Source organism: Saimiri boliviensis, chromosome 9 (assembly GCF_048565385.1).
Source record: "Saimiri boliviensis isolate mSaiBol1 chromosome 9, mSaiBol1.pri, whole genome shotgun sequence".
NCBI lineage: Eukaryota > Metazoa > Chordata > Mammalia > Primates > Cebidae > Saimiri > Saimiri boliviensis.
The window spans coordinates 121,400,071-121,521,966 of NC_133457.1; the positions used below are offsets into that span (position 1 = coordinate 121,400,071).

Consider the following 121,896-nt stretch of genomic DNA (forward strand, 5'->3'; position numbering starts at 1 on the left):
TCCAAAAGTCCCCACTGGGATCCCCGAAACAGCACCTGTGGCCTGTGGACCATCCTGCTGCTCTGCTTCTGGGCCAGAGAAAACACTCTGTATTAGTCTGTTCTCGTGCTGCTAATAAACACATACCCAATACTGAATGCTTTATAAAAGAGAGAGGTTTAATGAACTCACAGTTCCATGTGGCTGGGGAGACCTTATGATCATGGCAGAAGATGAAGGAAGAACAAAGGGATGTCTTACATGGGGGCAGTCAAGAGAGCTTGTGTAGGGGAACTCCCATTTATGTAACCATCAAATCTTATGAGACTTATTCACTACCACAAGAACAGTATGGAGGGAAACTGCCCCCATGATTCAGCTGTCTCCGCCTGCCCCCACCTTGATATGTGGGGATTATTACAATTCAAGGTGAGATCTGGGTGGGGACACAGCCAAACCACATCACACTCCAAGATCCCCCTGTCCCAGGAAGCCATTACTGCTGTTCTGGCTCCTCTGTCATCCTCCAACCCACCTTGGGTCTGGGCCAGCTGGTTTCAGCCACGCACAGCAGACTGCCAGGATGGTGATTCTGGGAGAAAGCTGGTTTCCTGAATCACAGGGGACTTTTCGTCTTTCTGATTTAGATTCCTGTCTCTTTGCCTCCCTTCCCCAGAAGCAGGGCAGGTGAAGTGTGAGTTTGGTGACACTGTGAAGGTGGCCTCATCCACCATGGGATGACCCTAGTAGTGGAGGCCATGGAAAAGCAGGAAAGGCCACATCACAGGGCCCCAGGGCGGGCAAAAAGAAGGCCCTCCTCTGCAGCCCAATGTCACTCAGCCAACACCTCTTAGGAGCTTCTGTGAAACACCTCCTGGAAAGCACCAAGGACTTCCAGGTGGGGCAGCACAGTGAGCTCATCCTTCAGCATGCACCCTCTGCTCCAAACACACAGCCTCAATTAAATGGCAATATGGAAAAGGAAGCTTCCAGGTGCAGCCCTCATGGTGTAAGGTAGTAGACTTACTCTCCCAGTATAAACAATGAAAAACCTAAATATTTACATGAAGCAACTGCTGCCAACACACAGCTCAGAGCTGTAGTCCTTGAGAGAAGGTTTCATACAGGCAAATCCCACATTCACCCAGGCACTCCCATGGGAGTATCTTGGCAAACTCTGGCATAAGAAAGTGTAACCCAAACAGAACAGTGTTCTCACTGGGCAGAGGAAACAGAAGTTGGCATTTGGAGCCCCGAGACAGCTTGTGTTTGCAGGGAAGAGAACGTCAGAGGACGCAGTTGCACAAAGGAGCTCCAGAAAGCTGCACAAGGGACCCCTTCAGTCTCTGGCTGAATACTAAGCTGCCTATGCACAGGGCGCACTTCTGCAAGGTTGGCAGGGAGTGGGTAACGGGAAGCTGGGGCTGAGGTGGGAAGTGGAGGTTCTAGAGGTTGTGCAGTGCTAAGGGGCATTAGAGTTCAGACTAACCAGAGTGGAGATGTCATCAAACACCCTCAGTCAGTGGACAGCCCACAAAATCCATTCCTGCAGTAGAGTACAGGCTACTCCATGCCTATCCCAAGAAAACTTAAAATGAAGCCACTAGCGACTCAAGCTGATCCTCCAGGAAATTAACTCCTTGTCATATTAAAGCCTGCTGCTCTTTAAAAAGGAAAAGACCAAAAAAAAAAAAAAAACTAGACTCTTAACAATATACAGCACATAGGCAAAAGCTATTAGATACACTGGATGGGATTAATGGCAGACTAGGCAACACAGAACAAAGAAAATCAGCAAACATGAAATCACAGCAATATAAACTAACCAAAAAGGACCACGCAGAGGAAAATGAATGGAAAAGAAATGAGCAAGGTATCAGTTACTTCTGAGACAAATTCAGGAGGCCAAAAATACGTATAACTGTAATATTCAAAGAAAGAAGGGAAGAGAAAAACTATTTGAAAAAATATTGGCTGAATTTTTTTCAAATCTGATGAAAAAATATAAACCCACAGAACTAACAAGCTCAATAAACACCAAACCCAAGAAATGTGAAGAAAACAACAAGGCACCTCATGATCAAGTAACGTAAGAGCAGCCAGAAGAATATAGCACCTTAACGTAAAGAATAAACATAAAGATGACAGAAGCCGAAAGACAGTGAAGCAACATCTTTACAGTACTGAAAGGAGGATAAACAAAACACAGAATTCTATACCCAGAAAAAATACATTGCAAAGGCAAAGGTGATATAATGCTTTTTTCAGACATACAAATGCTGAAAGAACGTATAACCAACACATCCACAGGGCAAAAAATGTTAAAGAAACTCCATCAGGTGGAAGGAAAGCAATACCAGACAGAAATCCAAATCTGCACAAAGGAGTGAAGAGCACCAAAAACGGTCACTATTGGATAAATAAGAACATTTTTATTTTTCAAACTTCTTTTTAAAATAACTGAATGTTTAAAGCAATACAATACCAATGTATTATGGAGTTGATTATATTTATCAAATAAATACATATATTGCTTATACATATATATGTGTATTACTATATATATATATATATATATATATATATATATATATATATATATGGTGTATGATACTAACACTACAAACATCAAGAGGAAAGAAATGAAAGTATGTTTCAAGTTGTTATCCCATGTGCAGAGTGGTATAATTTTACCTGAAGTCAGACTGTGATGAGTAAAAGATACATGCTATAAATGCTAAGGCAACTACTAAAATAACAGTTATGGATAATAAGCCAACAAAGGAGATAAAATGATGTAATAAAAAGCAATCCAAAAGAAAGCAAGAAAAGAAGAAAGTGGGAAAAAAGGAATTGATAGAAAATAGAAAACAAATAGCAAGATGATACATTTAAACTCAAATATATTAATATCACATTAAATTTAAATTGTCTAAACACCTCAGTTAAAATACAGATTGCCAGACTGGATTATTATTCAAGCCCCAACTATAAGCTGCCTAAGCAACCTCCTTTAAATATAAAGACACAAATAGATTAAAAGTAAAAAGATAGGGAAATATACATTATGCAAGCAATAATCAAAAGAACACTGGAATGACTGTGCTAATAATCGATGGGGCCAGGCAGAATGCCTCAAACCTGTCATCCCAACAGTTTAGCAGTCTGAAGGCAGGAGAGTTGCTTGAGCCCAGGAGTTTGAGAACAGCCTGAGAAACAAAGCAAGATCGCATCTCCACAAAATGTTTAAAAATTATCTGGGCATGGTGGTGCGTGCCTATAGTCACAACTACTTTGGGGCCAAGGTAGGAAGATCGCTTGTACCTAGGAGTGTAAGGCTGCAGTGAGCTATAATCTTGCCACTGCACTCCAACCTGGGTGACAGAGGGAGATCCTGTCTCTAAAATATATGTGCGTGTATGTATGTATATATATACATACCTATATGTATATGACAACATTCATTTTAGAGAAAAGAATATTACCAAAGACAAAAAGAGTTAATTTTTAAGAATAAAGAGATAAATTCATTGGGAAGACATAACAATCCTAAATGTTTAGGCACTTAATAACATAGCTTCAAATATGTGAAGCAAAATCTTACAAAACTGCAAAGAGAAATAGACAAATACACAGGTATAGTCAGAAATGTCAATACCCCTCTCTCAATGAATAAATAGATTATCAGTAGGGAAATAGAAGACTTGAATAACTATATAACTATCAACCAACTTAACCTAATTGATATTTATATAACACTCCCCTAGCCAACAACATCAAATTGCATGTCATTTCTAACTGGTCTCAAAATATTTACCAAGATAAACCGTTAACCAAATATGTCTCAATACATTTTAAAGAATTCAAGTCATGCAAACTATGTTCTGTGACCACAATGGAACTAAAATAGAAACCTGTAACAGAAAAATACCCAGAAAATCACAAATTATTTGGAAACTTAATTAAATGCTTTTTAAAACCTGGAAATTAAAAGGAGAAATCAAAATGAAAATGAGAAAGTATGTTGAATGTATTAAAATGAAAATACAATATATCAAAATCTGTGGGATACAGCTAACTAAGTGCATAGAGAGAAATTTACAACATTAAATGTATGCAATCTTGTAAAAGTTACTGTGGATGAGTATTCTTACTCTTTTCAGCATGCATCAGATTGACATTTCACGAAACTGACTGAACAGTCCTGGAGGGCTGAGGTCCCATCTCCCATGTCTTGTTCCATAGTTGGGGCTCAATTGACACCAACAGTGAATGATTTTTATGTCCCTCAAACACACTCACATGCAGCCTTTCAGCCTTGCCTCCATGGCCTGGTCTGAGAAACGGGACCAGTAAAATGGTCTCCTCTTTTCTCAGGCTGCCCAAGAGCCCGTTGGCTGGTTTTCAATCTCTTAAAAGAGACTCAGCCTCCCCCTGAAAATGTGCCCAATCCCACAGGCTGAGCAAATGCCCTTGGTTCCTTAAGCAACCTGTACCAGATGTTGTCACAGCCCCAGTGCTTGGCCCATGTCAGCAGTGCAGCTCCAGGCTGCTGCAGGAGACAGTCACTGCCTTCCACAGCACCCTACCCCAAGCACCTGCACTCTCTGCCCAAGTGTACTGAACTCTGCTTCAATACCATAGCCTCTCAACCCTTCCAGAGAGCAGCCCAGTCTCTTGGACAGACCTTGGGAGGACTGCATCCCCACTGACCCCAGCATCATTGCCCCCATGTGGTTTTTTTCCCTGTCTCTTCCTTCCCCCTCCTCACCATGCTTCCTGGATCCCATTCCAAATAAACTACTTATAGCCGAGATTTATCTCAGGTCTGCTAGGGGCTAACTGAAGCTAAGACACAAGTTTCGCTGGCATATTTGGGTATTCCCAGAGAATTCCAACTCATCAAAGCTGGGAGCTGATTTGCTCCTTAATTTGGGCATCTACTCTAAATGGACATTTATAAGCTGAGAACATCTCACAGGTTTGTTGAGCTGTAAAGCGGACCATGTAGCAACAACCAGGAGAAACCTGAATCCAAATGGTGTTACCGGAAGAACTACAGCGCCATTGCAGAGGGTGGAGCTGATCTTTATGAAGTCATAGTGATCTCTGTCGTGGAACCCAGGTGGAGATATTCAATTGAATCCATAGTTGTACCACAGTATTCACCCTTTTTCTGAAAACGATCTTTTAAAAGCGAAACAAATGAGCAAAAAGCAGCCACCAAATATAACAGTGATGTTGTACACACTTCAAACAGTGGCTCCAGACCAGCCACATTCCCTCACCTGGGAGCTTGTTAGAAATGCCGCCCCAGAATTGCTGAATCAGACGTTGCTTTTACAGAAGATCCAGGTGACTCAGGTGCACACCGCAGTTTAGAAAGTGCTGCTCTAAGGGATGGTGGCTTTGCAGATAGGGCAGTTAATGTACAGGTTCTAGAATCCTGGCTCCATTGTTTACTAGCTTTGTGGCTTACAGCAAGTCCCTTAACCTCTCTGGGCCTCAGTTTCCTCACTGGTTAGGTGCCTACCCCATAGAGCTGCCATGAGACTTCAATGCGATCATCAATATAAACTGTCTAACACAATACCTGGCATGTACTAAGTGTACACACATTTTAGCTCTAAGCAGTCATCCCTGCAGCAACCTGTGATGAGTAAGCAGCCCTGGTCATTTTTGTTTTGTTTTGTTTTGTTTTGTTTTTAACTAGTCTGTGTAACAATAAAATATTTTGGACGTGGAGTGAGTCAAGGGTGAGATTTCTCATCTCAGCTCTATTTAGTGCCAAAAATGTCACTCCCATGGCTGAGCCTCTTTTCCCCAGCCAGAAGATGAAAGCGAATCCTTTACACTACCGTCCCTATTCCTGAATGCACATGGTCATTACCTGGGGAGGCTTCAGCATCCTGACACCTGGCTCAACCCCCTGAGATCCTGATGTCATGGCCTGGGACAGAGCCTAGGCACCTCCCAGAGACTGTCATGATCAACCAAGGTTGAGCAGGACTTCCTTGGGCTTGTCATGCTGGGGCCACCTCCCCCCATAAGAACTCAGGATACAGTAAAACCCCACAGGAGTTTTGAACCTGCAGGATAACTTTTCAAAGTATGAACTAACACCCTGATTTATCTTTTATGCAAACGAAATTCCATGCACTAAACCCTGATCTGTGTGCACGGTGGTAATGTTTGTATCCATCCCACTGGCAAATCACACTTTCGTCAGCACAGAGCTCATTCCACATGGACTCGCTACCTACTGCTCTGATCCTTTCACATGGCCTTTGTTCTGCTTTAAAAAAATAAAGTCCTGTTAGTTTTTCCCTGGGATGAACTTACAAAAATATCCTCAAATTCTTTAAGAAAGTGTGGATAGCATAAATCTAAGGAAAATGTGACTATATGATGTAATTCACCAGCAGTGTGTGCAAATCAATTGTGGAAGGGAATAAGATCATGTCCCAAGTAAATGGACTTACATATGTAACTTATCAGTGCAGTTTGATAAACCTGGCTGCCTCCAAGTTTTCTGACTGGTGAAGGAACTAAGATGATTCTTAGTGGACTCCTGTTACAATACCACCAGTGAGTAGAAGACCAGCATTCTGAAGGAAGGGCTTGAGGAGGCGACTCCCCAGTACCAGGGCAAGCCCCTTTCAAAACTGCAATGCTGTGCCCGGCCCGACATCAGTGCCCACCCTGACATCTTCACCAGCACTCAGGCCTTTCCTTCACCTTCTGAGGGCTTTTCAACTCCCCAAGTAACCAGAACTGCCAGATTTATTGAGCAAGTTTCTTTTCTTTTCTCTTCTTTTTTTTTTAGCAAATGTATTTACTCATTTACTGAGCAAATGAAAATACAGGATGCCCAGTAAAATCTGAATTTCCGATCAACAATGATTTTTAGTGTAAGTATAGCCCATGAAATATTTGAAACATACGTAGACTAAAACAATTTTTTTGCTGTTGATCTAAAATTCAAAGTTAGGTGGACATCCTGTATTTTATCTTGAAACTCTCCTCATAATCTTCATGACCCCAATATAGACCAAATTCTTCCAACACCAGTCTCAGCAAGGAATAGACATGAAATAGGTTTGTCTTTCCAATCACACAGCTCTTCCAAGTCTCCTTTCCCTATCTGAAACAGAAGCTGCTGGTTGCTTCTGAATTTCTGGCCTTTACTTTTACTTTGGAAATAGCATCCCATTGACTATTGCCAACCAGCTAAAAGCTGTGTTCTCCAGGGTTCCCTCCAGCTAGGTCTTCTGGAAATGCAACTGAATTATAACCAGTGAGATAGGTGAGGGAGTGTTAGGTTATGCCTGGGAATACTTCTTTAATGGGGTCTTCTCTTTCTTCATTCTACTGCTAAGAACATAGCTATGCTGACTGGAGCAACAGCAGCCATAATGGACTGTGAGGACACAGCTCACATCAGTGCAGAAAGCAGGAAGGAACCCAGACCCTAGTGGCTTCCTGGAGCAGAACTACCGTATCAGTCCTGGATGCGTCCCTCCAGACAATTTCCACAAGAAAGAAAAGTCAACTTTTTTTTTTTTTTTTTTTGAGATGATGTCTCACTCTGTCACCCAGGTTGGAGTGCAGTGGCGTGATCTCAGCTCACTGCAACCTCTGCCTCCCAGGCTCAAGCGATCCTCCCATCTCAGCCTCCTGGGTAGCTGGAACCATAGGCACATGCCACCACACGCAGCTAGTTTGTTGCAGTTTGGGTAGAGATGGAGTTTCACCATGTTACCCAGACTGCTCTTAAACTCCTCAGCTCAGGAGATTCATCCGCCTCAGCCTCCCAAAGTGTTGGCATGAGCCACCACATCTGGCCAAAGTCAACTTTGATTTTGTTTTAGCCAATGATGCTTGTGGGTTTCCGGTCTTACAGCCAAACCAAGAGATACCATCCACTAATGACAACTCAGCAGATCCCATCACTTCCTGGCCACAATTTAGGGAATCTAGTTAAAAATACAATCTCATAGCCCATTACAATCTTATGTCCACCAGGCTTGGTCATGCCTGAGGCTCATGTGGCTTGCTGGAGAGGAAGATAGACAGCCATGAGTAATATCAGGAAAGGGAGATGGAACCTTGAAGGACGCTGGCCAGAGGAAGGTGAATCTATCCAGACAGGGGATCCCAGGAGCTTTGGGAGGCAAAGGCACTTGAGAAGCTAGAGCACAATTCTCATGGGTGGACACCATGTAGTGTGGGGGCAGTACCCCACCGTGAAGGAGCCAGCAGTGGCAACAAGGTATGAGCTTGCACAAAACATTGTGCCTCTTGGTTATTTGGATGTGGAACTCAGAGACTCCAGTCTAAAGCTTTGCCCAAAGGGAGAATCCCCCTCAACCTTCCAGTAAACTCCCCTTGGGAGGTCTGCCTCCGCTACTTGCGAACCTGAGAACCATGGTTAAGGAGCTCTGATATCGTGGTTAAGTCACTAAGCTTCTTAATGCCTGATCTCTTCATCAGGAGATGGGAAAGGCAGCTGCAGGGACTATTCCCCCCGCATTTGCTGTGTTCCTACTGTGCACTCAGCATCATGCCAGACAGGCGCTGCTTCCCATGGGGTTCAAGCCACCTTGAAAATCATCAGCATAGTTAGGAATTCGAGGCTGCCTGTGGACACTGCTTTAACACTCCCTATCATTGCTTCTCCTAAGGGCCATTGAATCTCTGGCACACAGGGACCCTTGGAGTCCGTTTCATTAGAGAAAAAGCCAAGTTAATTCCAGCCCAGTGAGGAGGCTCTGAATCAAACATCTGCCTCTTCCCCCCAGAGCATCTTCAGGCTGACCCCTGGGCGCCTTTCTATCAGGGGAAAGATTGGACCGCCCGGCACTTATCGACGGAGACGGCCGGCAGACATTGATTGGGACTGCGGAGCAAGTCTCTTTCATTTCCAAGTGCCAGCTGTGAGCGAGTGATGGACGCGTCCTGGTGAGATTCCGAGTCTCCCAGAGCTGAGTGATATGGAGACTCGTGAGCAAGGCCTGCCTGTCTGCCCAGGGCAGGGACATCATCAGCCTCAATGAGTTGCTGACCTTTAGAAGGAGAAAAATCATCATACGCTCAGCAGCAGTCCTGACTGATGGATCTGCAATCATGAAAATGTAAAAGTTTAAATGACTTCAAAGGATTAGCAGCTGCTTTCCCTGCAGCACAAATGTTCTACTGCAACTCAATGCTCTCAGTCCCCTGCCCCACTGGGGCTGCTGTCTGGTCTTCTGGAAGGTCATAGCCCTGGCCTCCCTGCCTCCTGAACCTCCCACCCCGGTCCATCCGAAACACTAACCAGGGGACAGCAGGTCCAGAGAAGGGAAATCAGGGAGCTCACACCAAAAGAAATGAGGGTGGATGATGAGGCAGAATGTCCACGTCTACTGCACCACGGCCTGTGGACTTAGCGTGGCCTTCAAGGCCCTCCCTGAAGGAGCAGCCACCAGCATCTCAAGTACCCTGCCCGCTGAAACTGTCACATTTCACAGTATGTCTCCTCCCCCCGCTTAGACACAGACTGTGTATCTGTCCTCAGCCACCCTGAGACCTCACTCATAGCAGGTATCCAGTGAGCCTGCATGACCAGGTAGCTTCAGCGAGGCTTTTGTGCCACGGCTTCCTTCTTCAGGCACAGAGACACGCGCCATTCTTCCTGGCTCCTTCAAAGTCACTTTCCAATCCTCCTGTGCGTTCAGACATGCTGTTAAGCAAAGATCCCTGACTCTTTCATTAAGGAGTCCAACAGAAAGACAGATCAACGTTCCGTCTGGAACGAGAGCCCCCTGGCAGGGAGAAGGGATTTGGGAATGGGGTCAGAGACAACCTGCAGCCCCTCCCATGGCCCAGTCTTTTTATCTCTGCTGCTACCATCTTCTCCGCTGGGGATGGAGGCAGATGGAGGTCAGATTCGTGGATCAGTGTGACGCAGCTGTCTCCTAGTTTGTCTGCTTGGTTTTCAGGGTTTTATCCTTTCTTTTGCCTTTTATTATAAAGCCTCAAATTCCTTTTGGGAAAAAAAAGGCAGGACCATAAATATTACATAAGTTTAAAAAATATATAAATATGTTTTAAATTGAGTGGACTGTTTGTGGACTGTTGAGTGGACTGTTTCCCAACATGTAGGTCCTGCTGTGCCCAGGAAGGAGTGGGGGACTAAGGAATGGGGGACTTTCCCCAGGGCCTGTCCACTCAAAGAGCAGGTGGAAACGGAAGCACGCAGGCTGAGCTGGACCATGAGCATAACGAGCAGGGCCGTGTGCTTCTGTGCACCACTGTGAGCCCAGCACTGCACAGCAGAGCTCACGAAACACGAATGAATGAATGAATGAATGAACAAACGAACGAACGAACTGCTTCATGCTTCCACGCATTCTCCATTCAGATAGGGTTTCCAGAGAGCAGCTAGAAGTTGGGAAACAGGAACAGCCACGCGCCGAAGCCTGTTTCATCAGGTCCTCTGTCCTGGAGGTGGTCAGGGTATGGAAAAGGGACAACTCCCAAGGTGAAGAGCATTGGGAAATTGCCCGCCATGGAGAAAAAGCTTCCTGCACCCCCTGAGGGGTGCCTGGTGTCCTGTGCATTCCCGGCACAGTGTTGTCTCCACACTTCCGCTGCCACCGCCCTGGCTCAGGCCATCATCACCCCAGCCTCTCCCCCGGCACTCCACTGTCCCTTCTCCAGTCCACAGCCAGAGCGATGCTTTTAACATGGGAATCTGCGCCACACAGCTCCAGAACCCTTCCTCTCTGAGCCTGCAAACCCTGCCCCAGCCCCACCAATCTCATTGCTCCCTTTTCCTCACCCTTGCTCCCCCAACAAAAACCCTCCTCAGGATCCTTGCCCTTGAGGTGCCTTTGCCTGGATGGCTCTTCTCCAAAACAGTGCCCTAGCTCCCCTCTCCCTCACTTTCTTCCATCCCTGCTCAAATGCCACCTCCTCTAAGCAGTCCTCCTTGACTGCTCTGGCAAAACACCACCACCACCACCGGCCTCATGCCTCTCCATCCCCTTACCTGCTCTTACCTTCCTTTATAGCACCTTTCCCCAGCTGAGAGCCATCACACTGTGCATAGGTTCATTTATTCATTTCTTGTCCACCTCTCTTATTTAAAAGAGAGCATTGTGAGAACAGAAACCATATCCGTGTAGCTCACCACTAAACCCCAGTGTCCAGCACACAGGAACACAGCAGCCAATACTTGTTGACTAAATTAACTCCCATCTAAGAGATGAAGTGACTGGGACTTGGACAGGTGAAAAACACCCTTGAAAGATGAGTGTAGACCCTGGCTCTTCCCCTTACCTGCAGGGGTCAGATTCTTTCCCAAGTCAAGACGGTGGTGACAGCCATGCAGGTCCTGAGACCCTGACCCAAGCGCTGCTCAGAGAATGACTTTGTACAGGTTTATTATACTTGGCAAGAGATAATGAACGTGTCCCTTGTATCAACAGCCCTGGCTAGAGAGTGGCTCCAGCTCTGCAAGTCCCAGGCAGTTTGCAAACCAGATTATTACTTCATATAAATATTTAACGAGGCTTGCCCTCCAGGTCTCCCTTCCTGGCCCATGATCATTAAATATAATCTTGCAGCCGAAATCCAAACTCAGCTGCCTTGTATGGGAGCAGGGAGATTTCAAATCCACTGAAGATCCCAATTAACTTTTAACTCTTAATAGCAGAGGAAGGGGAAACAGCAGAGAAGGGAAGAAAAGCAAGGAAGGGAGGGAAGAAGAGAGATAGGACAGGCCAATACTTCTAAAAAGCCCCACTGGACACAGCAGTGTATCAAATGATGTCCCCCAAAATTCACGTCTACTATAACCTCAGAATGTGACCTCGTCTGGAAATCGGGTCTTTTCAGATGTCATTAGTTAAAAGGAGGTCATATGGGATTAGGGTAGATTTAAATCCAATGACTGGTGTCCTTATAAAACAAGGAGAGAAGGCAGAAGGCCATGTGGAGGCAGAGGTAGAGACCACACTGTCGCAGCCACAAGCCAAGGGCCACCTGGAGGAGACAAGGGGGAGCCCTTCCCCAGCACTTCTGGAGCAGGCATGGCTCTGCACACACCTTGATTTTGGACCTCTGGTCCCCAGAACTCTGAGAGAATATACTCCTCCTGTTCTAACCCAGCCAGTTTGCAGTCATTTGTCACAGCAGCCCCCAGGAGATTCGTACCGGCTCTTTGGAATTTTCTCCAGGGCACTCACCACCCCAGAGTCTCTCCACCAGAGCTAAGTGAGGGCCAGGAGTGGGCGGCTCAGGCTCTGTGGCTGCGCCCTTGGTAGCCGTCTCCCCAGCCGCCCGTCAGCTAGCTTGACCCCTGAGCCAGCTGAGCCCCTGGGGGCTCTCAGGGCCTGGCTCCAGGCCACCTCCTCGCTTTCCCTTCCCCTTGAAGTCCTCTTCTTGAAATGCCACCACGTGAGCTTCCAATGATGCTTCTTGGGCTGGGATCAGGCCGCATTGCAGACACTGAGGACCCTCCGTGTGGGGTCAGGAGTCAAATTCAGGGAGACTGTGCACAGCAGGGCCATCTGTATCGCTGGCTCCACCTGCAACTCCCCGTGTCCCTTCTCATTTCTCACTCCGTCGATGATAGCCTGAGCTGCCCAGCACCCAGCAGGGAGGTCGGCTGCAGGCAGGCGTGAGGCCCTGGGTCCAAACTGTGCTGCCTACACCCACTGTGCCCAGGAGAACCTCAGACCCCCGCCCAGGTGCAGCCTTCAACGCAGCAGGCATGCGGGGCCTAAGGTCCTGCATTTCCAGCAAGCTCTCTAGTGATGTAAGACATGCTTGGCGGGACAGCATGGGAGAGCCCTCTCTGCACCTTCATCCCTGGCCAGCTGGTCTTCCTGAAGGGACCAGATGCTCCAAGAGCCGTGGTGAATAAACATACCCTGAAAGGTGCCACAGAGACACAACATCCACGTGCATAGGTTTAACTTAGATTTGCTCAAATAGGGCAAATCCGTTTCTTCTTTAGCAAAGGACGGAGCCACACTGCAAACCGTCTAAGAGAGAAATGAGCATGGACACTCTCGACAGCAAGAGGACAGGCAGGTAGTAGGAAAGAGCAGCGAGGTGTCCGGTAGACCCAGGGCCACCAAAAGCATGTTCAGATTAATCCACAGGTGAGCAATTCTGAAAAATCTATCTATCTCCCCAGAGAGAAAAACTACCATAGGTGTGCACTTACTCTCAGCTGTCATCCTCCGTTGACTCATTTCACACTTACAAGCACCCTCCGAGATGCATGCTCGAATCTCCATCGTCTAGACTGGGAGGCAGAGGTTCAGGGAGGTTAAGTGACTTGCCCAAGGTCACAGAGTCTACAGGTGGCAGGAATGACAGCTGTTTCTATTACATCACAGGTTTTGAGAGTCGAGCAGCTTCCAGGAATCATCCCCCACCTGGAATGAATTTAAGAGAACAGAGGAAAGAGAAGAAAGACAAGGTGAACTGGCCAAGAAATCCCTAATTGTGTAAATTGCCAGACAGAGCTCTTCAGCCCCTTCCTCATGACTCAGATATTGAGACAAAGGACAAATGAAAGGGAGGAAATGTCTTTGCCTCCCTGGGAAGGAAGGAGACCCACCAAGCAGAAAGAGAGGGAGGAGGCAGGGGACGGCTCAATGGAGCTGCAATGACCAAACAGAGCACAGCTGGGAGAAATACGGAGACATTTCAGTCTTGCCAGGAATTCCTCCTGCGGGAGAGGAAAGGGAGTCGCTGCTCCCGCTCACTGAACTCTACAAGGCTTAGGTCCAATTGGGTCTCACAGAACTTGTGGCCGGGGGCATGGTGGGGAGCAGCCATGGCACCCCTGCAGAGAAACAGCTTGGGAAACCATATCCAACTTTGACCCGGGGGAAAGCCCTGCCTGAGTAACTCAGTTATCTCACCTTTTTGGGGTAGCCTGGTGGAGAGCCAGCCCAAGGCTGACCAAGCTCTGGACTCAGAGCTGGGGCTGGCACAGCCAGCACTTCCTACCTGTGTGGCCTTGAGAACTTGGCTCAGTCCTCCATGCCTCAGTCTCCCCGTCCTTGGGAGGAGGTGGTGACACCCTGCCGGATGCGCTGCTCTGTGAGCCTTGAGCCTAAGCTTCTTTGAGCTCGGAGCATCCGGCGCTTGGCAAGGCCTCTCGCTGGTGGTGCTCTCACTTCCTCCCCGTCGCTTTGGAGGGAACTCTCTCATCCCCAGCTGAAGTGAAATAACCAACTTTCCCAAACCCAAAGAAGCAAAAGTGACAAACCAAGCCATGGCTCCGAAAGGGACCTTCCCTTCCAGATGGGAGCTTCCATTCAAGACCTTGTCTACTCCCCACTGTTGGAGAACTCCCTGCCCGGGGCTGCCAGGGCCTCCTCAAACAAGAATTATCCTCCAGAGGTCTGGTGCTTGACAAGTCAGTGGCTCAAATACCTCCTATTTTACTCCAGAAGACAGTTAGTTACCACCAGAATAGACCCAAACTGTGAGTTTCAGAAGAACAGAAAAGGTTTCCATCAGATCTCCCCTGAATCGCCAGCAGCTGGCACAAGTGTCTGGCGCCTGGGATGCCATTGGTAGGATGGGCTTGAATTCAGGAAAAAGTGAATGTTAGGGCTCAGCTCAGGAAGTCCCAGGAGATCATAAAAAGCAGATGATCACGCTCTTTGCCAGTGGTATTCCCAAATGCTCCAGCCCTGATCGTGGCTGACAGCCACCGAAGGAGCACAGACTAGCCAGGGCCAGAACGGTGGTTTCCAAGGGCAAACCCTCCTCATTAATTCCATCCCTTCGATGGAACCGCACTTTATCTCCTGCAGAAAGGAATCAATCTCGATGTCAATCAGCGTGGTGCTCACTTCCGACGGCCTCACAGAGCAGATGAGAAAGCTGGTCTGATGCTCCGTGAATGCAGCGCTTTAATAACCGTATCACTTAGATCTCAAACTGCTTAATTAGATTTCACTCATTGCCATCACTCGCCTCATTTGAACTGCTCGTTTATAATTTATGGTCTTTATGCATTTGGTTGTTCATTTGTAAAACAGGAGAAAACAATCACCAGGCAAAAGGCAAAGCTTAAGAAATGGATTTGACTTTTCCCATGGGCCAGGGCGCTGCAGGGCTGGGCAGCAAGGTCAGAGGAGGAGGACGCTGGACGTGTGCTTGTTTATTGTTCCTGCCTGCTCGGCGCCCTTCGGCCCTTATGCTGGTAAGGGCTCCTGGGGCTTCCTCCAGATAAGGATCCTCCCCAGCTCCAAGGCTTTGGGGTTGAGACATTCTTCCACCTTCAGAAGACATCTGCCAGCGCCAGCACCTGCCATCAACTTGTTCTGACTCCAGCGGACTCAGCGCTTGTTTCACAAACAAGCACCTGACCCAAAGCAGCCCAGTGACAGCGAGGCCGGAGACATCGCTGTGATTACCAACCGGCACGGCTGCAAACAGCAGATGAAGAGGAAAGCAGCACAGAAAGAGGGAGGGTCCCTCCTTCCCTTGGACCAAGGTCTAAGGGGAAGTCATTCCCTTGGGAATGACCCAGTTGGATCTAAACCTTGCAGAGTGCGGTGAGCGGAGCAGTGACTTCCTTTCCTCCCTGCACCTGGGGAAGAGGCACACTGGGCTGCTGGAATTTCAGTCTGAACAGTGAGGGGGCCAGCCTCCCTCCCCCAGCTGGGTGGGGTGAGCTGACTGCAAAGGAAGCAGGACAAGGGAACTCCTGGCGACATTTCTGAGCACCTGGACTTATCCGTGCCTGAATTCAGAGGATCCCGGATACTTAAATTTTGTGCGTCAACACGTCCCCTTGTTTCCTTCAGCCTATTTGAGCTGAATTTCTTTTACCTGCAATGGTAAGAAGTGCAACTGACAAGATGTGAGGTCAGAGATCACCTTAATGAGAAACACCTTAATCACTGATTCTTCTACAGAGCCAATCTGCGATGCATTTCTAAACGTTAAACCTGAAAAGTGCTATAGTGACACCAAAGATGCCATTTTGAATTCATGGAGGTCAGTGGGGTTTCCTCTAGATGCCTTACCCCAGCCACCACCCCAGCCACTACGACGCAACACATTCCCTTGCCCTGCTTTTTTTTTTCTCCTTGGTTTTTACGATTGAACATACTAAATATCGTACTCATTTGCTTTTTGTGTAATCTGTCTCACTACAAAATCAGCTCCCTGAGGACAGGGATTTTTCTGTTTTGTTCACTGATATGTCCCCATGTCAGTGGAACTGAGACACAGTTGTCCTTCAGGGGACATTCATTGTCTGATTGAGTGAATCAATCTGTTGGAGAAACGACATTCAGCCACTAGTAAGAGATGGAAAGCAAGCAATGTGGGAGTTTATTTCTCCCACACATCAATCCGGAGGGTTCGGAGCTGGTATGGAGACTGCCAGGTGTTCTCTGGAACCTAAGAGCATTGCCATCCCAGTAAGATCAATATTCTAATACTAAAGAAGAAGGATGGAGATGAATCATGGGTGGCAACTAGAAATCTTTGAGGGGAGGGGAGAAAAGAAGCCTTACGAGGGAATGATAGTACCATAGGATAGAAAACTACCCAGCCATGAACAATCAGGTTTTTAGAAAACGCTTACTAATACTAGGGAATATCTATGATACAATGTCACATCAAAAAGTTGGGCTCTAAAACTATGAAGACTTCTATTTTTGTTGTTTGTTTGTTTGTTTTGAGATGGAGTTTCACTCTTGTTGTCCAAGCTGGAGTGCAGTGGTGTAATCTCGACTCACTGCAACCTCTGCCTCCCAAGTTCAAGCAATTCACCTGTAGCAGTCTCCTGACTAGCTGGGATTACAGGCACACGCCACCATGGCGGCCAAATTTTGTATTTTTAGTAGAGATGGGTTTTCATCATATTGGTCAGGCTGGTCTCAAACTCCTGACCTCAGCTGATCCACCTCCCTTGGCCTCCCAAAGTGCTGGTATTACAGGCATGAGCCACTGTGTCCAGTCAAAGACCCCTATTTTTGTAAACACACTTCCCAACCACACAAACCCCCCAGAAACTTGAAAGAAATATACCACTATGTTCATAGTGTTTTCTTCTAATTAGGCAATTATAGGTGGCTTTTATTTTCCTTTTATGCTTTATTTTTCAGAGGTTTTCCACAAACATATGTTGCTATAAAAATTTTTTTTTTTTTTTTAGATGGAGTCTCACTCTGTAGCTTGGGCTGGAGTGCAGTGGCACGATCTTAGCTCGCTGCAATCTCTACCTCCCAGGTTCGAGCGATTCTCCTGCCTCAGCCTCCCGAGTAGCTGGGATTACAGGCACCCACCACCACACCTGGCTAATTTTTGTATTTTTAGTAGAGATGGGGTTTCACCATCTTGACCAGGCGGGTCTCAAACTCCTGATCTCTGGTGATCCATCTGCCTCGACCTCCCAAAGTGCTGGGATCGCAGGCATGACCCACTCCACCTGGCCACTTAAAATTTTAAATAGCAAGCAGAGTGAGTAGCATCCCCGTTCCTGGTTTAGCTCTGTGCCGTCTCATGGTGGGGCAGACCCAGGGTGAAGAAGAGAAGAAAGGAGAGGGAGTGGAGTTGGAAAAGGGCCTAGAGAGAGGGGAGGGAGGGGAATGGTGAGAACAACAGGAGGGTCCAGCAGGAGAGGTGAGCGGGGAGAAAGGAGAGAAGAAAGAGTGCAGAGAGGCCAGGCTTTCTGCTGGGGAGGAGTTTAAAAGGAGCAAAGGAGTTGGGTGTCCTCCAAAATCCCCAGAGTCCTTGCCCACCCCCAACGCCTCCCTGCACCCCCCAACCCAGGGCAAACTCTAAGAGGGTCTCAGGTGTTTTCTTGGATCACAGAAGCCCAGGGAGCAAACCCTACAGCTGACACTGAGTCATACCTCTTCCACGCCACTCCCTGCCCCTGTGCCCCGGAGCCTCCCTCGGTTCATTTCTGCCAGTTCTTAGTTTCTACAATTTCTGCAGCTGCCTTGATTCAAACCCCCTCCCCAACTCCACCCCAGGCTTAAGCATGGACTGGACCAGAGCTGCAGGAGGTGGTGGAGGCGGGGGGCCATCTCCAGCCAGTTACACCCCAAGGAGATGAAATCAAAGCCAACAGAGACTCCTGTTGTTCACCAGCCCCTTTAAACATCCTGCTTGGAGCAGATTCAGGCTCTGGAAAAGTTCACGGGAAATCCTGGAGATCAGATGCTTGCTCAGCAACCACAAGCTTTATCTTGGGTCTGAGTCCCAGAAAACAAAGACGAAAGTTTCTTCTAAGACCCTCTTCTCCCCTCACCAACCGATGGAGCACCATTTCCAAATACAGGAGCTCCAACAGCAATCCTAAAGCAAATCACGTTCTCAAGACTCATGCAGTTAAAACATGGGTCAGATGCCCCCAGACATTCCCCAACCATAGCAGGGAGGGTCCCCCACAGCCCTCCCTCCCGCTAGCTGCAGAAAAGCAGCCAGACTTGAGCTGTTCAATTCAGTAGCCATTAGGATTGAGTGGTTCTTCAGCACCCAGTGCAGCCAAGGAATTGAATTGTTTTATTTAAGTTTAATAAACTTAAACTTTAAAACTGAACAGTGGCCAGGCGCAGTGGCTCAAGCCTGTAATCCCAGCACTTTGGGAGGCCAAGGAGGGTGGATCATGAGGTCAAGAAATCGAGACCATCCTGGTCAACATGGCGAAACCCCGTCTCTACTAAAAATACAAAAAGTTAGCTGGGCATGGTGGCGCGTGCCTGTAATCCCAGCTACTCAGGAGGCAGAGGCAGGAGAATTGCCTGAACCCAGGAGGCGGAGGTTGCGGTGAGCCGAGATCGCGCCATTGCACTCCAGCCTGGGTAACAAGAGTGAAACTCTGTCTCAAAACAAACAAACAAACAAAAAAACCCGAACAGTAAAATATTTGTCCGTGAAGACTTTGTTTTGTAGAACTACTTACTGTATTCATTTCCTATTGCTACTGTGATGAATTACCAGAAACCTTGAAACTTAAAACAGCAGGCTGGGCACAGTGGCTCAGGCCTGTAATCTCTGCATTTTGGGAGGCCACGGTGGGTGGATCACTTGAGTCCAGGAGTCCGAGACCCCACTGGGCAACATGGCAAAACCCCATCACCATTAAAATTAAGAAAATTAGTTAAGGGTGGTGGCATGTACCTACCTATAGTCTCGGCTACTCAGGAGGCTGAAGTGGGAGGATGGCTTGCGCCCAGGTGGTCAAGATGGCAGTAAGCCATGCACTCCAGACCAGGGGACCGAGTGACCCTGTCTCAAACATAAAGTAAAGCATCACGTACTTTTTATCTTACAGATCTGGAGGTGAGAAGCGCAAAATGCAGCCTGCAGGCTAAAGGTGTCAGCAGGACTGCACTCCTCTCGGGAGGTTCCAAGACAGAATCCCTTTGCCTTTTCCAGCTTCTAGAGAACATCCACATTCCTTGGCTCATGGCCCCTTCCTCCTCCTGCAAAGCCAGAAATGTTGAATCTCTTGGAATATCTACCATAGCCACATCTCCCTCTGACCACAGTCACAAAACAGTCTCCACTTTTAAGGACCATTTTGATTATACTGGGCAACCTGGATCAATACTGAGTAATCTCCCCACTTCAAGGTCAGTCGCTTAGCAACCTTAATTGAATCGGAAACCTGAATTCTCCTTTCTGCCATATAAAGTAACATATTCACAGGATCACGGGGCTAAGGCATTGTTGGGGGCAATCACATTGCAGTTCACTGTAATCTTTGCGTCAAATTGGGCATTACTGTGAGTTGTCGTGTGCGTGCTGGGCAAGTGTACCATTTCTAGCATCTCACGTAAACACATCGCCCACCTAGTTGGTGTCAATGGATTGGTTCAGGTGGGATGATTATTTTTCTATGCACAAATGTAACATTGTAATGTGTTTGTTTAAATATATTATGCAGATATGCAAGTTACAGTGATATATATGTATTTAAATTGAAATTCTTATTATTTTGACTTTAATATAAATTGTTTTTCTAGTTTCAAAAAAATAAGTATGGACAAAATTTCCGATTTAAAATACAGGAATGGTACTGATGCAGAATCGAATGGAGAGGCAGAACTAGAACGCAAACCAGAGATGCCTCGGATTTCATGATGAGCGGCAGTTATACTTTTTTTCTGCAGGAAGAAAACAAATAGCTTTTTATTTATTGGATTAAAGACAATAAAATGAACAATAGTCACAGACATTCTTATCAAATACATAATGAATTTGAAAATAAGTTTTCTCTCAATAGTCATAAAGAATCAACAAAGTAAGTCAACTAAAATAAGAAGGAACTGGCCAATAAAACATTTGGAATGAATTTCCACTTTGTAATTTTGGCCAGCTAGAAATTGGTTAGAATGCTTTTAAAGGAGACTTAAAAAATATTATTTCGTATAAGAATTTTGTTACAGTATAAGGAACAGACTAAAATAAAACTTTCTCAAAAAGTATAAGATCTTTAAACCAACAAATGACTGTAGACTCAAAATCTTTTTGAAAATATCAAAAATCAATTACTTGAAAATTTTCAAATACTTTATTTTAGCCTCACATACTTCACTGCCCAATTAACACTCTGAATAAATTTTGTCTCAAAAGATTTTCAAATTTAAGAGAGAATGTTGTCCATTCATGTCCTGGAACATTGAACTCATGGCATAGATTAATTTTGTAACTTCTACATCTGTCAAAGAAGAATTTCAGCTAGAAATGAGAAAATTAATTTCTATCACCACAGATCAGCTATGTTAGATCAAAAATCCAGACTTGCTGGAATATTCAAACAAGAGATTGATATTTCTCTTAATGCTTTATTCCACGGTATGATACATATTAGAAACACTTGTGTCCAGTCTTCTGGAACAGACTCTAAGAAGTGCCATGGATACAGTGGTTAAAATCATTTAGTATTTACTTGCAAGTGCTATGAATCATCATGACTTTACAGCTGCAAGTGGAAGACACCGAATGTAATGATCTTGTGTTCCTTCTTTGCTCATTGGCTGAGTCATGAAAGAGTTTTACAAAGATTTACTGTGGCGTTGACTTCAAGATTTCTTTGAAACAAAAGATGTACTTGCCAAGTATGCAATCAAAGACAAAAAAAAAAAAACCCGGCAGTTGGATTTCAAGTTTTCTCACTGTTATCACGCACGTATGAAAGAGGTAAATTTGAAGGCTCAAAGAATCAAAGAGTTTATCGGTGACCTAGTCAGATGGGTAGGTGAATTTATGCCGAAATTTAAGCCTTTCATAATGCAAATCAATAATAATGATTTTCACATCTTCCCACACAAATCAATATGTAGATTTTAATTTTAATTGACAGTATTATGTAAATTGGCTGCAAAACCTATCAGAAAATGTTGAAGAACACTTGGTTGAACATACACTGGATCTCAAAGATAAAATAAGACAAAAATATAAACCATGTTATCAATAATCTTTAAATTATTTTATTTTGAAATGATAATATTTTGGATATAGATGAAATAAATTTTAAAAGTTAATTTCACCTGTTTCTAATTTTTTGTCATGGCTATTAGAAAATGCAAAATTACATGTGTGGCTCACGTTATATTCCTACTGAACCGTGCAGAATTAGACTTTCTTTTCAGAGAAACCAAAGCTTGCAGCAAAAAAATATTCTTCTTTCCTTTGACTCTTCATTTCAAGTCATGGATCCAAGTCCATTTTAATGACGCTCACAAAATGATGGCAAAACCTAATCAGCAAAGTTGGCTTAGTCCATGTTAAGTATAAAAAAATGTGTTCATTGTTGGCATAGAAAAAATAAGAAATGACATGAAACATTCCATTCTCGGCCCCCCTTTGAAAAGTCAGGTCTGAACCAGTTTGGGCCTTTATTTCCAAAGAGTGACACCTGCCCAGGGCTCGCCTGCCCCTTTCTTGCCCCACGTGGCTGTTTGCAAGCCCGTTTATCACAGTTGGGTGTCCGGTTTGTCAACCTCACAAAATTAATTGAAAATATTTTCTCTTTTTCACTTATCTGACAAAGTTTAAATGGAATTACTTCTTCTTTGAAGGTTAGCTTGAAGCCATGTAAAATCAAATTCATTTAAAGGACTTTATAGAACTATATATTTGAAAAACTTTTAAATGTATTCTATGGTTGTTCATTCTCAGGGATTTTTAAAAAATCTTACCGAGTCAATTTTGCATATTTATAACATTCGAGAAAGTCATCTATGATCTCTCTAGATTTTTAAATATTTTCTTGTAATTTTAAAAATATAATACATACTTGTGATGGTAAATCTTTTTTCATTTTTTATGATGCAAATATTTATTTTACTCTTTTTATTGTACAAACGTATGAGGTGGTTGTCTATTTTATTTGTCTTTTGGAATAACCAACTCTTTGGGGTTTGTTTAGAGACAGAGTCTCACTATGTTGTTCAGGCTGGCCTTGAACTTCTGAGCACAAGTAATCCTTCTATTTCAGCCTCCTGAGTAGCTGGGACTACGGGCACCCACCACCCTGCCTGGCTTCGGAAACAATCAACTCTTTATTATACTTATCAACTTCACTGTTTTTCCTAATGAATTTCTGCTTTAATCTCTAATAATACAACTTTTTGTTTTCTGGTTTATTTATAATGTTGTTCTTCTATATTTAGTTTAATTATTAGTCATTCATATCCCCTCATTCTTACTTTAACAATAAAAGCATTTTGGGATATAGATTTTTCTCTGAATATGGCTTTGGCTACATCCAAGATATTGCTGTAATATATCATTAGCTTGATAAACAATATTGATAAATTTCTCAATAAGATAAAATTTAAGTTTCTATTTTCTCCTCAATTTAAAAATTATTTAGAAGGGCATGCTTTAAATTTTTGCAGTGAAATCATCATTAGAGAAAGGACGGTGCTAAATTCATACAAAGGAATACTATGCAGCAATAAACAATGGAACTGCCATACACAACAGCATATGTGAATGTCGCCAACACTGTAGTGAGTAAAGGAAGCTGACACAATAGACAACAGGCTGTATAATTCCATCTGTGAAAGATTCAAGAACAGACAAAGCTAATCTACAGTGACTACAGTCGGAATAGTATAGTGGTTGCCTCTTGGGAGAAGGCCTTAGGTTCTACACAGTGCGTGGGAACCTTCACTGAGGCATATACTTAACCCTGTGCACTTTATGGTATCGAAGATATGGTTCCATTTTTTAAATCTGGTTTTCTTACAAATATCATAAAACATTATCAGCAGAAAATCTGGCCAGTAAGCTAACGTTCTTTCCTGAATTTGTTAACATTCTCCTCCTGGCCAGACTAAGGGACTCTGTTGGTTCCTATTCAGCATCCTTCTCCCCCTCCTCCTTCCCCTCCCACTCCTGACACTGCTCCAGATCCCCTCTCTCCACGCAGCCCACGGGGAAGCTGAGCACCCCCAGCTCCTCAGGTGGGACTTGAGTGGTCTTGGCCAATCATGATGATTCCATCTGTCTTGCCCAAGGGTTCCAGGTGAAGCCAATCTGTGTATTCTCTTGGGGACCTTTTCCTGATTCAAGGGTAGGCGTGTGACATCAGTAGCCCAATCTGACTAAAGAGAAGGACCTTTATTCCATGGTTGGAGAAGTTCCTTTTTTATTTCCAGTGGAAGAAAACAAGGGAAACCCTGTCTCAGTTGCTCCACCACGCCACAGCCAGTCTTGGGACAGAGGCCAGGGGCCCCTGCAGGGCCCACCCCGGCGCCCACCCCTCCTTGACCTCCAGGACATGGGCTTCTACATTTCCCCGTTACTTAAAACTGCCTGAGTCAGACTTTCTGTTCCTGGCAGTAAACAATCTGCTCATGAGCCAAGAACACAACTAGCATCAAAAATGTTCCATGCACCCAGAAGAATGGGGCTGTTTCTTTGGAACAGAGTTGTACTGATATTTCATAAATCAAGCCTGCTCATTGTGGTGCCCACATTCCTTATCCGATTATTTATCCACGTGATGTATCCAATTATGAGAGGGGAAAGTCGAAGTCTATTGCTATGACTGGGGCTTTATCGAGATCGTGCATTAGAGTCTTTGCGTCCAGTGAAATGTTTGGCGGATTAAGATTTGGGTCTGCTATGTCTGCTTGGTGGATTATAGATTTTGTCAGTAGAAAGTATTCCTTGGCTTACCGTTTCCTGTCTGTGGCCTTCAGTTTTGCTTAATCCCATCGTCACATTTCATCCCTGCTTTCAGCTCCGCTGGCGCTGTCCCACTTACCCGAGCTCATGTCTTTGTTGTGAACCTTTCTGGGTCAGGTTATTTGGGCTGTGTCTCGTGAATAGCTTAGAGCTGGCTTTTGCTTTTTAAGTCAAATCTGAGAGACTTCATATCTCCACCTGTTTGATAATACATCCATCTAATTTTGTGTGCTATTTACTATAGGTTTTTTCTTTTTTTAAAAAAAATGCATTGAAGTTAGTTTTCTTTTTCTCCCTGTTTTCCTCCTGGATCTTGGAAGTTTGATCGCTGCTGGCCTTCAAAGCTTTCACCAAACGTATCTAAATCTGTGGTTCTCTGTTGTTATCAAAAAGGTTTGATGATTGATTTATTTCGTACCACCTCCCAAGGCAAGCCCTCTGGAATCCTCCCAAGAAAATCATTTAAAAAGGCCCCTCCTCTCCAGATTGTCACATCCTACCTTCTTTGCTGATTTATTTTCTCCAAAAAAAACTTGTGGCCAACTGGCCTGCTGTAGGCTACCTTATTTCTTGTTGTTATACCGTTAAATGTTTTGTATTTTTCTAGATTTAGGGGGTCTAAGTGTGGTTTGTTACATGGATATATTACACCGTGGTGACGGCTGGGCTTTTTGTGTTCCATACCCAAGTCGGTACCCCACAGGTAATGTTGCATCCCTCCCCTTTTCCACATATCCATTCTCCCCCAACTCCAGTGTCTACTATTCTACTCTGTACGTCCATGTGCATCCATAGTTTAGCTCCCACTTATAGGTGATAACATGAGGTTTTTGACTTTGCTCTTCTGAGTCATTACACACTGGATAATGGCCTCTAGTCCCATCCATGTTTCTGCAAAAGACATGATTTCACTATTTTTTATCCAACTGCCGTATTTTGTTTGCTTTCTCACCATACTAGCTTCACAAGGGTGAGAATATTTCTCTTTTTCACAGCCTGTTCTAGCCCCAGGGCCTGGCACAATGCCTGGCACATAGTAGGTGTTTCATAAGCACAGGTCGAAGAACTGAATGCCTTTACTTCTCTCTTCCCAGGTTATAAGCCATGTGGAATTTCAATCTGAAGATATTAAGAATTTGTTCTCGTTTGTGTAACTTACAGAACAAGCTAGAAGGTCAGTACAAGCACTATAATCATTTGGTAGGTGAGAAAACTTAAACTCAAAGGTTACATCATTTTAAGATGGCAGCTTAGAAACGACCAGGGCGAGACTTGAACTCACATCTGCCTAATGCTAAAGTTCACCTTTTTAACCGCCATGTCTGGGTCACCCATGCAGCCCACGTTGTAAATGCTTTCTTGGCATTACCTCCCAGCTCAGGTGGGGAAAACGCGGGATGTGGCTTCTCAAACCATCCTGACCGATGCTATTCAGAGAGTCCAAATCAAACGCCTCCTACTCAGCAATGCTGCTTCAGGTCCCGTCAGTGAGACTAAATCTGAAACGCTGCCTTTTCTTTGTGGCCTTCATCAGCTTCCGTCGTACATTACAGACGTGTGAGCATCCTCAGCTCCCAAACTAACCCATGTCCTCCAAGAGGGTCCCATCTAATGCCTCTGTCTTGCTTACTGCACCAGGGGCCGTACCCCGCATACAGTAGGCACTCAAGCAATGCAGGTGAATTGAATTGCTGAGGTGTAGTACCAGTGGCCCTGGTCCATCCAGACTAAGATCCACCTCCTCCAGGAAGCCTTTCTGGACTACTTCTAGCTGAAGCCCAGCTCTCTTTATCTGGCCTTTAACTGCTGCGAGATTTAGCTCCACGAATTGTAGCGCGTGGTTGTTCCTGGATGGAAGAAACACCAACCAAATAAAAGAGTCTGACCACAGAGCCCCTGGAGAAAGGAGCCATCGATGCCTGGGAGCAACATCTCTCAGGTGCTGTCCCCTTGTGGCCAGAGCGTGGAATTCCAACCAACAGGCAGCCAGCTCCAAAGTTGATTATCTTCCCAGCTGGCCAGCCCACTGTTTCTTTAAAAATCCCTACTGCCTTTCACCCGGAGTTCTCCCGGTACTTAGAGTTGTCTGTGTCTGACACAGCGCAGGTGCTAACCAACCAATGTCTGTATCTGTAGCATCTGTGGGTGTGACTTCAAATTCGCCACTCATATTTCAAAGTGCTCTTTGTTTTCTGGGAGACACAACAGTGTGGGGACGGATACCGTTTGTTCCCGTATCCATAAGATTACGTGTTAGTGGGGGATACAGGTACTAAATCAGTAACCACAGACGCCAACAAGCTCGTTATCATGAGTTGTGAAACCTGTCATCAACTGCAGAAAGCGAGGGATGTCTTGACTGCCCTAAATCATGGTGCCCGTGATTTTTCTCCTCTCTGATGGGAGGCTGGGTCTCTGTCAGATCTCCCTGGGAAGAAAGGTCAGTACTGGGCACTTCAGAGACCAGACTCGGGGAGCAAACTCTAATCCTTGTTCTGCCTCTGAGAATTTATTTGACCTTGGGAAAGTTATTCTGAAAAAACAGAATATCCTGATTTGCATAATGAAAATAATAATAATGCCCACCTCATAGTGTCCTTGGATTTGGGTAGTAATGGCCCATCTGTGGGTCATGAGCCGTCTAAGCTGAGCCAAGATCCCACTTCCCACTTTCCCAGCCTCCCTGGCAGCTAGGAGTGGCCATGTGACTCAGTTCTAATGGAAGTCTGGGAAATATTTTGTTTTTCTGATGTGGCTAGCACAGCTCTTCCCCTTTCTCCCTACCTGGAACTGGGATGTGATGCCTGGAGGTATGGCCATCATCATGTGACCCTGAGGCAACCAACATGAGGAAGAAAAGCCGAGATGCTCAGAAGGATGAAACGAAAGCCAGGAAAGGCTGGACCCCCGAGGACGTGCTGGGCGACGAGCCCAGAATCAGTAGCCCACCTAGCCACGGCCTCGCTCTGTGAGGCAGCCAGAGCCGGTGGATTCTCTGGGGCCTGCAGCTGAAGGCGTCTTCAGGGATTTGCTTTGCCCAGCCCTCAAGTATCAGGTCTCATCACAGGGACTTCCTCAGAACAGCTCTTCCCTGTCGGGACCAATTCCAAGCCAGAGGAGAAGAAGGTCATTCTTCTCTATTTGCCAAGAGAGTGGATGAACCACGAAGAATGGAATTTTTATCAGGAGGGAACCTATCAGCCTAGATTTTTTCTACCTTCCCAGGTCCTGCATTGGACCAAGCTGAATGAAGATATCAGGGAAATTAAAGATGGTGCCCTTTCCCGACACCAAGATTCATTATTAAAAACACATGGCAAGGAATAGCAGGGGGTCGGGGGTTCAGGGGATAGCATTAGGAGAAATACCTAACGTAGGTAACAGGGCAATGGATGCAGCTAGCCACCACCGTGGTGCGTGCATACCTACGTAACAAACCCGCACAATCTGCACATGTACCCCAGAACTTAAAGCATAATAAATAAATTTTTTTTAAACTTTAAAAAAAGAAAAGAAGCCGGGCGCGGTGGCTCAAGCCTGTAATCGCAGCACTTTGGGAGGCCGAGGCGGGTGGATCACGAGGTCGAGAGATCGAGACCATCCTGGTCAACATGGTGAAACCCCGTCTCTACTAAAAATACAAAAAAATTAGCTGGGCATGGTGGCGTGTGCCTGTAATCCCAGCTACTCAGGAGGCTGAGGCAGGAGAATTGCCTGAACCCAGGAGGCGGAGGTTGCGGTGAGCCGAGATCGCGCCATTGCACTCCAGCCTGGGTAACAAGAGCGAAACTCCGTCTCAAAAAAAAAAAAAAAGAAAAGAAAAAGAAAGAAAAGAAAACACACAGCATAGGCCGGGCATGTTGGCACACACCTGTAATCCCAGCACTTTGGGAGGCTGAGGCAGGTGGATCACTTGAGGCCAGGAGTTCAAGACCAGACTGGGCAATATGGCAGAATGACCCTCTACTAAAGATAGAAAAAATGAGCCAGGCGTGGTGGTGAGCGCCTGCAGTCCCAGCTACTTGGGAGGCTGAGAAAGAAGAATCACTTGAACCTGGGAGGCGGAGGTTGCAGTGAGCTGAGATTATGCCACTGCACTCTCGACAGAGTGAGATAATTCGGGAAACAGTAAGTTCCCAAATTCCCATCCACCTTCACTAAAGAATTGACCACCCCTCTGTTCAGGGTTCTTGTTTATTTACTTGTTTATTTATCTTTGACAGGTGTCTCTCTGTCCCTTGGGCTGGAGTAGTCAGATCATGGCTCACTATAGCCTCAACCTCCTGGGCTCAAGCAATCCTCCCACCTGTCAGCCACCCAAGTAGCTGGGACTACTGGTGTGCACCACCACACCCAGCTAACTGTTTTGTATTTTTTATAGAGACGGGGTCGCACCATGTTGCACAGGCTGGTCTCAAACTCCTGGGCTCAAGTGATTCGCCCACCTTGGCCTCCCAAAGTGCTGGGATTACAAGCGTGAGCCACTATGCCCGGCCAGTTTATTACTGGTAAAAATCCATGGTGGTTGGCCAGACACATAAGCTGCAAAATTCCTAGAGCTGGAGGGTGACATACTGAAGAACTTTGCTGCTGTCATGCCTCAGAGGGGAAGGGTAGCATCCCAAAGTGGCAGCCAGACCCCGTGTGTCCTGGTAGTGTCGTCGCCTCCAAACTCCCCGACTCTGCTCCAGTGCGCTCTGTGTCATATCCTCCACTCCCTTCGCAAATCAGGCCAGCTATCTGTCCTTGCTGCACTGGGCCATCCTTGGCTAGAGGCACCAGATTCTTGGCCCCCACCCCTAGTCCCAAACCTGCCCCTCCCCAGTCCCATCACCATAATGGGCACCAGCGTCTGCCACCCAAGAGTCACCTTGAACCCCCTTCACAGCCCCACTATTATACATCCAGTTCCATGTCAGCTATGCCCACTTTACTGCAAAATATCCGTTGAAAGCTTCCCCTTCTCTGGAGCTCCATGGCTCATACCCCAGCCCAGTGCTCCAGCCTTGCTCACCCAATTAGAGAGGCTGCTCTGCCTGTCTGCTGTCCTGCCATTGCAGTCCCCACTGCAGCCAGCATGACTTTGTCCAACTCAGATCCAAACCTGTAACCTCCTGAAGCCCTCCAGTGGCTTCCACGGTACAGGAAATTGGGGCAGTGGGGGGGCCTCTTGGTGTGCTCCCTCTTCCCAGGTCTTTGCTGGAAATTGATCACTCAGGGTCGGGGATTGACGCCCATGTAGCTAAGGTACCAGGAGAGAGTGGAGTTGTGGTGAGTGCCCTGTCCACCCCTCCATGAAAGGAAGGCTCGGTGAAGTAAGAGGCACTGGGCAGCCTGCTCAGATGAACAGGTGAGCATCCCCAGGGAAGGGCCTGCAGCTGGGGCTGGGGATAGCAAGCTGAAGTTCTTGCAAGGCTGTGCTATCATGGTACTGGGCCGGTTAGAAGGGTACAGTGGCCCTCTCACCACCACGAGCATGCAGAGAGCAGGCTCCTCTCTAGAATTGAAAACAGGGAGGAGACCAGAACTCAGCAGGCCCATGGGGAGCACGGGAGGTAAGACATGGGGTCAATGCCCCTTCCTGGCCAAATCACCTCTGAGCAGGAGGTGATGCTGAGCCCGTTTGTCAGACAGCTCAGAAACGGTTTATTTGTACACGGCCTTGAAATGTGCATCCCAGTGCCAGATGCACCCAAGTACTCATCATTCCTTGCTAGTGCAGGCTCTCAAACTTGACCTTGCATCCACATCACAGAATCGTCCAGAGGGCTTGTTAAAATGTGGGTGGCCCAGGCCTAACTCTAGAGCTTCCGATCCAGTGGGTTTGCATGGCACCTAGAGATCTCCAAGTTTTTTTTCTTTTTCTTTTTCCTTTAGTTTTTATTTTTATTTTAAGTTCCAAGGTACACGTACAGGATGTGGAGGTTTGTTCCATAGGTAAACATGTGTCATGGCGGTTTGCTGCACCAATCAACCCATCACCTAGGTATTCAGCCCTGCATTCATTAGCTGTTTTTTCTAATGTTCTCCCTCTCCATGCCCACCTCCAACATGCCCCAGTGTGTGTTGTTCCCCTCCCTGTGTCCATGTGTTCTCATTCTTCAGCTCCCACTTACGAGTGAGAACATGCAGTATTTGCTTTTCTGTTCCTATGTTAGTTTGCTGAGGATAATGGCTTCCCACTCCATTCATGTCCCTGCAAAGGACATGATCTTGTTCCTCTTTATGGTTACATAGTATTCCATGGTGTATATGTAGCACATTTTCTTTATCCAGCCTATCACTGATGGGTGTTTGGGTTGATTCCATGAATTTGCTATTATGAATAGTGCTGCAGTGAATATACGCATTCATATGTCTTTATAACAGAATGATTTCTATTCTTCTGGGTATATACCCAGTAATAGGATTGCTGGGTCAAATGGTATTTGTGATTCTAGATCCTTGAGGCATCGCCACACTGTCTTTCACAATGGTTGAACTAATTTACACTCCCTCTACACTATAAAATCTATTTCTCCACAACCTCTAGCATCTGTTGTTTCTTGACTTTTTAATAATCACCATGCTGACTGGTGTGAGATGACATCTCATTGTCGTTTTGATTTGCATTTCTCTAATGGAGCTCTCCATTCCTAACAAGCTCCCAGGCGGGGCCGCTGCTGCTGCTCTGGGGACCACACTTTGGACAGCAGGTATAGAGATTTTGCCTGAGCCTCAGGCCACAGCAAGTCCACATTTGCTCTGCGTGAGCTGCTGCTCGGGAAGATGGGGACTTCATGCCTCAGTGAGGTGTCCTTCACTCCACAAACCGTGGCTGGACACTTGCAATGTGCCAGAAACTGTGCCTAGGCCTGGGGATGTGGAGATGTATGGGGCATCCTCGTGTGTCCCCCACTCCCCAGCCACAGCCCAGGAGGGGCTCCCGATGACCACTCCTGTCCCTCTCAAGTCACTTCTGGAGTTGTAGCCAGGGTGATCTTTGAAACCACCAAATCCTGCCATGTCACCTGTCCCACTGTCCTCAGCCTAGGAGCTAGGAACTGATCAATTCCACCCTGTGCTATAAATCAGAGCACATCGCTCAAATTCCAGACAGTTCCTCCATTTGCATCCTCCCCAACACCTTTGATGTCTTGCCAGGACTCTGAGGGGCCTACAGGCAGCAGAGGAGGTGGGAGGCCCAAGGGCAGTGGGGAGCCGAAGCCCTGACTCTAAGGTGACCTCATCTCAGCAGAGTCCTCACCCAGGACTCCCTTGGGAAAACTGAGACTCTTGGCCACCTACCTGGTTGCTCCTACTTCCTGAGCAATTTGGCCTCAGCTTCATGGCCAGTAAATGAAAACAGAGAGGAGCATATAGGAGCATTTACACACATGAACCTGGAGCCAGGTTCAAGCTGTGGGACCAGGATGAGCTGCCTGGCTTCTCTGTGTCTGTTTCTTCACCTGAAGAATGGGTGTGACAATAGCTCCTGCCTCAGAGCATTGCTTTAAGAATCCAGTGATAAAATGTATGTAAAATACTTTCAATTGGATATGGCAGGCGGTGCATTGGCTATTATAAAATTAATTATTTCTCTAAACATGCATCTAAAATGTCTCAAGCCCTCATTTTTCCTGTAATGAGAATTAAGGGCATTTAAAGGCATTTCAGTTGAATCCCAAAAGAACATCTGCTAATCTTCTGCTTTCAACAGACACTCTTAAAGTCAAATCCATGACCACCAAATACTGAATATACCGAAATTTGCAAAAAAGATATGTAAAGAGACATGCGTGTGTAGTGGGTTGTGGGGGGTGGGAGAGAACTCAAAGACACGGCCATGAAAAAAATGATTGGAAATACTAAGCAGTCGAATTCAAGACATAAACATTACAAAGAGGTTTATTTTGCATTTACATATGCAAAAGCTAGCTAGTTATTCACAATGATGGTATAATAGTCATGAAGCTTTATGCATTAAGTAACATAGTGCTAAAATATATAAAGCATATTGATCTGAAATGTCATTAAGCTTAAGTATTTCTTCCTGAAGAAACCCTTCCAGGGTCCCTCAAGGGCTCTACAGGAGACTCCGCTTGTCTTATCACAACATTTATGGTCAGTTTTTCTCATCATTTGCTTAACTATCTCTCCACCACCCTCACTAGAATTTAAACCCTGAAAGTCTCAGTCTGTCTTGTTCATATGTGGTGTATTCTACAACTCTGTGCATTCAATCAATATTTGTGAAATGGATGACAAATAGATATGTATTCAATTCTGTATCTCTAAAACAGAAAACGTGGTTTTTTGTCAACTATTAATGGATGTTTATAAAAATCCATCATATACATTTGATTAAAGGAAAATTTTAATGAATGAAGAAACTGTACAGAGAATGTAACATTCTCTGACCTTATAGCAAAAGAATAAACAAAAAGCAACCAACAAAAAACTCCCAGCTTGCTGGAATAAAAAATTACTTTATGAAATAGCTTCAGTCAAAGAAGAAATCAAAATTGAAGTTATTTATAAAGTAAAATATAAACAACAACAATCCACATAAAAATGTATGTGATGTGGCCAAGTCTATACTTGGAGGGAAAAAAATGAGAGATTGAAATGTTTTCATATTTAAAAAACAAATAACTAAACTAAATGAAGGAAGCAGTCAAAGCTAGACCTAAAAAAAAGAACAAAATAAACCAAAGAGAGCAGAAGGATGGAATTAATAGAGATAAAATAAAAATTTAAGAAATTAGAACTAACAGAACAAAACATAGAATTTATAAAGATATCCAAGAGCTTGTTTTTGAAAGGCAAACAAAGTAGACACAGAAATGGAAATTTTAATTTAAACATATAAATAGTCTCTCATCACAAGTGATTTTTTTACACTTGATCTTATCACAAGAAGCAATACAATAGTAGTTATGTTTTAAAAAACTATAAAATATTTTTTAAACCATAAAATAGAAGTAAACTATGGAATACTTCTGAAAATCTACAGGAAAGAAAATTACAAGATTTCACTTTAAAAAAGAACATTCTAGAAGACCTAAATATGCAGAGAGACAGACTATGCTCCTGGATAGGGAAAACTGATGCTTGTAAACATACCAGCCCTTCCCAGATCAATAAGTGAATTTAATATAATTCCAATCACCATACTAATGAGATCTGGAGGCCAGAGAAAGGCAGATTTTAACAACTGAGTATAAAACTGTTCTGAGAAAACAAACATGCATGACAATAACTAAGACAGTTCTGAGAGAACAGAATAATGAAGAAAGCCAGTGAAATGGGTGGGGATCCTCCACCCAGGCGCCCGGGAGCAGGGATCTAGAACGGAGAGGATAGGGACTCATGGTCATGGGTGCCATGCCCTCTGCTCTCCGTTCATCCTGACAGCCTGCCTGGCCAGACCAACACCCAGCCACTCACCCCAACACCCAAGACGCTTAGGCCACCCACAGTCCTTCACCACACAAGGCCAGCATCCATTCCCTGGCCCTCACCTGCCTTGGACTTATGCTAACGACTTAAAATTTGGTGCCTGTCTGAGCCCTAATGCTTCAAGACGTGATTCTGTAGCTGTTGCTATGGAACTAAACAGAAGAAAGGTAATTATTAAACAAAGTGGGGGCAGGCAGACTCAAAGTCGTAAAAGATGGTATGGCCCTTGCACAGAAAACAGACTTAAAGGAAAAATAGATGAACGTCAATGCTGAGCTCCTTCAGGACACTGCCGTCAGCACAAATGAAGAGGCTGGGATGGCAGCACCAGGCTCTGTGTGGACAAGGAAAGCTGGCAATGTGTGGTCCACTGGGCACTGGGGGTGCAGGTGATGAAGGCTGCCCATGCTGTGACTGCTGAACTTAGGAAGCAGCCTGCAACAATTGAAGAAGGGAAGAGCTTGAAGAACTTGTTCGTCTGCAAACAGAGACCAAAAGAAAATTGCACAGCACTGTTTCTGGTGCAAAGAGAAAAGATCAGAAGACAGAGAGGCTTTACAGTCAAGAGTGTAACATCAAATGACTGATCAGAAATTACTGAAAACAGAAATTCCAGAGACATTTTCCCCTACATATGTTACTGACACATCAGAAGGTCCAAAGTATGAATTCCAGGATGCTTGAGTGAGAAGCACATTCTAGTGTCCAGTCCCAGAGGAGAGAGCTGTTTCCTCCTCAGCATCCCTATCAAGAGTCCAGGTTCTGACCTCTCTGTGGTCTGTGCACAGCCCTGAGCCAACCACAGTGGTTATGGGCTTAGACTAGGGATTCTTGCTGCAGCTGCACCAGACCAATGTGGTTCAACTTTGATGTAACAAAGTTGTGAGTTGTTTTGTTGCCATGGGCTCCCAGGTTCGAGGTCATGTAATCTGAGCATGTGCAGATGAACCAAATGTGCGTGAAACCACGCGTGGAATGTAAGGTCCTCAGCTTTGGAACGAGGACTAAATTAAGAAGCAGACAGCCCCTGGCAGGATCCAATCAGCTCATGCCTCCTGGCAGCCCCTCATTGCAAGGTCCAATCAGATCACATTCCATTACCCTATGCTTATAAAACCCCACCAAGCCCCCAGCTCCAGGAGACAGATTTTTGAGCATTTTCTCCTGTCTCCTTGCCAGTCAACTCACAATAAACCTTCCCTGTTGCAAAAACCCAGTGCTTCCGTGTTCAGCGTTGTGTTGTGCATAGGCAAAGGGACCTGTTTGGTGAGGCGACATTGCCACCCCTGGAGATGGGCAGGCTCCCCTTCACCCTAAACGAGGGAACCCCGGGGAGATCCAGGTGTGCTTTGGTAGACAAACAAAGCAGATGTGAATTACAGGAAATGAATGCCCATCGGAGTTCACTTCCCACAGAAGGCGAAACACAGGGCTATGACTTCTACCTTGGGACAGATGATCTTTCAGTGGGATTCACCTAAAAGAAAAAAGCTGGCCGGGCGTGATGGCTCAAGCCTGTAATCCCAGCATGTTGGGAGGCCAAGGTGGGCAGAGCACAAAGTCAGCAGATCAAGACCATCCTAGCCAACCTGGTGAAACCCCATCTCTACTAAAATACAAAAAATTAGCCGGGTGTGGTGGTGCACCCCTGCAGTCCCAGCTGCTTGGGAGGCTGAGGCAGGGGAATCCCTTGAACCCGGGAGGCAGAGGTTGCAGTGAACCAAGATATCTCTACTGAAGTCCAGCCTGGTGACAGGGTAAGACTCCATCTCAAAAAAATAAATAAATATATAAAAGCACTGGGCAAGGCTGCTCAACACCCCACCAGCCAGCATGGCAGCCCTTCCATGGGCAGCTCCATGTCCGCACAGCACCCACCTAATGGGCAGCCCACGTGAACAGTGTAGGAGTCCAGCTGGGCCCAAGGAGTAGCAGCCCACTTGCCACCTTCACTCGTTGGGCTGGGAGAGCAGGAACTTCCTTCTGACCCAGTATGGGAAGACAGCTCATGGACACAGCCAGCTGTGCCAATGTGCCCTGCCCAGGAAGCCTTTATCCAGACCCTTGGAGGGCATCTGTGGCTGAGCTTGGTACTGAAGCCCACATTCTTGATACCTCAGACTCAGCTGGCTAGTGGTGGGGTCCATCAGGAGAGGGACCAAACACATTCACATCCCGGAAGGTGGCAGGGGACTATTCCACCTGTGGCCAAACATTGGCTGCGAGGTGCTCTATCTGAATCTGCTTAATTGATGAATTTTTATCCACCAGCATTCAGATGAACAGGATTTTACTGGCACGGACAGAAGGTTCAAGGGAGACGGGTATGTACATGGTGTCGCTTGGAATAGAACCCGCCACCAGTCAATAAATAGCACGAGCCAGGGGAAACTGTGTTCCAGGTGACTCAGGCACACCTCGATTAGAGCAGCTGTCACATCACCTGGCCTTTACTGGGTGACAGGTCTGTCTCCCCATCTGCCTGTAACCCCCCAGGAAAAGGGTCATGTCTGACTCCTGTTGGAGCAGCACAGAGCATGGGGCCACAGGTGCCCAATAAATGTTTGTGGAAGGAAGAAAGGGAAAGAGAAAGGGATGGAAGAGAGGGAGGGAGGAGGAGGAGGAAGAAGAGAGGAGAGCAGAAAGGGAGGGAGGGAGAACAGACAGAAGAATGGAAAGAAAGGGAGGAGCGGAGATGAGAGGGAGGGAAAGGAGAAAACTTTCGAGGGAAGGAAGACAGAAGAGGAGATGGGAGGGGAGGAAGGAGAAGAGATGGGAGGGGAGGAAGGAGATGGGAGGAAAGGAGGGAGATGGGAGAGAAGGAAGGAGAAGAGATGGGAGGGGAGGAAGGAGACGGGAGGAAAGGAGGGAGATGGGAGCGGAGGAAGGAAGGAAGGAGAGTTGAGGGAGGGGAGGAAGAGGACGGTGTGTGTCGATACCTGCTCTCTTCCCCCAGAACTGTGGTCTCTGTGTGTGCTCCTCCCAGGCTGCCTGTGGCCTCACATACCTGCTGTGGCTGAATGGAAACGCCGCTTGCTCTTTGCTTTCTGGGGATCATCTACAGAACCGGCCCTCCCCTAAAAAGGAATTTCTTAGTAGCAGGATGGTGGAGCCATGGAAGTATCCATGGGTTGGAATGACACCCTATGCAAGTGAGAGCTCGCCAGCCCAGCGAAGCTCCAGTTCCCACAGCGATGAATTGCTTGGTGACAGGTCGCTTCCTTCCCCCGCCTGTCTGAAGTTCTGCCTTGCTTACACCCCTGCTGGAGTTGCCTGGGATCCGCTGCAGAATAAACTCTACACTCAGAGCTTGCATCTGGGGGAGACTCGACCTAAGGTGCCCTATGATACAAACTTCACAGCAATGGCAAGTTTGAACTTCAAATCACAATAAGAAAGCAGGAGTTCACGGCATGTGTGGGAGTTATTTCCCATAAACTTTCAGCATCAACAAAACTCTACTGGAGTAGGTTGTTGCAAGGAGGGGCCTGTGACATTTGGGGTTGGCTGAAGGCTGAGCAAAGAAGCGAAAACATCTCGGCTGAAGCAAAGAGAAGCAAGCACTTCCCATGGTTTAGAACCCAGGGAAGAAGAAAGGATTTCTCAGCCCTGCCCCTTGCTCTGCATCTGCCCAGTTCAAACCTCCACAGCCTCTCACTTGGACCAGCAGCAGCTCCCCAGTGTGTGGCCCCCTCCACATTCCAGCCTTGTCACCTCATCTTCCACCCCGAGCCTGGTGGAACGTATGGCCATGCTCGCCTCTTTCCTTCTCTGCTTACAACCCTTCAAAAGCCTCTAAAGCGCTCCTCTTCCACCCCATGGCCTGTGGAACCCCCCAGGATCTGGCACTGCCTCCCCTCCAGACCAGCCCCAACCCACCGCAGCATTGCTCCCACGCCCTTGCCTCTCTCTGTACTGTGTCCATTGCCTGGCATTCTCTTGCTTCTCCTCTTTGTTCAAATCCGGCTCACCTTCTTAAACTCAGCAAGGAGAGTCTCCACCTCCAGGAAGCCTTCCCTAACTTCCCTTATCCTGGATTAGCTAACGTTCACTCCCAGGAGTTCCAGGCCTAGCGCTATCATTTCACTCATCTGCTGTATTGTAATTACATGTTCATGCCTCAGTTTCCCCTAGGAAACTGTGACTTCCCTAAAGAATCTTTGTCTGAATCACCTCTGCATTCCTATAGCTTGGCATCTCGTTTGGGGAATGTTCGGTGTTTGGTAAGACTTTTAAAGCAATTCATTCACGCATTCATTTATACATTGCTTCTGGCTGCAGAAATGCCTGCATTCTCTCTGATATTGATGGCTAAGTTGTAAGGAGTGGTTGGGAGGTGGCAGTTAACCAAATTTATTAAGTATTTACTTTATGCTAAATAAACTACTGGTAGGGCTCTGGGTCTTAAGAAGTAGGGTCCCTGACCTCAAGGCACCTCCCAGGAGACAGGAATACATATCCAATGTGCTGGACCAGGGCACTTCGAATTTTAACCAGCACACAAACCACCTAGGGACCATGTGAAAGTGCAGGTTCTGACTCAGTGGGGCGGGGCTGGAGCCTGAGGGTCTTCATTTCTTTTTTTGTTTTCTTTATGAGATGGAGTCTCGATCTATAGCCCAGGCTGGAGTGCAATGGCGCCATCTCGGCTCACTGCAACCACCACCTCCTGGGTCCTGGTCCAAGCAATTTTCCTGCCTCAGCCTTCCAAGCAGCTGGGATTACAGGCGTGTGCCACCACCCAGCTAATTTTTGTAATTTTAGTAAAGACAGGGTGTCACCATGTTGGCCAGGCCAGTTTTTGAACTCCTGACCTCATGATCGACCCTCCTCGGCCTCCCAAAGTGCTGGGATTACAGGCATGAGCCACCACGCCCGGCCGGGTCTTCATTTCTGACCAGCTCCCAGGTGACGCTTCCCCTGCTGGCCCTGCACCACACTGGGAGCTTGCAGGTGACACGTCACACTCTGCAGCCACAGCAAAGCTGCACGGCATACGTCCTTCCCTCCCACCACACGCGCTGGTGTTTTCCTTAAACTTTGTTTCCTAATTGTGTTTAAAGGTAACTCTTTAAATTCTTATCTTAAACAAAAAAGAAACATCACTTCTGATACATAGAAAATACTGATGAGATAAAGTAAAATGTTCTACATGTGGTTACACGTCCTCACCTGAAGTTTCTGAGACCCTCCAACTCTCTCGCTGTTAAAATAAACTTCAAAATAAACTCTGTACTCAGAGCTTTGACGATCAATGGAGATGGTCAGTGTTAGCGGGGATTAAAGGCATATTAGCACTAAGCCGAGGCTTTCTCTCTGAGGTCACTAGAGGGATTCTGAAGAGTGGAAAAAGGGACTGGGCGCGGTGGCTCACCCTGTAATCCCAGCACTTTGGGAGGCCAAGGAGGGTGGATCACCTGAGGCTGGAAGTTCAAGACCAGCCTGGCCAACATTGGTGAAATCACATCTCTACTAAAAATACAAAAATCAGCCAGGCATGGTAGCGGGTGCCTATAGTCCCAACTACTTGGGTGGCTAAGGCAGGAAAATCTCTGGAACCCAGGAGGTGAAGGTTGCAGTGAAGCGGGTTCGCATCACGGCACTCCAGCCTGGGGGACAGAGCAAGTAGCTCTATCTCAAAAAAAAAAAAGAGGAGGAGGAGGAGAGAGGAAGGGATGAGCTTCCCAGTTTGTGGTTCTCTGTTACTTGGCACCACACTGTGTGCTGCAGGCAGTGGTTTGGGAGAGCCTGGACTGACAACTCCAGAGGCTACTCCGTCCAGCCCAGGCATGCTCCAAGTGCCTGAGGTCACTGGCAAATGACCACAGCTGGGCTCCATTTGGCTCAAGAATCTCCAGATTCCATGCATTTTCATGGCCTAACAAAATGTCTCCAGTATTTGAACTTTGTGACAGCTGGCCTCACTATGTCAGCATCCCGTGGGAGAAGAATCTCACTGCCCTCCACCCCTTTATAATCACTTTAGATAAACCCTGCTCAGGGGTAGCAAGAAATTAAAAAAAAAAAAAAGTGGGAATAAATGTTGTTTCACAGGCAGCAGAGATTTAGTTGTGCGGCTTTCTCTTCTTAATTGTGGGTCTGTCCAGGGAGCCCACAGCCGTGGTAAATCATGGTGATGGTTGGCAAGCCATTATTGCCACACAGCTACCCGAAGAGTTACAATATGATCTGATGCTGAAAGGTGGGGATCAGGGAAAGGGTGAATGGATGACTCAGTCACAGTTGGAGCCACAAAGACGAAGCCATTCAGTCCCACCCACCACCACCACCACCACCAGCACCGCAGAAAAAGAACATCTGAGCCTCCACCGTGAGTCAGGGATGAGCTGGTTCACCTGCCCTCAAGGGCTTAGCCAAAGAAGGTGCACCCCCGACTGATCTGAAGAAACTTGAAATCAGAGTCATCCTACCCAAAATGCAAATTCGACGGTTTCCTCACCTACTCAAAACCCTTTAAGGATGCAAAGGACACCTGGTCTTGCTTGCCCCGTACCCATTTTTTCTGCTGGTAGTAACTTTCTGGTCTTCTTAGGGGAGACCCACTCCTCTCCATCTTTGGTCGACATGGTCTGGGGGGAAGCTGACGTGTGCTTCTCTGTCCCTCCACCCAACTGAGCAGGTGAGCACACTTCCCAGAACTCTGGGAACCTCTTTTGTGAAAGGAAACACTCAAGAAACAACCACCTGCCTTCTGCTTGCCCAAGCCATTGAATCCACCTCCTTGCTGCTTTTACACCTGCCATGTTAGTTTGAGAAGGTCTTCTCAAGTCTACCAATTAAAGCTTTGCATTTCTGGCTTTGATCTCCCCAAAGAAATGTACAAATTTATATGTGACACTGAATCAGGAGACATTTCTTACAATAGGAGGGTGAAAGAAAAAACAAGAAGCCAAAGAGATTAGAGATTAGGAACTTGGACAGAAAATCACAGCTTGAGATCTCACTTATCAAAACATTAAAGAAAATAAGAATGAAGCCAAATGCATGTGGGTAAAGCCGATCAAGCTAGAGGCAGCGCAGGAGACAGACAAGCAGGGTGCTTCACAGCCAAGAGGAGTGAGGAGCCGGGAAACCAGGAATCCCTGGAGATTTAGAGGGCAACGTGATTAGGCATCTTTTTCTGCCAGGCACAGAGCCTGGAGCCCACAGGGCGTAGGAAAGAAGTGCTCCTCTGGAGGGCTTCTCTGCCACTCAGATTATTACCTCATTTGGTGGATGTGTTCATTTGCTAGGGCCGCCATAATCAAGTACCAACCTGGGTGGCTTAAACTAGAGAAACGTATTATCTCATGGTTCTAGAGGCCAGAAGTCTGAAATCAAGGTGTCAGCAGAGCCGGTTTCTGCTGCTGCCAGCCCCTCTCCATGGTTTGTGGACTGCCATCTTCATATTCACATGGCTTTCTCCCTGTGTACCTGTCTGTGTTCAAGCTTCCCCTTTTCATCAGGACAGCAGTCATCCTGGATTGTCACCCACCCTACCAACCTCATCTTAACTAGTTACATCTGTACGACTTTATTTCCAAATAAGGGCACATCCTGAGGCAGTGGGGGTTAGGACTTCAACATATTAATTTAAAAAGAGACACAATTCAACCCATAATGGAGGGTCTCATTCTCTGGGCAGTGAAGATACGTAAGAGTCCCAGGAGCTGCCAGGAGCATAATTAAGGGGCCAGGGAAGGAAAATAGAACAGCGCAAAACATGAGTGATGGTGTACGCAGGCAACAGACACCAGGGCTGAACAGAAGCCATGCACATCCTAAAAGGGAAGCTTCCTAAAATCTGGGGCTCTGTCATAAAAAAACAATGAGTTTGTGTCCTTTGCAGGGACACAGATGGACCTGGAAACCATCATTCTCAGCCAAGAAACAATGTGTTGCTGTAACAAACACCTCAAAATGCACAGACAGCTTTGCAACCGGGTAATGGATAGAGGGTGGAAGAGTTTGAAGGTGCATGCTAGAAAAAGCCTAGAATTTCATCAACAGAATTTCGAAGGTGATTCTGATGGGAGTGCAGAAAAATAAGAGGAGCTTAATCATCAGTAAAATGTTGGGAGAAATATGGACGGCCAAGGCCATTCGGGTGAAGTGTCCGGTGGAAATGAGAACTATGTTATTGAAAACTGGAGGAGAGACCATCCTTATTATAAAACAGCGAGGAATGTAGCTGAATTGTGTTCATGTTCTAGTGTTTTGTGGAAAGTAGAACTTGTGAACAATGAAACTGGATGTTTACCTAAGAAAATTTCTAAGCAAACTGCTGAAGAAATGGCTTGATTCCTCCTGACTGGTTATAATAAAATGTGTGAAGGAATAAATAATTTGAAGATGGAATTCTTAGGCAAAAAGGAACCAGAATTTAAAGGGTTAGGAAATTCTCAACCTATCCCTATGGCAAAAATGAGAAAGCTTGTTTGGAACAGAATGATAATGATGTGGCTAAGTGACCATTTGATAAGAAGATTAGTATGGATGTGAACCATGCGCTTGATCAACCATCTGAACGAAAGCCAGGAACAAAGATGAAATGGTACCAGCAGAAGCACTGTGGTCTAGGGCTAACAGAAAAGAGATAGCAGGACAAAATGAAGGCTATAGGATTCCTTAGACCCTACAGGACCAGACCATAGACTTCTTCAGGTGTGAACATGCAGCTTTCTTCAACACAAGGAAAGAAGGACCCCAAAGGTGATTCAGAGGTCCCCATAGCTGCCACTCCCACCACAAACCGAGTGCATGGCCTCCACCTCAACTGCAGAGGTGGAGAGGGCTGCCTCTACCTCGATTGCAAAGGGTAGAACCTACACCCGGTGAAGCCACGGCGGCCCTCCAGGACCTCCCAACCCCAACAGACAGCTGCAGCGAGACAGGGCCCCTATTGAGAGCCGCAGCATGGGAAGCACTCCGCCATGCTGGTAGAGATGGTGCTGTTACCACCCCAGTGGGTCTAGAAGGCAAAGCATCAAGCCAAAGAAGATTATTCTTGATCTTAAGATCTCATGGAGCTTGCCTTGCCAGGTTTTGGACTTGCTCGGTCCTTCCTTCTTTCCTATTTCTTTCTCAGTCTCTCTCTATTTTTATTTTTTTTTAACGTGAATGTCTGTCCTATACCTTACTCACCATTGTATTTTGGAAGCACATAAATTGTTTGGTTTCACAGGCTCACACCTGGAGAGGAATTTTGCCTCAGCATGAATCATACCTTGAGTCTCACACATATCTGGTTTAGGTGCCATTTAGGGGAGACTGTGGACTTTAGAATTGATGTTGGGATGTATTTTGCATGGAGAAGGACATGAATTGGGGGGTCCAGGGTGAAATACTGTACATAGACTGAATGTGTGTCCCCCTAAAATTCATGTTACTATCTTTTTTTTTTTTTTAGATATGGAGTTTTGCAGGCTGATCTCGAACTCCTGGGCTCAGATGACCCACCCACCTTGGTCTCTCAACCTGCTGGGATTACAGGTGTGAGTCATCCTGCCCAACCTAATATTATATTTTTAAAAGGCATATATAGGCAAGAAGGCCAGAAAATGTCCTTCATAACCATGTACTTTAGAGTTAAATCTTAAAGGGAAAATCTGACATTGAAGGTATAAGGGTCAACATTCTTTCAAAGGTCGTTGTAGAGGGCAGGTTGGTGATCTTCAGCTTCTGTGTCCATATGTCATTGCAAGTGCCCATGCCCAGAAATGGAGCAGTTGTTTTTTTTCCAACTCAAGTGCCAAACATTTTAAGTCTTCCAACTTCATCCAATTCTTAAGCTGAAAAAAAAGTATGATTTAGTCATATCCTCAATTTAAAATATGTAAATTATACATTAATACATAGATACTCTAATGAAAAAGGCTCAGGAATGAAAGGCAATACCATGTCTCATGGGCCCTCAAAGAATTATTTAGGCTGGTACATTTCTTTTTTTTTTTTAAAGAAAGAAAGAAAAAAAGAATAATAAGAAAAAGAATAAAGAAGAGGAAGAAAGAGAAAGAGGAAGAGGGAGAGAGAATGGGGGTATTGCTTTATTGCCCGGGCTAGAATGCAGTCTAAATATGGGTATGCCTATAATTGTCCTTAATAATGGAGACATGAAAGAAAATGAGGGAAGAGAATAACAAACAAGGAGCCAACCAACATTTCATATAAACTTCTAAGTTGATATGATGTGGTACTGATAAGAGTGTATATTTTGTGTATTTAAAGTGGAGAGTTCTATAAATGTTTATTACGTTTACTTGTTCCAGATCTGAGTTCAAGTCCTGGATATCATTGTTAATTTTCTGTCTCATTGATCTGTCTAATGTTAATGTTGAGTTCTCCCACTATTATTGTGTGGGAGTCTAAGTCTCTTTATTAGTCTTGTATGTCTGGGTATTCCTGTATTGGGTGCGTATATATTTAGGATCTTTAGCTCTTCTTGTTGTTGCATTGATCCTTTTATCATTATACAATGTCCTTCTTTGCTTCTTTTGATCTTTGTTGCTTTAACAACTATTTTATCAGAGGCAAAAATTGTAACTTCTGCTTTTTATTTGTTTATTTTTGCTTTCCATTTGGTGGTAAATCTTTCTCCTTCCCTTTGTTTTGAGTCTTTGTGTATCCTTGAATGTGAGACGGGTCTGTATGCAGCATACCGATGGGTTTTAGTTTTTTATCCAAATTTCCTGTCTGTCTTTGGATTGGGGGATTTAGTCAATTTAAATTTAGAATTGATAATGATATATGTGAGTTTAATACTGCCATTTACTATTAGCTGGTTGTTTTGCCCATTAGTTGATGTAAATTCTTCATTATATTGATGCTGTTTAGTTTTTGGTATTTTTTAGAAAGGTTGATACTGTTTGTTCCTTTCTATGTGTAGTGGTTCTTTCAGAAGCTCTTGTAAAGCAGGCCTGGTGGTGATGAAATCTCTGAGTGCTTGCTTGTTCACAAAAAAACTTTATTTTCCCTTCACTTATGAAGCTTAGTTTGGCTGGATGTGAAATTCTTGGTTGAAAGTTCTTTTCTTTAAGGATGTTGAATATTGGTCCCCATTCTCTTCTGGCTTGTAGGGTTTCTGCTGAGAGATCTGCTGTAAGTCTGATAGGCTTCCCTTTGTGGGTAACCTGACCTTTCTCTCTGGCTGCCCTTAGTATTTTCTCCTTCATTTCAACCCTGGTGAATCTGACGATTATGTGCCTTGGGGTTGCTCTTCTTGAGGAATATCTTTGTGGTGTTCTCTGTATTACCTGGAGTTGAATATTATCCTGCCTTACTAGGTTGGGAAAATTTTCCTGAATAATATCCTGAAGCGTATTTTCCAGCTTGGATTCATTCTCTTTGTCACATTCAGGTACACCTATCAAGCATAGATTAGGTCTTTTCACATAGTCCCATATTTCTTGGAAAAACGACACACAAATGGCTCTGGTTTGAGCTCCCAGAAATGCCCAGGCTTCCCAGGGCTGGCTCCACATCATGATGCTGGCGGAAGAAGACTATGGGCTTGACTGACTCCACAGCACGAGGGGGAAATGGTTTCTAAACTTCTGCCCAGCCAGCGGCCTCATTCCTGACCACTTTCTCCCCTTGAAAGCAAAATAGATCCTAGGAACTGAGATGGAGCTGAAGTTTATGAGTTAGTGTTTCCAGAGAGACAATCAAGACAGATTCCTTCTTCCAAGGCTGATTGGGTCAAAGTTAAGAAAACCCCATCCACTGCAAACTCAACGGCCTCAGTGGCCAGGTCTGTGAGGTCACTGTCAGTGGGCTAGACATGAGATAAAACAGCCAATGGTGGCAAAGGGGTGCAACTGGGAAGCTCAGGCCCCATCTAAAGTGGAAACCCCTGCCCAGCTCCAGATAATTGTTGCCACATAAAAATACAGCCCAGCACTGTCAGCTTTCTTGATTTTTCAACTGAAGTGAGATGGTTGTTGTCTAAGTTAAAATTTCTCAGTGATGAGATCTATGCACATTTTTATAAAAAAGCACTAGGCAGATGCCTGGCCCGGTGAGTCTCAGACTCTTTTACATAGAAGAGTTTGACCAGTGAGGTTTGGAAAGCAGGTGTTTGTCATCAGAGTACAGCTGTGGTTGTGCCTAGAGCTCCTTCTGCTTCCCCCTTAACTCCAGGGTGGTGAATCAGAGTTATCTCAATTATTGAAAATATGTATTTCCACAAACAGTGGCTTGACCAACTTGTCCTGGCTTGCCTGGGACTGTCTCAATTTTAAAACTTAAAATTCTTCCTCCTGGAGTCCTCCTCAGTCTCAGGAAAACCAGGATAGTTGGTCACCCTCAAGAAGGGATACTTGGTGAACCATTTAGTTGTGACCCCTTGGGACCTCATTGGCTGGAAGAGGAAATGAACCCTTTGTGAAATAACTGAAAGTAGCAATGGGGAATGTACCCCTCAGAGTCAAGATCAAACATCACTTCTCAGGACTACCTTGTGGAATCTAAGCTGAGTACAGCTGTGCTTTTAGACAAAACCTGTCCAACTTCCCAGTTTACTACAGAGTTGCTACAAGGGCCTGGATCCCTGAATGACTGCATGGAGCAGCACCCTCCCCCCACCACATACTAGGTTATAATTGTGTTCAGCTTCTGAGATTTGGGGGTTGTCTGTCACAGCATTTGGCCTCCCCCAATTGGCACACTATTAGATCCCTAACTTTTTGACCAGCATTGTCTAGCATGAGGTCTCCTTATCCTCCCCCAAGGAATGTGGATATGGTGTTCAGCGCCTAGATGTTGTCTATTGGCTGCTTCAAGGTATGTACAAAAGGCACCATGGAACAGTCAGGTTCTCAGAGGAGAGGAGAGAACTAGTGTGAGGGGTCAAATGGTGTCCCCAAATTCCCATGTTGAAGCCCTAACCCCCAGTATCCTGGAATGTGACTGTATTGAGGGATAGGGTTTTACAGAGGTAATTAAGTTAAAATGAGTGCATATATGTGGGCCCAAAATCAATATGAATGGTGGGCCACAAAAGAAGAGGAAATCCGGACACAGACACACACACACCCACAGGGGCAACTCTGAAAGACACAGTGAGAAGATGGCCATTTACAAGCTAAGGAGAGAAGCCTCAGGAGAAGGCAATCCTGCTGACTGGAAAAAGCAAGGAAACCAATTCTCCCCTAGAGGCTCCAGAAGGAGCACAGCCCTGCTGACACCAGAACTGTAAGACAATACATTTACGTTGTTTTCAGCCACTTAGCTTGTAGTAATTCATTCTAACAAGAAAAGGACACTAACACAACTTTGAATAGTGTATTTTTCATAAACCCCAGCCTGGAACTTTTTTATTGGTTTCTTTTCTCCTAAACTGTTAATACTGAAGATGGGTCAATAAAGGAATGCCCCTAAGTTTTGAATTCTGGTTGAATTCCAAACAATAAGCAATTGATGGAAAGAACAATTGCACATAGAGCCAAAGTAGTTAAAACCCTCGTGGACGTGTGAATTTTCAAGAGCAAACTGCCAACCCTCTCTCTGCTGCTTCATGGTTTATTTGATGGAGTGTGTTTAGCCAGGGGTAGTGGAGGAAGCAAGGCTCTGTTCTGACACTCTCACCTAAGTCATGGGCTGCACAGGGGTACCCACTTCAGCAGGAGCAGGGCATATGCAAGGGACTCCAACCCCAATGCCAGTGAAACTGAGAGAAATTGTCAGCTTTGCCAATTGCTCATCCTCTGGGGCAGTTCTCACTCTAGTCTCACAGCAGGTCCTGTACCCTTCTCCCCTTAAGTGGCATACTGGGTTAGGAGAGCGGTCCTGCAGGAGAGACGCTGTGTTGCCGACACGGTGCCATGGTTGCAGTCACACGCCCCTCAGGCTGGAGAAAGCAGACAGCTGCACCCACGGGCTCACATGTGCCGGCTCCATCTGCGAGATCATTAAAACTGAGCCTTGGCAGAGTCTGCAGAAAAACACATTTGTTTTCTTCATAAAGAGGAAGAGTAAACTTTCCTGTCATCCTCATAAGTTTCTGCAATTACTTTAATGTGCAAAGTGACTTGTACAAAAGCAGGGAGCTGTTACACGGGCTCAGGCGCCAGGATGCAAGCTTCCGTTAAATTATACGTGAAATTACACGTTCTGTAGTGCTGGTGGCTTACCCGCCATTTAACAGTAATAAGACACGATTCCAATGCTCAGAATGGTGTTCAGGGGCTCAGCATTTTGCTTCTCATGCTATTACACATCTAGCCAAACTGGGTAGGCTCCAAGATGATCCTTCAGAGAAAACACTATCTTGAAGATGAGGAGAGGAGTGGTCCTCACAAACCTAGAGTTACCAAGAAGAGAATGAGCCCAGGAAATCTGCAAAGCAGGAGTGCCCCAGCTTCTGAGTTCAGAGAAGAGCTTTTATGCCCGTCCTTTTAATATATGATAGAGAATGTGTCCCAGATTCACACCCCATTACGTTCCCAACCCACCTGCACCCACTCCCCAAAAAGAAAACAACTGGAGCCATTGAGACAACCTGAATCTCTGCTCTGTCACTTTGTGTCTAACTCCCTGAGCTTCACATTTCTCATATGTTAAATGGGCATTTGATTACAACCACTTCTAAGAACGACACAGATAACTGAGGGAGATCATATCTATAAAGTTCTGGGCACAATGTTTGTCTCATCATAATTGTCTACTACTGTCAATCATCATTTCTCTGCAACTATTCCATTGAATACTTTCAAATCTTAAGTCACCCCTCAAGTGCAGATCTTAGCCCTCATCCTATACCTAGCACTGAGTTCTGTGAGGTTTTGAGCAAGGGATGGCTCAGCTGCAGCTTGTGGGCCAAATTCTCGAAGCCACCAGTTCTTGTGCACCTGTTAAGCTAATAACAGTTTAATAATCAGAGAAAAATCAGAAGAACATCAGATGCAGTGGCCCATGCCTGTAATTCCAGCACTTAGGGAGGCTAAGGAGGGCAGAACACTTGAGGCCAGGAGTTTGAGACCAGCCTGGCCAACATCTTGTAACTCTGTCTCTACTAAAAATACAAAACTTTACCAGGCATAGTGGTGGGCACCTGTAATCCCATCTACTCAGGAAGCTGAGGGAACAACCTCATGCCAGTTACTGATAGCTCAAGCAGAAGGAAAATCAATAACGATGTAGTTGACATAAATAGCACTATCTATCAACTGGATCTGATTGACGTATACAGAATGTGCCATCCAACAAAAGCAAAATACACATTCTTCTCAAGCTTATGTAGAACATGCACCAAAATAGAGAATATTCTTGCCCATAACACAACTTAGAAAACTTAAAAGAACATAAATCATACAAAATATGCTTCCACAATGGAATTAAACTGCAAAACCATACTAGAAAGATAGCTTGAAAATTCCCCAAATGTTTGGAACACTGTGTCAAAGAACTCTCAAGATAAATTAAGAAATATTTTGAATTAAGTGAAAATGAAAGTATAACCTATCAAAATTTGTGAGATGCAGCAAAGGTAGTGCTTAGAGGGAAATGTATAGCCTTATATGTATATTTTAGAAAATAAAAAGGATTTGAAATTGATAACCCAAGCTTACATTGTAGGAAATTACAGGAAGAATTTAAGCAAGCTAAGCCTAAAGCAAGCAGAAGAAAAGAAATAACAAAAATTAGGACAAAAGTCAAGGAAAATATAAGCAGAAAATCAACAGAGAAAAGCAGTGAAACCAAAAGCTGGTTATTTGAAAAGATGAACAAAACTGACAAATTCCTAGCCTAACTAATCAAGAAAAATGAGAGAGAAACACAAACAAATGCCAACATTAGAAATGAAATAAGGGTCATCATTACTGACCTCACAGACATTGAAAAGATATTAAAGGAATACTACAAACAGCTCTACATCAATGCTCCTAATTTTGATAATTTAGAAGAAATAAGCAATTTATGGAAAGACATGGTGGGAGGACTGCTCGAGACCAGGAGTTTGAGACACGCTGAGTAACAGAATGGGACGCCATCTCTCCAAAAAAAAAAGTTTTTAATTTTAAAAAATAGAGTAGAAATCAGAGAAAACACTTCTTAACTAATTCTATGAGTCCAGGATTACCCTGACACCAAAACCATAGAAAGATATTACAAAAAGGAAAGATACAGCCCAATATATCTGATGAATATGGATTAAAATCTTGAATAAAACTGTCTTTGGCCACAAATGACATGATTATTGATTTATAAAAGTTTCAAAAATTGTGCACAAACATTAGCAAATTGAATCCAACAATGTTTTTTTTTTAAATTATGCACCAGGACCACATGGAATTTATTCCAGGCATTGAAGGCTGGTTCAACACTCAAATATCAATTAATGTAATCTACCACCATGAATGGCAAAAGGGGAACAATTATATAATAATATGAAATAATGCAGAAAATCATTTGACACAATCCAATGTCCATGATGAAGTTTCTCAGCAGACTAAGAATAGAGGAAAACTTTGTCAACTTAATAAAAACAGACTGAGCATGGTGGCTCATGCCTGTAATCCCACGGCTTTGGGAGGCCGAAGCAAGAGGATTCCTTGAGGCAAGGAGTTCAAGACCACCTTGACCAACAAGACCCCATTTCTACAAAAAGTAAAAAAACAATAAGCTGAGTGTGGTGGCACAGGCCTGTCGTCCTAGCTACTCAGGAGACTGAGGAAGGAGGGTAATTTGTGCCCAGAAGCTTGAGGTTACAGTGAGCTATGATTGTGCCACTGTACTCCAGGCTGGGCAATAGAGCAAGACCCTATCTCAAAAACAAGAAGACGAAGAAGGAGAAAAAGGGGAGGGGGGAAGAAGAAGAAGAAAAAGAAGAAGAAGGGGAGGAGGAGGAGGAGGAAGAAGGAGGAGGAGGAGGAGGAAGGAGAAAGAAGGAAGAAGAAGAAGAGAAAGAGGAAGAAGGCGGAGGAGGAAGAGGAGGAGGAGGAGGGGAGGGAAGGAGGAGGAGGAGATCATTTACAAAAACCTACACCTAATATTATACTTAGTGAAGAGAAACAGATGCTTTTCCTCTAAGATTGAGAATGTCCTCTCTCACCACTAAGATGTCCCCTCTCACCACTCTTATTCATCTTTGTACCAGAATTCCTAGCTAGTGCAGTAAGACAAGAAAAGGGAACAAAGCATATACTGATTGGGAGGTAAGAAACAAAACTGTCTTTGTTCATGGATGACATGATTATGTAGAAAATACAATAATGTGGCTGGGGGCAGTGGCCCACACCTGTAATCCCAACACTTTGGGAGGCTGAGGCATGTGGATCACAAGGTCAGGAGATCAAGATCATTCTGGCCAACATGGTGAAATGTATAAAAGTTGTTTTCCTATATGCCAACAATGAAGAATTGGACTTTGGAAATTAAAAACACAGTACCCTCTACAGAGCATCAAAATATCTTTAAAAGGTTAAACTAGTGTAGAGAGTAGAATGATGGCTACCAGAGTCTGGGAGGTGAGGAAGGAGGGAATGGAGATTTGTTAATCAAAGGATACAAAGTTTCAGCTAGACAGGAAGAATAAGTTTTGAGATCTTCTGCACAGCAGAATGACTATAGTCAATAATAATGTACATCTTATAATAACTTAGGGAGTAAACTTCAAATGTCTTACCTTAAAAGTGATAGATAAATGAGATGATGAATATGTTAATTAGCTTGATTTAATTACTCCACATTGTATCATATAAATGTATACAACTATAATTTGTCAATTAAAAATAAAATAAAGATGAAAAGATTAGAAGAATTTTTTTAAATAGCACCAAAAAAGTGGAATACTTAGGTATAAATCAAGTAAAATATCTACAGGTCTTGTATGTGGGACTAAAAATCAAAGACCTAAGTAAATGGACAGAGATAGTCCATGTTCATGGATTGAAAGACTCAATATTGTTAAGATTCGATTCTTCTGAATTTTTTTCTGCAGATTCATTGTGACACTAACTTAAAAATCAGGAAGCTATTTTCTGAATATCAACAAACTGTCTCTAACGTTTATGTAGAAGCACAAAAGATTCAAAATAGCCAACATGACACTAAAGAAGAAGAGCAGACTTCAAGACTTAAAGCTACAGTAATCAAGACAGCATGCGATTGGCAAAAGAAGAGGGACATAACTCATTCGAACAGAATAGAGGGACTAGAAATAGAATCACACAAATATAGTCAACTGATCTTCAGCAAAGAAACAAAGGAAATTCTAAGGAGAAAGTATAGTCTCTTCAACAAATGGTACTGGAACAATTGGACATCCATATGCAAAAAAAAAAAAAAAAAAAAAAAAAAAAATCTAGACACAAACCTTACATCCTCCACAAAAATTAACTCAAAATGAATCACAAACCCAAGTATAAAATGCACCACCATAAAACTTCTAGAAGATAACAAGGAAGAAAATCTAAATGACCTTGGGTTTAGCAATAAGATTTTAGATAAAACACCAAAAGCATAATTCATGAAAGAAAAATAATAAGAAATTAGACTCTTAAAATTCAAAACTTCTGCTCAGGGAAAAACATTGTTAAAAGAATCAAAGGCAAACCACAGACTGTGGGAAAATACTATAAAACACTTACCTGATAAAGTACTTGTATTCAAAACATAGAATTCTTGAAACAATAAGGAGACAAACCAAATAAGCAAAAGATGGGCAAAAAATCAGCAAAGATATCTCATCAACAAAGATATACAGATGGTAAAAAAGTATATGAAAAGTTGCTCAACATTGCATGTCAACAAAGAATTGCAAATAAAAACAGCAGTAAGATACCCCTATGCACCTATTAGAACAGCAAACATCCAAAAAATACTGATAATATTAAATGTTGCTGAGGACAGGGAGCAATAGTAGTCTCACACATTGCTCATGGGAACGTATAATGGTACAACCATTTTGGAAAATAATTTGGCAGTTTCTCATAAAGTTAAACACCGTCTTGCCATATTATTCAGCAGTCACGCTCCTAGGTATTTACCCACATACAAGACCTGTAGATATTTTACTTGATTTATACCTAAGTATTCCACTTTTTTGGTGCTATTTAAAAAAATTCTTCTAATCTTTTCATCTTTATTTTATTTTTAATTGACAAATTATAGTTGTATACATTTATATGATACAATGTGGAGTAATTAAATCAAGCTAATTAACATATTCATCATCTCATTTATCTATCACTTTAAAGGTAAGACATTTGAAGTTTACTCCCTAAGTTATTATAAGATATATATTATTATTGACTATAGTCATTCTGCTGTGCAGTAGATCTCAAAACTTATTCCTTCACTCTCAAGGAGAGGAGGCTCCTTGTGGGACATGCATGGCAATTTTCCCTCAAAAAGTGAAAGGTGGGGGATGTAGCTTTATAGCAAAGAAGCCTGACAAACATGACCGCAGCTAAGCGATCAAGGCCAACACCAACAGTGAGAAGTTGTGGTGACAGAATGTAGCTTTGATATGATGAATGAGATTGCCACTCCAACTCTGTGACCTTCCTCCTAAAATACCTTACTCCAGTCTAATTGTAAAAAAATAAAAATAAAAATGAGATAAATTCCAAGAGTGGGACCTACTAGAGAACACCTGATCAGTCCTCCTTGAAACCATCAAGGTCATCAAAAGCAAGACAAACCTGAGAAACTGTCACAGCCCAGACCAGCCTAAGGAGACATGACCACTGAGCATAATGTGGTATCCTGGATGACATCCTGGAACAGAAAAGGGACGCTGGGTAAAAACTAAGGACACCTGGATCAACTATGGATGTTAGTTAATAATAAAGCAACAATATTGGTTTATTAATTTTTAAAAATGTTTCTTACAAATATAAGATGTTATAATAGGAGAAACTGGGTAGATGGAAACTCTATAGGATCTTTGAAATTTTTCAGTAAATCCAAAACTGTTCTAAATAAAGCTCATTTTTTACAAACCTCAAGAATACAGTGGTAGATTTTTTTCATTGACTCTATTTGACTCTATTTCTCCACCCCTCTCTATGTCCACACCACTTTGCAATGTGACTTTGGAGTTTCTCTCAAGTGGTACATTCTATTTTCTTGCCTCTTGGATCTGAGCTGGTCTGTGACTTGCTTTGGACAGTAGAATCTAGCAGAGGTGACCTTGAACCCACTCCAAGCATAGGCCTCAATTGGCCTTGATTCTTTCCCTCCCTAAGAGCCTACCATTGCCAAGAAGGTAAGCTCAGGCTAGCACAGGTAAGGATGAGAGATAATTGCCTCCACGATCTCCATCATTCCAGCTGACAGCTTGCAACTCCCCAGAAGAAGACACAAAATTAAGATCAACCAAGACTAGAAGAACTGCCCACTAAAGGTGCCAGGCCAAGGTGCCAAGTCATAAAATTGTGAGCCAAATAAATGGTTGCTGATTTAACCGTCTAAGCTATGGGATCGTTTGCTATACAACAGTAGCTAACTGATACAAACATCTTTTATCTGTGATGCCTTTGAATAGAAGTATCCCTGCCACACATGTGGCATTAATTACATGCACACACACAGATACATGTATACAGAATGCCAAATCCAAGTCATTCCTCTCCCTAGCAACCCAGCATGTCTTGCTTCTATGTCTTCTGTCAAGTTCTAATACACAGGTTACTCTCCGCTAACAGGCCAGCAGAATCTGTGGATATGCAGCTGCTTTGACCTTCTGAGCATTTTCAGGAACCTAGTATCTCCAGGGATATGGGATTTCATCTCATGGTCTGCTCAAGACTGAGACTCTTCATTTGAGCAGTGAGAGTGTCGAGGAAACCTTGTACATGTATTTATTGTGCCTTGCATGGCATATTGGTACATTTTACCATGACCTTTCTATTTTCTTTCTCCAAGCTTTCTATATACTTTCTCCAAATATATCATCACATGATATACTCATGATTCTTCCCTTGATAACACATGCTGCTCCAGGGCACTATACTGGTGCCTTTACAATGCAGCACACACCTTGGTGATGACTGAGGAGCCAGGAGATTCACTGTCTCAGAAAGAACAGATGTCAAGTTAGGAAAGGATCCTAATTGCTCAGCTTCTCCCTGGCCCCTAAAGGGTTCCATTCTGACCACTGCTAAATAGCCTGAGTTGTGGTCTCCAGCTGTCTGGCCAAAAGAGGCAACCAATAATCCTATCACGGAATCAGACTTGGGCTCAAATCCTGTTAGCTGTGTGAGCTTGAGCAAACCACCATCTCCCTAGTCCTCAATTTCCCCCTCCATGAAACTGAACTATTCATAATACCCACTACCCACTCATAAGACATGAAGTCAGCCACCTGGAACACAGAAGTTGCCAGCCATGATAATATGATTACCAGAGCACTCTGCTGAGGGTATCCACCATGACACCATTTAACATAAGTGCAGTATGAGTTCAGAGACAGAGGATGGCAAAAAGGCCCAGGGTGCACTGGCTCCCTAGTTCTTTGACATGCTGGTTTGTCTTTGCTTGCACAGCAACCCCTCTGGTGAACTCTATTCTGATTCTCATTCTACAGCTGAGAAAAACTGAAGCTTTGGAGTGGTGAAGTGACTTGCCCAGGTTCACACACCTGGCAGAGTCAGGATCGAGCTCTATCCACTATTCCTCCAAGCAGTGTTTCCTGGAAGAGAGTTGAAGGAGGAAGACCTCTGAAGATCTCCAGTCCAGGGTTTAAATTTCTATTCCACCTACCACCTGGGCACCCTTGGATAGCTCACTTCATCTCACTGTGTCCTGTTTCTCTCCATTGTAAAACTGGAGTGATTATTGTCCCCATTCCACAAGACTGTCATGACAATTGAACACTGCAAGGCAGGCTTCCCATGCACTTCTTGCCAATCTATCTGAGGCCAGTAAGACAGAACACACTTAGATGCAACAAGCTCCATGAAGCAAGATGACAGAGAAGCAGCAAGGGACAACAGAAGCCTGGGATTCATAGCCAGCTGGTTCACCAAGGCTCGGAAATGCTTCCCAGGGTGGATGGAGTCTCAGCTGCATCTGCCCCACTTGCACCAGGACTGAGGCACCCTCAAAAGCAGCCCACCCTGGGCTTTAACCCCAGGGACACATGAGTCACTGGCTAATGCACTGAAGGACACGTTATTTTGTATGGGGTAGAGGGAGACTAGAACAGAGCCTGGGTTGCTCCAGCACAAACCGCCCTATCTCAGGATGTTGCATTCCCAGCCCATTCTACAGTTATTCTTGATAACCACAAGTGAGAAAGGGTGGTGGTGGAGAGGGGGACCGGATAGGTTCAAGGCTGCCCAGAGAACTGTCCTCCAAACATTTGTAAAGAGGCTACATTGTGCCTGGGACACAGTAAGGGCTCATGAATTAGTGTTAACTTATATCAGCTTACGGCTTAACATGAACACTAAGTGAACTGATGTATATCAAGCTCTATCCAAACTGTAAAGTTCTGGACATGTATGGGAGGTTAGGGCTCTAGGAGAAGAGGAAATCTGGGAGAAGAGACTCTCTGGGTATGGCAGGCATTGCTGATTGCCCCCAGCCCTGCTGTTCCTGGGCCCACCTCTTAGGGATAAATCTTGATTGATCTAAACTAATCATCCTTGGCTATCCTACTTCTACTTAGCAAATACCATCTCAGCCTCCTTTGCACCCAGAAGTGATTATGTGATACAGTACTGACCAATAATACCTGAAGAAAATTCCAGTAGGAGCTTCCAAAACAATTTTTCCTTCCCTGATAAAAAGAATCCTTATCTACCCCTCTTTCTTGAGAAGTACACTTTTTTACTAACCCCATTCTCCTTTCATTCATAACGATGTCTGGAGCTGCAGCCACCATATGTAATTATCTTTAAGGGCTTTTTAATTCATCTTCTGCTGCTCCCCAGTTAGAATAAAAGTTTTCAGAGGGCAGTGACGTGGTTGTTGCATTTTACTGCTCTATCCTCAGTGTCCAGTGGCTCCTAGTTCCTCATGGGTGCCCAATAAACATTTATTAAATGAAAAAATGCTTTCATGGAGCATCTGGCCTGGGATTGGGATGGGTGGAGAAAAAATAAACAAGTAAACATATAAAAAAAGCAATTAAATGATACAATTTTTGCATGGAAGTGTGGTAAGGTAATAAATAAAGTGCTGTGCCAAAAAGCAATCAGGGATGAGAGAAGTAGGCTGCTCTGACGAGGTGGTCAGAGAAGGCCTCCATAGGGAGGTGATATTTGAGCAGAGCTCTGCATAAGACGGAGCCAGATGTGAGAATATCTGGGCAAGCGGAGGGTAGAACATTCTAGGAAGAGAGAATAATACATGCAAAGGCTCTGAAGCAAGTTCCAGAGCTTTCAGTTGAAGAGTCAAGGTTAAGTGATTTGCTGAAGCTGTGCTGCCAGGATTACCAGGAGCAATGGCAGCAAAAGAGAAAAGTGGGGGAGCCATGCTGAGGAGTGATTCCAAGTGAAATCCCAGCACAGCCCAGACCCTCATGGAGCTCTGGAGCATAGACAAAGCCAGAGTTTGTTCTGTCTCTAGGTAAGGGAGCTAGCTGTTTATAGTCATACATCAGTCAGTCATTGGCTATGGGACAGAGCTGAAAACAGAGTTCAAGGCAACTGAAGCAGCTACAACCTATGGATCTGGGCGTCCGAAATATGAAAGCTGTGCAGACAGAGGCCCCAGTACATGTGGTTATCTCTCCTTAGTTGAGGGATAGGCAGTGGGCCTTCTGAGGTCGACCAGGTAGTAGCTGTTGTGTGGTAGAGATCTATTAGAAGTTGAACAGTACTGGAGACGTAGTTCTGGCCCTCACCAAAGTAAAGAAACCTTACTAACATCTCATTAACACACCTGGCATCCAGCTTAGAGATCGTGTTATTCTTAAGAGTAAGAACCACACCATAGAGTAGGACCTATTTGAAAACCTGCCTAACAGAGCCCAAAATCAAGCTCTGACAAAAATCTGCAGGGGATCGGCAGTGTTTCAAGGTAAAGTTTTACTAAATTAGAGAGGCTTGAGAAACACCTTAGGCTTTGCAGAGACTCACACCAGCAAAGCATAAAACCAAACTTATGAAAAGCTCAAGATTGCCTGTTAAAACAAGGATGAACACTCTTCAGAAGAAGATAACAGAATCCAGAGTCTCTACACTATTGTTCCCACAGTCTCTAAGATTCAACCAGAAACCACTGGAACCACAAAGAAAGAGAAAAATGTAACCCATAAAGCAAAAAAAAAAAATAATAATAATCTGTCAATAGAAACTGAAACAAGTTAGTCTAGATTTTGGACTTAGCAGACAATACTTTAAAGCAACCTTTATAAATATGTTAAAGGAATAAAAATAAAATATGGTCTTAATGACAAACCAAACAGGGAATCTCAAGAGAAAAATGTAAACTATAAAAAAGAACCAAACAGAAATTCTAGAAAATAAAACTGCAATAACTCAAATTAAAAATTTCTGGGTATTTAACACCACATCCAATGTGACAGAAGAGCTGGTAAACGTGAAGATAGATTAATTAAAAAATTATCTAATCTGAAGAAAAGAGATAAAAGGGGTTGAAGAAAAAATCAGAGCCTCCAATCTGTGGCACAAGAACACACAATCTAACATATGCGTACCTGTGTCCCAGAAGGAGAAAAGAATGAAGCGGGAACAGCAAACGTATTTGAATAAATAATGGTTAAAACCTTCCAAAGCTGATAGAAAATACAGACTTATAGATCCAAGAGGCTCTGCAAATCCCAAACAAGATGAACACAAGAAAATCTTCACCTAGTCATACTGCGGTTAAACTTTTGAAAATAAAAGACAGAAACATCTTGAAAGTAATCAGAAGAAAACAGAGACCTGGGGTTTAGGGAAAGAAGGCTAGGAATGACACTGACATCATCTGGAAACAATGGAGGCTAGAAAACAATGGAAGTGCTTTAAAGCGCTAAAAGAGAACATCTCTGGGATGTGTCTACCCAAAGATCTACCTAGAGAATTTTTTATCCATCAGCTCCCATCCCCCATTGCTGGAGGTTTCGCCTAGGGTGTTTACTCTCCTGCATGTTCAAGCTGCACATGTGTGCTTGATGGGTAGGTTTCCACCCATATTTGCAGTGTCTAAGAATCCCCAGGAGAGAGACATTAGTTAAAGCTATATGAGACACATTGAGGTTACATGCTAAGATGGTAAGGTGAGTCACAATGTTCACAGAATTCATAGCAGGCCCAGCTGAGATTATAGGAGAAGCAGGGTCGGGGTTACTACCAGCCCTACTTTGCAGAGGGGAAAATTAATACAGAGTGGTTAAGTCATATGCCAAGATCCCACAGCTGATAACTGCTAGAGCTGAGTTTAAACTCTGTCTGGCATTTAAGCTCTCAGAGATACCCCCACACTGTCTCCTAAGATGCACCTCACACAGTCATTGTCAAACAGGTATACATGGCATGCTCAGACCTCTGCACATACATCCAAGCCACTGTGTTCACATATGCAGATGTTTCACTGCACGTGTACTGCCACACTATTTTTGTTTTTTTTTTTTGAGACAGAGTCTTGCTCTCTCTTCCAGGCTGGAGTTTACTGGCGTGACCTTGGCTCTGCAATCTCTGCCTCCCAGGTTCAAGAGACTCTCCTGAGTATCTGGGATTACAGGCACCTGCCATGACACCGGCTAATTTTTTACTTTTACTAGAGATGGGGTGTTGGCATATTGGCCAGGCTGGTCTCGAACTCCTGATGTCAGGTGATCCACCCGCCTTGGCCTCCCTGCTGGGATTACAGGTGTGAGCCACCATGCCCGGCCTGCCACACTGTCTCCACATACACACACTCATGTACACACACACACACACACACACAAGGCCAGGGACATGTGCCTGTTCATATTCAAGTCATGCATGAATACAGCAAAAACATTTTCATTAGGGAAACATTCCAGCTTTTTTCCTGGCTCTGAAGACAATGTAATTGGGCTTGCCGCAGGTGGAAGATGGGAGCTCTGTCCGCAGGCAGAAGGCCTTCCCACTCCCTCTTCCTCCCAGCTTGCTGTGGTTAGCTAATCCCTGCCAACGATGTTATTCACTTCCCTCAGGGGCGGCCCCTCTCACAGACCTCCGTTTCGTCTCATCTACCCCTGGAAATCTGCCCACCTCCACTCTCAGCCTCACATGTGCTTTCCTGAGATCTCCACCTCTGTCTGTCACTAGCACAGTGGGGATGAAATTCATTATCCTAAACCCTCGAATCTCAGCAACGCTCTGGCAGCTGGATGGGTGGGGAGAGAAGTGCCTTATTGCTGGCTTTGTTGTTTCACCAAACTTGGCCATGGCCTTAGAGGTGCAGTCTCCTCTTTCCTGTTGGGTACACCAAAAATGGGGCCCCCACGGGCAGCCCATGTGATCTGGACAAGTGACTGCTCCCAAAGTTCCAAAGCCCTCCTTTTTCCAATTCGTTGTGAGCCGTAGCATGAGGATGGGGATTTTGTCATGCGTTTATTCAATGAGCATATCTGAGCATCTACTGTGTACCAGGCACTGGGGTTCCAGCAGGGTCCACTTATCTTCTCTCACTCCCAGTACCAAGCCCCATGCTTGGCATATGATAGGTGCTTAATTTACATTTGTTGGATGGATGAATGGATTCACGACAGACAGATGAAAGCATGAATGTACAGATGGATAGACGGTTGGGTAGGTGGGGGGGTGGGTGGATAGATGTGTGGAATAAACTCTACACAGAAGGGTGTAGGCTTATAGAGAAGATATAGTTGCCATCTCAAAGGTGTCCATCCTCTAGTAAGACTTTGTTTATGCCACCCTATACTCTAGTTACATATGCGGTAGGAGCAAGGAATGGAAGTAGGAAGAGTTAGAGAGGCAGGTGTCACATCTGGCTGGGGCATTTCAGGCAGAATATTTGGGGAAACCCTTCCCAACCACCTTGAGCCCAGTAAGAGGAGCAGTGCCCCTCCCCACACTTCATGAAAATAACCAGCCAAGCGTCCTTATCGGGAGGGCCACAGGTCCTCAGGGGCCCCCAGGGTGGGAGCTGTCATCATCTAGTCAGGCCAAGGTGCCCTCAGAACAGCAGTCCTTCAAGGTGTCCACCCAGGCAGTGAGTCCACTGTGCTTTAGCAGGTCATGGCAGGTGGACACACTTCAGAGTGCCCACTTCATCAGGCCGCCCCACTGCAGCAGCATCCGCAGCCCGCCGGGCTTCAGCCTCCACTCACCGCCCTTCAGCACGTGCACCCCTCTTCCGTGTGTGTCCCTCCTTCCCCGCCGCACACATCTCCAGCAGCTGCACCCCGAATCAGGTGCTGTCAGCGCCTAGGCCTGCCCAAACCAGATCCATGCCAGGCCACTCTGGACACAGAAAGCCGAGCCAGATCCACAGCCTTGAAATCCAGTATCATGTTTAGTAACTGGAACACTGAGGTGTGGGGTGCCTCCCGGTGCCCCCCAGTGTCCCAGCTGAATGGCTTGAGACCGATGTCCCCATACATGGACGGTGCAGCCACATTCAGCTGAGGATTGGAACTCACTGGAAATGTTTGTTTCCCGTTTAATCGGTGGGAATAAAAAGTCATGGATTCCATCCAAAACAGATTTCACTCCTTCAGCCCATTTGTCAAAATTGCTTCTCTCCAGAGCTCCAACCTCAGGGCTGTGGGAGCATGGTTGATGGGCAGGCTGATCCCACACAATATCAGGTCAAGTCACCCCATTGGCCTCCACCTGCCAAGCCTGGAAAGAAATTCAGGGTAAGGACAAGTGAGTCTAAAACTGCAGCTCTTCCTCCCAGTCCCTCTCAAAACTCAAGTTTTGACTTCTGAGCTGGGAATAAGGATCTCGTTGAGCCAAAGTTCCTTAAGGTTTTCTGCTGCACCCACAGGGAATCGTGTGCAGGCTTAGAAGGTTGCCATGGAATTTCAGCAGCCAACCACAAGGAAGGGAGGGGGAGCTGCCGCCCACACAGAGGCCCCACTTCTGGCTGGGAGCCTGCCTGGCCCTCTGCCGCCCTCTCCAGCACTCTCCTCTGGCCCAGTTCAGGCCTGTGCCACCAGCTGCTGACAGCCTGGCCTCCCTGTGGTCCCACTCACGCTCACCATGTGGCCTCCGTCTCAGAACAGCCGGTCTTGGCACCTCCCCACCCTGTCCCCTGCTCCCCTGTTGCCTCCATGACCATATCTTTCCTTTCCTACAACACACAGCACCACTAGGGCAGGGACTGAAGTCTTTCTCCTCTCCCTTTGGAGATAACTGACAAATGCGTCTTGGATTTCTAAGCCGATTCCCTGAGGGCTTGTGCCACGTATATAAATCTGCAGCCAAAATGCCAGTACCCCAAACTGTCAGCTTCTTTTTTTTCCTTTAAAGCAAACTAATCTCCCTCTGAGCTCCTGTCTTCATGAAATGAGACTGCCACCCTTGTCAGGGGTGTTCTGGGGTCGGTGGGAGTAAGGAGTCAGGAAAGCTGGCATCTAGGCTACAGTTCAAGCAGCTGAGCTGTGGGTCCTCAGGCAAATAAGTTGACCTCTCTGAGCCTGAGTGTCTTGGTGTATAAAGTGGGAATGACTGTGCACGTGCACACACACGTTCCCGAGATAATGGGTTACAGTGCTTTGTAGTTTGAGGCAGAGACTAAGTATGAGCTATTGTGTTATTAATTGCAACAGAAAACTGAAGAGGATTTTCACATTTCTGCTTTGGGTTGTGTCTCCTTTGTGTTCCCTCCCCCTCCATAAGTTTTCTTCTTGGGGTCAATGCCACAATCAGTTACCAGAAGTGACAGGCTGCAGGAGCTGTAATCCCAGCTAAGAAGTGGCTGGCGCATGGCTCTCTGAGTGAGGGCTTCGCAAACCTCTCCATATTCCGTTCTGTAGCAGTCCTTGGGCTGCAAGCCAGGACTCTCACCATCCCCATTTCGCAGCTGAACACACTGAGGTTCAGAAGAATGAAAGGACAACTCAGGATGCACCACTGCTAAGCCGCAGATGACACTCAGGTGGAGGAAGCAGGAGTGGGGAGCAGCACAGAAAGAAACAGGAGCTGCCTTCTGGTTCAAAGCACAAGTGTTTTGCTTTTGTTTTTAGACTTTATGCAGAATGAACAATGTCCACAGGCCCCTGATGGCCACCCAGGCCTCACTGAAGCAGGGAAGGGCGTGCGTCTCAGCCCACTTCCACTGAGAATACGAATTCCTTATCATGTTTCTCTCCCTTTTTTCTTTGTTTTTATTTATTGCGAGTATGTTCAAAATGAAACTGTAAAATGCCATATTTTATCAAAATAAGTAATTTTTAAAATTCCATCTTAGAAGAGCTTCTAAATGTTTCCACAGGCCTTTCAAACTTTCTCCCTGTAAGGCTCTGTGCCAGGCAACCAAATCCTTCCGGACCTGTTGATGCGGAGAGTCAGAGAGCCAGTGAGTGGGTGCTGCTGCTCTCCGCTCCCCCTTCCTCCTCCCTGCACCAGCCCCCACCAGTCTGTCTGGTGGATGCTGAGTGATCATTTTGCGGATGGCTTTGAACTTGACTTCTCGAGGGGAAGCTGGTATGAGAAAATGAGAATCTCATTCAGATGGGTTTGCAGTTTTATTCCCCTAGCGAATTGTTTTCTTGTTTCCGTCCCCCTTAATTCCTTTGCGAAAAAACTGCAGCCGTCTTTTCTCCCTTCTTTGCCTTCGTTGAATTAACCTAATCAGGGCACTTGGTTTTGGCAATGCTGGGAGATTTTTAGATGCTGAACTGTCCTCAGGAGACCACACGAAGGCCGACACACCGTCTGCAATCAGCCAGCTAATCACTCAGAACACAACTCGTTTCTTTTATATATTTATACCTTGAAAACTTCGTTTCCATTTTTCTTTCGTTCTGCTGTGTGTGCCAGGCAGAGTGAGGCACTGTGGGCCAGCAAAGGGCCCCTGCCCGTATGGAGGGCAGCTGGGCAGACAGACATGAGACACATGATAACACACAGAAACATGCAATTACAGGGAGGGAAGAATGCAACAAAGAAATAATACTTTGAAATCTCACCTTCTCTTTGTGGAGTTCTTTGGAATACAGCCAATCAGAGCATAGCTCTAAGACCAAGAGTGAGTGATGGCTTTTGAAATATTCTGTTTGAAATCAGACCCCCTTCCCCCACTGCAGTCAATCGCAGGCTAAAATAATCCTTTGTTCACAGACCAAATCCTATGTTTCCCAAGGCCCCACCCTGAGCTAATCCCAGGATGACCTAGAAGAGGCATGTTTTACTGAAATCATTTCTAAAACTTAGACTAAAGCTAAAATATCAGAATGCATGGTGAGGACACCTATTTTCCAGTTTCTCTTTGGGTCACAGGTGTGCTGCTTTCTACATCAATTTGTCAGGCAAACAAATCTTTTAGCGTCGGCAAGAAAAGCAGCAAGATGAAAAAGAAAAAAAAATGATATTTCAAGATCAGATTCTTCATCCTACTTTTTTCTGACTTGCCAGAAACTAACGACATCTTTCCCAGCAGTGATTGGCAACCACTCTGAAAACTTCACCAGATTATTACTCCTTCCTTTATTAAAAAAAAAAAAAAAAAAAAAAATAGGCAAGTGTATTTAGTTGTCATTGGTTACAACCAAATTTCTCTAAATATTTCAGTGCATCTCAAAATACTATATTGATAAGTTCAAGTCATAAAAAACTGCATTGGGAGTTTTGGAAAATTTAGTGGTAGGATTATGCATGTTTTTCTTCCATTTGAGTTCTCCTCTGAAGGCATGTTTATTTAAAGAAAAATTGTGGTATTTGGAAGATTGAAGACTGACTTCTAAACTGCGCTGACTTCAAGAAGACCTACTTTTGGCCAGGCACAGTGGCTCAGGCCGGTAATCCCAGCACTCTGGGAGGCTGAGGAGGGAGGATTTCTTGAGCCCAGGAGTTTGAGACCAGCCTAGGTAACACAGCAAGAAAATTTCTAAATTAGCTGAATATGGTGGCTCATGCCTATAGTCCCAGCTACTTGGGAGACTGAGACAAGAAAATGACTTGAGCCAGGGAGGTGGAGGTTGCAGTGAGCTACGATCACGCCCCTGCACTCCAGCCTGGGTAACAGAGTAAGACTCCATCTCGGGGGGAAAAAAAAAAACTGCTTTTTTTCTCCTATGCAGAGCCATCAAATTAGCAGTTCTTGGAAGGGAAGGCACATCCCAAACTGGGGGTCACAATGTGATTTTGGAGGTACATGTGGCATCCAAACCACGGATACACATGCCAACACAGCCATTCCTTTTTAGTCCTTGGCTTGGCCCAAGAGAGTCCCCACGGGGGACTAGTCAGTCTTCAGCGCTTCCCCAGTGCTGCTGCCACCCTTTTTAATAGCCTGAGCGGCTACGGCATCAAACTGGAATTTCATAGCATCAGCTTTCATTATTTTTATGACCACCGCCTTCCACATCGGTCGAATGGCACTGTTTTTTCACTTACGGTCATGACTCGAAACTTCCTTTTTAAAATAACTGGATGTTTTCGAAAGTGTGTAAATGTAAAGGAAAGGATTAAGTAAATAATAGCACAGATATGGCAGGTGAGATGCAAATGGCAGGTTTGGGGAAAAGGGCAATCAATAAAAATAAAAGTCAGCTTGGCTCTCCCACTCTCCCAATGCCGCAGCTCGGAGGAAAACTAAAATTCATTCCTTTTGCAGCACGATGGAGAAAAAAAGCATCCAGAAGGAAATTCATCAAAGCATTAAAAGTGATCTCCCCTAGGGAAGGGGCTTGGAGGCAGGGGAAACACAGCCACTTTTTGCTTTAAACACATCTGGATTATTTGAATTTTTGTATTGCATAGAAGTTAACCCTTTGTCTGACAACTTAGTTATAAATGTTTTTCTTGGAATGCTTTTCGTTTATTAGCTTTGTGATCTCTTGGGCAGGTAAAACTTCTCAGCTTCATAAAATTTTTAAAAATCCATCTTTTCTTTATAGCTTCTGGGTGTCCAGTCTCCCTGGCCCCTAGATTGTATCTGCAGTATCACACATTTCTTGCAATACTATTATGATTATTGTGTTACTTGTGAGTAGTTAATTCTTCTAGAATTGATTTCTGTATCTACGGACCATTGGTTCCATTTTCATGTTCTACTGTTTGTCAAAGGGTCCATCCTCCCTCTCTCTGTGTATACCTTCTGAGTTATAAGGGCAGTTATGTATCACTAATTGCTTCGCTAAATCTACTTGCCTGTCACGACACCATTACTGACTTGCTTAGGTATGTACTAATACCTGGATAGGTAAATCCTTCATCACTCTTATTTTTCACATTTCCTAGCTATTTTGAGGGCATCTCTTCTTCCATATGAACTCTAAGATTATATTTTTGAATATGCATTTCAATCATGTTCAAAATAAAATATTTTATTATTAAAAAGGGGGCTGCATGTAGAGGTTCATGCCTATAATCCCAGCACTTTGGGAGGCCAAGGTGGACAGATCACTTGAGGTCAGGTGTTCAAGACCAGCCTGGCTAACATGGCAAAACCCCGTCTCTACTAAAAATACAAAAATTAGCTTGGCATGGTGGCAAGCACCTGTAATTTCAGCTACTCAGGAGACTGAGGCAAGAGAATTGCTTGAACCCGGGAGGCAGAAGCTGCAGTGAGCCAAGATTGCACCACTGCACTCCAGCCTAGGTGACAAGAGCGAAACTCCTTCTCAAAAAAAAAAAAAAAAAGTGGGGGAGGTGGCACCGTCAGATGCTGGTGAGGATTGGAGTCCTGGGAGCTCTCAACCACCGCTGGTGGGAATGCAAAATGGTGCAGCCACTTTGGAAGACAATTTCGCAGCTTCTTGCCAAGCTACACATATTCTTTCCATACCACACAGCAATTGTGCTCCTTGACACTTACCCAGAGGATTTGTTTAGAGCAGCTTTCATCATAATTGCCAAAAGTTAGAATCAACCAAGATGTCCTTGAGTTGGTGAATGAATGAACTGTAATACCTCCAGGCATTGGAATATTATTCAGGACTAAGGAAGAAATGAGCTGTCAAGATATGAAAAGACATGGAGGAAACTGAAGGCACATTACTAAGAGGAAGCAGTCAGTCTGAAAAGCACACGTACTGTGTGATTCCAACTCTATGAGCAAACTAAGGAGACACAAAAAAGAAAAGATGCTCGAAAGATAAAAAAAAAAACAAACAAACAAACAAATACAACCCGGGGGGGGGGGTGAGTGTCCTCAAAAGATAAAAACAAACAAACAAATACAGCTAGGTGGGGGCTGCTGCTGGTGGGGGAGGCTGTGTCTGTGTGGAGGCACAGAGATTTTGCCTTCTACTCAATCTTACTGTGAACTTAAACTGCTCTTTAAAAAAATAAAGCCTTTTTTAAAAGGGAGGGAGGGGTCTTTTAAATTGTCTCTTTCTTGTATACCAAAAGCTAAGCCATGCCAGCATCTGAAACAGAAAGTGGCTGAGGGTACATCTGGCGTTTGGACCTCTTCTGCTCTCAACGTCTCTGAACTGGTGGCCAGGGGAGGCCGTGAGAGGGGCGGACAAAGCCTCAAACTCCAGAAGCCCCACCCTCAGGTAAGCCAGCAGAGAGGCAGTGGGGGGCTCTATAGAGTTTCCTGGCTAGGAGCCCAGCAGTTCTTGCTAGAACGCTGTGGATGTGGTGCCAGTTTGAATAAGAATCAGCTCTGGCTGCTTCTTGCAGACAAACTGGGGTGGAACTTTCTCTTTGAGGGTTCTACCGTGCACAGGACTGTAGGTGAGAAACTGCTCTCAGGAAGGACAGAGGGAGGAAAAAGTGGACGGCACAGATAAAAGGGGGAAAGTTCACAGGACTCTGACCATGCACCAGGCACTGTGCTGTGCCCGAAATCCTGTCATCCATGCCTCTACAGACAAGTGTTCAGAGAGATTAATCCTTCCACCCATGGCCACCCAGCTTACTGGGACACTTGGAGCTCACCTGTCCACTCCAACCCCATATCACTGCTCAGTACAAGAGTAAGGCAATACGCCGCCAGCCCCACCCTGGAGGAAAATATTTGGCTCTGCATCAGCACCTCTCCCGTGTGGATATTTAAGAACAAAAGAACTCAGTGCTCCCAGCTCTGAATGCTGCCAACACATACACAAAAATGACTGAGCCTGATTCATCATTTGGGAAGCACAGGGGAAAATGCCGTATTCACTGTGAGAGTTTGCATCTTCCAGCAGACAAAACGAAACAGGAGAGCCACTCTTCCTAAATGCTTTGCATACAACCCAGTTCTGTCCAACTCTTGGCCGTTGTTTAAAAGATGTTGAAGCTTTCAAATGCACCGTTCAGTAAAGTTTTTCATCATGTCCCAGCCTGCATGCTGCAGCGCAAAGTCCTTATCCAGAGAAGACAACAGTGAGAAACAAATCAAACGTCCTGGGCTGCTTTTCCTTTCTCGACTTTTTGAAAGTTTGGTGTCCAAGTTGCTTGACAAACCCAGACCCTAACAATGATATTTTGTGCAGAATTCTGGGATCAAAATATAATTTCAAAAATAATATATTTTCTGACATCCCCCAAGAAAAAAATTACTGGTTTCTTCCCCCTAAAAGGATTTAGATGGAATAACATCTGTGCCGAGAATATTGTGAATATGTTCAACTGACAGGCAGTCTCTAAGGCACTCCGCTCATTAATGTGCTGTGCATAAAATTAAAACTTGAAATATATTTTTAAATCCATTTTGAATCATTTAAGCAATTCTCCTGCAAAGAAACTATTGTGCTGAAATAATATATTTGGAGCAAGGAATATGAAAGCTATTAAAATGTCTTAGACCCCCTGCCTTTCATGGGAGAGGAAGGAGGGGGAAGTGCTCTCCCTGATTTGAAACAGGCTCTGCATAAAATATACCCACCCCACCTCACCACCTCCCAAAAAAATCTGCTTTGAAGTAACACTAGGAGTTTGACTAAAACCCACAGGAGCCAAGGAACACAAAGTTGGGTCTTTGTAATTCTCCTTCTTCCACTGTGTATGGCTGAGCTGGGGAGCAGCTCAATGAGGGCTTTGGGGGCCCAGGTATGGTGGGCACCTACCCAGGGTCTGTAGCACTCATGGCTGTGAGCAAGAAACCCTCAAGGAGGGAGGAAAGGAAAAACAAAGACACAAAGACAGGGCCTTGTTTCGCTCCTGCCTTGTTCTGATTTCTGCAAACACTTTCAACACACAGGACACCGATCAATCCGTGGGTTATTTGGAACCTGTTGGCATGAGTGCATGCTGGGAACACTGGCCTGAAGCTTCCTCAATGCCCCCTATTCTCTCACTCATTGTCTTACTCATCTGTCTATCAAATACTTGTTGAATGCCAACCAAGAGCCAGCACTGTCTTGGACTCTGAGAGTTCAGTGTTGCGAAAACTCAACTATGAGAACCTGCCAGGAAGGCACACTGTTGGAAGAGGACAAGGTGGCACAAAGAAATGGGGTGGGCATGTGGCCTGGTCTGGGAAGGCTTCCTGGAGGAAGTGGCAGCAGAGCTGCATTCTAACGGAACAAGAAGAAACAGAAAGTGTATTCCAGGCATAGCGAGTGGCCAGCGCAAAGGCACTGAGGCGGGAATTTGCCTGAAGTGTTTCCTAGATTCAAACCAGGCCAGTGTGGCAGGAGAGAGTCAAGGTAAATGGGTCAGCCCAGGAAGGGCCTGTGTCCACCATGAGAAGCCTTGACTTTACCCTAAGAGCAAACACGTTGCCCTCAGCAAGCACAGGCTGCTCGCAACTGTCCAGCCCTCTCTGTCGGGTGGAAGGCAGCGGAAGGGGCTGTGGGGCCACGCAGGGCCAGGTGGAGCTGACCACCTTCGGGCAAGGGTATGAACTCTCTACTTCTCACCCCAGTGCCTGTGTCCATGGTTCCCTCTGCCAGGGCCACCATCCTCCTAGTCCCCATCATTTGCATCTCAGATACAGCAGCACGTATCTGAGATACGTGACCACTCAGCTGTGCCAGGACAGGGCAGATCCTCAAGGAAGCTCTGGCCCCCTCCTACAATGCCCATGTGGAACTGGATACCATCATCCACCCCACAGGCCAGGAGCTCCCGGAGTCCCAGGCTGGGGCGTATACACCACCACTCCCTCTCGCCCCCTATACCTCACGGGGCCCACCACCCACTGGGGCTGACAGAAAGAAAAGTTTGTAACAACGGGACCATGCCGGCTTTCTTGCTGCTGTAAATGCATGCGTGACACTCACAAATTATTTGTGAATGAATGCATGACTGAATGAAAGGATGAATGAATGAATTTCGGTGTGAACTAAACTGGAAAAAGCGCAGTTGTGGACCTCTTAAGCTTCCGGAACTGATGACAGCAAGGATGTCTGACACTTCTCTGGCTAGGAAGCTGAGGTTTCTAGGAGATTGCCAAGCTGCCAGAGCCACCTGTGATCACCTGACCACACCTGCAGCCACCAGCACTGAGCGTTCCCTCTCGCTGTGGCCCAATTCCCCGTGCACCTGCTATCACCAGCCTCCAATCTCCAGCACCTCCCACAGGGTCTTGTCCTCTACCGTCCCCACTCGCCTGCCACTAAGACCCTGAAACTCACTGTCACCACTAGCAGCCCACTGAGAGAGAGATTCAGTCACAGCCCGGGAGTGTGCCCAGAAATCCACCATGAGGTTGCAGCAATGTGGTCTGGCAGAAGAGCAAGGAGTGGCAGAGATGGGAGGTGCCCTCCTGGACCAGTGAGGCTACTGGCCAGGGTGGGTGCCTTTACACTAATTTAGAGACAGGCTCTCTGTGCTTACCAGACATGCGGTGAACCCTGTATCTCACTGATTTTAAAACACACATTATTTCACAATTTACCATCTCTGAGATTGAGACGCAACTCCTGATTGATTGGTGGATATTGGGTTTAAAGGGCCGGGTGAGGACAGACACATGGGTGGCCTTGAAGATTCACTTTCTCCCTCTTCCGAGAGATTAGCAAGGAGCTAGCTCCACAGGACCGAGTTGTCTCCAGGGAGAACAGACTGCTACCAGACGCCAGGCACCAGAGGCCACCTGCACTACAGGGTCACTCATAGTGGATTAGCCATCCCTTGGCCTCCACCCCTATCCATGGGTAGAGCGTTACAGGGCAGGATCCTCTGCCTGAGCCCTTTCCTAGGCGCTCCCCATCCAGCGGTGCCTAGCCCTGCACACCTCTCATGCAGCTGTGGGAACTCAGGGATTATGTGTGCCTGGCTACTCCTCTGCCAAGTCTTCCTGCAGTGAATTCAACTTTAACTGTACTGATATGCAAGCCCCCTTTCCATGCCATGGTATTTCCATGGGACATAAAGCAAAAGAGTCTGATAAGCAAAGACATTTTAGATTTCATTATATGTAGTGATCAGCTGCCCTGGCTGTCCCGGTAGCATAGCTATCTTGGGCCTCAGTTTCCCCATCTGCCTTATAGGATAGTGTCCACCCTGGATTCACTTTTAAACACCAGAGTATTGCAGGTGCACGATGCTAGCACTAAGTGCCCAGAAAACACGGACGGTCCTGGATGAATGGGCTGCAGCGATGAAAATTTGCAATCCTGTATAGAAAAGGCCAATGCCTTTTTCTAGTCCTTCTCAGACATTTTTCTGAAATCCCTGTTTCCTGGGGAAGGTCTACAGAGAACTAATGTGTGCCATTTTACAAGCAAGTGACTTCCATAAGAGAACCCAGCGCACACTGAGCTGCGTTCTGCGCCAGGCTGGGCAGGCTCCTGGGAAGAGTCACAACATTCCAAGCAGATATTTCTGGGACGATCCCCATGTCAGGTGAAATCTCAGAGTCCTGCAACAGTCACGCATTCCTCCCGTAACACCTCCACCTTTCGGCCTTCCCCTCCTTGTTTCCAATATTTGTACCTTCAGGGAAGGCCCCTCCGTGAAACATACCCCATGTACTTCGCACCTATGAGGCCTGGTGAGGACGTGGCCCAGTCTACTCGGGAAAATGCTACCGCCCTCCCATGACACAGGTTGATATCTGTCCTAAGGTGTTTCATGCACCGAGTTGCTGGCTCCTCCCTGAACCGTGAGGTGGGTACCATTATTGTGCCCATGTTATGGGGACAACTGAGGTTGAAAGAGGCTGGGGGGCTGGACTGAGTGCTCACGGCCAGGGGCTGGCAGGGCTGGGATGTGGAGCCAGGTTTGTAAGGCCAAAGGACCCCACCCGGGAGCCACCAAACCACACTGAGCCCCTCCTCCATGCTCGGCTCCTGGGGAAGGTCAGAGTGTATTGAGCCAGGACCGCCCCAGTCCCAGAGCTTGTCTAACCATTCACAGGCTGGTCCCATCCTTCTCAGAGCCTATTATGACGAGCATTTTTTTTGTTTGGGGGTCTCCTCCATCTAGGAAGATTTCCTGGATTTAGAAACCTGTGCCAGGGGTGCCTTCTCACTATGCCCATGAGACTCTGTGCAGGCACTCAGAAGCCTGTACTGTGGGTGTTAGTATCCACGTGTGTGCCCCTGAACAGTTTTGCTAGGACTGTCCTAACAAATTAACACAAACTGGATGGCTCAAAACAACAGTGATTTCTTCCCTCACATTCCTGGGGCTGGAAGTACAAAATCCAGGGGTCAGCAGGGCCATGATCCCAACCAGAGGCTCCAGGGGAGGATCCTTCCCAGCCTCTCCCAGTTTCTGGGGATTGCCAGCAATCCTTGGCTTGTGGCAGACTCACTCCAATCTCTGCTTCCATCTGTACGTGGCTTTCCTCCGTGTGTGTTTGTGTCTCTGTGTCTGTACATGGTCTTCTCATTCTCATAAAGACATGTTATTGGATTAGCGCACTGATAACCCAGTAAGACTTCATTTCAATTTAACAAATTACATCTGCAAAGGTCCGATTTCCAAATAAGATCACACTCACAAGCTCCAGGTGGACAGGAATTGGGGGAGGCGGCGCCATTCAACCCAGCCCACCTCTTATAAGATCATTGCCTTTCAAGAGGAGAGTTGGTGCTGTCTGATTGATCTATGTTGGCTGTCGCTAAGTGTTTGATAAATAACTGGGTACATGCATGCACTGGGCTTGGAGGTACCGATTCTTACTGGCAAATGTCACAAGACTCTGAACCCTGCCCAGCCTGTGAGTACCTTTAACACCAAGAGGGACCCTTTGCTCCCTTCCTAGGTCTCTCTTTAAGCTGGCAGAAGATATATCCACCCTCACCCCGGGATCCTGTGAGTGTTGAATGTAAGGTGCAGGGGCTCTCAACAGGTTTGAGGAAGAATTTTAGAAATGCTGGGGTAGGGAGGCGTTTGGGGTTATCACAATGCTAGTGCCTCTTGGCGTACAAGGGAAAAGGCTGTCTAACAATAAACAAGGCAGTGAGGACCCCAAAGCAAAGTCCCCACCCCAAGGACTTGGAAATAATCCATTGAACGTGCCTGTCAGTGAAAATCCTGCTTCGAATTATGGAACCACTTTCCCTTTCACATATAAGTACAAGGTCTTCTCACACGTAGAAATACACAGTCTTTTTTGTGACACTTTATTTGGCTTTAGTTTCTCCGAAACAGAACTGCTGGATGCAGTCAGTAAAAACCAAGAGATGTTTCATAAAATCACATCACCAACAGCGACGTCACTGTGGTATCTGAGTGGCCAATATGCTCTACCCTGAGTCAATGGCATCTGGGGCAGCACAGTGTCAGGGTGGCACAGTCATGAGGTGGCACAGTCCGGGGGTGGCACAGTCAGGGGGATCCCGCCCACAGGCCTGGCCACCTGCCCACCACCCCTTGTCTCGTAGTGCAGCAAAGCCTGAAGGATTTCCATGCCAATCACTCTATTTTCTTCGTTTATCTTACTTTGCTCTCATTTCTCTGTGATTTCCCAGCTAGGGCATTATATTATCTGTGAATGTCATTACAGGACAGTGACGTGGGTGATAGAGAACATCTCTTCTAAAGCAAGAGGACTGCCAGCATGGCCAGGGCAGAGAGCCACCCGGACAATGAGTGACAACTGGCAATGCCCATCTGGCTGGGCAGCAGAGCTCCCTTGGGAGTATCCTGTTTACTTGGGCATCCTGAGGAGAGACCAGAGCCAGGAGCAGTGGGACCCAGGAGTCCTTCCAGCCCAGGCTCTTCACTGGGGCCAAACCAGAACCAAGGAGATGGAGCTGCCTTCCTGAACACACAGTCACATAGAGACAGGAGTGGGGCTCAGGCGGGGCTGCCCCTCCTCCCTTCAAGCAGAGGCCTCAAGGACAACAGGGGACCCTGTGAGCCCCAGGAACTCGAGGTCAGTCTTGAAGAGTGAGGACCATGTGGATGCAAAGCGGGTTTGGGGAAAAACCAGCAAAGGGCTGGAGGCGGGTTGAGCCTCCCACATTGTGTGGCAAGCGGGCTGGACAATTGAGTTGAAAGGCCAGGTTGTCTCAGTGCCCCAAGGACAGTCCTGAGCCCAGGTTTCCACAGGCCCCAGCACAATGGACTCACCAGCAAAACACCTTCTGCATTCCAGACAAAAGAAAAAAAAAATTATTTTCCTGTAAAACCTGATTATGGCCAACGTCATAAAGCCGATTGTCCCAGGAGATAAAAGCAAAATTGCTCTGGGTCACCCTTTTTCCCTGAACAAGGAGCAGTGAACGTATCGTGCTGTGACAGGGTCTTAAGTGAGAGGCAAAGCGGAAGCGACAGCTGGTTACAGGCAACCGAGAGCCAGATCATCGCGCATCTATAAATCGGCGAAACCCACCTCAGGCAGAGCCACGGAGTCACTCTGCTTTAATCCAGTCCAAATGTTGTGTCTGCGCCGACCCTCAGGGGCTCCGCTCATGGCCTCCAGCCCCAGCCCCTGGTCCCACCTCAGAGGCACCTGTGACATGGATCCACGCCCCGCCCCCAACGTCCTCGGGCCTCCACAGCCCAGCAGCACACATTGGCTGGGTGTGCCTGCCGCATTTTGGTCGTCTCCTTAGGAACCAAAGTGCCTCCCTCTGGATCCATGTGGCTGGAGCGGCCGCGGGGCCCCAGCCTGTCCATCAGGCTGACCATGGTGACCATGGTGGCACATGACCCACACAGTGCAGTCGGAGCCCCTGGGACATGCAGAGGAGCAATGGGGAGGCCAGCATCCTCCATCCAACCTGAGGCCTGGAGCAGCCAGTGGCCACCCCCAGAGGGATCTGCCTGAGATGGGCCAGTGCAGGGGAGCACAGAGCCAAGAGATGAGATCTCATTCTGACGGCGTCCCCTGAACCCCTGGATACAGCCTTACCTGAAGCCTCTGGACTCTTCAAACATGAGAGCTAAATGACTCCCTGTCTCTGTGCAAGCTAATTTGAGCTGACTATCTAACCCTTTCAGGCAGGAGAGTCCTTGTTGACACGTTCTCCTGATTTCTCCCATATCCCCTGTATATTTCTCTCCAAACCGAATTGCTACTTCTCTGGCCTGGGCCTCATCACCAAGCATCTCTAGACATCATCAACAAACCCCCACCTAGCTCCCGGCCTCCAGTGTTGCTTCCCAGCCCATTCTCCAGGCCAGAGGCACCTACATAGAACAGGTCACAGTGTGCCCCTCCTGGACCAAAGCCATTCAAAGGCATCCAGCTAGGACAAAGGCCCAGCGGATTAGCAGGACAAACGTAGGGTTCTTACATTCATCAGGGGGGCCTTGGGAGACTCCAGCAGCAGGCTTCCTTTCTTCTTGGAGGTTCCAAACTTCCTCTGATCCAGGAGGACTTACAAGTTCATTGGGTGAGTCTAGGTGACCTCGAGAGCTTGGCACTCAGGACCTCACCTCCATCATGGACAGTGTCAAGACATCGCAAAAATTTCATAAACTCAAGAATCTCAACTTGCTCACTCCCTCTCTTTCTCTCTCTCTCTCTCCCAACCACAGAGTTAAAAAAAAAAAAATGAAGTTCAGCAAGGCCAACTACAGATCACAGCCCCTCAAGTCTGCACCTGCTTAAGTCCTCCAGATTCCCACCCCAGTGCCCCCGCTAATCCTCTGCAATGATTAGATGGTCAGGAACCAGGAGCCGTTGTAGCTGCAATTCTCATTAACTGAGTTTAAAAGACCTGGCACATATGGAGTTCCTCTATAATCACAGTGCCAGCAAATCTCTGAAATAATAGATATTTCCAACTTAGCCTTCTGGGTTTCATAGAGCCCCCAAGCTTTCATTTAAGATCCATTTTATATGAAGTTATCTGAAAATGAACAATAGGAGTCTCAAAGAGATGTCTCCCCAGACACTGGTGTGAAGGCTGCTGAAAGAGATCAATCCACAAATCCATTTGCTTTTACATCAAACACACAGGGTCCCAGCGGGTCTCTCCACGTCCATGATAGGAAAAGGCCTCTCTTTGCCACGAAGATGGAGACCACAGTTCTTAACCACTCATGCCATTTCGTGTCCTGGGTGAGGTGTCCATCCTTGGAATGGATAGAACCGCCTTCACTGGACAAAACAGGTACACACTGAGGGCCCCTTACGTGCTGAGCACTCTCCAGGTGGCAGGGCCTAGAAGGAGAAGTGACTCTTAGACCCCAGATCACCCACTGGGGAACAGCCTTGCCCATTGTTCACTCTGTGTGCCAAACTGCACCACACAAGGAGTGAGGCACATAGCAGGCCCTTAACAAATACCCACAAATTTTCATTTGAAATACCTTTCACTCAAGTCTCAGAGAGAGACAGAGAGTGGGAAGACAGAAGAGAGCCGAGCCATTCACTCTCTCCACAGTCATTCAAATTGTCGAGACTGTTTTTTTGGGAAATGACACATTCCTGTCTATTATCCATCTAAGGCGCCTCAACAGATACATTCCAGGCCTACTTGAAATTAGTCTTGTTGATGACTAAGGGCATCAGGACCTTGGTTTCCATCTGCATAGCTGTGTGACCATGAGCAAGTGGCTCAACTTCTCTGATCCTGTATCTGCCTCTGCAAAATAAGAATGATCATAGTCTACGTCCTGGGGCTATTATGAGCATGAAATGTGGGATGCCTGGGAAGTACTTATTATTGGAAGTGCTTAATAAATTTCAGCTATTACTTCTGCTACTGTCATCATCAGATTGACAGCTCAACCATGTACACAGTAGTACACGTTTCCCTGGTGCCACCCAGTTGAGTGAATGAATAAATGGATGCTGTAATTTTATGGAAAAGAACTTCCTTCCTCCCCCTTCTACCCAACCATCCAGTTTACCTTCCAAACCTTCTGTCTGACCTTCTGTGGGCTACAGAGTCTATTGCCATCCTAGTTAAGTAAAATGGTCTGGAACCCTAGAGAATTACTGCACTTAAATTCCCAGTCAAGTTCGGTATTTCTGACTGAAACCTACATCTAAACCCTTCAGAGGCAAAAGCTGCGTTCCACAGCTTCCTTCCCAGGCATGGAAACTTCAGGGCAGGTGGAAACGGGTTGCCCATGGACAAAAGCTTAGGATACCCTCTCTGCCTTCACCACTAATGGCCCCCCAAAGAGGGCTTCTGGGCACTTCCCACCTTAAATGGCCAGGACCACTGAGTGGGGTTCACACTTGGAAATCGAAGTTGGTTCTCTTCCTCTGGTGTCAGCTGACTATCTCTTCACACAGGGGTTGGGCTTTTCTCACCTCCTAGGAGCTGGCTCAAGAGAGGTCAGGAAGAGGGAGCAGGATGAAATTCACCCTCAGCCTGGTGTGCAGCCTCTCACTGGGGGAGCACTGGATAATTAGGCCAAATACAGGGCAGGCTATGAGTGAGCTTCCTAGGTGCAGCAGGAGGGGTGCGGCTTTGCTCTTCTTCAATAAGACCCAGAGAGTAATGCTAATTGTTACTTTAGGAGTGTGGAGTGGAGACTATTTGTGAAGCAGGAGGGGAGTTCGTGGGCTGAGACTAAAGAGGGCATAATGAGTGTGGAAAGAGGAAAAACTTCGGGTCCCTTAAGCCAAAGCTCAGTTAAGACATCAAATACATTCCCTGCAAATTGGCACTTTCAGCTCTAGCCTCCACGCTTTTGTTGTGCAGTCAAGGTAATGATCACCCGTGCTGCGAGAAAGGCACACGGGCTGGCAGAAACCACTCACGGCACAAAGCATTCTTTGGTTAAAAAAAAAAAAAAATTCATAAAATAAAAAAGAAAGCTGTTTAAGCTTAAAAACTAAAAAAGAAGTGGTTGGCTCCAGTTGTCGACATGTTTTATAAAGCAACAGCGAAATGAAAAAAATAAAAAGTAAACTGTCCCAGAGAACTGAGAGAGGGCCAAAAATATTAATACATGGGAACATGGCGAACCTTCTGCAAGCTGTAAATATTTTCTTAGTTTCCCACGTGTAGTCAGTAAGTACGGCAGTTCTTTTTCTCTCTCCGCTCTTCCTGTTGGAAATCTATGTGGAATAACAATTTTGCCAGAAAAAAAAATTATATTGAAGAAATTGTGTCTGCCAGGGGCTCAGGAATTGGTTTCATATATCAGAGGGAGGGGGTTTCAACCCCCAGAGCGAGAGAAAAGGAGGAGGATAAACAAAGCAAAGAAAAAACAGACCACCAGAGCTCAAAAATAAAAAGAGAGTTTGATGTATGTGAATGTCTTAACTTGCTGAACATGGGACATGGACCAGTGAAGAAAATCACTGAGGGCAGGGGCAGCACCAAGGGTTCAAGATGCCCAGCTTGATTTGAATTTCAGATAAGTGAGTGTTTTCTTAGTAAACGTACAGTACACCCCCATGCAACTTGAGTTTAACTGGGCATCCTATATTTTTATTTGCTGAATCTGGCCGCACTACCGAGTGGGAAAGGTATTTCACTGGCAGGAAGAGGAGCTCCCAGTGGTTCTGCTAAGGAAGGATTGCTAATGCACATCCCGACTGGACAGAGCGAGCTTGTGGGTCTGTTCATAGTTGGTTGAAACAAGAAAGGAGTCTCAGGGGTGACCCAGGAGATAGGCGCCTCAGGATCTCTAAGTCTGTGTGTCAGCTGCAATGACACACGGCAGGTTCCGACGTGACCCCACCAATGCTGCCATAAGAGGAAACCTTGCCTTCTACAGACACCACCTCGGAAAAACCTGGACCTGGAACGCTTCCTCCACCCTCACTTACTGCATAGATTCACAGCCACGCTTCAGCCTTGAAAGTCATCTCAGAAGAAAAAGGTATCTTCCCTAGTTACCAGAGAGGCGAAGACCCAGAAGTGTCGGCTCTCCGTCTTCCTCAGGAGTTCTACCCCTAGGAAGGAAAACGGCTGCCCTCTGAGGCCGGGGTTCCTCACTGAGCCAGTTCTCCCTTCTGCAAAATGGTCCCAAAGCCCTCTGCAAGGGGTTGCTGTGACCATCGGTATGAGGCCGCTCTCATATTGCTACAAAGAAATACCCGAGGCTGGGTAATTTATAAAGAAAAGAAGTTTCATTGGCTCACAGTTCTGCAGGCTGTACAAGACACATAATGCTGGCATCTGCTTGGCTTCTGGGGAGGCCTCGGGAAGCGGCAACCACGGCAGAAGGCCAAGGGGAAATAGGTGCATCGCAGACCAGAGCAGGAGCGAGGGCGTGGGGAAGGGGCCACACACTTATAAACACCCAGATGTTGCAAGAACTCACTCGTGATCGCAATGACAGTACCCAGAGGATGGTGCTACCCAGGGGATGAGGCAAACCCGAGACCTGAGCCTACGTCAGATCCCAAAACCCGTTCATAAGAAATTCACCCCATGATCCGATTACCTCCCATCAGGCCCCACCTCCAGCACTGGGGATTACAATTCAACATGAGATTTGCAGGGAGCACAGATCCAGACCACATCGCCATCAAATCAGAGCATGCAGGGAAGTGCTGCGCGGGAGCTGGAAAATGCTGGTGCCCTGAGAGTGACCGGGACAGCCCCAGCCTCAGAGCAGAGCCCAGAGGAGCAGTCCCTGGTGTGTACAGCGCTAGGTCCTCCCTCACCTCTTGAGAAAGAGGGAACGCAGCCTTCCCAGGGGACAGCCTCCACCCACCAGCCATCCACAGCCTCTCCTTCAACACTGACATCCTCAAAAAGCAAACCCCTATTCCACCCAAAGCCACATTTCCGTCTCCCCACACCTTTAAGTGTCTTAGGTTGAGGGACTTGCCTGACCCTGACGACAAATATGATAAACCAGGAGTGGAGCCCACCACTGTTTGGGAGCCCCGCTGTCAGGCTCCTGCGGAGCTCTCGGAAATATAGTCATGGTCCGCTTTTCCAGATGAGGAAACGGGGACTCAGAGTTGTTAAGCAATGTGCCCAACATCATTGAGATGACACATGGCAAACCCGAGACCTAAGCCTACATCGGATCCCAAAACCCGGACACTTATCCAGTACACTACCCATTTCCAGTCCTGGACCAAGGTTACCCTGTGCAGATATTGCCAAGGATAATGGAGAAGACTGGCGAACTCCTATTCATCCTTGAAAACCCAACTCACTCATCACCTTCTCCATCCTTTTCTGTCTCATCCAGGGCTGGCTCTGAATCACATATACCAGGCGTCCCCAAACTGCGGCCCGCAGGCCACATGCGGCCCCCCGCCGCACTTCAGGAAGGGGCACCTCTTTCATTGGTGGTCACTGAGAGGAGCACAGTATGTGGCAGCCCTCCAACGGTCTGAGGGACAGTGAACTGGCCCCCTGTGTAAACAGTCTGGGGACACCTGACATATACCCTACCCTACTGTCATTCCCTATAAAAGGCTGCGCTGTCATGCAGTTGCATTCACATCTGCTTCCCTGCTAGACTGAACTCCCAGGAGACGAAGACTGCCTGCCCCTCCTTTTATGTACCTATTCCATTTCCATGGAACCTTCCAGCTGCACCGGCCGTCTTTGCATTCTTCAAAAACCCCGTGTTGATCTTGCCTTGGGAACTATCCCCCACACGACATGCTCCGTGGGAAATTCTCCTGATCTTCCACAGCCGATCTGGGCCCACATGTCTCCTCCTCAGACAGACCTGCCCTGACCACCTGTTTAACACAGTCCCACAGCCCCTCTCCCATCTCTGCTGCCTGGCCTCATGCCCTGGTGTGAATCTGCCCCTAGCGTGTCATGCCTCTCTCCCTGGCACCATGTCACACCTGCATTTGTTTCCTGGCTTCATGATCCATCTTCCCACTCGATGTGTCAGCTCCAGGGAAGCAGGGATCTTGCAGGTCTGACTCCCTCCTGGCACCAGACACATCAAAAGCTCTCAACACACATCCATAGGATGAAGGAACCCTCCATGACTGGCAATATATAGATGCTTGGTTAATGAATTTAGTCTTAATTAATCATCTTAACAGAAATGTCTCAAAACCTCCCGAGGGTGGAAGCGGAATTTGTTCTTACTACATAATGGATCTTTCTTCCTAGCCATCCACTTATTTCTCCTCAGAGTATCTTCCCCTCTGTTGTAGGAATGATGACCTTGGAGAATAATCCAGGAAGAAACCCACAGCTTCCTGCCTGGAGATCTGTCCACCCTCTTCTAGCCCACTGGCTTGCAGTTGGCTCAGCCGTGGGCCTGGGGTGTTATATATTCATTAATTAATCAAATCAGCTCCAGTGCCAGCCTCTGCTCGCTCCCTCACTAACCCAGCTGAGGGACAGTTGGGACCACCCTAATACCGGGCGGGGGCAGGCATTTCCAACAGCCAAGAAAAGCACCATGTGCTATGAAAGGAAAACACACCAGCTGAGCTCCCCTCAAAACACTGCACAAAAGAACAAATCTGTTAAGGGAGGAGGCCATGGAGACAGACCGGGGAGAGTCTCAGATACCCAACTGCTGGATCCACACACGCTGGCATCCTCCCAGCACAGTGCCCTGGTAATTATCTGGGAAGTTCAGCTGAGTCACGCTCCCTACTTTTCCAGTCCCCCCAGGCAGGCTCATTTCATGGCGGCTCAACCAGAAAAATGACCCCCTACCTCATGTAGATGATCCCCTTGCTGTTGTCTCAGATCCATTTTCCAGCTCTAGATCCACAACAGTGGTGATACGGTGGAAACCTAGGAGGTCAATGAGTCAATCAACAAACACTGACTGAGCACCCCAGCCATAGACAGGGAAAGGTAATAGGGAAAAAGAGAGTGTGGGGTGGTGGGGTCCGGAGGTAACATTATCCGTGTGTTTCATTTAGAGATTGTTATAAAGAGTGGACGCCAATCAAAATGCGTATTTTCTCCAAAGACGTGCGGTAATACAGCAGCACTTTAGTGGTGGACAAAGACACAGTGCTCAGCAGCAGCAGAATGGAATTCTGCTCGGGAGCAGAAATCAGCGCTAGGGCCACTCACAGCAATGGGGATGGTCTCTCAGCCGCGACATTGGGCAAAGGCAGCCAGGCACACAGGGGAACATCTGGATGGCTCCACACACACAAAGTTCAAATCACGGCAAAGCTAATCTCTGCAGCGGGAAGTCAATGAGATCCAGGGAGGAGCGGTGACCCTGGGGGCTGCCGGGGGAGGCTGGCAATGCTTCGTTTTCTAACTTCCAGGTGGCGGTTACAGGCGAGCCTTCCCTTTGACATACTTCATTAAGTCTGTACACTGGAGTTTGTCCACTCGTAGGCGTGCATACTTCCACTACGGATTTAAATTTTAAAAGGGGGTTGGGGTGTTAGGTCTGGAGGTTTCCCGAGGTTTTCTGCAGAGGAGAGGTGGACGAAGGGCCCAGACGTGAGCGAAGGATGGCAGAAAGCCCCGACCGACCGACCGACCGTAGAGACGCGGAGAAAGCACAGCGACCCCACCCTCACCAGGTGCGGCGCCATCTCCGCCTCCGAGTCCTGCGTTGCCTGGCAACCGGTCTCCCGGGAGACGCGAGACGCTGAGCCCAGGGCCTTTGGCTGGGAGCACCGAGCCCCCAGGCCCCATGGCGCAGAAACCGCTCAGCACCGAGGCGGCTGAACGCATGAACCTTGTGGCTCAGGATGAGATCTGGTAACGCCTGGGATCCCATAACGCTGTGGGCTTCCGTTCCCACCCGAAGTGTGCACACCTGGCGGCCTCAGCTTCCCCACCAAATCCAGGAGGTGGTCGACCACTAAGCTCGAGGGGCGAGGGGTGTGCGCTAAGGATGGTCAGGGGCCTTGAGGAAAGGGGGCAACGTTAGGGACGTGAGAGCAACAGGAGAGCAACAGGAGAGCCTTTCTCCCTCTCCCTCCCCGTCTCCTGTTTGGCCCACCACGGGAAGACGTGAGAGATTGGCTTTCAAGAATCAGCACAGATTTGCTTGTCGAAATCCAACTAACATGTTCATGTTTTTTGTTTTCTTTTTCTTTTTTTTCTTCAAACCTCGGCATCCATCCAGAACATCTTCATGTTTTTAAGACTGATGGAATTTTTTAAATCCTAATATTTGTTCAATTTTAATGAAATACATGAAAATCTCTTGATTTTCCTGGGTTTTGAGTATATATTTTAACTTTAAAGATAGATCCATTTTCTAAAAGATGTATGTCCAGCAGATATGTGTCACGGATATTTTTAATTGACATGTTATCTGCTATGTATTATTGCATCTCTTTGAAGGTTTAACTCATATGGGAAGTTACTGATTTAGATGCAAGTGGGTAAGATGCAGTAACAACAAAACATCCTTGTTTACCTTCTAAACCTCAGTTATCCTATCTACCCTCTCTATAATTTTTACCATTTCCTTGTAAAACCTGTATCAGTCACTTCATATTTGGTTTCACTGGATAAATTGATTTTACAGAAAACTTTATATCACTTTCATCACTCTCATAAGTAGAAAACCTTTATCATTTGGCATAAAATGCACATGATTTTTTACAAAATCTTTATCCAAGCATCCCAACAGGAGATGCTACCACAACAGGATCTCTTCCCTCTCTCTGAAGTGTCCCCTCCTCTCTTCTTCACCAGACAAACTTCTGCTCATCCTTCAAGACCCAATCTAAATGGCGCCTCCTCTTTGAACAGGGCCTATGGCTATTGAACACTTAAATTGTAACTGGTCCAAATTGGGTTGAGCTGTAAGAGTAAACTGCATGACAAATTTCAAAGATTCATACAAAAGAAATGATTATTTAAATGACTGTGGCCGGGTGCGGTGGCTCACGTCTATAATCCCAGAACTTTGGAAGGCCAAGGTGGGCAGATCACCTGAGGTCAGGAGTTTAAGACCAGCCTAGCCAACATGGTGAAACCCTGTCTCTACTAAAAATACAAAATTAGCTGGGTGTGGTGGCACGTGCCTGTAATCCCAGCTACTCAGGAGGTTGAGGCAGGAGAATTGCTTGAACCCAGGAGGCGGAGGTTGCAGTGAGCTGAGATCGCGCCATTGCACTCCATCCTTGGCAAAAAAGAACAAACCTCCATCTCAAAAAGAAAAAAAAAAGTATCACCTATTTATTTTGGTGTTCTTTTTAATGTAGCTACTAGAACATTTAAAATTATGTATACATCTCATGTTTGTGGCTTATGTTACATCTTGATTGAAATAGACTCTGCCTTAGATGCTCACTGCCCAGTGAAAAGAGTTGACCAGGGTCTCCAAAACTCCGGGATGGGGATCTGCAGATATTGATTCCAAAATAGAAGAAACTAGAAAAATCCAAATGACTAAATGTTTAATTGGATGTTTGCAAAATGTGACATGCCAGCTCGTCTACTGCAGTTCCGCTCAGCTTATGGGTAGTTAGATATAAACAATATTAGCCTGGAGCAAAAGCAAGGTCAGATTAGGGCGGGGCGAGTGAGGCACCTGGGCTGCAATATTTAGGAAATGTTCAATGTCAGGGTCATACAGACGCTGACTCTGCACTTGCAGGAGGCAGGGAGTGAGCGCCTCCTTTTCTTTTGCACCTCCTTAAATTTGGGGTCAGAGGGGTCCCCAAAATAAGAGGTCTGGTACCTAGAAGGCCCCTCAGGAAGAATCAGCCCCGAGACCTGTCCTTACCCAGCACACCCTCCCAGGCATAACAGCCAACCAGCATCTCTTTCCTCAGCCGTGTGCCTCCCTTGCTGATGGGAGGCGCTCAGTGGTGGAGGCTCTCACACTCTCTGGCACCTCAGTCCATCCCTGGTGCAGAACCACTACCCAGTCGAGGTTCATGGAAAATGGAAATGCTCCCCCACAGATCCCTCGAACCTTTTTCCATGTTGCCCAACACTCAGGAACTTTCTTTTTCAGGAGATACCGTCTGAAGGCTGAATCAGAAGCACGGCAGAACTGGCCCCAGAACTGGGGGTTTTTAACAACCCCTTTTGAAGAGGTAAATATAAATGTTATGAGCCCCGAGGTTATAGAATCAATCATTTCAAAGAATGAATGACTGTGAAGTCTATAATTTGCAATAATGAAATTAAAGAGCATGTTGTAAAGATCGCTAACTCTGAAACCAGAAGCTTCCCGCCTTTCACAGATTTTTGAGCACTGACTGACTGCATGCCAGGCATGTTCTACGTGCTTCAGCAGAACCACCCGATCGAATCTGTACAAGAACCTCTGTGCAGAAACACGTGTTGTTTTATGCCCATTTTACAAATTAGGAAATTGAGCTCCAAGAACTGCAGTCACACAATGGATAAGGACCACACCCAGGTGAGAAGCTGGTGGGTCTGATGCCATGGCCATCTGACCTCAGACTTCCCATCTGTAAAGTGGGATGAGTCCTCGCCTGCCTAACTAAGTGACTGTGAGGTGCAGGTACAAGAAAGCCACGGAGATGTCGCCCGGCCAGAAGGCCAAATGACCTATGAGGGATGCTTGGGAAAATGCTGTCAGTATTCCCTAAAGATCACAAGTCCCAGAGTTTACAGGGACCAGATAGGTGACAGAAACAGGAGATAGGGCCAAGCATAATTAATCAGAAGGGGTGGGGACTCAGGCAAAGAGGCCACTGGTCCTGTCCAAAGAGGCAGCCAGCATGAGCCCAGCCAAGTGCAACCACATGGGAAGGCCAAATGCATAGTCCCATTACTTAAGAGAGTCCGGAAAGCCAGATGTTTACATGAAATCTTCTGCATCTAGAAATGATATGTTTCTGTGGGCTCCGGTGGGGTGCTTATGTGGCCACCAATCTGTAGCCTCTCAAACTTCAGGACAGAACACAAGGAAGGTACATTTCTTTGGAGAGATGCAGACTTAATTAAAATACCACATCATTCAAAGCATCCATGATTCATAGCAGCATAAACCCCATTGGTAATTCATCCCACCCCACTAGCTTTGAAATTATGCCGCTCTTAATGAGGGTGTTTTTAATTCTTAGAGGGTCCTACAATTTGAAATGCTATGCATAGAATGAGTTCTTATTAATATAATATGCATAGTCTATATTAATATTCCTTATATGTAATTAAATTGTGTTTTCAAAAAGCTTGACATTGCTTTAAAAATTAAAAGGGGGAGTGGAGGCTCTCCTCTAATATTTTAAAGGTTGGCGGTTTTTTTTTAGATTGTTTATTGTTGTTGTTGTGTGAGACAGGGTCTGGATCTGTCACCCAGGCTGGAGATCATGACCTCAGCTCACTTCAACATCCACCTCCAAGCTCAAGCCATCCTGTCACCTCATCCCAAGTAGGTGTGACCGCAGGCACATGCCACCATGACCTGCTACTTTTTGTATTTTTTTTGTAGAGAGGGGGTCTGGCTAAGTTGCCCAGGCTGGTCTTGAACTCTTGAGCTCAAGCAATCCTCCCACCTCAGCCTTCCAAAGTGCTGGGATTATAGGCACGAGCCATCACACTCAACCCTTTTTGGAATTTTTAAATTTGAGTCTATAACTGGCAACATTTCCTCAAATTCCCCCACAGGGGATATCGATCAGGAGGCTATGGTGAGCAGCAGGAGGGGACGGAGACTGGTCTCGGTTTGGGTGCAGCAGGCCTGTGTTGAGCTCACCGCCCTCCTTTCCTAGTGGCATAACTGAAACAAGCCTTTGCCTCCCGTTTCTATGCCCCAATTCTGTGCCTGCAAAATGTGCATTCTGGGGGAAGCAATGGAGGGGACACTTCCCCAGCTTCCACCTGAGGCTTCCCGTCTCTGGGGATTCTATTTCAGTTGATCAAGGGTGACGAAGAACTCCAAAGCCCAAAGCCCAAAATCGAGCTTCCTGAGCGTTTCCACATCCGGCCGGTGACCCCAGTGGAGAAGTACATCAAGGTTTGAAACGTTGTTTTTAAATACTCATTTTCCTAAGTAAGAAAGAAGCCCCAATGGAAACCGATGGCCCCAGGTATGCAAAGCCAGCGCTGAAGGGAAGAGCACAGCGGTGCCAGGTGCAGCGCCCAGGTCCATGCCCGTCCCAAACCTAGCTGTGTGTGGGAAACACGCCAGGTAAAGTCTACACGTGTGAGCACCATGACCTCCTGCTCTGCAGTAGCAGAGAGAAGCCAGGAAAATGGGGTCTCCCTGCGTTCTTTCAGCAAACATTTCCAGGGTGTGGGCGGGAAGGCAGGGCAGGTCCAGGCAGGGGCTCTGGAATCAGACCATCAGATCCCAGCGCTGTTAGGCTGCTCACCTCCTGTGTGGTCTTGGGCAAGTGGCTTGACCTCTCTGTTCTCCCCTGCCTGTCTTACACAATGGGAGTTAATGGAGCACCTACTTCAGGGAGTGCCGTCAGGGCTGAGTGGGGTGCCCAGCATGTTCGGAGAGCACCAGTGACAGTCAGCTATTACTAAGGTGCAAGAGCTTGGTTGGGAAAACAGTAATGAACAAGAAAACAAGACCCCAGCCCATGTGTCTGGGTCTGGAGAACCAACATTCACCAAGAAAATCAACTCCATTTGGAGATGCTGTGCCTGCGCCGCAGAGGAAGCAGGCCGGCGCTGTGTCCCAGGGTAAGAGAACTGAAGGATGACCAGGCACCAGCCCTAGGAAAAGTATTCTAGGCATAGGGAACAGCATGTACGAGAACCCTGAGGTAGACACAGGCTGCTATGTTTCAGGAACAGCAAGGCAAGGCGACGTGGCTGGAGCTTATAGAGCCTGGGTGGCAGGTGGGGTGGGTGGGGCAGGAAGGGAAGGTGTGAGCAGAGAAGGGATGTGAGTGGAGAAGTGGGCAGGCTGGAAGAGGGAGTTGCAATTGGAGTCAAATTTACAGTAGAAGCCGCTGGAGGGTTGTAGGCAGGGCTGTGGAAGCATGAGACCTGCCTATTCCAACAATGGCTCCAGCTGCCAAGTGGAGAAAAGATGGTGGGGAGAGGGACAGGAGTGACGGGGAAACCCAGAGAAGAGAGGCCTTAGACAACGTTCCCACCTGAAGCCTCCACCGCAGTGGACATGGGTCAGATCCCTCTACAAGCTACTGAGCTCCCTATATCTGCGGGCCTGTCTCATGGGTCTGTCATTTTGGTCCGGGGTTCTGCCCTCTGTCCAGCTTTGGAGAAGGCGGTTCTGTGTGCTGACGGAGAGAGTAGATGAAAATCCAAGATGAAGGCCGCAGGGCAGGGGGAGCTCAGCTGCAGGCCCTTTTCCTGCCATGCCCACGGTCTGACGGGGTAGCTGGCACGCAGTGAGCATTTGGTGGGTGTGCATCTGTGAGCCCCAACAAAGGAATGAATGAATGTGCTCCATTGGGTTATGGTGACAGTTTTTCCCCCGATTATAAAGCAATATAGAGTCACCACTAAAAAATATTTAGAAATACAGCAAAATCTAAGTAATAAGATAATTAAAACACCCGTATAGACTCTCACCCATGACGAACACGGGGTGCTCCTTCCAGAGGTTTCCCACGCATCTATCGACCTGTAAGAGTAAGCACCCCATCAGCTTGAGTTACTATTATCTCTTAGCCACTCACTGTGCTGACTGCTTTGCATGGGCTGTCTCACCTTATTTCTACTGCAGACCCGGCTATTACCACCCGCAAATCCATTTTGCAGATGGGAAAACTGAAGCTTAAAAAAAAGTTGAATTCCTTTCCCAGGCCACATAGCAAGTGTGTCTGATTCCAGAGTTCTGCTCTTAAATGTCAAGCTCACCTATTCCTCAAATGTATGCCCATATGTATGTATATATACACACCTGTGTGCACACACACACACACACACACACACACATTTTTCAGATATATGTCTACAAATCAAACTGCACAGGTTGCTTTGTAGTATCATTTTCTCACTTAACAACATATGCTGGACATCTTTCCGTGAGGTTAAGAAAAGCACTCCAAACCACTGTCATATGAATGGCTGCATCTTTCTCCACTGAGTGGATCTGTCTTAATTTATTGAACCATCCCCCTATCCCTGGGCATCAAAGTTGTAGCCGGCATGAGATTCGGGAGAATAACACTGCAAGGAGCACCCTTGTAGACACAGCAGTTTGCTTCGGGTCAGTAATTTTCTTGGAATTAGTGCCTAGAAAAGTGATTGTTCAGATGAAATGCACATTGAGGGAGCTCAACCTCCTGTGGCCTAGAACCCTGGGCTGGCCAGAGAACAGAGGAAGAGGCTGGGACGTAAGTCTGACATTTTTCCAGAGCCATGTTTTAATTCTGCCAACCTCCACCTCCACCCCAGGGGAGAATACGGTGGCGCAGGACCTGCTTAGGGTCGGTAGTGTCCCTTAGCTACATGCTGTCTCCACAGATACCTTGCCTGCCCGTGAGACTGGACCTTCCCTCTGCCACCAGGGCCACTGGGTCTGCTCCGTGCAACCACAACTATTCTTTTTTCAAAGAAAGTGCCCCACCTAGATACCAGAGAGGTGTCCCTTCCCGGAGGACGGGAAACAGAGAGGAACTGTCCAGGCACTAGAACAAACTGAAACATGGTTTTTTCCTGTGAGAGACTCCTGTCTAGGAGCAAGGGCCAGCTGTTAAAGTCACACGCACCAGACAGAGCCCGTGGGGTGGCAGGGGTAAGGACAAGGACCTTGATTCGGGTGAGAAAGGTCCCCAGCCTCGGCTTCCGTCCAAACGTCCTTCCTTGCCCAAGAAATGGTGACTGGCTTCCTCCTTCCCCCTTCCCATCCTCTCGCTGATGACCAGGGCCTTTAAAAATATATTTATTTTTGATAAGTAACCTTGATACCTAAAAAGGCATGTGATGAAATGCCTCCTTTCCTCTGGAACCCTGGAGCCACTGTCACCGGTTTGTCACACACTCTTGCACAGACAAGGACATTCATGCGCCCTTGGCTTCATTTTCTTATCACACAGCCTGCACCATACTTTGAATAGTTTTGAGCATCTCTTTTCTCTTTTATCTCATCCTTCTAAACCATTGCATGGTTTACCACGGTGTGGATGGGCCATAGTGAATGAGCCTCCGTGGGTGAATACGTAGCTTATGTCCAATCGTTTGCTGTTACAAACAGCTCTGCAAGGCATCCCTTGCACCAGCATGAATGTGTACATGTGTAGCTATCAGGATCTTAGAATGAATGACTCAGAATAGATTGTTAGGTCAAAGGGTGTTTGCAACTGCACTTTCAAAAAATAATTGCCAGGCCGGGCACGTTGGCTCACGCCTGTAATCCCAACACTTTGGGAGGCCAAGGCTGGTGGATCATCTGAGGTCTGGGGTTCGAGATCAACCTGGCCAACCTGGTGAAACCCCATCTCTACTAAAAATACAAAAATTAGCCTGGTGCGGTGGCGCGTGCCTGTAGTCCCAGCTACTCAGGAGGCTGAGACAGGAGAATCACTTGAACCCAGGAGGCAGAGGTTGCAGTGAGCTGAGATCATGCCATTGCACTCTAGCCTGGGTGATGAGGGGGCAAAAGTCCATCTCAAAAAAGAAAAAAAAAAAAGATAATTGCCATATTGCCCTTACTCCTATAATGCCCTTGTTAATGGCACTGTTTTCATCTTTTTGCCCCTCTGCTGGGTGAAATATGATGTCTCATGGTGAATTTCAACTGCATTTCTTTAACAAGCTAGATGAAGACTTGGAAGTTAGTCTGTGTGCTCCCAAAGGCCTGGCTAGACAAACAGCATTGAGGGCTGCTCCCCTTCTGAACAATTCCGCCTGTAGCCTGTTCGAGGAAGCTTTGGCTCCCCTGGTATTCATTGATGACCCCCCCTACATGTCGCCTTGCAGGAGACTAATTTCAGGAGTTCATCAAGAACATGTGTTAAGGGGCTTCGTCCACCTCCAGCAGCAACCAGTCCACCTGGGGCCTTCTTCCCCTGCCACTACCTCACCAGCAGGTTCCATTAGTAAGAGTGAACTCACAACCCCAAGCATATTAAACCTCTTCATCTCAGTTCTTCTGCTGGAACAAATACCCTGCACTGTTGCATTTGTTCACATCCCCTTATAAGAGCAGAACAGATCATTTCAAAAGAAGGGGAAATCCTCCCTGAACATTTACCCTCATTTTCCAAAAATGTCAAATCTGTCCAAGGAATTGACAAATGAAGCTGTGTTTTTTCACTCCAGATAGAAGCCCATTTTCCTTTTGGTTTTTAAAATGACATTCAGTTGCTTTTCCTTCCTGTGATCTCCAGGGTTTGGAGTGTGTGTGTACATACACAGACATATTGCAGAGCCTTCTCATCAAAACAGCGTGAGGTACGCCTGCCACGGTACCGTCTGACAATAGTGCCATATATTGTAATAAAGGCCAGTGAGAACCGTAGCACTTGATATTTCTGTGTCTTATCTTTTCTTTTCTTTTTTTTTTGCTTTCTTGCCAAATAAAAATGATAAAATGATTTTGCTAGAGGTCATGAATTAAATATGTTAGCCATTACAAGATAAAGAAACGTGTTTGATGTTCATCACTTCCAGGAAAGATGTGCGCCCCTGAGTCCGCCTCATTGGAACGTGCTTGTTTTCAGTACGCATCAGGGAGGCTGGCTCTTCTTTCTGTCTTTTCCACCCCTGCCTCACATGCTGATGCTGCGTGCCTAGTGTCTCTGTGTCCCAAGGTCACTAAACCCCCTGCATTTCCATTCCAGATCCTTCCATCCCCACCTGTCCCACAGACCACCCAGGGCTTCATCGGCTGGAGATCTGCAGTGCCAGGCCTGAACAAGTGCCTGGAGCTGGACGATGAGATCAGAAGCTGCAAAGGGGCGTTTGCGCGAGAGCTGTGCTGGCCCAAGCAGGGTGTGCACTGAGTCCAGACGGAGCTTCCACCACGGGGCGCTGCATGTCGGTCGCCAGGCACCCGGGGCCATGCCAGGGAAAGGAACATCTCTCCTGAATCTGCGAGGACACAGTCCTCTCTGTACTTGCTCATGGGATGTTGCAAAGAACACAAAGTGTGCCTTAGATATTCTCAACCCATCAGTCTTGCCCTTCCAGAATGTTCACATCCACTCCCATTCTTGGCTAACATAATAAATAAGGCTTCTCTCATTTGTTTTTAATACCTTGGGAATTTCTATGCAGGGCTTAAACAAAAGTGATTCCATTTTTAAAATATTTGTCTAGGTCCTTTAATGTAGCTTTCAATTGTACTCATCACTATCCTTACTTATAATGAATTTGTTGATCAGGTGTTTCTGCATCCAGACACCCCTGGGCCTGTATCTCAGGAAGAATCCCTGAGATCTCCTTGCTCAAGATATTCACGGTAAGTTAACAGCTTTAAAGGCAGAAATGAGCCCAAGGTTTACTACTAGGCATAGATTTCAAGGAGAAAATGGGTTTCCCAAGCCCTCTAAGAAACCCACCGCTGGTGACTTGTCCCAGCCACCTCCAGCCCAGCACAGAAAGCTCCAGGCTGGCCAATTGGGCCATTTTCCTTCCCCCAAAACATCGACCCCGCAGTTTTCACTTTCTGAACGCTGCCTAGCTGTCTCTCTTCTCCTAGTCCTACAAATGGGGGCTGAGGGCATGCAGTGTCCAGCTGGCGAGAAAAAAAAGCCAGCATGTCCTCAGTACTCATGAACTGGACCCCAAAAAGTAGGAGAGCAAAGTTTGCAGCAGCCTGTGGCAGCTGGTTTGTATTTCATTTCTGAGGAGTAAGGGGTTGGTGCACTCTTCAGACCTGGCACGGACAGGGCAGGAGGGGCATGTTCAGTCCCCACCCTCCACGGGGACACAGGCCTTCCTCCCCTTTGTTGGTCAAGACTCGCTGTTCCTGGCACTGGGGCCTGAGGGGACTTCCATTGGGTGGGACTCATTTACAAGGCCCATCCACCCAAACACATCCTGTTCACCTTCCCGCCCAGCCATGGATGGGGGTGCTGGAGCCAGCCGAGGAATCCCTCCACTAAGTCCTCTGAGAATCTAACTCCCCTAAGCCCCGAACACTGGCTGCCACCCCTCTGGCATCTTCCTAAAGGGACTCCATGATTTGAGGGACACTAAATACCAGGGGACAGAATTCCTATCAAATCTGGGCCCCCACATCTCAGAAGCCCCAGCAGAAGAACTGCTCTTATTCAGGAACTCTGTTCTCCATAAAAACTACCAGCCTTCCTCTTTCCAAGGGTCTGGCTGCAAACACCAACTGCTCTGCGCTGAGAACAGAGCCACATAGCAGAAGCCTTCCCCCAGCCACTCAGATGGTTCTCTGTCTCCCCACATCCCTCCTTCAACCCCAGAGTGGGAAACTCCTAGGTTGGCATGGGCTGCCCAGCCTGGAAGAGCTGAGACCCAAGAGAACAGCCCTTCAAGGAGCCTTTGTCATTACCTCTGAGTATGGTGCCCACATACATTGCTGGGCATAAAGGCCATCAAGAAACGTCATAGCTATTCAGGGTCTGAGAAAAGAGGAACAAGGTATTTGGTTGAACTGTGTCCCCCAGAAAGATATGCTGACGTCCTAGCTTCCAGTATCCACAGAGATGAACTTAGCTGGAAATAAGGTCACGGTAGATGTGATTAGTTAGATGAAGAGGAGTCATATAGGAGAAGGGTGGACTCTTAATTCATGTGACCTGTGTCCTCATGAGGAGAGAGTGGCGTGCACGGAGGACACGCCATGTGGAGACACAGACATGCAGGAGAGGGCACCAGGCCATGTCAGAGCAGAAATGGGAGGGAGGCATCTACCCGCCACAGGATGCCAACATTTGCAGGCAAACCACGAGAAACTAGGAAGGGGTTAGGAAGGATTCTACCCCATAGATTTCAGAGGGTGCATGGCCGTGCTGATGCCTTGACTTCAGACTTCTGGGCTCCAGAACAGTGAGAGAAAACGTGTCCGTTGCTTTATGCCGCCCATGTGGGGTACTGGGTACCGCAGCCCCAGGAAATGAATATTGCCTTGAACACAGGCTGCCTCCTCCTCTCCTCCCCTATTCAGAAAACTTCCCCCTCTGACCATGTGTCTTTCATTGGTCTTGATCCAGGCTGTGTCTATAAGACCAGATCACGTGGCCCCTCAGACTCCAAAGACGTTTCCAATCACCCAGAGGTTTTTAGCCTGATGTAGACTAAACAACTGAAAGCTTGGCCAAGCCTGCCCCTATTAAATCCTAATGTTTTGGCATCCGAGTCATCGCTGCAGGCAAAGCATCTGCCCTTAGAGGAACATTTGTCCCTTCTTGTGATCAGACACCTCCACCACAGTCAGGCAGTGGCCAGAAAGCGTGATTGCTTGGTACTGATCTCCATCTCAGCTGCATTTCTGCCCCATTGCCACAGCAGACACAACACCCACCCTGGTGGGGGATGAACTTCCAATGGCAGGTTGTCATTTGTTCTAATTCTCGATCACAGAACAAATCTAGGAGTCATCATCCATGTCATCTGCATGCCCACAGCAGGTGGCAGCAAAAATCTAGCACAAAAGGTGGGCTTCCTCACCCTGTCCTGACCCCTAGCCTGGACAGGAAATCAACATGTCCATTTTTAACTCTTCTGAAACTTGGGGGTGAATTAACTTTCACCCTGGTTTCCACTGACTGGTGTAGGTTGGCCAACAGCCTTGAGTTTTAGGGAGACTGGTCAGCAGATATAGCTGGTGGAGATGATTACAGTGGAGCTGAGAAGGCCACGCCACTGTGTGGACAGCTGAACCTGCAGAAAAACCAGAAATCCCAGGGAGGAAGACCTCAGAGGCTGGCCTCGCACCTCCTGGCCACAGTGCACCAGTGGAGGAAATGGGTGTGGTGTACCTGTGTTAGATCCATTTAACTGCAGTTCCTTGTGAGGACAAAAATTCGAAAGACTCAGATCAAAATCTGAAGACACGTATGTTCTCTGGACGATCAGAAGGTGCATATCTTTCAATAGCCTGGAAATTAATTGATGCTTTTTTTTTTTGCTACCCTTCAATTTAAATGAAGCTCACTCCAAATTTATGTACGTGTGTTTAAAACTATTCCTACTTAAGTAGGATTCACCAACTAACCACATATGTGCTTGCATTTAAAGAAATAAAAACAAGCAACATTTCTGCAGGTATTAAACTCCCATGCCATGGTCCTCCCTACTGACACCTCCCCCTGGACTCGCAGAATGACCTTTAGGCATTAAGCAGTTTGGGCTGCACTTGTGAGTTTGTAACAGAGCACAAATATCCAGTCAACGGCCCCGGTTGAAAATCTAAGTCAGGCGTCCCCAAACTTTTTACACAGGGGGCCAGTTCACTGTCCCTCAGACCGTTGGAGGGCCACCACATACTGTGCTCCTCTCACTGACCACCAGTGAAAGAGGTGCCCCTTCCTGAAGTGCGGCGGGGGGGGGGGCGGATAAATGGCCTCAGGGGGCCACATGCGGCCCGCGGGGGGGCGTAGCTTGGGGACGCCTGATCTAAGTAGACAACATTCAAGGATTCAATTACCCTGGATGGCTTCAAACTTGACATTTAATCTATGGAAATCAACCTCTTTGTGGGTGTCCAAATGGGCCCATAAATGTCACCACACACTGTAAAATACCACAACATTTCCAAGGTCAAGACAAGGTTAGTGAACCCGCATCCGCGATGCCGAAATACATCACAGCAATGAACCGCCAGACGGGCCTCGGTCAAAATGAACCGTCTCTGAAATGATGCAAAACATAATTGGGCTGGGGACTCAGAATGGATTCTGTCACAAGCACATTTCAGCCTAAGACAAATTAGAAACTCCTAAGTTTGAGTTACAAGAAAATGATATGATCAACTATAAAATGATTGGAAAACACACTCTTGCTCTTAAATATGGACCCACACCTGAGTATCACTGTCATGATGGACTCTGGGTTTTCGGTACCCAAAGCCTGAGACAAGATTGTTGGGGAATTTATAATTTTGTGTGTTTTAGAAACTGCATATGCTATATATTATATATAACCCCCCTGGCAAGGTCTGAGGCAGCCCCTTGAAATGAAATCCGTTAATATTTTTATAGCTAGACTTAGGCATATTCACACTCAATGAAATCAAGCCTCAAAGGAGCCACATATGAGTTTGTTCAGGTTTTGTCAAAAAAGTGAGTCTTGGTTTCAAACTAATAAGAATATTTCTAGATTTTAGAGCATTTTAGAATTCAAAACAGATAAGAGATTTGGGACATAGAATGTCATCATCAGAAAATGCTGTAAGGATGGTTCTTTAGATCTGCTTTAGTTATGAACTTGGATCAGGACTCTCTTGGTTTTAAGAGGAAGAAACTCAACCCCTAGTCTAAGTACAAAAGGAATGGTTTTACTCATGTAACTAGAAAACTCAAAAGTAGGTCTGCTTTCAGGCACAGCTTGATCAGGGATTCAAACAATATTACCAAGACCCAGGACATTTCTGCTTCAAGTTCCTTCAGGTTGGTCTATCTGACTGCTTTCAACTGCCAGTAACATAGCCCAGCCTTGCTAAAATGATAAGGCAATTTCTTAGATCACAGAGAGGGGGCCCAGAAGTAGACCAAGCACAAGGGCTAGTCTAGTAACTTAAAGTGAGCAAGGATCTGCATGCTTTTAACCTCCTCTCTCCACCGTGTCACTCACAGTGCCAGCCTCATCCGAAGGCTGGCTTTCTTCCTGGCTGTAGGATGGGCGCCGTCAGCAGCCCAGGGCACAGGGTTTCTTGCTCACCTCTGGCAATAGAAAGAGGGAGGGGTTTCCCACTCAACTCCTCCGGGGTCTCATTGGCCAGAAAAGAATCATGTCCTCATTCCTGAGTAAATCACAGCTTTAGCTCCCTTGGGCCAAACAAGCCAAGCCCTTCCCACACTGCACTGTGACTCTGCAGTAGAAGGCAGTACCACGTCTACTGTCACTCACATGCCTCGTGGTCACAAAGGCTGCAGCAGCTCCCCACTTCTCTCTTGCTTCCAGCTTCAAGTAGGGCAGGAAGAATGCCCTACTGAGGCTGCTTCCCAGGATTCCCAACAAAAGTCTCATTGATTCCAATTGGGTTCCATGTCCCTTCCTGAACCCATTGGTGTGACCCAAGAAATGAAGTGCACTGATTGGCTTCATCCTTGGCCCCACCCTGACATGGAGTAGGCCGCAGCACACCGGGCACATAAGTCAAACTGGAGGAAGATGTCTCCCCAGACGGAAACCCGGAGGTGGTTCCCAAAAGTGAGGAGAATGGAAGCCGCATGGTAAAGACAGTTCACAGAGCAAGCCCCCGCTGCAGAACCCGAAAATGATGTTTTCAGGACCTCGTGTTGAGTTGTAATTAGCAGATAGCGTCAGTTCACTTTGGCCAACGTGGCAGGCAGCCTCTGAGATGGCCCCAGGATCCTCACCTCCTGATGTTCACACCCTTGGGTAGTCTGTGCCCCTTGAGGGTGGGGGGAGGTAGTGATTCCTTTCTATAAATAGAATATGTCAAAAGTGATAGGTTGTCATTTCCCAGATGGCGTTACAACAAAAGACGGACTTTCATCTTGTCAGTTTGCTCCCCTCTCTCTTTCTCTCTCTCCTTTTCCTTCTATCTCTCTCTCTACCACTCTCTCTCTCACCATCTCACTCTCTGATGAAGCCACCTGCAATGTCATGAGACGCTCAGTGGAGATGCTCACAGGACAAGGGGCTGAGGAGACCATGATCTACTAATATATGAGGACCTGATTTTTACTGGTAAGTATCAGTAAAAAAAATATTTAACATACAAAAAAATTATAGAAGCTGGATCAGCATTCCAGGTGACCGGTGTCATTTTTAGTTTGGGGACAGAGCCAGAAAAATAATCCACAATCCTCTAACCCCAAGTTATCATCTAAAAACTATTTGTAGAGGCTCATCAAGGGCTGAAAATGCCTCCTCTTGAATCAGCGGAAAAGGTGAGACAGCAGAGGGGGTGGGAGGAGGAAGAGACTCAGAGTCTGCTGGCCTGCGTTCGAATTCTGACACGCCTGCTCCAGGAGGTGTGGCCTTGGGCAGGTGGTTGGACTTCTCAGACTTCTGCCTTCCCCAGCTGAGGCGTGGGGACACACGGGGGTGATGGAAGGATGCAAGGGGAAAGGGCTTGGAAGAGAGATGTGTGTGCAGACACAGAGTTAGCTCCATCTCTTGGAGCAAAGCAAGAGGTTCTTCAGAAACAGAGTGAACATAAAATGAGACTCTGGTGGTAAAGTACCTGCTGAAACATCTGGTGTGGCCAGGAGGTTCAACGAAGGCTGGCTGGGGCTACGTTTATTGCTTCTGCTGTTGTTGTTGTTGTTAACGAATTCGATTCTACCCCATAGAGTTAGGCTGTCAGTAGGCTTTTCAATTAAGTGAACAACATTTATTTCAGCATCTATCCATGTTTAAATCTGGCCGTTGCCAGGGCTCAAGGGAAAGCTAGGTGCTCCTTCAAAATAACACAAAATAAATTAAACTTCTCCTATACCCATTGAAAAAAACAAACTTGAATATCTTTCTAGGGCCATTCATTTAAACTTTAAAAATGGATCCCAAAATAATTCTGGATTTTATGCTTGCTGAGCCTAATTGCATTACTATGAGGTGACCTGACAGGGCTTCAGTTTTAGACGATGATCGTGTGGTTAATAAACTGTGTTCTTCATGGGTGGGTAATGATTCTGATTAGATGAAATTCAAATAAGGGCTCTCAGATAAGCCACAGACCTGGAATCCCAGGCACCCAGAGAGAGGCGCTTGCTCCCCCTGAGAAATTAAACCCAAGTGTAAGCAACTGCTGTCTGAGTGTCTGTGCATGGCTACGACTGATTGATTTACTGTTCAGAAAACTCCCTTTTAATTAGGAAGTAAATCTTGCTTCTCGATGTATGACTAGAACCGTCCTTTGAGAATACGCAGGCAATGCTGACCCAGGAACGGAGGAGGGGCCACTTACGCCATGGGCAGCATGGAGCTACGGCGCGGGGCCAGCCCCACCAGAGGCCCGGACGTAGGGTGCCCAGCAAAAGGGGTGCACGGCCAGGGCTGAGCCTGGACTGGTGCTGGACAGCCACTGGGGAGGAGGGTACAAGAACAATGGCTCATATTTATTGGGTTCTGTCAAATGTCAGTATATTAGAGTCTGACCCCACTTTTTGATGTCTGACTGCTGACTCCTTTTAAATCTGTCCCTCCACCCCACATTTTGGGAAGCTAGTAAGAAAGCCCAGGTGCTCTTCCCTGTGGCATGAGGGGGCTGTTCAAGCCATACTCCAGACACCCCCCCCCAGCCCCCATAAAATCCCAACCAGCTTCCTTTCTTTGCACTCTCCAGCCATCTTCAAACCCACTGGGAAGTTGGCTCTGCTCTCCCCAGGAAGTCTCATGATGCAAGTAATCAACTTTTCCCACCCCTCAGTGTGCGTCCCGTCCTCTCTGCATTGCACTAGGTTTAGGGGGGAGGGTGGTCCATCCTGCATCTACGGACCAGCAGGCTGCTCCCAGCAGCCAGATGCTGTGATAAACTCATTCTATCTTCACAGCAACCCTGCATCCTCCATCCCATATAAGCCCCCATTTGAGGGGGAGAAATGGAAGCTACGCGAGATGAAATGACTTGCCCAAGGTCATACAGCAGTGGAGCCAGATCTCAAATCCTACTCTGCATGACTCCAGAGACACTACAGAACCATGTGAGCACCGCACAAGTTCACAGGGAACCACCCACAGACACGGCACATGCCGCTCCCTCTGCCCAGAGCCCACCTTTGTCCTCCAGGGATCTCTCACACACCTACACCTTTTGCTAGTATGGGAGGTGAAGTCCTAAAAGTGCCCCCACTGCACACCCAGCGTTCCACATCCCTATCCCCAGAAATGGTGACTATGGGGAGATGTCACTGCCATGGTTGTGTTAGGGTATGTGGAATCTTTGACCTTAAGACAGTGAGCCTGGATTATCCAACTGTAATCACCCAGTGTCATTGTCTGAGTCCTTAAGAGTGGAGCGTTTTCTCCGGCTGGTGGTGGAAAGGGAAATCAGAAACACTGAAGCATGAGAGGGACTTGACCTGTCATCGATACTGTGAGGCTGGAGCAGAGCTCATGAGGAGGCAGTGACAGCCTCCAGAAGCTGGAAACACCCCTGGGCAACAACCAGCAAGGAAAGAGGACCTCCAGCCTGCAGCTGCCAGAGCTGTCTGTTCTGCCAAACACCTAAATGAAAGAGAAGTGGGCTCTTCCCCAGAGATTCCAGCTAAGTCTAGCCAGCTGACACCTTGTAAGACCCTAAGCAGAGAACAGCAAGATCCATCTGGATTTCTGACCCACAGAGCTGTGAGATGATCAATGGGTGCTGTGTTCAACCCCTGAATTTGCGGTAATTTATTATAGCAGCAATAAAAAACTAAACGCAAATACACTAGGATTGCCAAGGATGCGAGTCCCTGATTGCTCTTCAGCTAAGGCCTTTTTTTTTAAGGCTATGTTTGCAGCCAGCATCATTCAGGGACAAGCCAATGTCTCCCTCCAGACAAGGAGCAAGGCTTTCTTCCTGCTTGCGATGGAATGGTTGGTTCCCAGGCTCTGCATTCCTCAGCTGTAACACAAACCCACCATGTCATCCATGGAACTTGGATGGGCAAGGGAACACATATGCTGAAGCACAGGCTACTTGTTGTGCTGTAAGTCATGAAGTCCTTTGTCTCTGATCCAGGAGTCTCACGACTTCTGCCAGTATCTATGAAGTAGCGCAATCATTTACCAGCTTTTATGTGAAGTCAAACGAAATCCCAGACCCCACAACACTTCCTTCTCCTTGTCACCACTGCCCTGCCACTCATCTCCAGCCTGCAGCTGGTAGCCCTTCCTGAGAGCAGCTTTCTCTGCCTGCCACACCCTCCACACCATTGGAGCAGCAAATACCATTCCTTTATAAGTTTGTCACCCAAAACTTTTGCATTTTTGTGTGATATTTTTACAACTATCGGACTTCTCTAGTAACTTGGTATTCCAGGTATCATGTCTCACTTTTCTCACCATTACATACACGGTGTCTAGGAAAATGAAGAGCCCATAATAGGTGCTCAACATTTATTCAAAGAAAGAAGAAACTGCTGGTGATGGAATCAGGGTCATTGAGCCCTTGAGACAGTCACAGTCCGATAGAATCTCCACAGTATTGCATTAGAATAAAGTTGCAGGCGGAGCGCAGTGGCTTATGCCTTTAATCCCAATTTTGAGAGGCTAAGGCAGCCTAGGAAAGAGAGCGAGACCCTGTTTGGACAATAAACAAATAAATAAATAGATTAGACAGATAGGCAGGCAGGTAGGTAGAAGGATGGATGGATGGATGGATGGATGGACGGACGGACGGACGGACAGACGGACGGACGGACGGACAGACGGACGGACAGACAGATAAAATTACAAGCACCTCCAATGTGCAAATATAATGCTTTTCTAAAAACGTGTGCAAAGATCAAACATTTAAAACCCTAGCAATCTCCATGCATGTCACTAGAGAGCTTCTCTTCTCATAAAGAGAAAACATTTTTACAAAGTCCCTCATTCCCCTTGCCTTAGATGTAGTAGTGAGTGCTATGTTTTAGTTTCACACCTGTTCTTAGAGGTGTTGAATCTGAAGACTAAACAGGAAACCACTGGAATTTGCCTCCCTTTGAGCATCCACATTGGCCACGGATGCATAGGATCAATGACATTCATCGTGGTTATGATGACAGTGGTGTGGGACACCTTTACTTATCATCTCTGGTTTTAGCAATTTCTTGTTTTTCCTACTCACTTTTATAAAATAAGTATTCAAAAGTACAAGCATATTCCAATACCTGCATCAATGAAAGCCAAAGGAAGTTCTAAGATGGTTCTGGGCCCGTCCCGATCTCTGGTGTGCAGAGACCAGTTACCAAGAAAGTCAGATATTTGTTAAAATATCAGAGATGAAACTCTGAGAAAGAAGAGAAACGGTATCTCAGAATAGAGTCTCACCCTTAAATCAGACCGGCAGCAGTGCTTCCTGGCAGCAGTTCAAGCTCATCTGCTGGCTGCTACGGCAAGGGTTGTCCTCCAACACACAGCAAGTGCAAGAAAAAAGTATATGCCATTCTCCTTTCTTTAAAACGTGCCCCTGGCACTGTTTGTTTTCCAACTTTCAGTGGAGAGATGGGTGTGGAGATACAGTCAAGATTTCTACTACAAGGAAAGCTGAATCCTGAACAAAACAATAAACGGTAATGGACATGTAAATTCAGGATCAAGAATCCTGCAGCGCGTGACAGAGACAATGGTGTCTGCAGAACCCATGTCCTGTTGAGAGGGCAGCGGCCCCTCAGCTCCACAGGTCACTGCCTGGGGAAGTAGGGGCCAGCACAGTGAGATCTTTCCATTTTCCAAAGGAAGCTGAACAATTTGGACTTTATTAATGTAAAATCTCCCAATTTTAAAAATGTTTTTAAATGTTTAATGTTTAAGTTATCAGTAAGCCAGGTGCTGTGGTTCATACCTGATTCTAACCCTTTGGGAGGCTGAAGTGGAAGGATCAGTTGAACCCAGGAGTTTGAGACCAGCCTGGGCAACTGCGTGAGACCCCATCTTCACAAAAAAAATAACAAAAAGCTAGCAGGGTGTGGTGGTGCTATATCTGTAGTCCCAGCTGCTCTGGAGGCTGAAGTGGAAGGATCATCTGAGCCAGGGAGGTCAAGGCTGCAGTGATTGTGCCACTGCACTTCAGCCTGGATGACAGAGCAAGGCCCTGTCTCAATAAATAAATAAATATTATTTAATAAATAAATAAATGCTATGTAAGTTAAACCAAATAAGCCAACAGCCCCCAGTTGATAATTTCTGACATAAACTCATCTTTCCAACTGCCTTGATGACTTCTCCACTTGGATCTGTAAAAGGCATCTCAGACTCGACAAGTCAAAAATGAAACTCGATTCCGGCAGGTGTCTCCCCGGCCCCCACTCCAACAGACCTCTGCTCCTTGTCAGGTTCACATGCGAGTCCGTGACCACAGCATTCATTCACGCCCCAGCCTGTGCACAAGCCTGAGCTTCCTCTGCCCCAACCACCTCCCCAACCATCCTTCAGCATAACTCTCTGCTTCCCCGCCTGCCAGCACCATCATCTCCGTGAAAGAGTGGGCTTGGTAACACTGGGACGCTCGCCCCTGGAAGAGACAGCTGTGATGGCAGAGACGTGGGCCATGGCGGATTTTGTTGTTGTTTGCAGTGCATACCGGCCTGGAAATGCTCCAGCCTGGAGGTGACACGTGTTGCTTCTACTCACATCTCATAGCTCAGAGCAAGTCACCTGACCATGCTTACCTTCAAGGGAGCAGGAAATCTTTATTAGCTCTCGTAATGTCTACCACAGAGACTAGTAACTTCTACCATTGCTAAATTTGGGATTTTGCTAGTAAAGAACACTTAAACATATATAACCACTACTACCATCTGTTAGATCAACAGTGGGCAAGCAATGGCCCAGTGACCACAGTCACCCCACACCTCTTTGTAAATTAGGATTTCCCAGCTACAGCCCATCACTGGCCGCATGTTGTCTGTGGCTACTTCTGCGCTAAAACCGCAGTGCTACAACCTCAGTGCTGAGTAGTTCCAACAGACACCGCGGGTCCTGCAAAACGAGAATATTTACCTTCCAGGCCGTAACAGAAAAAGCTTGAGTACACCTAGATGCACTCATTCACTGTCAACAATTATCTCATAAAGGAACATTTAGGCTGAGCGAGGTGGGCTCATGCCTGTAATACCCAGCACTTTGGGAGGCAAAGGAGGGCAGACCGTTTGAGGTCTCCTGACCAACATGACGAAACCCCGTCTCTACCAAAAATATACAAATTAGCTGGGCATGGTGGTGCGCATCTGTAATCCCAGCTACTAGGAAGGCTGAGGCTGGAGAATCACTTGAACCTGGGAGGCAGAAGCTGCAGTGAGCCAAAATACCGTCACTGCACTCCAGCCTGGGCAACAAAGCAAGACTAAAAAAATAAATAAGTAAAATAACATTTTAACCCTGAGAAAGTAGAGAAATGGTATCTCAGAATAGAGGCTCACCCTTACATCATATCTTGATGGAAAAGACGTGATGTCTTTATTTTCTTCATATCTGCAAAAAGAAGAAACTTCAGCAGAGACAGCTGTGGGGCACAGCCAGGTGTTCGGGGACTCCTGGACTGTGAAATCCTTTAGGGGTTAAAACTCAGAGGCTGGGAAGGAAGCAGCAGACAAGTGAATTGGGCCACCTGGGGCTGTGGGGTCAAGGTCCTGAGCAGAACTCAAGCTCAACTGAGAGGTGGCGTCACGAAGCTGCAGCCAATGGCTGCCGTGGGGTGGGGCTCCAGTACAGCCTAACCTTCTGATTGACCAAAAGAAGATAGATTCTCATCTTGTCATTATAATTCCCAATTTAAGAAACAAAAGCAAAAACACTCTGACACTCTGAAGGACAAATTTCAGGACGGTTGTTTCCCCCAGGGATGAAGTTGGGGAACAGAAGCGACCCTACAGAAAAGTAGGCTCTTCGACTTTACCAATAAGATTTCATTTCCTTCTTTAAAAAAAAAAAAAAAAAAAAAAAAAAAAAAAAAAAAAAGTCTTGAAGCCAAAAATGATCGGAAGCCACTAAAAGGAATGAAGTCGTGATGCACGCTACAAAGTGGATAAGCTCAGGAACATTATGCTAAGGAGCCCAGAAAACACAAAAGGTCACTCATTGCATGGTACGCTCAATATAAATCCAGAAGGAACGGAAAGCAGATTCGCGGTTGTCAGGGGCTTGTTGCTGTAACTTCACAGCACGGGAAGAGAAGAGTTCAAACCACGAAGCTCCTTCTTTGTGGATTCTGAAACCAGGAGAGAACAGGCGCTAGACAGGGAGACAGAGGTGCTGGCTGTACAACATTGTGAATGTGCTAAAGGACCCTGAATCGCACACTTTAAAATGGTTAAGTGTATGTCATGTTCATTTCACCTCAAAAATTATGACTGGAGGCTTACTAAGTTGTCAACTCAGGATGATGTGCATGAAATTTTTTTTTACTTATTTTTCCAAATTTCTGATACGCATATTAGAATATATTTTACCCACTGCATAGGTGACATTCAACACAGTCCAGGGCCATGACAGGCCCTCGAGGCACCGGTTTGCCACGGTAGATCTCAGTCATCCATGGTGCCCATCGGGTCACCTGGTCGTCATTCAGCCAGCCATCCCCATCCGGGAGACCTGCTTATATTTCCCAGCCTCGGAAAAACTGCCCTGGTGGGATCAGAAACAAAAATAAAACTGCAGAATGTTGGGCCAGACACAAAAGAGAACAGGCTGTATGATTCCATTTATATTAGGTGCAGAAACAGACAGATCTGATCAATGCTGAGAGAAGCCAGGATGGTGGGGTATTTGCGGGGTGGTGGCTGGGAGGAGCATGAAGGGGGTTGTGCTGGTCACGTCCTGATTCTGAATCTGGATGCCAGTGGCACAGATGTGTTCAGTTTGTGAAAACTCCTGGGGCTGCACATTCGAGCATGTGCTTTCTTATATTACTTCAGCTTTAGAGAAGTTTTTAAAGAAATAATAAATGCATAAATCCATCAGATACATTGAATTTCCTGCCAAACCTTTGAAATGGAGGCCCAGGCCTTGGCTTCAGGTTGCAAGACATCTGAGAGATGAGCTTGTGGGATGTTGTACGAAGTGGGTCTCAAAGGCTTATTATAACTTGTTTTGTGCAAACAGAAATTACCCCAGCACATCTGGAGACCAAGCTCCTAAAGCGGGTGTGAGTGCAGCTTGTCAGTGTAACTTCACAGCACAGGGTGAGGAGAGTTCGAAACCACGAAGCTCCTTCCTGCGGATTCTGAGACCAGGAGAAAGAAAATGGAGGATGTGAATGTCATCCACCCAGACCAAAGCTGTTCTCAGGCTTAGAATCAGGGAAGAAGAAATGTAATTGCAGAGGACACACACTCCTCTAATTTTTCAGAAAGCATCTGAATGCATTGGTGTGTCAGTGAGTTCTCGGGGAAGCTGCTGCCTCTTGCCCCATACCCTCACTCCCTCCACAAGTTCACAGACACCGTGGAGGGAGCCAAGAAAGGCTGTGAAAGGACAGTGCCCAGGGTGGCCTTCCAGAGCCCCTGCGCCCCTCCCCAGACCCAGCCAGGCCAGCATAGCGGGCCCTTTGAAGGGATCCCACAGCCGCAGCCCAGAAGGCCACATTTTCATGGAGTTTGTCCACATGCATGGCAAACAGCAGGCAGGCCAGGGATTATATAAGCTAATTACCCCGTTCCTTCCCCTCAGTGCAGAAAAGGTCAGGTCCCCACAGCGGGCAGGCGCAGAGCACAAGCACAGCCCCCACCCCCATGCCCCGCCCTGGGGTGTGGGAGGAAAGAGGAGAGAAGGAAAAGAGAGAGGGAGGAAGGGACAGAGACAGAAAGAGAGGAAAAGGGAAGGCACGACAGACAGGCGGAGAGACAGGAGAGACAGAATGAGAAAAGAAAGGGAGAAAGACATTGAAAGAACAGGAAGAACGAGAGAAAGGGGAAGCAGGAGGGGTGGAAGGGAAGGAGAAGATTTGCCTTTTTCCTTCCTTTTCATTTCTCTGAAATTCATCACAGGGAGAATCTGCATTCCCAAGAACACCCCCCAGTAGCCCTGGGGTGCTCTGGGCAACTGGGCAGAAGCAAAGTGCATAGGTTCAAGTCCCTGCTGGCCACCTGTAGCCACTCCATCCCACTATCCCAGGTGGATGGCTTCCTCGTGGGTGATCAGGGCTTTGTCTGTGTCTGCCCTGTAGGGTGGAGAGGACAGGGGTGGACTCCGTGTTTATGCCCCGGCAGGCATGAAGTGGGAGCTGTGCCTTGGCCTGTTCCTCCAACAGCAGCCATCGCTCAAGAAGGGGCTGCAGCCCATCTCCCCAGGACAGGCCCAGGTGACACCCATACTCCAGGTTAGCATCTGTCCTGGAGAGAAGAGTCCTGATGTGGTCCCTTGCTCTGTCCCTGGGTGATGGGATGGACCAGGGGTGATGGTGGGTGGTGGGCCCATGTTAGTCACCAGCTGGGAGCTGGCTTGGGTGCAGGTCTCACCTCCATCACTTACTTAGGCTGGGCTGGGACACCAGGTCTTGGCATTGCACCTGAGCAGAGCTAGTCCCAACAGTGGAGGCCCACTTGCCCGAGTGCCCGCTAGGAGGTCAGTGTCCCCGTAAGGGCAGTTGAGTCCGATGTGCAGAGGCCCTGCAGGAGGTGGTCCTACTTCTGTCCCTGGTCCCCCTCTCTCCAGCCGTGAGTGTTGGGCAGCCTCTGATGGGGCCCTGACCTATAAAATGGGAGTCTTATGGCTGACTTCCAAAGATCCCGGGGAGACCCACTCGGATGACTCAGCAGGGGGGGTTCTCCCAGTGGGTGCCAGCTGTCCCCGCCATTACCCTTGGAGACCACGAGCCCAATCTGAGGAGCCTCCCAGTCTGAGAAGACAGGGACCTGAGTTCGGGGCTTACTGTGGCTCTTGAGATACTCATTCCCCACTTTTTTCAAACCCCCAAGAAGCCCCTCCAGCCCCAGGCCACCAGGCTGACAGGAAATTCAGTCCCCGCGGAATGGAGGCTCCCATTACACCTGCACCTTCTCAAAGCCCCAGAGGCCTAGCATGGAGCCGAACTCCTGGGGAAGCCTCAAACCCTCAGCTCACAATGGTCAGCCATTACTTACAAGAGCAGCAAGTGCAGGCACTTATTGAGCACTTACTGTATACCAGGCATTGCTCTGCGTGCTTTGTGTGTTTAAATAATCCTCACTACAGATTACAGACGGGCACCGTTCCTATTGCAAACTTGCAGATGAGGTTCGCCTAAAGTCACCAGCAAAGCCATTGAGCCTACTTCAAACCTTCAGCTGTGGCTCTCGTCCCTGAGCTCTTGATATACAAAGACCCCAAGGGTCTCTTGAGAGCAGAGGCCAAGAGGTAGAGGCTGAGGGGCTTTGGAGAAGCAGGGGCCCGGGCACCCAGGATCCAGCCTGGCAGGAATTGCCAGCAGCCCTACCAGTGCGGACTCTGCCGCCTGCCCTAGAACCCTCTCCCAGCTTGGTGGCTTTTTTTCTCACTACCTCAGCCATGCCCCCCACAAAGTATCCTCCTTTTGAAAATAAAACCGGGAGTGGGCAACCTCAGTTTTCCACTCCATACCACAAAGCCCTGAGGAAATTCCACTGCCTTCTGAGAAGAAGAGAAAGGAAACAACACACACGCACAAGAGCGAGTCACAAATGAACATCACGACACGTCAGGCAGGCACACCTGCACTTCTGCAGACACGCTTGGGCTCGGGGGCCTGCCAAGCCCCAACCAGCCTGTGTCCTGCCGGGATGTACATCCCTCTTCCGGCGACAGTAGGGTCCTGACATGGAATGCCGAGGAGGTGACCCCCTCCAGCATCTCTGGACTGGGCCTTGACAAATAGCAGTCACTTCTGAATCCCTTTCTCCAAAAGGTCACCAGCCAGACGCCAACAGAAAACCCAGCCACAGCCGTCACCCGCCGTCAGCCTTCCCCCACCCCACCTTCTCCCCCATCTGTCTGGCTTGTGGAATCCTGTGCTGGCAGAAAGGTACCAGCCAGGACCCCTACCCACCACGGCCTGTCACCCTCCTGACTCCCAGCATTCCCTCCTTCCCCCTCACCAAGCAGGGGACTCTGCCCTCACCCTCAGGAGGACCACCAGGCTAGCGGGCCCCGAACCATCCCCTGCTGTCTGGGGTTAGACACAACAGGCTTGCCTTGAAGCAGAGGAGCCAAGGGTCCTTCCCTGCACCTGCAGAAACCAAAGCCCCATGACCAAACGTTGGCCCCATGCCCTGGGAAAGAAAACCCTCTGTGAAAGTCCAGCAAACCCCCGTCCCTCCCTAATGCTGGGTCCGAATCCACCCCAGATACTTCCTCAGTTTGCAACAGAAATTGCTAAGTAGCTCTCACAGGCCTCATCTCCTTCACCAAGGCAGTCCACCGAGCCTCGGCCACCACTGCCATGTGGCACCAGCGCAGGGCGCAGGGGGAGGTGTGGCTTCTCAGTCATCAGCTGTGTCCATCCAGGAAACCACCCTTGACCAGGCATCCTGCCAGGAGCTCCCTTTAGCTACATTTTCCCAACTCATGTGTCCAAATGTGCTTTTATCTGAAAGTCTTACTTTTTTATGGTTTTCTTTTCAAATTAATGAAAAGTAATACACACTTACCGACGGTAGAAAATGAGTGAGATATAAAATACACAAAGAGGAAAGTAGGGTCCCCCTGCCAGACTTGGCTGGGACTGGGAAAGGGACCTGCCCTCTGTGGGGGTGACTCTCGAAAGCCTTGGGATGAGCTAGTTTCCCCAAACATGCCCACATTCCATGATGTCTAGTTTCCATCTGAAGCCACAGTCCTGGGAGGAATCCAGGCCCCCATCACTTATTCACTCCCTGATTCCAGACCTGGGTACAAATCCTAGCAGGCCCATGACCACCTCGCCAGCTTCCTCATCACAAAACAGGGCTGTTGCAAGGATTCAATGAGGTTCACCCCGCAAAGCCCTTTGCACTATGTCTACATACAGTAAGTGCTCAAGAAACAGCACCAATGAATGTATCACCACCATCGAAGTGGTGTCAAGATTCTCTGCTTAACAGAGCCATGCCCTGAGGTGCGGATTTGAGGGAAGGTAGTTTATTGGGGAGGTGGTCCCAGGAAGTCCAAGAAGTGGGCAGGTGAGACTGAAGAGGCTAATCAAGGTGTCAGCAAGGCCAGCTGACACATGGGCCCCAGAGGAGAGGCGCTGAACACCCTCAGGGTTATCTCGCCCGCTGGGCAAGGGAGCTGGGGTATTTATCCTCCGCTCTCACCATTACTGGCTGGGGGTTGCTCTGGAGGGAACTCAGCTACCTGGCATGTGGGTCTGGACTGGAATGGTGAGTACAGGAAACTGGGCAGAACCAGTGCAGGTACTGTTCAGTGCTGGATCTGTGCTCGAGGGTGGAGACACAGTCAATTCATGTTCTAGGCTCTCCAGGGACTGCCCCTGGAGACTGGAAAGTGGACCCGGGAGTGGGTCGCTCATAGTGCTACAGCCATTCACAAAATGCTTCCTCTTCTCTCCGTCTTTCTCCCTCACTCGTCATTGCCACAAACAGGACAGGGACCTCAGGGGCAGGGCCACACCCTCCAGCCTGACTCCTGGTCACGCTCCCACCTCTGCGACCCCCGCTAGAGTTCAGTGGAGACCACGCAGCCAGGGGCCACACCAGCCTTGTCCACAGACAAGGCGATAGAAGACAAACGTTCAAATGCGGAGCGGGGAGGCTTGAGCTCGACTCGCCCTCTCACCTGGCGGTCCCGGGATCCCGGGAGGAGACCCACCTGCCGAGCCTCTGCGTCTACATCTGCAAAGTGGGACTTGCAGGCGTGACCGCCTCTTTCGGCTGCCTGAGAAGTCCGGGGACGCAGGGAACCTTCAGCACACGCTGAGTGCCTGTGTCTGCTCGTGGTTTCCCAGTTCAGATCCCAGAAAACCACACTGCTGCCCCGCAAGAGCAGAACGCAGAGCCCCTCCCTCCCCGGGAGACGGGGCTGCCCCTGGGTGGCGGGTGTTTGCAGGAAGGCAAAGCCCGGAAGAGGGAAGGAAACGCCCGGGTCGCAGGCGGGGCCTCGAGCGTGCCCGCGCCGCCCCCTGCTGGCCACGCGTGGAGTCGCAGGAGCCGCGCAGGGCGGGACCTCCAGCGTGCCCTCCCCCGCCACGCACTGGGGTCTCTCGGGGGGCCAGGCCCAGGAGCAATGCACGCCTTAAAGAGACTGGAGGCCCTATATTTTTCCTCTAGAGACTGCCTTAAATGTGTCCCAGAGATTCTGGTATGTTGTGTCTTCATTCTCGCTGGTTTCGAAGAACATCTTCATTTCTGCCTTCATTTCATTGTTTATCCAGTCAACGTTTAAGAGCGAGTTGTTCAGTTTCCATGAAGCTGTGCGGTTCTCAGTTAGTTTTTGAATTCTGAGTTCTAACTTAATTGCGCTGTGGTCTGAGAGACTGTTATGATTTCCATTCTTCTGCATTTGCTGAGGAGCGATTTACTTCCAATTATGTGGCCAGTTTTAGAGTAGGTGTAACGTGGTGCTGAGAAGAATGCATATTCTGTGGATTTGGGGTGGAGAGTTCTGCAAATGTCTGTTAGGTTTGCTTGGTCCAGGTCTGAGTTCAAGTCCTGGATATCCTTGTTAATTTTCTGTCTGATTGATCTAATATTGACAATGGGGTTTTAAAGTCTCCCGCTATTATTGTGTGGGAGTCTAATTCTCTTTGTAAGTCATTAAGAACTTGCCTTGTGTATCTGGGTGCTCCTGTATTGGGTGCGTATATATTTAGGATCCTTAGCTCTTCTTGTTGCATTGATCCTTTTACCATTATGTAATGTCCTTCTTTGTCTCTTTTGATCTTTGTTGCTTTAAAGACTATTTTATCAGAGATGAGAATTGCAACTCCTGCTTTTTTTTTTTTTTGCTCTCCATTTGCTTGGTAAATCTTCCTCCATCCCTTTATTTTGAGCCTTTGTGTCTCCTTGCACGTGAGATGGGTTTCCTGGATACAGCACACCGATGGGTTTTGGCTTTTTATCCAATTTGCCAGTCTGTGTCTTTTGATTGGGGCATTTAGTCCATTTACATTTAGGGTTAATATTGTTATGTGTGAATTTGATACTGTCATTTTGGTGATAGCTGGCTGTTTTGCCCATTAGTTGATGCAGATTCTTCATTGTGTTGATGCTTTTTACCATTTGATATGTTTTTGGAGTGGCTGGTACTGGTTGTTCCTTTCTATGTGTAGAGCCTCTTTCAGGAGTTCTTGTAAAGCAGGCCTGGTGGTGATGAAATCTCTGAGTACTTGCTTGTTCACAAAAAAACTTTATTTTTCTTTCACTTATGAAGCTTAGTTTGGCTGGATGTGAAATTCTTGGTTGGAAGTTCTTTTCTTTAAGGATGTTGAATATTGGTCCCCACTCTCTTCTGGCTTGCAGGGTTTCTGCTGAGAGATCTGCTGTAAGTCTGATAGGCTTCCCTTTGTGGGTAACCTGACCTTTCTCTCTGGCTGCCCTTAGTATTTTCTCCTTCATTTCAACTCTGGTGAATCTGACAATTATGTGCCTTGGGGTTGCTCTTCTTGAGGAATATCTTTGTGGTGTTCTCTGTATTACCTGGAGTTGAATATTATCCTGCCTTGCTAGGTTGGGAAAATTTTCCTGAATAATATCCTGAAGCGTATTTTCCAGCTTGGATTCATTCTCTTCGTCACATTCAGGTACACCTATCAAGCGTAGATTAGGTCTTTTCACATAGTCCCATATTTCTTGGAGACTTTGCTCGTTCTTTTTTATCCTTTTTTCTCTAATCTTGTCTTCTCATTTTATTTCATTGAGTTGATCTTCGACCTCTGATATCCTTTCTTCTGCTTGATCAATTCGGCTGTTAAAACTTGTGCATACTTCACGTAGTTCTCGTATTGTGTTTTTCAGCTCCATCAATTCACTTATTTTCCTCTCTAAATTGTGTATTCTTGTTAACATTTCGTCAAACCTTTTTTCAAAGTTCTTAGTTTCTTTGGATTGAGTTAGAACAAGTTCTTTTAATTCCCCGAAGTTTCTTATTATCCACATTTTGAAGCCTGCTTCTGTAATTGGAACACACTCGTTCTCCATCAAGCCTTGTTTCGTTGCTGATGAGGAACTATGATCCCCTGCTAAGGGAGAGGCGTTCTGATCTTGGGTATTCTCAGCCTTTTTTGGCTGTTTTCTTCCCTTCATTGTAGATTTATCCCTCTGTGGTCTTTATAATTACCGTCTTTGTAATTGGGTTTCTGAGTGGACATCCAACTTATGGATTCTCAGCGCCGAAATCTGAGCAACCCACTGCGCCGACTAAATCAGCGGCATTAAGATTGATGGTGCTTTTCTGACTCTGCACCAAGAACAGATGCTCCAAGGCAGCGGCAAAACCGCCTCGCTGGTCACAAGAGTCACGCTGGCGACCCGTGGGGCTCCTCCGCTGGGAATCTCCTGGTGCGTGAGCAACAAGAATTCATCTGAAAGTGTGGCGTCCTCTCGTTCTCTGCGCTTTCACTGGGAGCTACAATCCCGAGCTGCTAGTGATCAGCCATCTTTGATTTCTCTTCAAAAAAAAAACTTTTTATCTCCATCAGAAAATAAAGTCTTATTATGATTAAGCCAAAAAAAAAAAAAAAGACCGGAGGCCCGGCTGGCGCGGCTGGGGAACAGTGATGGACGACCTCCTGCAAAGGATTGCCCCCAGCCAGAAGACAGGGCTCGGAGAAGCGGAAAGGCGCCACGTCTACACCCCTGCGCACCGGTGGCCCCTGGAACTGCCCACACCCCTGGCTCCCTGGTCAGTCGGTCACTGCCAGATGCCCCACCCCCGCCGCCACAGCCAGAAGAGGGGTTGACATGGGGTGGGAAATTCAAGGGGAGCCCAGAAAATCAGTCTTCAAGATAAATCATGTTTTGAACATTCAAAATCAGTGCAAACATATCCAAGAACAAAATAGATAAATTGTAAATGAAGTCAGGATCTGTAGTGCTGATGGGTCCTTCTGCCTAGGGTTGCAATACCGCTGATCCCAGCACTGTTATTTATCTGTTGTTATTTAAAGCTTTGATATTAGACCAGGTGAGGTGGCTCACACCTGTAGTCCCAGCACTTTGGGAGGCTGAGGCGGGAGGATCACTTGAGGCCAGGAGTTGGAGACCAGCCTGCGCAACATGGTGAGACCCCGTCTCTACAAACAATACGAAAACTAGCCGGGTGTGGTGGCCCGCAGCTGTGGTCCCAGCTACGCAGAAGGCTGAAGCAGGTGGATCACCTGAGTCCAGAGAGGTCAGGGCTGCCATGAGCCGAGATCACGCCGCCACCGCACTCCAGTCTGAGCGACACAGTGAGAAAGAAAAAAAAAAAAAAAAGCTTTAATATTTTGTGTATCATGAATTTTTGCACTGATTTTTATTTTTTCAAAATCACACTAAAATATTAATCTTGATGACAGGGTTTTGGGAGTTGCGCTTTGTGCTTTTTTAGCATTTCCTTACATCTTACACCCAAGGCAATGGCACCACCTGCCTCACCCTAGCCACGGCCCCTCCCTCCTGCTTCCTCCTGTGGTCTCTCCTCAGAGGCTCTGGATCTCTTAACTCCTCAGACATCCCCACCAGGCAAGGTCCACCTCCCCTCCTTCCAGCAGCCTCTAGAAGGTGGAACAGGCAAGGAAATGGATTCTACCCTAGAACCTCCTGAGGACACACCTCGCCAGCATCTTGATTTTAGCCCAGTAGTCTGTGGCAGATGCTGACCTCCAGAGCTGTAGGAGAGCACAGGTGGGTTGCCTCAGACTCCTAAATGTGTAACAATTTGTGACAGCAGCCACAGTACCCTCCAGCATGCTTTTCTTTTTCCTAAGATGGAGTCTTGCTCTATTGCCCAGGCTGGAGTGCAGTGGCGCAATCTCAGCTCACTGCAACCTCCGCCTCCAGGATCAAGTGATTCTCCCACCTCAGCCTCCCAAGTAGCTGGGATTACAGGCACCCACCACCATGCCTGACTAATTTTTGTATTTTTAGTAGAGATAGCGTTTCACCGTGTTGCCCAGGCTGGTCTTGAACTCCTGAGCTCAGGTGATCTGCCGGCCTTGGCCTCCCAAAGTGCTGGGATTACAAGTAGGAGCCACTGCATCCGGCACCAGCGTGCTTTAAGGAGTCCTGGGACCCCTGGAGATGACACAGGAGGGAGAGCAGGGGACGGGGGCAGGTTGGCCCCACTCACACACCACAGGCCCTGGATTAATCTCCTGGGGCTGCCGTAACAAATAACCAGACTGGGGTGCTTCAAACAGCCCACATCAACTCTCACAGGCTGGAGGCAGCAGTCAGAAGTCAAGATGTCAGCAGGGCCATGCTCCTTCTGAAGGCTTCGGCGTAGGATCCTTTCTGCCTCTTCCAGTTTCTGGTGGCTGCAGGCTTTCCTGGGGTGGCCTGTGGTTTCATCACTCCCAAACCTGCCTCTGCAGTCACATCAAATCTCCTCCTCTGACTCCCATCTCTCTCTGTCTCGCTGTTCTAAGGACGCTTGAGATGGCATGAGTGCTTACTCTACCTTAGCTGGACCTCATCTTCAAGGGACTACAGAAAAGAACAGGACCCCTGGGTCTCACCAGCAGAGACTGCTGGAGCTCAGAGGCGGTGCTCTCTCAAAAAAGTTGGGGAGCTGCCGGGGCAGGACCTTGGTGTTTATGACTACCCCCAGCTCCTCTCACCTTGTCCCTCCTCTGTCAGTGGAAGACAAAAGGAACTGAGTGAGCTGGTCAAAGGACTTTGGACCACAGGGGGTCTTTGGAAGGGCATACAGTCTTGCTCTCCCTTAGCACTCCCTTCCCCTTGTGAGAGCTTCTCCTCTCTCGCTGGAATGAGGAATGCGGCATTCCACTGCCCATCAAAACTGCTTGCTAGGATCAAAAAACAAAAAATTAAAAGGGGAGATTATCTGCCCTCACCCAGATGATGCTGAATAAACTCCCCATCCCAAGATCCTTGATGTAATCATTAATGAAAAGATCTCTTTCCCAAATAAGATCACATTTACACATTCCAGGGATTGGGACCTGATATCTTTAGGGATTATTTCTCAGCTTCCCAGGGGCCCTGTGACATGCCAGCTGCTCTCTGGGACAGGCAAGGGACAGCCATTTATCTACATGGTGAAGAGCTCAGCTGCTAGACAGATTTGAGTGCCCCTGCCAGCTCTACCCTCACTCACTGGGACCCATGAGACAAGTAACATCAACTCTTTGAGCCTCGATGTCCTCCCTTCGCCAGTAGAGTCCTGGTCATGTCTCATGAAGAGTCCTTGGCGCCAGGAAGACACTGTATCAAGGCTAGTGCTAATGACATGATGTCTATCTGGGAAATCCTCACTGGTGTTGGTTGAGAGCATAGGGTCAGACTGCCCTGTCCACTCTTTGTGATGCCCATAGTGAGCTCTGTGGCCTTGAACAAATGGCCTTACCTCTCGGAGGCTCAGTTGCCTGGCCTGTGAAATGGGGGGATGGCTATGCCCATCGGACATGTTCGTTGGAAGGATGAGATGAGATGATGCATGTGGACAGCTTGGCTCCTTGGAGTGTTTGTCTCCACCTGCCCGTGCCCACTGCCTGCAGGAGGAAGCCGGGGGTGTGGCGGGTGCTGGCACCGGGCCTCCTCTCCTTCTCTGAGGACTAGGCTGCCCCAGCTCCCTGCAACCCCAGGAGCCACTGCATCATTCAGACACAAGGTGCGTCACATTTTTACACGGTCAGCTGTCGTTTCATGTCATTTCTGTTGACAGGAGCTAACCTCGCAGGACACCCCACTCATGCTCAGTGGTTTATGGTCCCCACAAATGGAATTACAGCTTTATTAGGGATAAATGGCCACATATAATCTCAGATTTTATTTTTATCATTGTTGCTAATTATTATGGGCAAACCCTTGTGAGTTAGGGGAACACATAAATTTTCTCTAAATTGTCGGTGCAAAGTTGATCTCAAAAGAAAAGAGTGTCAACAGGCCCATCTGGCTGGAGGGTGATGTTGTATATAGATACGTTTTACATATAAATACATATTTACATAGACACACCCCACACATATGCATCCATGTTATATAGCTATATCATATTTATTTTTTCCCACCGCCTTCATTCTCCCAGGATTTGGGGGGCTTATTTTCAAAGGAAGACTGTGAAGGACAATTTGAAGGCAATTTGAATTGTCAGCCTGGTGAGGCCACAGTCCTGTTATACACTCTTCCAGGTGTTGCTGTGAGGGCATTTATTTGGTAGATGTAAATTAAAGCCCATGACATCAGGTAAAGGAGACTAGCCTGGGTGACCCAGGTGGGCCTGATCTAATCAATCAGTGGCAGGGTCTCCGAGCTGTGCTGAGGCTCCCTGCAGAGGAAGAAATTCCTCCTGTGGCAGTGGCCTGAGAGGTGCCTGAGAGACCCAACCTGTCCTCGACGCCTCTCTGTGGATTCTGGACTCACTTGGCCAGGCCCCACAGTCGTCTAAACCAACTCCTCCCAATGAATCCCTCAATATCTGCCTCCTACTTGTTTATTCTCTGGTTGAATCCGGACTGATCCAAGGACCCCAGAGAATTGCCCCTCACGAAACCTGGCCAAGATGCTAATGCTCTAAGAGCTGGCACAAAACACCTTAAAGGGAATTGTTGAAGTCCTCGGAACCCACACACCCTGGGAGGCCAGAGCAGCCACAGAGAGACTCCAAAGGCAGGCAGCATACTGAAATGCACTCGGGATCCTTTAGTCTACCCTCTCCAGGGGAAACAAGGCTCAGAAAGGGTGGATTACCACCTGGAGACTGCCCGGGAACACCCAGGCTGCTTGCAGCAGCTCCAGTTCCCCACTGACTGCTCCAAAGCAGGCAGCCTGATCTTGCTCTCAAAGTACCCTCCCTGCAGCTGGTGATTATACTGTTAGTGGATTGAAACAATAGCCTCATACTTTGTGTGTCAGAAACCTGGGCAGGGCTCAGCTGGGATGGCTCATCTCTGCTCCACACAGTGTCAGCTGGGGTGACTCAGCTAGGGCTAGAGGATCCAAGATGGCTTCACTCTCATGCCTGGTGTCATGGCTGGTGGGACGGGAAAACTGGAGGCTGGCTGGGCACCTCTCTCTCTCTCTCTCTCTCTCTCTCTCTCTCTCTCTCTCTCTCTCTCCCTGCCCCCCAGTGACCTCCCAACTATTCCTCTCTCCATCAGAGTTGTCAGATCTCTTTATGTGTCACCTCTAAGAACCCAAAGGAGTAAAGGCAGAAGCTCCCATGCCTCTCACTGCCTAGCCCAAGACTGGAATAATGTCAGACAAATCCCAGGCCAGCCCAGATTTAAGGGGAGAGGAAATAGACACCACTTCTAATGGGAAGAATAGCACGTACATACAGGGACAGGATGAACTGTTGGTAGCTGTGGGAGGCTACATGATGCCTCCCAAAATGTCTAGGTCCAAGTCCCTGTTGCCTGTGACTATGTCACCTTACGTAGCAAAAGGGACTTCACAGATGTGCTTAAGAACCTTGAGATAGAAAAATGGTCTTGGATTATCCAGCTGGGCCTTAAATGTTTAAGGGTCTCAACAAGAGGGAGGCAGAGAGAGATCTCACTACAGAAGGAAGAAAGCAGTGTGAAAATGGAAGCAGAGAGAGGCTGGAAGATGCTGTACTGCTGGCTTCAAAGATGGAAGAAGGGGCCACGAGCCAAGGAGTACAGGCGGTCTTTGGAAGCCAGAGAAGACAATGAATGGATTCTCCCCCAGAGCCTCCAGAAGAGACGCAGCCCTGCCGCCACCTTCGTTTCATTCAGTGAAACCACTTAGGCCCTCTGGCCTCTAGAAGAGGAAGAGAATAAAATGTGTGCTGCCTTAAGCCACTAAACTGTGGCCCTTTGTTACAGCAGTAGCAGGAGGTGAATGCAGCTGCCATCTCTGCAGACAATCACCACAGGGACTTTCAGCCTCCTTGACCACGATCCCCTCAATGCCTGCACTGGTGCTCAATACCTATGTGGCTTGGGAAGAGCCAGTTTCACACCCCCAGGGCCCTCCCTCCTCCCCATCAGGCTCAAGCACAGAAGGCCAATTGCCTGGAGCTCTCTGCCACTCAAGCCCTTCCCTCAGAAGGGACACACTTGTCGGTCTCTTGGGCCAGACCTACAGTCCCCAAGCTCTGCCTCCTCTACTCCTCCTCCCCACCTCCCTGGGCCCAGGCCTCTCCATTCACCCCTGGGACGAGCAAAGCCCCAGGCCTCCTCACCTCCAAGTCTTGCCTCTTCCTGCAGAGGGACAAGGGGCAATCACTTGCCATCTGATTCTTCCTCATTCTAAGGAACCCATGGGAAAATGAGCCCTAGCCGGTTTCTCCAACCAGCAAAAAGCAGAGGTTTTGGAGTTGCACAGGCCTGAGATGGAATTCTGCCTCTGCGATGTGCTTGTTGTGTAAGCATGAGTGACAGGCTGGATCTCTCAAGCCTTGCCATCTCGAAGGTGACCACCCCCCTTGTACTTTCCTTGTGTCTGCATATGCGTCCATGTATATGTACATGCCTGTGTGTGCATGTGTGCGTGCATGCCTGTGTGTTTACACCTGTGTATGTGCATGAGGCACACCTCTGTATGTCTGTGTGTGTGTATTAGGAGTGGGGAGTATTAAACAAGGCAGCGTGTGGTGAGCAGCTGGTGCACAGCTGTGCAGTGGACATCCCAGGTGTGGCACATCAATGGCAGCTCCTCTGACCTCCAACTCTAAAGCCAGCTCTTCCCACACTCTTCCCAATCTCAGCACATAGAAGTTTGCTGGGGCTGGGAAACTAGAAGTGATCTCACACCCATACCCTGCTGGCAAGTAAATCCTCACCAGTCTTGTCTCAGATCTCTCCAGAATCCACACACTTCTCACCTGCTCCCCTTGCCGAGGTCTGGGTCACCAGGCACCTGTAGCAGCCCTGTCTCCATCCTGCAGCCAGAGTGAACTCCCCCTGTGTGTGTGTGTGTGTGTGTGTGTGGCAAAATACACAAAACATACACTTTCCCAAGTTAATGATTTCAAATGTGCAGTTCAGTGATACTAAACAGATTCTGACATTGTACAAACGTCACCACCGTCAAGCAACAGAGCTTTTCCATTTTCCCAAACTGAAACCTTATACCCATTAAACACTAACTCCTCATCACCCCTCCCCATAGCCCCTGGCGACCACCCTTCTACTTTCTGTGTCTATCACTTTGGCCACTCTAGGGACCTCCTGTAAGTGGAGTCATGCAGTATTTGTCCTTTTGTGACTGGCTTATTTCACTCAACATGACATCCTCAAGGTTCATTCTGCCATAGCCTGTGTCAGAAGTTCCTTCCTTTTTCAGCCAGGCACAGTGGCTCACTCCTGTTATCCCAGCATTTTGGGAAGCCAAGGCAGGTGGATCACTTGAGCTCAAGAGTTCAAGGCCAGCCTGGGCAACATAGAGAAACCCCATTTCTACAAAAAATGCAAAAACTAGCCAGGTGTGGTGGCACACACCTGTTTAAAAAAAAAAAAAAAAAAGGAAAATAACAAGCCACGTTAAGGGTGTGGAGAAACAGGAACATTGATGCGTTGATGGTGGAATGGAAAGTGGTTGCTGTGGAAACCAGGCTGCCAGTTCCACAAATAGTGGAACACAGAATCACCGCATGGTTCATAATTCCACTCCTGGGCATACACCCCAAAGTATTGGAAGCAGGGATGTAAACAGGTATATGTACATGCATGTTCATGGGAGCATGAATCACAATGGAGAGGAGGAAACACTCTCAGTGTCCACTGACAGATGAATGGATAAACAAAATATGGTACATCTATATAGTGGAATAGTATTCAGCTGTATAGATAATAATATATTTTCTATAATATAAAATAGTATTTTTTTGAGACAGGGTCTGGCTCTGTCATCCAGGCTAGAGTGCAGTGGCGTGATCTCAGCTCACTGCAACCTCTGCCTCCGGGGCTCAAGCAATCCTCCCACTTGAGCCTCCTAAGTAGGTAGAATTGCAGGCACATACCACTGCACCTGGCTTCAGAGTGAGATTTTAAAGGAGAAAATCCAGTCGTGTCCTTCTTTTCCTGCTTACACCCTGCAATGGCTCCCTTTGCTACTTTAATTATATCTGAAGTCCTCTCAGCCAACAAGACTCTACCTCACCTGGCCCCTGGCATTCTCTCTGACCTCCTTGACAGAGCAAGAGCATTGCCATCTTGGACAAGCACATCATTTTAAAGTTCCTCTTTATCAAAAACTGCCTGAATCCAAAAGGCATCAGCCTAATGGCTAAGGTCAGCATGACCACAAACCACAAATGACATCTCCAACCAGAAACATTCCAATCATAATATAAATCCCTCCCCAACCAGAGATGTGCCAGCCCCCAGAAAACCTCTCCTCCAACCCAAGAGATGTCAGCCCCAAGATAATCTCCCCTCTGACCAGAGATTTTCCAACCGCACAATAAACTTCTCCCCAACGAAGAAACATTGCAAGCCTGGGATAAGCCTTCTTGCCCTGAACCCTTAAATACTCTTAGGCTGTAAGAGAGAAACCTCCTGACCAAAATCAGCCAGAAGCCTCTCTCAGGTTGATTATCCAAACTGAATGTGTCTTTGACTGTCGAGCCACTTTTTGTGTTTCTTTCCTCTTTCTTTAACTCTTAGGCTCCTCCCCATTTGCTCTTCCCCACACACTCTGTTCCAGCCTTGCTGACCTCCTGCCATAGTCCCTTCAGGCCTCTATAACAGAATACCCTTGGCCGAGCAGCTTATAAGCAACAGAAATGTATCATTCACAGTCTTGGCAGCTGGGAAGTCCAAGATCAAGGTGGCAGCACCTTCAGGCAGGGCCCTGTGAGGGCCTGCTTCCTGCTGCATAGATGGCCCCTGCTAGCTGTGTCCTCACGTGGTGGAAAAGGGGAAGGCATCTCTCTTGGGTCCCTCTTATAGGGCACTAATTCCCTTCATGAAGGCTCCACCCTCATGACTTCATCGCTTCCCAATGGCCCTGTCTCCTGACACCATCACACTGGGTCTTACTTAGGATTTCAACAGGTGAGTTTCTGGGGACACGTTCAGCTGGTAACCCCTCCTCGCTGTTCCTGAGAAATGCCCCATTTCCACCTCAGGGACTTGGCACCAGCTGATCCTTCCAGTCCAGTCCTTCCCCAGCCGGTGCCCTGCCTGGGACTGCTGCCCGACCCACATTGGAGTCGGGTGTCACTAGTGAGGGGAAGGCCGGAGCAGTCCCCTCCTCATCTTGGTGGTGCTGGTCAGCCCTGCAGCTTTTCAGTGATTCAAAGACAGGGGAAGAGGCTACTTGGGGTGAAGCCCTTGACAGTCCTGACTCCCAGGCTCTCCTAGACCCTCTGGGTCCACAGGTGCCCCCCCTCGTTGGGCGACAACACCTCTTGCTATAGCAGCGCTTGGAGAAGTATCTGCAAATGGGAGAAGGGGGAGA

The 121,896-nt window shown here is 46.9% G+C and overlaps 1 protein-coding gene and 1 long non-coding RNA gene across 3 annotated transcripts; one reads left to right on the plus strand and one right to left on the minus strand.

Annotated features, from left to right (window-relative positions):
• Positions 1-50,544: 50,544 nt before the first annotated feature.
• On the minus strand, positions 50,545-110,405 carry LOC141585715 (uncharacterized). Of its 2 annotated transcripts, none has more exons than XR_012519379.1 (3): positions 110,177-110,405; positions 81,506-88,301; positions 50,545-61,334 (listed from the first exon to the last, which is right to left on the minus strand). It is a non-coding gene; the product is annotated as an uncharacterized LOC141585715 (long non-coding RNA). The 2 variants fall into 2 exon arrangements; XR_012519380.1 differs by having other exon boundaries at positions 110,144-110,405.
• On the plus strand, positions 82,393-91,867 carry CIMIP1 (ciliary microtubule inner protein 1). Its single transcript, XM_003932625.3, has 4 exons — positions 82,393-82,522; positions 84,741-84,822; positions 86,613-86,714; positions 91,465-91,867. The coding sequence occupies exons 1-4, from the start codon at positions 82,455-82,457 to the stop codon at positions 91,624-91,626; spliced, it is 414 nt and encodes a 137-aa protein (XP_003932674.1). The 5' UTR covers positions 82,393-82,454; the 3' UTR covers positions 91,627-91,867.
• Positions 110,406-121,896: the final 11,491 nt, after the last annotated feature.

Coding starts and splice junctions, on each gene's coding strand:
- CIMIP1 (XM_003932625.3), top strand. CDS start 82,455: ATGGCGCAGAAACCGCTCAGCACCGAGGCGGCTGAACGCATGAACCTT. Junction 84,823..86,612: donor TAACAACCCCTTTTGAAGAG/GTAAATATAAAT, acceptor ATTCTATTTCAG/TTGATCAAGGGTGACGAAGA. Junction 86,715..91,464: donor CAGTGGAGAAGTACATCAAG/GTTTGAAACGTT, acceptor TTTCCATTCCAG/ATCCTTCCATCCCCACCTGT.